Source organism: Onychostruthus taczanowskii, unplaced genomic scaffold (assembly GCF_017590055.1).
Source record: "Onychostruthus taczanowskii isolate IOZ18803 unplaced genomic scaffold, ASM1759005v1 scaffold176, whole genome shotgun sequence".
NCBI classification, from domain to species: Eukaryota; Metazoa; Chordata; class Aves; order Passeriformes; family Passeridae; genus Onychostruthus; species Onychostruthus taczanowskii.
In genome coordinates this window covers 757,781-889,134 of record NW_024498973.1, presented here as the reverse complement: position 1 = coordinate 889,134, position 131,354 = coordinate 757,781, and the positions used below count along the sequence as shown (strand labels likewise).

Sequence of the window (131,354 nt, the reverse complement as noted above, 5' to 3'; positions counted from 1 at the left end):
CGTGGTGGAGGCAATGGAACGCCAGCGGGCCTGGGACACGCTGCTCTGTGTTGATACCCACCACTATGCCGTGGGTCTGCTGGCCGGGTGAGAGCCCCCTTCTCCCCATTGCTCCCGGCATTTGTGCCCAGGCCGTCCCACACAGTCCCCGTGGCTGTGGGCCAAAGGGACGAGGGACAGCCAAGCAGACTGGGAAAGGCTGCGAAAGGAGGATGCCCAGGAGCAGCCACAAAGTCTCAAAGGGCCCAGGTCCCCTCGCATGGTGGTGGGGAAAGACAAGAACGGTGGGAGTCAATCCTGGGACGGGCTTCCCCCCCTGGCTCAGGGTCTTAGTGCCATTTTCCGCCTTCCAGGGAGATGCGCCAGGCATCCAGGCACTTGTGTAAAAGCATCTTATGCTGCCTCCTTGAGATGCTCAGCAAAGAGATGCCCTACTGGGATTTCGCTGCCTTGGCATTCCTTGTGGAGGTGAGCCTGAAGGCCAGCCCCCCCTCGCTGAGCTGCCTCCCAGCTCTCTGCCTCTCGTAGCCACAGCCGCCTGGGACGGTGCCCGTGCCCTGTGCTGCTGCCTGGGCCCGGCCCTGTGCGGTTCCGGGCTCCTGCCGCCTGGGTCCCCTGTCAGTGCCCTGTGCCCTTCAGGGCCTCGAGTGCCTGGACTTGAGGGAATGCAGGGACAGCATCATGGATGTCTTGTCAAGGCACCTGAGGAGGGAGCGCGCAGACATTGGCAGCCAGCTTCTCAGGGCTCTCCTCCCGCTCAGGGACCATTCCCCGCTGGTGAGAAGGGGGCAGTGGCTGAAGCCGTGCAGGCAGCGTGGGGCTGGGCAACGCAGTCGCTTGGGCTTGGCTGGGCTTGGGGCGCTGGGGCAGCTGCTCGCAGCTCTCCTGCCTCCCGCTTCAGCTGCCCGAGCGCTTCGGGACAGGCCTTTGGCCTCTAGGCCCTGCGGAGGCAGCAGGGTGGCCTTTCACAAACTTGCGTTCCGCACAGGCCGAAAGAATGTGGAGCCTGACCGAAAGGCTCGTGGAGCACCTGCGGCTCAGGATGACCACCATGCTACTGAGCTATCTGTTCCCGGATAATGGTGCCCGGATCCCCAGCCCCATCGCCCTGCAGCTGGCTGAGGTGCTCCTGCCGCTCTTTGACAGCGTAAGGAAGGCTCTGTGCCCCCAGCCACGGCCTCTGGGTGCTGCCCGGACACTTGGTGCCCCGAGGAGATGCAGGCCTGCGCCAGTGTGGGCCAGAATCAGCTGATGCCGAGGTCTTGTTTCCTTCCTGTTATATAGGGTGATAGCCAGGTGCAGAAGCTGTCCATGATTGTCTTTCAAAACTTGACGTCTGCTGTAGCAGAAGAAGCAAAAACGCCCCTGATGACACAAGTGTGTCAGAGCCTGCTCCCACTCCTCTTCCACTGCCATGATGAGAATCAGCACGTGGCAGAGGTGAGGACTCGTGCGTGGGCTGCTGCTGTCCCCCCTGGGAGGCGGCTCGGCTGCCTCCTGCCCTGGTGCCTGGCGGGCTGCAGCCTCCTCCAGGCCACGGCACAGGGATGCGGCTCCTCTGCCCTGTGCTGTGGGGCCATCTCCGCCTCTCTGCTGCTCTCCAGGCGTCTCGGGAAACGCTACTTTGTGCGGTCAAGTTCCTGAAGAAGCGACATCTTGAAAAACATGTGAAGAAAGAGAAACTGTGGAAGTTCGTTGACGTTCTGGTAAGGACGGCCTGCAAGCCCCAGCCTCAGCCTGCAGAAGGCCCCTGAGCGCGGGGCTCAGCGTGCGGGGCTGGCAGCTGTGCCCCTGCCCGCTGCTGCACCCAGAGGCCGCGCGGGCTCTTCCCAGGCTCCTGTGGGCCCGAGCCGGGTGCCCGTGGAGCCCCGGCCCGGTGGGGCTGCGGGGCGGCACCGCGGCTCCCCGGGCAGCAGCCGTGGCCAGCAGCTTCGGCCTGATCCCCTTGGTCACGGCTCCCTCCTGGCCATGGCAAGAGCCGCCTGGGATGGCCCTGGCAGATGCGGGATCTGACCGTGGCTCTGTTCCTCTCTCTTGCAGCCCTTGAACACCTGACGGAGGACATGAGCAGTGCCGTGTCAGAGCTGGCACATCAAACACTGCATGTCCTCCGGGCAATAGAGCGTGGGCAATATTCCATCTTCCAGAGGCTGCAAGATCAGCTGCGCAGGGCTTGGAAGGCTCGGCCTCGTCTGTCGGGGCTCGGCTGGCTGCACTGCCGGAGCTCTCAGGAGAGCTGATCCGGGAGGCTCTCATTGCTGGGGCAACCTGAGCCGCCGGAGGGAATTTTCCTTTTCTTTAATATTTTTCTTTTCTTTTTCTGCAGCTGCCCTCAAGGGCAGAGCGTGGGATTTGGTGCCCCGGAGCTTTTCCAAGGCATCACTCCTGCAAGTAACTCCAGTCACCGCCATGGAGCAGAGGGGAGCCTGGGGGCACAATTGCCCCTGCTTTGGCAAAAGGCTTCCTCAGAGTTGGCCACAATGGCTTTCTCTTCACTTGCCATCCTGAAATGAGCAGGTAGAGGAGCTGAGTTTTCTCTTTTTGGGCCATTATTGAAGTTCATTTCCAGCCGTCTTAGACACTTTTGAGAACAGACTCTTCTGCCAGACATGACACATTTGGTGAATTGCAGGTATACCTCATCTGTAACTGGAGGGGACGGGTTGGGGCAGATGGAAGCAGACATTTACCTATACTTGGTTTTGTGAGACAGTGCTTAGAGTACTCTGCTGTCACATCAAATCAGAGGGAGATGCCATGAATGGTTCACATCATTCCCTTCTTTCCAAGAGAGCTGTGTTCTCTCTTCTCTTGTGTTCACTTTTTAAGCATTCTCCTCAGCTACTGTTGTAAGGAAGACATGGAAGCTTGGGAAAGGCCATCTAGTCTTTACAGTCTGCCTTCAAGAGAAGGGAGAAGAGTTTTGTTTAACTTGGAATTCTCCTTCACACCTCTGTCCTGACATAATCAGGCTCTTCCTTTTTTCATTAACTAATAGCAACAGTCATAAGGGTAATGCAAGAGTAACTGAGGAAAGCCACATGAGCACCATAGGACCATGCACAAACCACAGCTTGAGGGAGTATCTTTTACTGCCCAGCGTGACTTGATAGGTGAGTGGAGCATTTTCCACTACACTGCCAGCTTTCCAAAGCAACTGGTGGCTCTGGGTGTCTCTGCTCTTGGCTGCCCAATTTGGAAAGCTTTTCAAGGGTGTATTTTTGGAAAAGCAGAAGCAACTTCTCCAGTGAAGTGACAGGTTGAAAATCCAAACTTGCCAGTTCCTCCTTGTTCCCTGTGGAACAGATCAGTTCATATCTCACCTCACAATCGTCCCTCTTCACCCAAAGCTTCCAGTCAGGGAACTGCTAATCCCAAAACTGCTGTTAAGGAGTCTCTTCTCATCCCTGTCAGGGCCCTGAGGGCACTAATAAATCTTGGTGGCCCTGATGAGCCCCTCCACTGGGGTCTCTACTCAGCCGCAGCTACTGAAGCGCAGCCTCGGATCTCCAGCGTTTGAGCCATGTGGAGGGAATGCCGAGCTCTAGCTCAGCCAAGGGAGTGTGGCTGGGCATGAGTTATCTAAATACCTACACTAAGCTTTCCTTCACCCTCTGTTCTTCCTCTGGTGTTGCTCTGGGAAGCATCAGAAGAGCCTTTGTAGAGGCTCTTCCAGAGCAACATGAAGGAGAATGTGGCTATTCCTGAACAGCAGGGTAGTGCTATCAAATCAATTAACAACCCCCCTCAGTGAAGGGGATGCCTTTAGTGGGATTTTCAGGCCAAGCCACGTGTGTGGCATTTTACCCTGGAGATCTGACTGCACTCCCAGGGGAAATGGCAGATCTTGGGGCTGAGGGAACTTTGCCTCAGAGCAAAAGCTTATGGGGAAAAACCAATCAGTATCAAACACTTGTGCCGCTCTCTTAGACCCCTGCACATATTTAATGGAGCATGAGAGATTATGTGGGTACACCACAGACACCCCATGCAGTTCTAACTGCTAAGGTGGAACAATTCCTGGGGCTTTCAAACACATCTAGTACAAAATGAACTCTAGGAAACCACACAAAGGAATCACAGGAAGAGCTTTGGGACCTTGCGTGAATTGGGAGTAGAAAACCACTTCTGCAGAAACAAAGGATTAAAAACCCATAAAGGACTTCAACTACAGCTTGTGAAAATACCGTGTTTTAAACACAGGACCTAGAGGATATCATAAATAAATACCTAATTCTTCGTAGAAACCCAGACCAGCTTCCTTTGCAACAGGAATATGCTTTAAAAGCACATTTGAAATGGCTATTTTGATGAAAATGTCAGAATTTTTTCTGGAAACAACAAAAACTTAAATGAACATTCATTGCACTTGAAACCCAGTTTCTCTGTTTTTGTTTTTCAAAGGAAAATGTTGGCTAGCCCTGCCAGTCCTGTGTATAATATACACATCTTCCAAACACAGACAGCTACGTGTTGGCTGTAAATCAGATTTTTGCCTGCTAAAGGGACTGCAGAATCATGGAATGGTTAGGTTGGAACATACCTTAGAGATCATCTGAGATAAGGCAGAAACAGAATGCACCTGCCACACCCAGAAATGCCTTTTTTTTTGTTCAAACACACCAAAACTCCTCATTCCTATGAAATCCAAGGAGGTCTCCCAAGTGACAGAGGGCAGGTTTGGATCAGGTACTAGGAAGAGATTTTTTGCTGCTAGGGTGGCAAGGCACAATGTTGCTGCCGTCAACGTCACCGTGTGTCAGGACAGACAGTGACAAAACCCAAACAAGCAGAACAACCCGCCTGCTGACAAGGTTATCCACAAACCCCAGCAGCTGGAATGGGCTCTGGCAGCAGCTTGCCCAGGGTTTACTGCAGACAGGGAGACTGCCCGTGTCACAGCTCATTAGCCAGGTGGCTCTCAGGGGGAAGGCTGCTCCAAGCTGCTGTGCTGCTCTCTGTGATTCCATGTGAAGCCTGGGGGTCTCTGCTTCCAAACACACAGGGGATGGAGGGGAAGCTTGTGGGACAGTTACTGGGACTGGGCATACTCAGCCACTGGGGGAAACAGCAGGACTTTTAGGGACTGAAATCTCAGTGTAGCCAAAGCAAACACAGAACAAAGCATAATATGATGGTTATGTTTTCATCAATGGAAGGATCTACACCAGGACCTGCACTCCCAGGGAGTGGGAAGAGCTGTCCTTTTACAAAAATCCCACTCTCTTGCCCAGAACTGTGAGCAGCGTCTTGCTAGGGGCTGGTGCCACAGGGAGAAACTGAGAGCTCTTTGTGTTGAATGAAACCCTCAGTTCCCTCTGGCCAGGCCCTTAAAGATAAGGAGCAGCAGAATGACACTGTTTGTTACAGGGCCTGCACCAATGACACAGGATGGCAGTAGAATCACAGAATCAGGGAATCACTAAGGTTGGAAAAGCCTTCTAAGATCCTTGAGCACAACCATTCCCCCAGCACTGCCAAGCCCACCACTAAACCATGTCCACAAAGAGCCCCATGGCCATTCTAGGTTGCCCACCACCCACTGGACAGGGAAATTATTTTCTCTTCTCATATTCCAATTAATTTATGAGCACTCAGCAGGATTCATGGTTTTGCAAAATTCAGAAGGATGCTTTTGGTCATTAAGCATATGCTTTGAGGTTATGAAATTTGAAGTTCAGAAGGACATATATGGTCCTGACAGTTGTGATAACTCATCACATCTCATGGAGCACAAAAACATGCACTGCCAAGGAGTTTTAAGACTTCCATCTTGCTCTTTTTCCCTAGCCACTTTCAGATAGGTTCTGTAGTTCTGAGCACTTTACCTTCTACCTAAGCAGAGTCCCTTCCCTTCAAAAAGAAGATAAATTCTCTTCCAAAGCAATCAGCCTTTCCCCTTGACCCCAAAACCACAAATGGACTTGACATCATTCCTTCTTCTGTCTCCAAAAATGCTCAGGGTTTGGTTTCCCAGTATTTCTGTGCAGCCAAGTGAGCTGTTAGCACCTGGAGAACTGATCCTGGAGTAGCACAGCTGAGTCCCAGCAACTGTCCCAACACACTGGGAAATATCCCCAGCCCTGATGATCAGGATAACCAGGAGGAAGAGCAGAGCCAAGGGGATACCAAATGACTCTGTAAGAGTGCCCAGAACACACCACACTGAGTCTCTTCCTCAGGGCAGGCAAATCTCCTCCTCCAGAGATGCCCCAGGCACTCAGGCTCCCCAGCTCCATCCCAGCAGAGAGAATACCCAGAAGCCAGACAGGATGTAGCCACCTTCTCTGTGTTTTGTTCTTCTGCAAATTGTCTTGCTCTGTGCCCTCTGCTCTGCTTAATTGATCCTCTGCCCATCTCCAGCAAACAAATTGTTCCCCCATCTCATTCATAATGTGCTCCAAATAAAGTGTGTTTCTGCCTGAGCGAATGCCCTTCAGGGGTACTTTAAACTGTCACAGTGCATAAGGCTTTCCCTGAAATCTGCATTTTTACAGTGCTCACTCTCCACAATGGCCCCTGGAGCCACACTTAATCTATTTCAAGGCATGTGGAGACTTCCCAAAACAACCTGGCTAGGAAAGCAAAGCTTGCTTTTAACCAGGGCCTTTCCATCCTCCCTTTTCCCCCAAACCAGCTGGGTTTTCCTTTTCCATCCTGAAAATAAAGAAGCAAACCAAACTCCAAAGAGTGTCTGTTGATCCAGCTCTGAGACCCCACCAAAGCAAAGTACTGTCCAGCTGAAACTGGGCAAGGGCTCAAATCCTTGTGGGTGTGAGGACCAGCTGCTGATTCAACCCAGCCTTGCTGCTTGAGGAGCATTGCTGAGGTTATCGGGGAGGTCGAAGCCTCACAGAGCAAGTAGCCAGTGTGTCCAGGAGATATGATCCTTGTAACTTACTACAGACCCAATGACGCTACAGAAATACTTCTGTATTTCTGGAGGAGCAGCCAGCCCTGCTGATGAACAGAGAGGAGCTCAGATTAAAGTTTCTTTGCAGCCTCCTCAGAGTTCTGAGGACACAGACCCAAAACAAGCATCTCCCAGGAGAGAGAGCTCCCATGTTTTTATGGGATGGTTTTAGGGAGCAAGGAACTTCTTCACAGAGTGAGGCATGGATCCAAATGCTCCAGTTTTGTCTTTCAATCTGCATATTATGGAGGGGGGAAAAAACCTCAAACGAAAGAACCAAGCCCAAGGTTTAGAGCCTCTTCCCAGGAGCCCCAAAATGGGCAGCAAGGCACAAAAAGGGAGCAGGGTAAAGGTCTTTCCCTTCAATTGATGCTGGCAGGTTCTCACCATGCGGTCCCGCCTTGCTTGGAGCCAGCAAGGGCAGATTTGGAGCCTGGGTGTGGCAGGATATTGCAAAAGCTGGGATCAGAGCTGCATCCCAGCTGGAGACTAAAATAACTATGAGATTACCTCCACGGGAGCACAGCCAGCAGGGATAATGCTCGGCCTGTTTCTCGCCCAGCTTGCCACAGCCTTGCCTGGCCTCCCTTCCATGTTTCTTCAAAGCCTCCTTCGCTGCAGAAACTTCAGTCCTGCTGAGGGGAAAGAGAAGGCTGAGCTTCCCCTGTCTCACAAGGGGAGCCCCCACGGGCCCCTCTCCACACTGGGCTGCCCAGCTCAATCCTCCTTTGAGCTCCTCCACGCTGCACGCAGAACTCCCATCGCTCGTTTGTCTGATCCTTCCCCGCCAGGCTCTGCTCTCTGCAGAGTAATCCCAGCCACTGACAGTGCAGAGGGCCAAGGTGCAAATGGGTTTTCTTCTCCCTAAAGAGCTCCCTTCCCCTTGTGTGGCCAGGTCACCATCAGCCTAGGTTGGGATTTTTGATACTGAAGGTATTTCAAACTCAAGCCAAGGCGGTTTCTGGCATGAAACATCCTGTGAGAAGGCAGCAAGCTCAGAGGTACAAGCTGTTCTTGGGCGAGCTTGAAAAAGACATTTCCTCCTCTGGAGAGCCAAACCCACCAGAAATGGCTGCAACAGCTGGGGCTGGAACCCAGCACCAATACAGAGCACTGTGCAAGGTAGATGTGACACTTGGTCCACCTGCACAGCTTGGAAATCTTCCTAGATGCATTTGAGAGTTTAGCAACCACTTGAGGGTTTAGCAGCCACAGCTGGCCAGGAAAAGGGGAATTAAGGATTGGGAAGGATGGGGAAATTTAAAGCAGAGATGGGACACCATGACACCAAACAGCCCTGGAACACTCCTCTGCTCAGTGGAAAGACATCTGGAAGACATCAGCAATGCAGTAACAATCTGTTAGCAAGGGCAGGAGTCCTCACAGCTGCAAAGCTACAGCCCCTGTGTCAGGAGAAGGGGCAGGGATATGTCAGCAGAAGGTAAGGAATATAAAACATAAACCTTTCTAAACCCATCAAGGAAACTCAAGTATGTTTCAGTGTAAAATAATTAAATGGGCACTAAAAACATTTCTTTTAAAGCCTTCCAGTGCCTAAAAAGGCTGGAGAGGGACTTTGTACAAGGGCCTGGAGTTACAGGACAAGGGGGAATGGCTTCCCACTGCCAGAGGGCAGAGATGGATGGGATATTGGGAAGGAATTGTTCCCTGGGAGGGAGGGCAGGCTCTGGCACAGGGTGCCCAGAGCAGCTGTGGCTGCCCCTGGATCCTTGGAAATTTCCAAGGTCAGGTTGGACACTGGGGCTTGGAGCCACTGGGACAGTGGAAGGTGTCCCTGCCATGGTGGGGGGGAGGGAGCAGGATGAGCCTTAAGGTTCCAACCTAAACCATTCCACAAGTCTGAGATTTCACATTGGATTTGAGATTATTTTTTGAGGCACACACATTTATCAAACAACACAGAAAGTTTTGGCCCATTCATATCAAACTCTCCTAGGTCCAGAAAATAATAACGACAATACCTGATGATGATAACACCACCAACAGCAATGCCATTATTCCAAAGTACCTGCTAGCCATGTGCTGGCCCTTCACCCCAAGATGATGGTTGATGTGCTTCATTCTTTAGATCTTTCCAGCCAGGCTTGGAAAGTTTTGGACTTAACAAAAAGATACAAAAATATAATTATTTTTTTTTTTGGGCAGATGACTGCAATCTAAAGTCCATTGTACTTGAAAACCATGGGCACAGAAGGTTGTATAGATGGCTGGCCACTCAACTCTGCAGTGGGAGTTCCAATAGTGACATGTTTTAAGTGCTCCCCTATAAAGAGACTTTATGATTTATCCAAATTATTTTTTTTAAATTATTTAAACTGAGGTGAAATGTGTTTTAGCTATTCTTCAGGAATATACTGGTTAATTCCACACCTGCTGTTGCAGGTATCCCCAGCCAGGCTGCAGCACCTGTCCATGACTCTCCTCTGGCCCAGAGCAGGAGCTCATCATGGCTCTGGCACTGAGGGGCAGCCAGCAAACAGGACCTGGGCTGGGTGTGAACAAACACCACTTCCCCACGTGCTCCTTCATCTCAGTTTAAGGCAGGAGCCATCACAGAGGTGGCGTGGGCAAACACCAGGCTGAGCTTCTAGAGAAATATTTACCTTGCTCTCTGCTGTCCTGGGGCCCAGGGAGACATCCTGGCCTCCGGGATGCCAGACGGGGCCTGGTGCTTCCAGCCTCACGGACGCAGCCAGGATCAGATGTCCCCTCTCCCAGCCGGCTGAAGACAGGAGCCCCCTTCTGCTGCAGGCTGTCTCACAGGCCCTCCTCCTGTCCCTCCATCTTACCCTGCTGCAAGGAGCACCACAGCTCTTCCTGCCCTTCCCTGCACGGAGCTGAGCCTGCGGCTACACAAACATTCCCAAACCCAAGCACGCCGTGGGATTCTCGGAGCTGTGCTGTGCAGGGCTAGCACTTCAGTGATCCTTCCAGCTCAGGATATTCTATGATTCTGTATGTCTCCAAACTCTTTCCTCACACCCTCCTTGGCCTCATCCAGCTCTTGGGGATTAATATGCCCCACGGGGCCGTGCTCCCTCCAGATGTGCAAAACAGAGCACAAATGCACAGCTGCCCAACTCCCCGTTCTCAGCACCACGGCTCGGGGCAGGCTGCAGTGCTGGGGTGATGAACAGAGCCACCTCCCTTGCTGCAGAAGGGTTTTTCTTCAGCCAGGCTCCCTGGGCCGGCCTGCTGTGTCAACAATCAATGCCATGAGGCCCAGGGGAAGACAGGCAGCAGCTGCCATGAGGATGGGCATAAATTATGGATGTGCCAGCCTACTTTGGGAGCAGAGAGCCCCTCCCTCGACAGAAATGATGGCTGGTGCTCCACAGGCCTCGCAGACACAGTGCTGAACAAATCCACGCTGTGCTCACTGAAACACAGAGCCCAAGTGACACAGCCAGCATGGCTGCAGTCTTCCTCAGGTCACCTGGGCCCTAGGGAAGCTCATAGTGCTGTGGAGATGCATGGCAAGGAAGAGGAGAAACCCATCAGGGCAGCTGCCCGTGGAATGGTTGCCCACACATCCAGGACCTGGCTCAAGGAGGAAGTGGTCAGCTTGGCAGTGGTCAGTTGTGCTCAGCATCTGGGACTCAGCTGGAAGTCACCAGGCTGCAGCCCCAGGGATGCTCTGGTCCCATGCCTGCATCCCCCTCAGCACAGGTGGTGCTGCCCAGAGCCGACTCCTCTGAAGGAGCAGGGAGGAAAAAGCAGAGCAAGGCACAGAAACCACAAAAGATCAAACGCCCCCAGCATATCTCCATCAAAAATTCAGAAACATTACAAAACTACCTTGTCTGGCTAAGAAAAAGCAGGTGCCAGGCAGAGGTGAGAATGTTGGAAAATTCAGCAATCAGAGCAAAGAAACCTGTTTTTTCTAGTTTCCAGGTTGAAAAACAACAGTGCAGGGGAAAAGAATCAGCTCCTTTGTCTTAAAAGATGTTTTCTATTACATACTAGAAACTACATATAGACACTTTATAAATACACGTACTTTATATTTCAATATATCTACCTGCAACTTTATATACATATATATATATATATGTATATAATATATAAATATTGTGCTTTTATTTTAAATACACTTACCCTGCTCTGTCAGATTTCTCAATCTCTTTCAAACATCCACGGCAGGAGCTAGCAGGTGGACTGTGTGCATCCCAAAGGCTCCAAGTGCTCCTTAGAATCCCTTCAAATCGAACCCATTGTGTCTCAGGTCACCAGTGGCAAGGCCTGAGCTCTGAGGCTGCAGCTAGCAGACCCTGACGTGCCTCGGATTGGGAAGAGACACAACCAGCAAGGGAAACAGCAGGGAGAAGCTCCAAAACCATTTATTGAAGCAAAAGCAATAGGAATTCACATGAATCCAAAGCTGGGCAAGCAGGAGGAAGGATGAGCTTTGTCAGGTTTCTTAAACGGTCACTCTGTTTCTGATCTTTAAGCAACCTTTTTATCCCATTCCACAGGGTGCTGCTTTGGGATGGTAAGAGGTTGTTTTTTCCTTCCACTGGAGCAGCATAAAAATAAATCTGTCAACTCATATTAAATACACACGTATGGCCTGTGGTTTTTTTTTTTTCCTGTGGGAAAATATCACTCTCTCAGTACTTACAATTAAGTAGCATTATACTTATTTTCTTTATCTTATTGAAATTTCTGGTTTTTAACTGAAAACTTTGAGACTTGAAGTCTGAGGGTACCTGAGAGGCCAGCACCCAGAGAAAACCAGCTTGGCAGCCAATCTCAGCATGTCTTGGTACAGTACAGCAAAGCCCAGGGTGTTTGCTACAGGAACTCTAACCTGGACCCCAAACACTGGGAACACCCGGGACACAGGGAAAGCTGGGGTGGAGAAGCACCAGAGCAACACAAGAACACCACACAGGGAACATTTTCCTTATAAAACAGGCAATATCTGTACAACATGGCCACAGCCACAGGTGCCTGGCTGGGATGGCAGGAAATTTAGTACCAGAGGTGAAAACATTTTCTGCATCTTTCTTTAGGAGAGGCTTTCATGAGACTGGTATCCATGCCGGATCATGCACATAAATACAAAGCTTTGGTGAAGCTTTGGTTGCACTCATGGGCTGGGCTGCAACCACAGCTCAGCGGGCTCCAGCGCCCTGGGAAATCTGTCCTCCAGCCCTGCTGCTGACCCTCCCACGCCAGGGACACCAGCACAAAGGGAGCAGGATGGTGGGAAGTCGAGAAAAAAACCCCAGGTGTGCCAGAGCAACCAACATCAATAGTACTGGCAGGATGTGCGCAGCAGTGGGGAAGGTTTGTTATCTGCAGATTGAAGGTAGCTCCTTCTCCAGGGTAAAGTCCTGCTTTGTCCATTCCTGTCTCTCCTAGAGATAGAAGTCCCCCATGGAGGCGTGAAGGGGATCTGGCAGCACTTCTGCCCGGGACTGAGGCTGGCAGGGCAGTGCCAGGCTTCCCCCCAGCACTGGATGGTCTTGGGGCAGTCCCATGGGAGAGCTGGGCAAACCACAGCCGCTGCAGGGCTAGGAGAGAGAGAGAACAGTGGTGAGGTGCTTTGCAGGGCAGATCCCCAGCACAGAAAACACTGAGCCCCAGACTGGAGCAAGGCCCTTACCCTGTGCCTGCCCTCCTGGTGCTGCGCAGAGCCACCTGTCCCATAGGAATTTAGTGTCTCCAGAGGGCTGCTGATGCTCCCAAAGTGCCCTGCAGCTGAGCTGGGGGAAGAGCGTTGGGGCATGGAAAGAACGGGGCTCAATTGCTTTTCAGGAACGAGCTGGTAGAAAGGGGGAAAAAACCTGGGGTATGGAGCCATCTCTTCCCAGGAGTCCCCAGTGCCAGCAGCATCCACACTGCACAATCCATTCAGGTTAAAATGCTGTGGGGGCACGCCAGGCCTGGGGCCCAAGCAGCCCTGGGTCTGGGAGATCACATCACTGCTGAGGCCACGAACGCCAGGCTGAGCTGGAGACCGCAGCAGCGGGCAAACATAGTCCTGCCATGGGCTGGGCTGGGGAGAAGAGCTGGGGCTGTGGCCACATACCCTGTTCACCAGCAAGTGATGGTGCTTGGGCTGGCTCGGTGGTGCCACATGGTCCTGGCACTGGCTGGGCAGGGAGAAGGGCTGGTGGATATCCTCTTGGAGGGGCTGCACGGCTGAGAAGTCTCCCTGCAGTTGCTGGGCCCTGGGTTGCTCCTGTGGGCAGGGATCTCCTGGGGCTGAGCTGGGGGCCCTGTGCCATGGGGTGCCCTGCACTGGCTGGAAGGAGTGGAGCACAGTGTCCTCCCCAGCTGGTCTCCACTGGGAGCCACTGGACAGCTCTTCCTGCTCAGCCAGCCCTGAGAGCAGCCCTGGCACAGCACTGCGGGGCTGCTCCCACAGCAGGATAGGGGGCTGGGCCAGGGCAGCGCTGGGCTGCTCTGCATGCTGTGCCAGGTGGCACCTCGAGTCCTTGCTCTGTGTGTGGCATGGAGCAGTGCCGCCCTGTGGGCTGGGGGCCGTGTCTGGCAGGGGACAGACCTGCTGCCCTCCCTCATGCCCGTCCGCTGGATGGCTGGGGACACAGAGAATCTGGTTGCTGGCCAGGCTGTTGTTCAGGGATGGGGACTGGTCTGGGTCCGTACTGACCATCACCATTTTCTCACCCAGCAGCAGGAGCTCCACGTCCTCAGCATTCAAGCCCAGGCCCTCCAAAGCACTGAAGAGCTCGTTGGAACAGCTCTGGTCACTCTTAATTGAGAGCAAGTCCATGGTGTCCAAGAGAGGGTCGTCCTGCTGCAAATCCAGCAGCTTCTCTTGGAGGCTGCTGCCCCTGGAAGAAGCTGGAGCTGTGTCCATGCTCCAGACATCCCCTCCTGCACCTGGCAAGGACACACCCTCGAGCTGGAAAGTGCTGCTGAAGGAAGGGTTCGGAATGGGAGCTGAGTGGGACGTGTACACCGCCTTGTTCTGCTGCATCACAGCACCCAGCAGAGACCTGGGGTCAATGCCATTCTTCTGGGAGCGCCCTATGTGGCTGCAGGAGGAGGGCCTCTTGGACTTGCTGAGTTTCTCTTTGCTCTGGAAAAGGTCAGGGAAGCCTGGGAGAGGGTGAGTACTTTGGTATAGAAGTGCCTCTCCTGTAGCAAAGGTGAAGGGAAGATGCATGGACCGCTTCCGAAGGTGCTCTCCTCCTTCTTCATCTCTGCAGGGCAGGAAGAGGACACCGTGGCTGAGTCGTGCACAAACCCACCCCAGAAGTGCAATGGGCAATTGTGATCCCTGCAAACCAAAGCCCCTTTGCTACAGCCAGCATGCATACAGCACACACACATAAAAAAACCCCAAACATCTGCAGCATACCCCTGTTGAGGGGTGGCTTTGCAGACGGGGCTGTGGCTGAACAGCACCAAGCACAGAATCCCACAGCTGCTACTTCAAAAGGCAAAAGCAACAACGACAAATCCAACGTGCTGCCCTGCTCAGGGCAGAGCCATGAGAAAAAGCCAGGCTGTGCCCATGGCAGCCCCAGCACGTACACGAGGGGTCTCTGTGTGACCACGATGTACTCGGGCTTGCTGTTCTTGTAGACCAGCCGGGCGTTGGCCTGCACCCACTTCCAGCGGTTGTCCTTGGTCAGCAGCCGGAACACCGTCAGGCCGCTCTCCCCCGTCTTCATCACTGCCGGGAGGAAGCACCAGGGCTGTCACCATGGCACACTGCCCTTTCCAACTGGAAACAGCAGCAGCGTGGCTGGCAGGCACAGGGGACACCATGCAGCTGAACACCCCTCGCTGCATTCCCACCGAGCTCCCTGCAGTGACAGGAGCAGCAGAGCGAAGCATCCTGTGGGGAAAGAGCCACTGGGCTTGACAGAGCAGCCAACAGAGCTGCCCCATCCCAGCCCACTCATCAGCACAATCACCAGGGAGGGGACTCTTACTCCTGACGTGGTTCTCAGCACAGTACAACATGTCAGCAGCATGGACAAACTGGTACCCGGTGCCACACATCCGCAGCTCCGCCTCGGTGTAGCCCAGGACAACCTTCCCCCTGTGAGACACAGAGAGCACACCGAGCTCAGAGGCAAGGCTGGGGTGGGATGTCAGGAATGGAGCACTGAAAGCTCTGCTGCTTACTTGGCATCACACGCCAAGGGGGTGAAGTCCAGCTTGTGCTTGGTCCTGAAGATCATGTTCTTGGTTCGGATCTGCAGGATGGATGGGGGCTGCAGGGGCGTGGAGATGGCAAACAGAGCGAGCTGGGGGGGCAGGACAGAGCCATCTTCAGACCTTTTGCTCTGCCCATGAAGGAATTTCAGCCTGCCTTGAAGGTTCAAAGCCTGGGAAGAGAAGAAAAGCTCAGTGTCATGCAAAAAAGTGAGAAGGAAGAGAGCTGCATGGAAAGGAAAACATCTGTCTACAGAGCTGGTGTGAATAGAATTATCAAATCACAGCGCGGTTTGGGTTTGGAATGACCTTAAGGATCATCTCATTCCAATCCCCCTGCTATGTCGGGGGGACACCTTCCACTACCCTAGGTTTCTCCAAGCCCCAACCAACCTGGCCTTGGACATTTCCAAGGATGGGGCAGCCACAGCTTCCCTGGGCACCCTGTGCTCTCCAGTGCAGAGAAGAGGGGGGATGACCACCAACTACTTGATCTTAAGACATGCTTTTAAACCAAAAAACCAAGCAAAACACAGGGGAGAAAAGCACTCGGTTATTCAAGATTCAGCATTTCTGAGAGGAGAGGAACAAAATTCACAGGAAGAGGCTGTAGATACAGGCCAAACCTATGAAAAACAGGGAAAGTCTCTTGCTGAGACAGGCAAGTGCTGCACATGGCAGAAAGGAGCATGGGATCTTTCCAGGGGGTGGTTTCAGTGGTGGTAATGAGCCTTCTGTGGCGAGCCTGCCCCGCTCCTGCTGTGGAGGATCTGGACTCACCAGGAAGCCAGAGGAATTATCCAGGAGGCAGCGAAAGCGGCACACAAAGCTCCTCTCCAGGAAGGAGGAGTCTTCTGGGGGCAGCTGATCTGGCTTGTAGATGACAGCAGAAGAGCTAAGACTCTTCCCTGCTGGGAAGAGAGGGAACTGAGAGAATCAAGTAAGGATTCACCCCAGCGAGGGTTGCAGGTCCCCAGCACTGGGCACTGCAGCAGTTTGCAGAGCACAGCAAAGGAACTGGGGGGGAAAGCCACAACATTTGAAAGAAGACGTGGCCTGAGCCATATGGGTGCAAGTGCTGAGAGCAAGCTGGGCTCCCAGCATCCCTGGGGAGCCACACACCTGGTGCCACCCAGGATGGCAGCCTGCCTTTACCTGCTGGAAAAGGCTCACCCTCGGCAGTGTGCGGTGGGTCCAGGGCCCAGTGGAGGTTGCGCCTGAACTCCGGCTGGTCCTCAGTGTGGATCAGCTCGAAGACACTCTGGTGCATGACATCTGTCTAGAGGGGACACGCCACCTGTAAGCTCTGCAGCCTGTTCCCAGTGCCAGTTTTCATGTCCCACCTGGGAACAGCCCGTCATGGCCCCAGTTAGTTTTATCTTACCCAGTTTCCCTGGTGCTCAAATGGGTCCCTGGCTAAATGAGGTTGAAAACTTGCCCCCAGAACTGATGTTGGTGGGAACAGACAGCACATCTGGCTTTAAGGGCTCCTTGCCCATGTTGGGCCTGACTTCCTCCCCTGAGAAGCCTAAAGAGCCAATACAGCTTCCCTCTGACAACCCCATAACTCAAAATCCTACTGCTGACTTAAGAAATTAGATGAAAACATGGATTTGGGAACAAAACAGCAGCAAGACCACCCCATCCCTACACTATTCCCAAGAGAACAACGCCTTGGGACTTGCTTCCTGTGCCCAGGTGGACAGGTGCCATCTACTCCAGGTGTTGGGGACAGCCAGCTGTGCGTGGGTGACACCAAACCACAGTAGCTGAAGGACTGCAGGTAAGTCCCACTTCCCTGTAAATATGACCTAGTGTTCTCCAGGTTACCTTGGTGCCCAAAGTGCTGGAGCCTTGCAGGATTTACCAGGATTTGAGTGGGTGTCCCAGGCAAACTGGGCACGGAACCCCAGACATCTCACCATGGCCGTGAACCCTATGAAGGCCCATCAACATGGCTGCTGGGAAGTATTTATGGGCTGGTGAAGTCCCTTATCACCTACCAGTGACCATGTCTGGCAATATGGGGTCCGAATTCCAGAGACCAAGGAAAAGCCCCATACAACTCCCTGAGACCCTGTGATCCCTGCAGAGCCTTCTCCCCGCAGGGAACTTGGGGCTATTCACCACCACCAAGGAAAAATTTGCTCTCCACAGCAAGTCAGAGTCCCACCAACCTGATGAAATCCCAGGTAGTCCTGGATTGTATGCGAGGAGTAAAATATCAGCCCTTCCGATGTCACCACCAGCACGAAGCCATTGAGTGCCTGTAGGAGAGAGCAGATCAGCAGCTACAGGCCACAACTTTTACAGCAGGACACTGGGCACCCAAAGGCTGGCTAGCAGGCAGCTGAGCCACCACAGATGGCCCATCTGAGCTCACACAGCTCCTCCACATAGCTGCCTGGGAATATCCTTATCCAGATTGATGGAAAATTGTGCTTCCATCCTGGGAGCATTCACTCAGACTCAGCTTTGGACATTTATCCTCATCCTGTGCGGGGAGCAGATAAAAGCCTCTGAACTTCTTGCACTATGAAGGCAGACACCATCAGAAACAGGTCCATTCTGGTGGAAATGATCCTTTCCAACAGCCTTGAGGGCCTTGGCAGCCGTGTGTGGCCATCCCAGGTTCCAAAGGAGTGGCCTGGAGAAGGACCATGGAATGCATGGACTGTTCGTGGGCAAGGAAGGTTCTGCCTCTGCTGCCCGTTCCCTTCTCAAGGTGGCCAGTGCTGAAAAGGCCTTAACCAGTGGAAATGGACAAAAGCTAAAGCATAAGGGTTTGAAATTGCAGCAAAAACAATCTGATTTCTGAAAAGCCAGTTTCTTCCAAAGCAGCAGGGAATTCAGGCTGAGTCTGGTGCCTGAACTTGGGGGAAAAAAATGACAAAATCCCTGGGTGACCCCAGAGCACCTTTTCTTTTCTGCCATACATTGCAGAATTATTTAAGCTGGAAAATCCCTCTAAGATCACCACCTCCAAGATCACTTCCTCTGGAACACTATTATATTTTTTTTTCTTGGGCCAGGTCTCATAAGCCTTCAAAAGAAATATAACACACCCAAGGATAGCTCAGCTATTATTTTGGGGGCATAAAATAAGCAGGATGACTTCTGCTGCAGTGTTAGAAACAAAAAGGTTTAATAAAAGGTAAAATAACAAACAGAAAAACTCGAGCCAGGTGCAGAGGTCTGTTCCTGGTAGAAACACCTCACAAAAGCCCCTCTTCTCTTTTGTTCTCTTCTTTTTCTACCTGATGGGTCAGGCAGGACTTTTTGGCTTCTATCCAATTAGATGTCCTCAAGTTTTTGGTGAAGTCCCTGAGATCCTATGAGGTGGCTTTTCACCTAATCGTTGAGAGAAACTTCTGGGCTTCTTTCCTTTTTTGGGAGACAAAGGCTAGTTTTGCCACTCTGTCATCAGGGGGCACATTCCTACAGGACACCACCTGGTTCATGCAGACCCCTTAGGTTGAACGCTGTGCTCTGTTTTCACAAAACAAATACCCAAAGCTGCTGTGCCTGTGTGGATTTGAAGCCCCAAGCCCTCCCCACAGAGAAGGGCAAATGCAGCCATCAATCTGAAGTTTCCATTGCATTTTTAATGTTACACACTTGGACAGTGTTACACACTTCACAGTTTACTGGCCCTTCCATCCACTCCTCAAGCTTCAGGACTGCAAAGCTGATATTCAAGGGAGCACTGGGCTTCCTGGCAGGAATAGGCTGAGCTGATCAGAGCCTCTGTCTTACTCAAGAGGGGTTCATTGCTACTGGTTTCATAAATTTGGGAAGTAATTTGGGTGTTTTCCCTGAGCCAAAAACCTCACAGCTGGCAGGACAGGACACATGGGAAGGGACCAGGGTGCTTGTTGACAGTGTCCTTTACACCTGCAGAAGACTAGAAGGGGCAGAGAAGCTTCCCTACCAGTTCAGGAGTGCAGCTCCTTTGCAGGAGCTCTGGCTTTCCATCCCTGCTCTCTGGCAGCAGGTAGAACACTGCTGACACAGGCACTGACAGAATCCAGGGAAGCGCCCTCAAGTGCCACAGGCACAGCACCAACACTTGCAAGCCTCTGTGGCACAGAGCCCAGGGCATTGGGACCCTGTCATCCCCCTGCCAGGGCTGAGAGTAGCCCCACAGCAGTACCCCCTGAGCCCAGCTGGCAGACATCACTCTGTAGCTCAGTGTCCCCAGCTCTGAAAATCCCAAGTCCCCCAGCAGACACCTTGGTGCCCATGGTGCTGCCCAAGAGCAAAGGCAGTGAAACCCCATGACAATCACTGGTTTATCTTCCCAGAAACTGAAGAGCTTTCACTGCCTTGACACCACCATGTAGCCACTCCTCCCTAAAGGGAACAGATCCTCCAAGGGACACTCTGGCAGCACGAAGCAGGACCTCTCTGGAAGGCAGGGCTCCTGCAGTTTGGGCCCCGTGGCTTTTCAGAGCCAAAGCCATCCCGTACCACTAACCTGGCAGGGCAGCCACAGTAGCCAGCCCTGGCCTGCTTCCCGCACTTCATAATGTACAGACATCAGCGGTAATTAGGGCCTGGCATGTAGTCCCAGCCAAGTCCAGTTATTGTTGCTGCCAACTCCTGTTTCATTGTCCAGGTCAGAGTTTCTCCCCCCTCTCCTTCCCTTTATTCCAAGCACAAATGCTCTCTCTATTTACTGGGGTTGATCTCAGTGTGTGGGAATCTGCTGCAGAGGTTAATTAGTGCTGCCAATTGCACTTTAACCCTTTGAGCAGCTTCAGAGGAAGAGAGGGGAAGAATCAGAGCAGACCAAGAAACAAAAGAAGTTTGGCCATCAGAGGTGACAGACTAGGTCGAAGTATGTTTGTAAATACGGCGGAATGTTTCCTTGGGGCGGGCAGGGAGGTACAGAGACACATTCTAAGCTCCTGCCACATCCAGGGTCACACAGATAGACCCTGAGAGAGCTGAACCAGCTTTTCAGACCCAGTCTGGTACCTCTAAAAGGATGGTACCCAACTGTGGGAGGAGCTGATGAGCAGGACATGAACCCCCAGCAAGCCCTGCTACCCGTTTTGTTATATCCTGAGGGAAAACCCTCAGGTTTCTGGTTATTAACCAGGCTGGCTTTAGCACTTCTCCCACCAGACACAGATCCTCAGAGATCCTCAAGCTCTCAGGCAGGACAGTAACTACACTTTGTGCTGAGTGAGTGCTTGAACGGGAGCTGGAGCTGCCCAGCATGCTCAGCCAGTGCTGGAGAACAGCCAGGCAGGCAGGGGACAGTGCCACCGCCTGTGCCCAGGTGCTAGGCAGGGGACAGTGAACGGGAGCTGGAGCTGCCCAGCATGCTCAGCCAGTGCTGGAGAACAGCCAGGCAGGCAGGGGACAGTGCCACCGCCTGTGCCCAGGTGCTAGGCAGGGGACAGTGCCACCGCCTGTGCCCAGGTGCTAGGCAGGGGACAGTGCCACCGCCTGTGCCCAGGTGCTAGGCAGGGGATGGCAGACCTGTGTCCTTGCAGGACCTCGTGCTGCCAGTGCATGACCTCTTCCCATTCTCTGCGCACAGTTTGGGGACAGAAGGTGACCTTCTGGCACCTCTGAACAAACCATGGCAGCTGCAGCACCACCAGCCTTGCCTCCAGCCTCATCAAAGACCACTAGGGAAAACCAGAGCTCCTGGGACATACCCGCCTACCCTGTGTTTAAGGGATGAGCACATGGCCCATCAGCACCTATCTGTGCACTCAGCATCACACATCACCTCCTCAAAATCAGGGGAGACTCCCACGATGTTTTGTTCCCTGTTTACAGCAGTGTTTGGACAAAAGCCTCGAGTCAGGATCAGTCTGCCCACATTGAAAACTGCACTCAATCACTTTGCTCAGTTTGGTTCTCACGTTACACCTTTGGAACACTTAGACATGAGGGCAGAGAAGCAGGAAAGATCAATCACCATGTTCAGAAATCCAGCAAGATGTTCCTTACATAGGGACTATTTAAAAATGGAAACTTTTTCCAGGAATAATGGGAAACGCAGGGAAGGAGCAACAGTTTCTTCCCTAGGGACCTTTGGAAGTCATAAACTTCTGCCCAGTGAGAAGCTCAGTGAGCTACACCACACGAAATCACAAATCACCTGCCTTGAGTGAAAGAGCAGCCTGGTTTTGGAGCACAACTCAAAGGTGTTGGAAGAGGGACAAGAGGAAGATCCAGTGAAGGCATTTGTGAGGAGCACTAACCTGTAGGAGCAGCTCACCCTCTGGAACAGTTGCTGAGCCCAAAGCTGGTCCAGTGCCACAGGCTCCGTCCTTCTGGGCTTCTTTGGCACCAGGATTCTTCAGAGCAACTACACCAAGAAAAGGGAAGGGACATCAGTGCTGCAGGAAGACACTGCCACAGCTGGAATGCTGCAAGCTGAAGAGGGCAGGGGAAAGCCACCATACAGTCACATCCCTTTGCTTCACCCCTCACAAGAGTTGATTTTAACAGGATGTTTCCCCACCCCTCAACTGTTTCAGTCTGGGCTTTTTTTCCCCCCACTCCTTCTGCCCCGCTTTAACAACCTATAAGTAAAAAGCAGTTAAAGCCAGGGATTCTTAAAGCAGGTAGGCATTAGAATCATATAATTATGGAATCACTGAAGTTGGGGAAAGGTCATAGAGCCCAACCATGCCCCAGCACTGCCAAGACCACCACTGAACCATGTCCCTAAGTGTGACATAAATGGGTCTTCTGAACACCTCCCAGGACAGTGCATCCATCACTGCCCTGGGTAGCCTGGTTTAATGCCTGACTTCTTTTGTGAGGAAATTTTCCCCAACACCCAAACTAAACCTGCCCTGGCACAGCTTGAGTCCATTTCCTCTTGTCCTGTTCCTTGGTCCTGGGAAGCAGAGCCCAGCCCTCACCCGTCAGGGAGTTGTGGAGAACAAGATGGTCCCTTCTGAGCCTCCTTTTCTCCAGGCTGACTCCCTTTCCCAGCTCCCTGAGCTGTTCCTCATCAGATTTGTGCTCCAGAACTTCCCCAGCTCTGCTCCCTTCACTGGACATGCTCCAGCCCTTCAATGTCTTTCATATTGTGAGGGGCCAAAATTGAACACAGGATTCAAGATGCGGCCCCAGGAATGCCCAGCACAGGGGACAGTCACTGCTCTGGCCTTGTGGCCATACCATGGCCTTCCTGACCACCTGGGCACACGCTGGCAACACCAGCAGAAGTCTGCCCTACACAGGAGGCATTGCAGGGAATCCCAGGACCAGGAATGTGCCATTTTGAAGGACACGGTCAATGTTTCGTTACAGTTCAGCAACGCAGTGGGTTTACTCAAGCAAATTAAGGCAAGCCACAGCTCACAGTGATAGAAAAACACAGAAAGCACACGGATCCAGACACAGACACCCGAGATCTAATAGTGGTCCATGCACAATCCACATGCATGAGGGACTCTGTCACTCAGCTGAACTGAAGGATGTGTCTGTAAATTTTGTCCTGTACTCCCCAAGAGAATGATTCCTGGGGACATTTTGGTGTGGATAAAAATTAAAGGGTGAGGTGACAATAAGCCTGTGCATGACAGGCCCGTCCAGAGGCCAGAGGAGCTCGCAGGAAATCTGAGAAGCCTCTTGCCAGCACCACAAGGACAGAGGACAGCATTTGGCCACTGGTAAACCTGCTGCTCCCACTGGGATCTGAGAGGAAAGGTGTGAAACATTAGCTGCAGCACCACTGTGGCCTGCCAGCTCACAGAGGGAGCAAGAGCTCTCTTGGATCTGCCTTTGCCAGCTCCTGGACAGCAGGAGGGCTGCCAAGCTCAGAGGTGATGGGAGCAACAAGTGGACTCTGGAAGCAACTGGACAGCAAGTCAGGAGGTAACATCCACCAGCACATAAACAAAGCCAGGCTCTGTGACAGGCTCTGCTCTCTCTGTGCTTTGCTAAAGAGCTGCTGAAACTCAGCTCCTCCACCTCCATCTACACGGGGCTAATCCTGAAGGATCTCAGATGCTGCAAAAGGCAGATGTTCCAGAGTCAGGCTTTGGGGACAAAGTTCTTCCACTGGGCACAGGACCATCCCAAAGATGGGCTCTGCTCCATAACCAAAGGCAAAGCACAGCCCAGTTCTAATATTTACAGAAAAGCACCTGATACAGCAGCAATCCCGCTGCTTCTGGGAGCTCTGAAGAATTCCCCAAGCTCAGCCTGCCCAGACTATTTCAGGAGCTGGCCAGGGATGGGCTGACACCAGGACTGAGGTTACAGCACGTGTTTGTACAACCGTGGGTCAGGCCCGAGCCGGCTGGGGTGGACACACACAGGCTGCTGTGTCCTCACCCCTTCCCACCCCGGCCCCCTGTCCAGACTGGAGTCCGCATAAAATCTCAGGGAGGGACAGGCCTTGGGGCAGAACAGCACGAGAGAGGCCACAACACCCAGGCAGGATCCCGCGGCGTGGATGGAGCAGGTTTGTGCCACGGCCTTTCAGCAACTTGCTTTTCTGATCGCTGGGAGCAAAATGTGGGAGCCATGAATTATTAAAGGACTCCACTCCTCCTCCGTGAGCTCCCAGCCTGCTGCGCTGGAGGTGAGAGAGAGATAAAAATAAACCTGGCTGACAAGAGAGCAGCTAAAGGTGCTGCCCTCTGCTCAGGGCTCTGGTTTAATGGTTTGATATTGTCCCTGCAAAAGGAAATCTTGATCCCAACCTCTGCCTAAAAACAGGCTTTAGTATCAGCATCTGGCTGTGGGCCAGAGGAAACACAACAACAGCAGAGGACAGCCCGCTGTCCTCCATGAGGATGTCTACCACCAAACAGGATCCAACCACCAGGGTGTGAGGGATCAATCAGAATTCCAATGGAGGCTCCCCCATGAGCTTCACCAAACAGTGCCTTTCCCACCCGAGCCACCCAAGGATCCCCGAAGAGGACGGGCTCTTGGCTGTGGCCACACCAGGCTGGCATCCAGCCTGGTGTCCCCCGGCTTTGTGTGTCCATAAATAGCCCAGTGCAGCCCCTGGGGTCAGCAATTCAGCAGAACTGTCACAGCACATCAGGCTGACGGAGCAGAAGGAGCCGGGGAACCGCCACATCCTCTCTGCTGCGTGCATCCCGCCTGGAGCTGGGCACCGGGAAAGGCGGGATACACCCCGGGCACAGCGCACTCCTTCACCCAGGTGCAGCCTTTGCCCTCGCTGCACAACTGGGGACAGGCACTTGCAGGAAAAAAAAGAGGAGAATAAAAAGGTGAGGAGTGGCTTTTCCTGGGCTCGCTCCCTCTGGCCACCAGTGTCACCTTTGTTGCTGGAGGGGAGAAAGGTGACAAGCTGGTCACCTGAAAGCAGCGATGCTTGCACAACTTTCATGCTATTTCTTCCAAGAAACAGCTCCTGCCAGGCCCTGCAGGCTATTTGGCCACAAAAAGCCTTTTAGCTGAGAGGAGGAAAATCTCTCCCATCTCTGGGGAACAAGCTCCCTGCCCACACCTGCCTCTCCACAGGAGGATGATGCTCCCTGCCCGTGGTCATCCTCAGCAGCTCCTCGTGCTGGCACCAGGAGGGGCCAGGGGTGGGTTTCCTCCCTCCATTTCTGGGTGCTTCCCAGCCTGAGAATCTGTTTCATGTGGTGCTGCAGGGACACCTTGCTGCCCACCAAGTTTGCCAGTGAACTCCTGAACCCGCCAGGGCTTTGCAGACCTGGGAAATCTCTGCAGCACCAAGCAGGAATTAACATTTTTGAGAGGATATCTCCCAGGCCCCTTCCCTGCACACAGCAAAAGCTCCTGGTGGCAGCAGGGTTTCCATCAGCCATTGACTCCAAAGGAGAAAAATTAAACAACTGAATCCCAAACCTGCTCCAGGTGTTGATGAAGGAGAAGGAAACCAAGCTGCTTCCTGACTCTTCAAGAGCTGCAGGAGAGGGCTGGGCCACCTGTATGGCCACTGTCAGTCTGAGCAGGTTGTGGAGAGGGAACAGAGAAAGATTTTGGTAATGGCGCTCCCTACAAGCCTCCTGCCAGACTCCCCAGCATGCACAAGCCACTCTGGGGGAAGGATTGATGGATTTCTTACCAAAACTGCCTTTTATCCATCTCTCTCTTTCCACCACTTGTGCCAATCCCCTGAAGAAGTGGTCTTACCTCAGAGAGACTGGTAAATTCTCTACTCCCACAAATGGATCTCCAGATCTCCCTTTCCCATCCACTTCTCCAGCTTCTCCTTGCTCATGGGCAGAGGGGCCTGCAGGTCAGTACACCCTCCTCACATCAAATAGCCCCTCAACATTGCTTTTTCCTACATTTTGTTGTTAGTAAGAGAGAAAATGTTGGAAATTTAGAAAACATCATATAAATGGTGAGGGAAGTGGCCACAGGTTTGCTGACACCAGGCTACAGAGTCATCTTTTCCCTGCCTTGCTGAACCATCAGTTGGGTTCTCATGAGCACTGTTCAAAGCCCATATGCCAGCCACTGGCAAATACTTCCTGACTTGCCATTTGTTAATTCATAATGGACACCAAGGTTTCACTTACTTTACTTGCCACAGCTCCCTGTTGGCAAAAATTTCATTAAACAGATGCATTATTTATCCCTGCCAGAATGGTGTGGATGCTCTGCTTTCCAAGAACACTTGTGGTTAATAATGGATAGCCTCTTAAAAGATCTCACTGCACTTTTAGAAGTAAGAAGGCCTTGACTACATGTAGCTTTTGGTTGTGTCACTTGGGTCTCAAAGGGAGAAGCACGTGCAGTAGTTTGAACAAGGACAAAGATTACAAGGACCTGCCAGATTTTCCTTCTTCTGCAGCATCACCAACTGTTTGAACCCTCCCTCTCCCAGTGCTCCTCCCTCAGGAGCTTTAGTGTCCATCATAGAACGGTTTGGGTTGGAAAGGACTTCAAACACCACCCCTGGTTCCACTCCCCCACTGTGGACAGGGACACCTTCCACTAGAGCAGGAAGGATCATCCCAGCCCAAAGCCTCAGCCTGGAGTTTCTTCCCAGTCCTGCTCTCCTGCCTGCCTTTGCAGTAGCCCTGAGACAGCCCAGCTGCTCATAGGCAGCAGAGCAGGCAGCCCCCAGGAGCCCACTGTGAGCCCCAGGGAGCTCCAACAGCTCCCACCAGCTGCTTTCCTGAGAGTCAGGGAAAAACACTTGGCAAGGAAAGCACACAGCAGGAAAACTGTCTACCTAAGGAAGTTACAAGAATTCCCCATCTTAAATTGCTTCTCCAAGGTCACCTCATTACCCAGGCAATTAAGAGAGCACAGCGATCACAGGACCAGGCTTTGTTTTTCTTAAACCAGCCCTTCACTGCTGCAGCTCTCTGCTGTGCTTGACAAACAGCTCAGGAGGAGGGAAAGCACACGAGTGAAGGGACGACCAGCGTTAGTCCCACACACCCCATCTCAAGCCCTCATCCCTAAGGAGAGGTTTCAGGGGCACAGTCATATAGCCTATAATAATAATTAAAAGCACTTTTCCAGTGACTGCAGCTCAGGCACTTTTTGGGCCACCACAGCTCCAGCAATAACAATCTGGGTTCATATCATAGTTCAAAGGGTGAGGCTCAGCCTGGAGGCTGCGTATTGATCCTACAGCAGCCACCAACGATTTTAAGAGGACTTTGGGAAAATCCCTAAGCCCTCGACATCCACAAGAGCATTGTCTTTTAAAGATACATGGGAGAGAAAAACTGCTTAGGTTTTGGACACATGACCTTATGCTTCTGCATGGAAGAGACTCATGCAGAGCTCAAACCCACACAGAGCCCAGAACAACTCTCTGACCCACAATCACAGACTGTGCAGCCAACAAGCCAAAACTTTCTAAAGCCACAACACATGCCAGGGTGTTTCCCCCTCTCCTCCCAGCCAGTGATGGACCTGAGCTGCCCAGAGAGCCAGGCAGGATGCTGCACACAGGCAGAGGATTCCCACTCCAAGGCAGGGTTAGCCCATGCTATGAGGTTCAAACATGCAGCTCCTGGCACCACGGGCTGACTTCTTCCTACAGCCCATAAACCCTAGACTTGATTCAGAGCATCAAGAGAAATCCCACAGATGAATCACTTCACATCAGGCACAGATGTGTGACAGGCATAGGGCACCCTGGGGACACCCAGGGGCAAGTGAGTGCCCAGCAGGGGCTATACTCACACACCAGAAGGGCCAGTCTTGCTACAGAATGGGAAGCACAGCTCGGATGACCTTCCCAGCACTCTGCAGGAACAAACTGTGAGAGACGCTTCTCTAAAGTGAGCCCTGGACCACTGTGACATCTGCCAGTTGGCCTCCCACCAGGAGTTTAAGTGGCCCAAGATACAGATGGCACCTGACAGACACATGACAAGGTGCCTTTGAGGCATCTTCTTTTTTTGTAAGAAATCCTCTCACAGAGCAAGACACCAACCTTCCCCTGGAGCATCCTTCCTTCTCTCCTCCTTTCCAGTGGGTGAAGGAGGTGGAAGAGACAGGGACCCCTCCTCCCCTCCCAGCAGGGTTTGCTGGGCCCTTGCTCCAAGAGGCAGAACAGGGAGGGATTACAGGGGAGCGGCCTGGCCAGGCACCACCGGGATAAGCTGCTGGCACACAGCTGGTGTGACATGCTGTGCACCCCCTGGAGTGGGCAGCAGCACACGGGCTAGGGGACAGGGAGGTGCCCTGCAGCACAGTCCCACCTCTACCAAACCCCGCGAGCTGAAATAGCCTCCAGCAGAGCAGGGAGGAAGGTCAAGGTAGTGAAAGAGAATTCAAAATACTTGTTCACCAAGGCAGACAAGAAACAAGGCGTTTGGGAGCACTGCTGTAGGGGAAGAAACCTGGATGGGAAAGGAGGACGTACAAGCCTTTAAATCAGCTGGCACTGATGTTTGGATAGGACCCTCAGCTTGGAAGCAACCTCTGCTTCTTTCGGCCCTTCTGGTCCAGGTGTTGGGTTCTGGTCAGTGCTGCTTCTCCAGCAGGATGGATGTCAGATGGGCTGGATATCCTGCTCCCTGGTGTCCTGGCAGGACACCTCTTCCAATGTCTCCATCCCTCCTGTGATCCTGCTCCCCTCCCAAGCTCACCTCTTCCATAGCAAGGAAGCACTTGTGCGAGCCTGGGATTGCAAAGTCAGGCAATGGGGGAAGGGAAAGGCACCTGGGAATCTCACAGAGGACAGCGGTGCTGCCCCATCGCGAAGGGAGCCTGTTCCACCTGCCATGGATGAGGAGGAGACCTTGGCTGAGACCCCTCCTCCGCCAGAGCCACCAAACACAGCTGTCACTCAGCTGCTTCCTACTTTGTTAAACTGGAGAGATTTAAGTGGAAAAGATTGAGTGGAATCAGCCTGCAAACACACACAGGATACCCTTGTGCGTTGCTCTTGCAATGCTGCTTGCAGAAAGGCAGCACCAGGCTGGCAGCAGAGCCGCCAACACCGCACATCAGCCCGAGGAACGGTTTGCTTGGATAAATAACCCTGCTCAGCAAAGGCAGCGTTTGATGATCGCTAAACCGCTCCAGAGATTAAACAACACTGAGCAGCCTTAAATCCTCCCAATTCCTGTCACTGAACTGCAGCCCTTGAGTGGTGCCCCCACGAAGGCAGCAGGGACAGCTTCCCTTTGGGCTACATAAAGAATAAAAACGCTCACGTCCTCAGGAAAAACACATCCTTATAAAAACCAAAGGCCTTTAAGCCCATACAAGCTTCCCCGCATATCAGCTATGCATAAATCGAGATCGCAAAGTAACGTTATGTGTTGTTAATTATTAAACCGATTAATAATTAATAAATCAATAATTATTTATTTATTCCGGCTGGCATAAACCTCCCGGGTGAATTGCTGTCAGCGATCATGGGCAACACCTGAGACCTGCTCCAGCTGTTTCGCCTCACAATCCACGGCAGCACTTCCCAGATTTTGTCCTTGCTTTCCCAAAATCATCTCACAGGGAGCACGCAAGGAGGGTGGATAGATTAAATAAAGTCACTTAAAATCAATTGTTTTGTGGATAAGTTTGCCCAGAGTTCCATTTAAAGATTCTTTTTACATCGGTATTAAGCATCACGAAGGACTCAGCTCGGTCTGCAATCCCTACTTGCATCTGAAAGGCTGCAGCTGTCCTTCTTCCTGCCATACCTGCCTCAAAGCCATCCCACAGCTTCGGACAAACTGGAAATCGGTGTCATGGAATTAAACCAGATGGAATGACAGCGGGGGGGAAAAAAGGACCCAAAACAAATGAGACAATCTCAGAACAGTAAATTCCCTGATGAGGCAAGGCAAACAAATCTCCCAGGCCATTCCTTTCCCAGCTCACCCACTTGCCAGTCCTTTAAGCAGGGTTAAAAGAGAGTGGAAAAGGGAAGGAAGCACTGAATATATTCAATGAGAAATTGTGGTGACTCTGTGGCTTGAAAACGCAGCATTTTCGAGCCACTGCTACCCCATCAGGAAAATCCAGGGATACCTCAATGCCCTCCTGAGGGTTCCTCTTAATTACAGTTACACAGCAGTGGAACGGTTCCCGAAAATAAAAGATTCCCAAAAAGAAAAGGCTTCCAGATCAACTGTAAGCACATCATGGGGGATTACTGCTCACTGCCAGCACCGCGAGCCGAGAGAGGGGAAAAATGTCACTTCCACGAGGAAACTCCCCAGCCGGGACGCTCAAAGCTCTGCCTCAACCCTCCCGCATAAAGCAGAATTTTTTGTCCCAGGAGAACCCACAAACAATTAACCTCACCCTCCGGATCCCTCTGATCCCAGTGCCGAACGCAGCCCCAGCCGGGCAGCTGGAGACGGCAGAGCAATGAAATGTGGGCTAGAAAAGGGGAAAAAGCAACTCCAGGGGAAAGCAACCAAAATTCTGAGGGGTAAAAAGATGAAATTCTAGGACAGGTAAGGAACAAAATATTCGGGGGGAGGGAAAACAAAATTACAACAGGACACGGCAAAATTCCAGAGGCGTAAAGACATGAACAACACAAAATTCGAGGGAGTGAAAAGCACCAGAATTTGAAGGGGAAAAAATAAACTAGGGTGGGAGAGACCCCAAAAGCCAAGGGGGGCGGGGAGGGGAAAAACCAAACCTAAAATTCGAGGGGAAAAAACCCCGAACCCAGCAGCAAGATTGCAGGGGGAGAGGGAAATCCCACAAAATTCGAGGCGAAATGAGGGAATCAATTTCAAGGGGAAACAAAAAAACCCCAAGCAAAAAAAATTTGACGCCGCCAGACAGACAGACATTCGAGGGCGGAAAACCCACACAATTCAAGTGGGGGAAACCCGTCAGAATTCAAGGAGGGAAAAAAAAAATCCCACAAAATTGGAGGCGGGATCGACACGAAACTCCTGAAAGGGCGCAGGAAACCCCAAAAATTCTAGGGGTGAAAAGAAACCACGATTCTGGGAGGGAAAGGAAACAAGTTTTTGGTGAGGGAAACCCCACGAAACTTTAGGGTAAAAAACCCCACACCGGTAGAAACTCTAAGTGAAAAATACTCTGTGGAGGAAAACAAGAAGAATTTTGGAGAGACGGGGGGAAAGGAACTGCAACAACATCCCGGCAGGGGTAACACAGCGGTGAGGGAGGAGGGGGACAGCACAGAGTTCCAGGCAGGAAAGACGAGCTGGGAACGCGCCCACCGTCCCTTACCGCCGAAGAAGCTCCTGGCGCGCAGGAAGCCGGCGCTGAGGCGGAGCACCGAGAGCTTGTCCAGCCCGGCCACCACGTCGGGCGGGAAGGGCAGCAGCCCCGCCAGCCGCTCCAGCTCCCGGTTCAGCCGCTCCCGGTGCCGCTTGGACGGGTTGGAGCCGCCGCCTTCGGCCGGGCCCGGCCGCGTCCTGCCGGGCACAGCCGCGTTACCGGGGAAGGAGGACACCCCTCAGCCCTTCCCCGGCCCCTTCTGCCCTCACTCACGCCCGCGGCACCGGCTTCCTCCGCCTGCGCCCCGCGTACATGGCCGGGCTGGCAGCGCCCGACCGCCGCTCCCTCAGGGAGAGAGGCAGCGAGAGAGGGAGCGGGAATGGCCCGCCCCCGGCGAGGGGGGAGATGGGGGACGGACGGGAATCTGGGGCTGCGGGGGTTTGGTGTGTGATGGAGCTGAGAAGGGATTTGGGGGTTGAAGGGGGAGTGGGAGCTGGTGGAGAGAAAGGGTGACGGGTGGGAGGGATAGCGGGGGTTAACGAGGAGCTGGAGGGGCCGGGGGTGAGCAGGGAGCGAAGGGTGGGTGCGGATGTGAGGGCGGTGATGGGGAGGTGCGGACTGGGCCGGGGGTGCCAATGGCTCGGACCACCCGCCTGCTGCTTTGCCAGGGATGCACAGAGTGGCCTGTCAGGTGCAGAAGGGCGCGCACTCCCAGGTAAGGGAGGAGGCTGATAAGAGGCAAAGCCTGCCATGTGGAGTAAGTCTTTATGGCTCGGCTGTGAAAACTCCGTTCCCAAGTCCGGGAACATTCACACACAAGCTGAAGGTACCCATCTCCACTGATGGGCCATAATTCAACTACGCTCACCTGGAGACAGCTGCAACATCTTAGAAGGTGTGAAGAGTCCCCAAGTGTCCCGCGATCCACGGTATTATCCAGTGTGAAGCTCCGCCCCAGGGAGAGGTACAGGGGATGTTCCCACAGCAGAATACAAACCCCATGGATGTGGTGTTTGTTGGACTGTTTCCCTTCACCATTCGATGAATGTAGTCTGCAGTCACTTTCTCTCCACCCTCCTATGGTTTCCCTCTCTCCCCCCACTCCCATTTGCTGTTAAATAAAAAACCATGTTATTGACATTGGCATATGGTGTTGTTTATGTTATGAATAAAAATATACCTATTTTTATTTAAGGTTACAGAAAAAAAAAAAAAACGGTGGGACCAGTTGCTGTTAAATTAGCTGAATTGTTAAAGAGTTCTTTAATTGCCCGTCAATGGTTGGTGATTTAGCCATTGTCCTCCCTGGTGCTTGCCCCGGAGCTACGCCTGGACACGCAGCCCAGGAGAATAGGAGTGGCCTGAGACCACGTATGCAAATGAGAAATGCACCGCTCCAAAATTTTCCCGTTTTCTTGGAAAACCCCTAAAAACAACGAACCAATATAGAATTGGGGGACCCTAGGTGATGTCTAAGGACGGGCGTGAAGTCCAGTGCCTGCTTGGATCCTTTTTGCTTCACACCCTGACCTTAAAGGATGTTCACTAAGGAGGGCACCCGAAGTGTTGGACCGAAAAGCAGGAATCTGCGAATCTCCCGTGAGGACGCAGTCCCCAGCTCTGCCTGCAGACCAGCGGACAGAGCTGCATCACCCTCGTCCTCTGTACCACTCTTGGGGACAGTGGCGGCGTGGGTGCGACCCGTCGATTTCTCCCCACCTGAGCTGAATCTCTTTAATAAAGGCATTGAAAAGGAGAAAGATCTCCTGCCCAATTTATGTCAGTTTACACCTTATTTTGGGCAGAGGCATCTCTGTAATAATTTTTAATAGTCGGATATTAACAAACGTGTGTCAATGCCGAGTGTAACCCTGCCTGTGAGTCCCACAACCCCACAGGGCAGTTTGGGGGTGCAAAGCGGGGACACTCATGCCTCTGCTGCCCTGCATGCCCACAGTAGCTGGGGACAGTGACAACGAGAGTGTCACACATCCAGCACCAGGGCTAGGCTTTTCCCAGCCCTTGCTCAGTCAAGGAGGAAATGGAGAGACATGGTTTCGGGTCAAAACAAACATCAGCACAAAGCAAATTGCCTTTTAATACATCGCCAAACACAGGGGTGAGGCTCCAGACAGCTCTTTTCTCCTCAGCACCTTCTGGCTGCCACCAGCAGCACAAAGAAATCACAGAGCAGAAAATGAGACACTGCACCAGAACAGACTATCTGTACAGCCATGAAGTACAGAGAGATCAGACACCAGTGACAGAGCACAGGGGGGTCTGTCAAGGCCCCAAGCAGCAGTGCCCCCACCCCAAGGTCCATCTCTTGCAGCACTGGGAGCCCCTGGTACACCCCCAGCACCGTCTCACAGGTGCCAGAACAGAGGCCAGTGAGCAGAGTCCATCCTGCTGCTTTTTGGATCTGGATCATGGCCAGTCAACTCCTTGCCCAGCCAAGGTGCTCCTGGAAGCCACCTTAGAGTGGTCCAGCACATTTCAGCACTGCTCTGCTCCCAGCCTGCAGAGAGGAGCTTGATCTTTCCCAGGTCTCGTGAGCAGAGGCAAAGCTGGGCATGAAGGAAGAGACCCAGGGAGATGAGGCCACTTTACACCAGGACATGTGGGCTTGCTGCCAGCCCTGCACTAATTACCTGATTTAATTTGATCCTAAATGCTTAACACTGGTGTGAGATACAATGCTCAGGGTGATGGGTGCGTGAGGGCAAGGTGTGAATGTCCCCAAGCACTCTGACCTCTCCGACCCAGTGTTGTAAGTCAGTGTGGTCTCAAATCATCCCCCCCCCCCCCCCCAATTTTTTTTTTTTTTTTTTGGTGGGTTTCCCTGATGGATCTGCAAGACTTTGCTCTCACGGTGGGGAAAAAACAATTCATTCACATCTTAGGTTACATACACAGAAAGGAAGAGAAATCAGCAAAATGGTTGTTCTGGGCTGCAGGAAAATGGTTTGAGGGGCACCAAGTGGGTCTGGAGAGGCAGCCAGTGGTCACTGCATCCCTCCCTGCCTTTCCTTCTCACTGCTTTGGCAAAACCACAGGGGGAACACCCACTCTTCCCTGTCCCTTGGCACTGTGGAGCAGAGAAGAGGACAACAAGGACAAGCCAGTGACAAACCCAAGAGGAGCTTGGGTGCACCTTCCCCACCCTGCATCCCAGAAAGGTCACAATGGCCTGGAACCCACCTCTCCCAAATTCCCCTGGTAGGCTGCTGGAGAGCCCAAATCCCCAAGACACCTTCACTCCCACCAACTCCACCGCCCACCAAGACCCTTCAATGCTGCTGAGCTTCTTGAAGTGCTTGGTAACATCTTTTCCAAAGGATTTGGATGGTCTCTGGAGGAGATGGAGAGCACAGGAGGAAAAGAGGCTCAGGCTGGCAGAGATGATGCAGGGGACTAAACAGCAACATGACAAGGGTGGTCCAACAGAGGAGATGAGGAGAGCATGCTGTATGGTTGGAAAACAGCAGTTCCGTGCTACCTGCCTGTGAGGCAGCAGCTCCATCTGCAAGAGGCTGCCCCAAGCACATGGATGTGCCAGCAAGCACTGTCCTTCCTTGGACCCCAGGAGCCCGCAGGCCTCTCCAGTGGCACAGCTGCATCTCCCCAAAAGACTTCTCATGGAACAAAAAGTCCAAACCACTTCATCTTAGACTGCCTGACAGCACTGGAAGACAAAATCCTGAGAGACCAGGGAGCATGGGGCCCCACTGGCAGGTATGAGAAGAGCTCACAGCTGCTGGTGGCTTTCCAAGACAGGGCTCCTGGTTCACAGTGAGCTCCAAACCAGGCTGCCCATAAAGGATGGTGTGGCTGCACCCCTGGCAGACCCCTTTCTCCCTCCACAGGAGCCAGGCTCCCCTCAGGTCCTGCAGCCCTCGCACCTCACCTTGAGTTGGATCTCACAGTCACAGAGGGGCTGCCAGCTGAACAGGGAACTGATGGGCAGCCAGGGCCCTGCCCGGAGCACGGGGGGGCTCCTGCACCCACCTTCACAGGGAGAGCTGCTGAGCACCTTGAAACCAAGCCCAGTGCGGAGCAGGGTGCTCCAGGGTGGTTCTCAGCGGGGCAAGGCAAAGCGCCCAGCTGCTGGGGAAGGGGTATTTTAGCAGCATCCCTCAAGGAAGTTGCTCTCATGCCTAAAAAGGCTGTTTCCGTACTGGCACTCGGACAGCACAACTCAGTCCATCTGCTGGGTGCTGGGATCTGTGCTGGAGCCCACTGTGGTGCACTGGCCCTGCCCCATGGCACGTCTGAGGAGCTGCCCCAGCCTGTGGGAGCCACGGCTGTGAGAACCACTTGTCCTCTCAGAGCACTGCCTGCTCCCTCTCCCAGGAAAAGCTGGGATCTGCATGGGCTACCAGGGGCTGTTTGGGGAAGCTGCCATGCCCTGGCAGCTGCCTGGCTCCTGAGGGTGCAGGGGGAGCAGCCTCCACATCACAGAGCTTCCCATTCCCAGAGAACTGGGACTCATGCAAGCCCTGGGCAGGGCAAGGAAAAGATTGGGAGGGGGCAGCAACCACAGCACAGCCTCCAGGGGATTCTCAGGACTGCCACCTGGCAGAGTCTGGGACTCCACGTAGGCTCCTGCAGCTTCCAGCTGTTTTGGAGCTATGGTCAACGAAGCCTCAGATGGGCAACTGTCTGGGTTTGCCTGGAGGGGGACACTGTGCCACAGAGTCACCAACGTGTTTGAGTGCAACGGTGGTGAGCAGCTTGAGCCCACCAGCTGGCACCCAGGCTGGCTCTGAGCAGTAGGAAGAGCGTTATCTACAGGAGCAGGGGGTGTAGCTTCTGTCTGAAATGCCTGGTTTGCCAGCTGAAGTGCTGCAGAGGATTTGCTGCTGGAGATGGGGACACCCAGCACAGTCCCTGTCACTAGTCCAGCTGGGTTAAACGGGACCTGCAGCTCTGGCTGGGCAAAGCTGCCCTCAGAGGGAATGGAGCCCATGGAGCCCACAACCTCCTGGCCTCCCCATGTGCCTGCTGCCTGGGGCTGTGCTGGGAATGCTGAACCAGCTGCCCAGCAGTGCTGGAAGTGAGGCACAGCACTGTTTTCCTCATGGCAGTGTCGGAAGTCCAATCTCTTTCCAGCACCCTCCCTGAGGAGCGTCTGCTCTACAGAGGATGTCACCTTGGTGCCTGGCCTCTGGCCGAACCCCTGAGCTGGTGGATCCTCCTCTGCCCCCAGGCTGAGCAGAGCTTCCTCCCAGTGCTGCAGCTCTGTGCTGCCCACGTTTAGGCTCTGGCAGACATTTCCATCCACCTCACTCTTCTCAGAGAGGGTTTCGATGACCACCAGGAGAGAGTCGCTGTCCTTGGCACTGCTGATGTCCTCATTCCGGGTCAGCCCATCAGGCTCAGCGTTGAAACCTGGCAGGGAGAACTGAGGCAGGTTGTCAGCAAGGGAATTGTATATGGATGCATCCTGCTTCATTATGGCCCCAAGGAGAGAGTTGGGGTCTACCAAGCACTGCTCTGAACTGGAGTTTGCTTGTACCTGCAACCCCTCCTTGGTTTGGAATGAGTCCAAGAACACAGGAAGGTCATTCCCATACAAGACTGCTTCCCCCGCGGCAAAGCTGAAAGGCAGCTGCAGGTTTCTCTTCTGGAGATATTCCTCCCCTTCTTCATTCCTTCAGTGTGGAGGCAAAAAGGGATGGAAACAGCATGAACAACTCCTTCAGGCCAGGCAAAACCACCCTTCTGACAGCAATGGGGGAGCTCACAGCTGGCTTTTCTAGAGGAAAAGGGGGCTGGATTGGGCTGGCTACAAGAGGGCTCTGAGGAGCCCACAGGGAGGTCTGCATGGCTCAGGGAAGGGCTGCTGCTCCCAGGCAGGAGCGTGTCCGCAACCACCTCCTCAGAGCCGTTTCACTCACACTACAGGAGGACAAATGCTACAAAGTGCCAACCTCACCTACCCTTTCCTCCACCTTCATGGCCTCTGCGTGCCTTGGGCAGCCCTCCACGCCCAGAGCAGCTGAAGGGGGCCAGCAATACTCACGACAGGGCTCGCTGGTGGGCGATGATGCAGTCGGGCCTGTCCCCTTTGTACACCAGCCGTGCGTTGGCCTGCAGCCACACCCAGCTGCCCCTCTTGGTCAGCAGCCGGAGCACCGTCAGCCCGCTCTCCCCGGTCTTCATCACTGGGGCAGGGACACAAAAGAAGGGCCACAGACAGAGTTCCTCCACGGAGGCAGAAAAATGACACTTGCAAGATGCCACGAGGTTGAGTATCACCTTGTGGCCATGCTACAGGGGCAGGAGATGCAGTGTGCTGTGTCTCTGCCAGCTACCCGAGCTCATCCAGGAGGAAGAGCCTTTATCACAGATGCTCCAGCACAAAGGAGCAATACTACAGCCAGGCCAGAGCCTTGAGGGACCCCACAAACATCCCCCCAACAGCTCCCCAGCACTCACTTCTCATGTGGTGCTCTGAGCAGTGCATCATGTCGGCTGCATGCACAAACTGGTATCCAGATCCCCTCCTGCACAGCCCCACCTCCGTGTGTTCAAGGACAACCTTCCCCCTGGAAACAGCACAGGAATGCAGTGACACCAGGGATGCATCCCCCACAGTTGCACCCCACTTTGGGTCAGACCCCCACTTTGGTGGTGCAACACACCACCCCGGGCTGAGCTGCATCCCCTGTTCCACAAACCACCCAAACCACAGCAGATCAGAAGTGCTCGTGCCCCGTTAACCTGCTCTCCATGTTACTGGGGGCCTGCAGTGGAGGGACAGAAACATCAGGCCACGGGAGCTGGGTCAGGTGTTCCTTGTCCCCAGCAGGTCTAGCTTTCTAGTCCAGCACCAGGGATTTTGCCACAGGGAAAGTGAGAGATGCCTTACCGGGAATCACAGGCCGTGGGAGTGAAGTCCAGCTTGTGCTTTGTCTAGAAGATCAGCGTTTTGGTCCGGAGCTCCAGGAGGGAGAGAGGCTGGAGGAGCGTGGCAATGGCAAAGAGAGCAACTGGGGACTTGTCTGCTGCTGACTTTTGCTGCCCAAGAAGGAACTTCAGGTGCCCACAGAAATTCAAGGCCTTATAGGGACTAGAAAATGTGGGTGTGAAGCAAACAGGGTGGTGGGAACTGGCTGTGCTGTCATCCCTATGGGACGCAAGTGACTCTGGGGAAACACCCTGCAGGCACAGGAGGAGCAGAGGGGTGTCCCAGCATTACCAGGAATCCTGAGGAGTTATCCAGCAGGCAGCGGAAGCGGCAGGTGGAGCTCCTCTCCACGAAGGATTCCTTCTCAGTATGGCGGTGCTGGGGGCTGGACACGGCGCTGCACCTGGCAAGCAGTGGCTGCTCAGGGGGGAAAGCTGGAAGAGCAAACGCAAAAGGAAGTTTTCCAAGCTGTGCAGAACACCTTGATCAGAGCTGCTCAAGTGAAGCCCTGTAGAGATCACCCTGGCACTCACTGTCAGCAGCATGCACTGGGGTCCCCTGCAGCTGGCGGCGGAAGGCGGCCCTGTTGTCCGCACGGATCAGCTCATACACGCTCTGGTAGATGAGATCCGACTGGAATGACAAAACAGAATACTGTCTGCTTCTGGACAGCCTGGCAGAGGTGTCAGGAGGAGGACATGGCAGAAGGTTTCCCTTCCTGGGCACTAAAAGTGCCAGGACTGAGTGTAAAGACGGGCAAACTCCAGCTCCTTCCCCTGCCACAGGAGCTACTACTCTTTGGGAAGCTTTGCTCTCCACCTGCACCTCCTTCCCACGCAGGACTGCATCCATCTGTTTCCAGCCAGGAAAACACGGTGCTCACCTGGTGGAAGCCCAGGTAGTCCTGCACGGTATGGGAGATGTAGAAGATGTAGCCGTCTCCAGTCACGGCGATGACAAATCCATTGAGGGCCTGAAAGCAAAAGTTCATTCCAAACTTGCTCTGCCCAGCTTCAATTGAGCTGCTGAAGGATGAAATCCCCCAGCTGTTTCTTCAGCATCCAGGGACAGGAAGGGACCTTCTTCCCCAACAAGGAGCCCCACAAAGGACAGCACTTGGTAACCACGCAAGATTCAGTTCCATGGAGTTTCTTGTTCTCAGCACAAGCAATGATCCAAGCTGGATTGACCACTTTCTCCAAACCCCCCATGGAACCCCATCTCCTCCATCAGGAGGGACCAGCTAAGGAGAGGTTTCATGGAGGATCTGGAGTCCTCCTTTCCAGCTGGGAATAGCTACACTCTCCTAGGGCTGTGCTTTGGACACAATGATCCTCGTGGGTCCCTTTCAGCTCTGGATATTCTATGATTCTGGTAGCTATTTCAGGCTGATTTTCCCCAAAAGCAAAGCACTACTACTAGATAGTAACTCATGCAGCCTGTTCTTGACTGTGATATGTTTAATTTATTAGTGAATGGAAGGAGAGAAATTAGGGAAAGAACACCCTAAATGGAAACCTAGCATACAGACCCAGCTTGCTGAGGGACTAGTTCCTTCCCTTTGTGTGCTGCAGCCCCCTGACGGATCCCAAGTCAGAGATTGCTGCAAATCACAGTATATGCTTAAAATGATCTTTGTGGAGAGGAAAAAAAGCCACCAGACAGCTCAGCAGGGGGATTTCTGTCACAGTAACACCTCATAAGCTCTCCAGATGCCTTCAATCATCCCAGCCTGCCAATGCTCTGATGTGATGGCTCAACAAATTGCCATCATATGGTCGAAGTCCAAAGCCCTGGGGAGTGCTCAGGAGCAGCTCCATGCTGGGGCCGGGGCAGCCACGGGCTCCTTCCTGGTATCCAGCTGCTCCTCTGTGACCATCACACTCACACACAGCTGGGACCGTGGGGGACCTCATGTGGTCCAGGATTCACTGCCAAAAGTCACACTGAACTCCCAGGAGTCACTGCCTCTCCAAAATCCCACATGGAGGCTCCTCCTGGGGATCTGCTCACATTGCCTGCTGCCTGGAGGGCTCTGCAGGAGCAGATTTGAAGCAACCAAAGCCAGGCTTAAAGAGAGCCAAGCATCCATCTGCTGGTGTTTGGAGAGGTGGGAGAAGAGGACTGAAGGCCTAGAAAGCCTACAGAAGAGCTGGAGAGGGTGGGGAGGCCATGGCACAGGGTGCCCAGAGAAACTGTGGCTGCCCCTGGACCCCTGGAAGTGCCCAAGGCCAGGCTGGATGGGGCTTGGAGCAACCTGGGAATGTGTCCCTGCCCATGGCAGCTCATCATAAGCTGAGCTTTAAGGTCCCTTCCCACCCAAACCATTCTGGGATTCTGTGAAATCCCAGGCACAGGAGATGCCAAGAACATGGAATGATTGAAGGTCTTGCACAGACTTGTCCTGCAGCCCCAGTGAGCATGTTCCTCAGCTGACATGCCCACATGCTTGTTCAGCAGTCAGGCTTTCCGTGTGACCTTCCATGCCAGGCTCTTCCAGCTCACATTTATAAATGGCAGCCCAAACCAGCAGCACTGTGGGAGGTTAATTCACCAGACCCTCGTGCTCCGAGCTTCACTGTCAGCTGTTTCATGAGACACACGTGGCCTTTCCACAAAGCACAGTTCTCATTTCTCACTGGTTTTGTTCACCACTGTTTTCCAACACCCAGCTGCTCTCCTTTTCTCCCCCACAACCTACAAACTGAAGCTGGGCTTTTCCCATCTCAGGCAGGCTGAGAACTCATCCCTATGGAGCTCACACAATGCCCCAGGTAGGGCAAGGAGTTCCCGGGGGATCTTTTGTCCCATAGCTCTCAACATTCTCCTCTTGGCCTTTGCTAAAGATAATGAACCAACCCAGCACCTTGGAACTATCCAGGGATCAATCCTTACACCACCATATGACAGCCTTGAACCTCTTGGTCTTGGTGGACCTTGTGTCCATGAGATGTAACATACTAAAAGGGACAGCAATTTGCAGTGGGATGAGAGGGAATGGTGGGAATGGGGATCTGGACCCATCCCAGTCAGACAGTGCTGGTCTCTGTCCCCAGGAACTCAGTGCCTGCAGGAATCACAGTGACACAGCTCTGGGCAAGGTAGGGTCTCCTTCCACTCCACAGATGGGACCACAAGTTCCAGAGCAGCTCGGGGAGACCCAAATGACCAAGCCACAGCACCATACCTGGAGCAGCAGCTCCCCCTCAGGAAACAGCTCCCTGTCACCCTGGGGCTCCATCCATCTGTCCCCTCCTGGGGCTCTGGGCTGATCCACGCAGTTGCCAACATTTGGAGCTGTAGCTGCAAGTGAGAGGGCAAGAAATCAGTGTGGAAGAGGCAAGCCAGGAGCCTCCTGCTCCTCCTCCACACCCCAGAGCTGCTCATGCAGCTACTGGATGCCCATGAACCCAGCATGGAGGGAGGTGTGACCATCAGGGGGAACTGGCACTGAGCCCACTTACAGAGCCATGCCCAGCTTGCCCAAGGCTTCCTCCAAGAGATTCTTTCCCCTGCTTGATCTAATTTCTGGGAAACCTCACTCCTGCCACTCCTCCCAGCTTGCCCAAGGCTTCCTCCAAGAGATTCTTTCCCCTGCTTGATCTAATTTCTGGGAAACCTCACTCCTGCCAGGGTATGAGGCAGAGAGGCAAAGGACAGAGGGGGGCTGAGTGCTTCAGGCTGGAGAACACCACCCAACATAGCCAGGAGGCTTCTGGTTAGAGCCTGGCAGAGCTGGAGTTGGCTTCAAGCCACTCCACTGGGGTGCTCTGTCTGCTGTGCTGCCCTTCAGGGTTAGAGAACGATAGAAACAAACCTTCCCAAAGCACCTGAGATGCCATCAAAGCACCCAGACTTATTTTCTCCCTTCCACCTTTGGCTGCCTGGAAGCAGATCAAGAGCTGGTGGCCATGGCACTTCCAGTGACACCTGAGAGCTCCCGGCTCCCAGGAATTGCTGCCATGACCTCCCCAGGCTGATTCAGGAGCTGCCTCATGCTTCAGCACTGGAGGCCTTCAAGGCAATGCCCCTGGGTGCAGCCAGCATGAAACCTCCTGCTGCCCGGCTCGTGGGACCTCGAGCATCACAGGACTCCCACAGAACCAGTTGTTCAGGGAACAGGACTGAGGACAGAGGCTCCCAGGGGCATCTCCAGCATGATCCTTTTATCTGCTGATTATCACTGAAAAAACTCTATCCAAGCTCAGCTGCCAGCAAAAGGGTGATTTTCAAGGCATGTTTTTTTGTGCCAGCCTACACAAAAAAAAAAAGAAAATCACAGAAAAGCTCAAAGCAGCTCCTGTGTAGGAACCACCCCACCTCTGCCACCACCACCAGCTCGTGCAGCTCCCTGAGGCCTGACTGAGCTCACATACCCCGTGTAACTCACATCCCAGCAGAGAGCACTGCCTGCTGGACGGTGCTGGATCCAAAGGGAAAAGATCCTCTCAATGCTGGATATAAGGAAGAACCTCAAACCATCCCAAGTCTGACCATACATTTAATTTTCTCCATGGCAGAAGCTCTCACTTCACCACTGAAACGTTTTAAAGGTTTGTTTGGTTTCTTCCCTGATAACACCGAGTTCAAAGCCAAAACAATTTGAAATCTAAAGAAATTTCACATGCAACTGCTGATCTGGGACATTTTGTTCTGCAACAAACCTGATGGATTGGCATGTTTGAATTCAAAACTAATTTGGAATCAAAGCATCCCTGGGATGTATTTACACCTGGAGCCTGAGTGCCAACAAGCACTGACCGATGGAGGCTTTCATCAGCCAGGGCATGGATACAGCAGGGTTAGGGTAACCAGCTGCAGGTCTTGCACAAGGGGACACAAAGAGCAGTGGAGAGGGTGCTCTGGAGCAGAGTTAGCCTCCATCTCCATTGCTGGTAGAGCTGGGATACATCTTGCTCCCTCAAACCTTCAGCACTCCTTGGAGATGCTCAGGCAGCATCTCCACCTTATAAATCAGCCACAGCTTCTGCTCTTTTTCATCCTGTGCTGTCAGACCAGCCTGCTCAGGGGATGTGAGAGGTTGGGAAAGACGAGATTCAACAGAATCTTTGCTTGGAGACACCAAGCAAAAAGCCTCCTCATGTGATTGCTGTGTGATCCCCAAGGAAAAAAATCCCTTCTGGACCACATGGCTTCAATTTGCACTTCATGGACCCTAATAGTTTCAAAATGAAACATCAATTCTCATTTAAAATTTGATTTCTTTTGAAGGGCTGACTCTTCTCTAAAGCATTGAAATGAGGCAGGCTGGCAGGGGATTTCAAAAAGAAACAAGTTCTTCCAAAACAGAGCTCCAAAAGGGCACAGAACTTTTTGAGAGCATGCACATCTTGAGAGCATCTGGTCTCCAGCTATCTCCCAGCATCCACCAGCAGCATCTGCAGGGACAGCTGGGGAGAGCTGCTGTGGCTTTCAGAATCCAGCAGGAAATACCCATTTTGGGCTTTCCAGCAAAATTTCTTCACCTCTCCCACTGATCTTAGCAAGGGCCTTTTAATCTCCCACCAAAGGTGCTCACTTCCCCTTCTCTCAAACACAGAGCAGTCCATTTCTGCACAGCTGAGCTCAAAAATCGTCCAGAATCTGTCTTCCATGGGACACACCTGACCTGGGGAGAAGGTCTGGAGCATGGAGAGAGGGGAGGAAACTCAAAGAGATGTTGTCTGCTACCAAAGTACTGGTGGTGTGGAGCAGCTGGTGCGCACATCCAGCCCAGTCCTCACCATCCACAGTCAGGGGCCATGTTGTTCCTGTGCTTTCCTCCTCCAAAGCTCTCTGAACTCATCCTCTCTCAAACTGCCAAGAACCATCGGGATTGGGAGCGATCCCAACGGAAACCCAAGCACTTCCAGGTAGAGGACTCCAGGCCCATGCAACCACCAAGGGTACAGAGGCTATTCCCAGTCACTTTTTGACTTGGAAGAGAAAACCCAACATTTTAACCATATCCTAGCTCATTTACAACACAGGAAACCACATGGAAGGGAGGGATCATTCCTGAAACATGTCCTTGCTTGAGACAAGATGGGGAGATGCCACCCTCTGGAATCCCACCCGGAGCCATGGATCCCTCAGGCTGCTGAAGCCAGGTCTCCAAGGGGCCAATGGCTAAGATGGACTGGAAACAATGGCTGGCAGGAGGAAGAGACCCCCACTGGCTGCCAGGCAGGACAAAGCAGGGGATGAGCTGTATTGAAAGCTAGCTAATTCATCCCATTTAACACACTCCTTCAAATGGAGCAGTTCAGACTCCCACACAAAGCAGCTGAGACCACGAATTAATGGGATTAAAGGAAACAGGTCCAACATGTATCTAATCTATAATATACCCACAACAACAAAAGTAGCTGGGTAAAAGGACAATGCACTTTTGCTGTTTGTGCCCAGTTTTTCCAATCTCCTGCAGTGCATCTTGGACAATTAATGGGAATTAACATGTGGATGTGGTGCTTAGGGACATGGGTTAGTGGTGGGCTTTGCAGTGCTGGGTTAATGGTTGGACTTGATGATCACAGAGGTCTTTTCCAAGCTCAATGATTCCACAGTTCTATGAAAAACACCACGGCAAAAGCCATCTGCATTACCAGGTAAGTCCCAGGCATCTGCTGGAGCAGTGTGGTGATCACTTACATTTTCAAAGCGCTGGAACAGAGGCTGTGTGTCATTTTTAAGACAGTAGGGGAAAATCCAGCTTTGTTCTGAACCAGCCAGAGCACTGCAGGTTTCCTGCTGCTGGTGTGATCCCAAAGACTGCAAGGCTTTCACTCAGCCCAGGAAGACTCCAGACAGGACCAGCAGAGCTTCCAGCATCAATGAATCAGGATGTGCCCCATACATCCCCAAGAGAACCCTCCTATGGGTTGGCTTTCTTGTCTCTGCAAGGAGGTTCCTCAGCCATGCAATGGAGGAAAAACTTCCAGCAGGAGAAAGAAGGAAAAAGGAGCAAAGTCATCTAATCTCTTCACTTTTTTGCCCATCACATTCCCAAAGAAAAACATGGCAAGGCAGCCATGGAGGCTAAAACACACCCCTTGCCTCTGGCATAGATTTGGCGCTGAAAATAAAAGTTTGGTAAACAACCAATTTTTGGAAATTGGAAACAACCCCAGAGCCAGATCTGCTCTCTCAGACTGGGTTACACTGGGGGGAGTTGACAAGCTTCACCCATGGGAAACACTTCTCTTTGAACAGGCTCTAGAGGTGCCTGGCATCCAAAAACCAGGAGCTCCCAGCTCTTCAAGCAATACCAAGCCACACACAACCATTTTCCTCTTGGATCCGATCCCAAGCCCTGTCAAATTAGCACTAACCTTTGCTCAGCTGTTTAACAAAGGCACGGCGCCACACAGAGCAGGCTCATGCCATCCAAGTGAAACAGACAAATCCCAAACCCACAGATGGAAAAGTCACTCAGCGTTTTCCAAGGAGCACAGGAATACCCTGGGGAGTGCTAGCATCCCCAAGTCCACACCAGCCTCTCCAGCCTGCTGCTGCAAACCTTCATCCCACCCAGTCCTGCAGGATCTTGCCCAGGGACAGATTTGAGCTTGACTCCTTTCACTGCCTCAGTTATTTCAGGCCCAGACCCCTGCAGCTCTGGCCCAACAGCCAGCTCTGGTAACAACAAACCGAGATGAGATTAATAAAAAAGCTAATTTAGTGCTGATTGCAGTGAGATTACCCAGGGAGACCTGCTGCCAGCTGCCCTGCAGCAGAGCACTGGGGAGGGAACTGGTGAGACCAGCACCAGAGGTGGGAAAGACTGGTGAGACCTCCTAAACCCAGCCCCTGCTCCAGTCAGGTCAGCTGCATGGGGAGGCAGCCCACTGTTCACTGTTTGCTGTGAACTGTTAGATATCTCAAGCTTTGCCAGACTCCAGAGCGTGGTCTCACACCAGGACTGGGTTTTCCATGGGTTCTGAAAGAGATTGGGTTAGCTTGGATGTTGGGAAAGAATTCTTCCCTGTGAGGGTGGTGAGGTCCTGGCACAGATTACCAGAGCAGCTGTGGGTACTCCATCCCTGGAAGAGTTTCAGGCCAGGTTGGACAGGGCTTGGAGCACCCTGGCATAGTGGGATGTGTCCCTGCCCATGCCAGGGGGTGGAATGGGATGAACTTCCTTCCAACCCAAACCAGTCTGGCACTCTGTGATCCTCTCTTGCAGACCTGCTGGCCTGGAGTACTAGGAAGAAGGCATGGCAGCACATTTCCTAATCACACCCTCTCCACCTCAGAGAGTATTTTAAGCCCCATTTTCTTGCTCACCCTTGGCAGAGCCACATCTGCAATCAAAACATCTGCTTCCTTTCCTACAGGAACCGTAGGAAACTAACCCAAGCACAGCTCTCCAACCAGCTGGAGCTTTACCAAGCCACTACAATCCACCCAAGCTTTCATGAGATCTCCCTCTTTGCAGCAAGTGGGGCTCCAGTCACACCACAGAGAGGCCAGAACATCGTGGCAGTCGGCAACATAAACATCAGCTTTTCTCCTTGGGCGTTTGCTCTCAAAGACACGGGATCAGCAAAGTCACTACAGATTTGTCTGGAAGGATGTCAGACACAGGTCCAAGTAGCAACCACTGCAAATTGGTTTGCAGACAGAGCTCAGCACAAATCTGGCAGTGAGGTTCAGTCATTGTTTACACGAGTGACAAAACCTTTAGAGTGCCTTTGAGGCAGGCAGTGATAGCACCAGAGCTGTCACCGCTACCCAGCACTGCTCTCCAGCTGGGCCTGATGGGCAAAGCTTGGGGAGACCAAGCCCTGAGCCCCCTGATTTTGTGCAGGGAAGGCTGAGATCCCAGGCAGCAGAGAGCTGTGCAACACCTGCAGCGTTTGCCCCAGGGCACAGAGGAGTTACAGTGTGCACACCCTGAATCACACCGGTAGAGGCATGGAGGGAGCTCCCGAGCTTCCTTCTCTAGGCCCAAAGCTTAGTGTTTCCAGCAAATTACTAATTAGTCTGGTTTCTTGTTAAAGCACAGACAGAGAAGAATATTAAAAGCAAAGCAGATTCAAAGGATGATGCAGTGAGTCACTACCCTGCAATGGAAACCAGGACCCCATGCAGATGACAAGTCCCTTTCCTTGTGGAAGCAGGCACTGATACCAGCACCCAAACCCACCGTGGTTGTCCTCTGCTCTGTCCCAGCCTAAACACTGCCCCAGGCTCTGATGCCTGGCTTCCTACACCCCCTTAAACAGGTCTGTTCCCAAGCCAGAGGCACACAACTGTAGCTATGATATTTTATGAAAAATCCTCTGCTAGGATTTCCCCTCCTGAGGGGCTGAGTGCCTCAGGAGAGAAATGTAAACAATAACTATCTGCTGTGGAATGCAACAGGTGCATCTTCCATTGGTCCATGTGGATTGTTTTCAATTGATGACCAATCACAGCCACCTGAGTCAAGGCTGTGAGCAGTCACAGGATTTTTGTTATGCATTCTATTCTATTCTTGTTCTTTGTAGCCTTCTGATGATTCTTTTCTCTCTGTACTTTTAGTATAGTTTTTTATTTAGTATTTTAATATATATTGTAAGATAATAAATCAGCCTTCTGAGAAACTGGAGTCAAGCCTCGTGTCTCCACACATGGAGTGTTCTCCTCAACACCCACACCTCAGAAATACCAGAGAAGGTGGAGAAGGGTGGAAGCCCCTTCTCAGATTTCTCCTGGTGTTAGCAGCCAGACAAGATGCAAACAACACCGGGAAGCTGCACTCTAGGGCTGGAGAAATGCAGCACAAGGGAAAAAGGAGCCTCAGGGTATCACCCTGAGCCCACTGTGCAATTGGTCTCTCACTTGCCTGGAGATAAGGCAATTACCGCTCTATCAAAACATCCATCTCTCTCCTGCCTGGGGATAAGGCCAGGCTGCGGATGGGAAGAGGACAGGGATGCTCTTCAGATGATGCCATGCTCTCCTGCTGCAGAAAAGCCTGCACAAAGCACAGGACAGCAAACCTGAGGTAGAAAGCAGAGCACAAGGGGTGCCAGCATGTCACTCCAAATGCCCGACAGGACACGCCAGCAGCAGGCTGCTGTGCCCTGCAGCTGGCACGGGGCTTCACCAGGCACGCCTGAGACCCAGGCCAGCCCTGATGTATCTGGGATGATCTGAAGTCCAACAAGATGAACTTCAGGGCAGAGCAAAGGGAAGGAAGTGGGAAATCACAGGTAAGTGGCCAGATGGGAATAATTGGCTTGGCAGAACAGGGCTCCATGTGAAATACAAAGCTGTGTTTCGTGTCAGGTACATACAGGCAACATGCGTATCTGTGATTGTGATATGTGTAGAAACTGACCATGGGACAATTATAAAGACAATTCTAATAAATAACTGAGGAAGTAAAGCATGGAAGAAGGCCTTTGAACCTGTCCTTTGTTCGCAATTAACCTTTATAAGTCTTAAGTTGATTTAGGAGCATTTGAATTAAAGCTTTAAGGAGGTTGCTGTTTGACAGGAACTTTCTGCTTCTAGCTAAAAAGAGTTTGGCAATAATAACCTTTTGAAGTATAATTTTAGAATATTGCTTGTAGTAAGGATCTTTGAAACTATAGCTTTAGAATATATAAAAAGGAAGCATGCTTATCTCAACGCCTTAACAAAATATTGAAAAGTAGCTTGAGAAAGGAAGATGAACATCAACTGAAGGATTGACAGTTTCAACCAAGGGAAGCTGGACATGACTGTTATGAGATTTATAGTCCTCGCAAATAAAAGGTGAACCCGCATCTGGAATCTGGACCTCACCAGCTGGGAGACTTCTTTCTTCTTTTGGAAGCTGGACCCCACCATCTGGGGATACTCCTTTCTGGAATACATTCTGAGAAAAACTAACTCACAATAGTGCATAGAATTGTGGTGTAAAAATTGGGAATAGAAACTGCTGAGAAAGCTCATGACTACCCCATAAATACCTGTGAGCCCCAACTATCAGTGTGCAGTTGGAGGGAAAATCTCCCCCGCTGTACCCAGCGCTGAATTGCTCATACTTTACCATATTAATTAAAAAATTGATTGCTGCTTGAATATTGGCCTAGTCAAGTTTCTTATTTATAACATCCAGAACCCCTGCAATGCCAAACACTTTTCCTGAGCAGCTCACTCGCTGGGAAGCACACACTGAGCACATTCACCGGGAACCAGCTCCTGCTCAGAGGCACAGGTCCCATCTGGAGAGTTTGGCACAGGAGTCTCCTCCTGGAGCCCAGCATCCCAGCTGGAGAGGGCCCTGGGAGAGCCCAGAGGAGTGGGCATGAGGGAAAAACCAAGGGAGCCAAGTTTATCCAAGCTGCGGTGGGGAGAAGACAAAATAGAAGCCTCTAAATATGAAAAGCTGCTGCTGCCTTCCTGCCCCACACGCTCTGCCTTCCCCAGTGTCCATCACCCATTCCATCAGGCCCAAATCACTGGAGAGGGAACACGTCCCTATCCACACATGCTGGTGACTCCTGGGAATGTGGTGATTGCCCCCAGCCAGGCTCTGCACCGTATATAATGTTAAAATTTATTCAACATACTATAACTGTAATAATAATAAAGAGTTGAAGAAGAATAGAGAGGGAGGGAGGGAGGAAGAATATGGAATAAATATAAGAATACCAAATATGGAATAAATAAGGAAATACAGAATATGAAATATAATAAAAGGGAACATGTATTATATATTATGAACATTCAATTATTTAGTGAAGTTAATTTTAAACTGCCATTCCAGTTAGATGAGGGCATTGTTGCAGTTCAACAAGACACATTGTTTTACCCACCTCTCTCTTCTTCTCCACAGGGTGCTGGGAGTGCGACACAGGCGGAGTTTTGGACATAAGAATGGCTGCTAATGAGATGGAGGAACTTTGCAGGAGGTCTCAGCTGCTGGGCAGGCCCCCAAGTGTCTCCCACCATCCATGGCATTCTCCTGCCAGTATCAATATCCAAGGGCCTGCTCCCATAACTCGCCATCATGCTTCCTTCAGGAAACACAACTTCCCATCCCAAAGCTGGGGTGGAACACAAGCTGTGCAGTGGGGATTGATCCCGGGGGCTTTTCCTCCCTCCCAGCATGGACACTCACCCATCAGGTAGCTCTTCACCTTCAGGTAGCCCACGGCCAGCCGGAGGATGGAGAGTTTATCCAGCCTGGAGCGCACATCCTCGGGGAAGGGCAGCAGCCCCGTCAGCTTGTTCAGCTCCTGGTTCAGCCGGGCCCGGTGCCGCTTGGAGGGCTTGGACTTCACACCCTCGGGGGGACGCGGTTTGGGGCTGGAAGAAGCAGAGGAGAGGTTAATCAAACTGGGATTGTCCAACAGGCTCTTTTTAAACCCAGCACTGGCTTTGGTGCAGCCACAACAGTGAAATGGTTAAGACTTTTCCACACACACCTGCTCCTCTTAGAAATCACAGAGTGGTTTGGGTTGGAAGAGACCTCAAAGCCCATCTTGTTCCACCCCCTTCCACTATCCTAGGTTGCTCCAAGCCCTGTACAACCTGGCCTAGAACACTTCCAGGGATAGGGCAGCCATGGGGCAGAATGAGATGATTTTCCAACTCAAACCATTCTGGGATTCTATGACTTAAAGGGATATCGCAGAGGGTGATTTAGGGCACTGCACTGTGAAAAGAGCCTCTCTTAAAAAAAAAAAAAGTTTATGTAAAAAGTTTTGTTTGTTTTCTTCCAATATTCTGATTTTTGTCCCTTTCAGATGGGCATTTCCAAATTAAACCAGCATTTGATGCCAAACTTAGGCCCCGGGGGCAACCCTCAGCCCGCAGAAGGAACAGTGTCCAGGAGAGCAGCCTGAAGCCTACACGAGGTCCCATCTCTGTGAGCTGCAGTTATTTCACCCACCCCAGCCAAAACCCCAGCAGTAAGAACTCAGTTAATAACTTTAACAAGTCCTGCACATCACCCTGTGTCCTTCATTTTTTAATGCCAATCTGAGTTTCATAGCTCAAAGACAAACCCTTCAGTCCCCCCAGATCTGTATCTCACTCAGCTGCATCCCCCCAACACACATCTTGTTTGGTTTGATGTAATTTGTCTAACCACAAACTCCCTCTCTGCAGGCATTCTCGCTTCAGGAAGGAGCTTTGGATAACAGGATCTGCCAGTGTTTAGCAGCAATTTAAGCTCTCTCCTCTACCACCACTCTCCGATCTCATCTGGCAGGGCTGCTCATATACGTGACACGAGAGGAAATAAGCATTAAATGAAATGCACTGAAGTGCCTGTTGAATTTGCAGCTCAGAGAGAGACTGAGGGGTCTTTTAAGGCTGAATGGAAAATTGCAGCATTTTGCCAGGAAAGCTCGAGCCTGCTGGGTTGTAAGAGCAGCATCAGGAGGGATATCCCCTCTCGCAGGGAGCTGGCACAACCCAGCTCCAAACTAGTACCAGACAAGCTGGGTAAAACACACTGACACCAGGGCTTTTAGAAAGCCTAAACACCTTTGAAATCACAGTCACACACCAGGAAGGAGAAAAATTAAAACAGTTTTCCTTTGATTAAAAAAAAAAAAGGGTGAAGAAAATTTGTCTGAGTTTCCTCAGATATCCTTTAAAGTCTTCTGGCCACTCACCATCCAAATCCAGCTCCAAACAGCCAGAAAGAAGAGAAAATGAGACTGGAGATAAGCACAGCAGTGGGTAAAACACTGAGCTATAACAGAAGCACTGGGATAACGTGGCCAAACACTGAAAATCCTCTGGCTGAGGCACAGAGGGTGACACAACCAGCAGCAAGTCACCCTAAGGGGCAAGGAGGACACCCCAACACCTCTGTTCCTGCACAACCCAGCTGCAGCATGCAGGGTGCTCCATGGCCAGCCTTGAGAGGGGGGATGCCAGTGAGGAAATGCCTCATGGAAACAATGAAGCTTGCTCTAGACATTTTAAAACTGTTTAATTTCCCTTCCCTTTGGCCCAGTGGTTAAGAAGCACACTGTGCCATGGGGTTCATGGTGGAGCTGGTGGCCTCTGTGCCGAGGGAAAGCTCAGCTCCCAGCCCCAAAGGCTGTGCTGTGCTGGGGTTTGTTTTTCCCCAGCAGCAATTTGAACGGGAACCCAGTGGAAAGTGATCCCTCGCAAGCTGGCAAGTACCAAGGGAGATTATTCCCGACAGTGGAACTTGCCTGAGCTAATCTAGTGTCCCCTCATTCTTGTGAACAATTTTTTTTGAGGTAAGTAAGAAGAAGTCCCTCAGTCCATCCTCCCTGTTCCCTCTGGCTGGCTGCACATCCCACTGCCACCAGCCCTGCTCCGCCTGGCCGCTCCCAGCAGGATCCTGCTCCAAGATCTGACCCAGCACAGAGAAAAAGAATCTCTTCCCATTCCCAAGGCTGACCTTGCAGAACCAGGGAACGAGGGCCCTTCTGCTCCAAAGAGACACTTTCTCCTGTACCCTGAGCCACACAAATCCAGCCCAAACGCTCAGGCTGGTATGCCACAGGGCTGGAATCACCCCTCCGAGATGAAGAGAAGACAGGCTTGTGGCAAAACAACTATCCTTCATGTTTACACAACAAGACTCCCAATTAAACACCCAAGAGAGCATCAGGGTCATCTCACCACAGGTTTAAAGTATTGATGCTCCTTCCATCCTGGGCTTGGACTCAGCTCATCCATGTGCTCCCCCACAGCCTCCCAGGAACAGATACCCACCTTTAGTTCCTATACACCTGGAAAAGCTGGGGTTAAACAAGATGGTGGGACTTGGGAGCTGGGGAAGGCACCAGAGAGGCAGGAAACACCGGGGCCTCCAAGGGGGATGTTATGCAACAGCTACTGAGCAGCGTGGTAATTAATAATTAAGGAATCGAAGTGTTTTGTAATTACTAATTGCTGTATGCTTGATTTAGGCGGGCACCAAAACATAGCCCAGCCTGCAAATCACTGCTGAGCGGCTCAAACTCTGCGGCGATCTTCCTCACCGGGATGCAGGACAAGCATCTCTGGGATTTCTGTTCTCCCGCCAGCGTGCCAGAGCCGACACAGCGCTAGCTCCAATGAACCCTGATTAAAACCGGGTGACCCAAGCACGCTGCTCCCTTTGGCTCGCACCGCAGCGGCTCCAGCACTTCCCCAGAACCAGCTGGGCTCTCGCTGCCCGGCTTTCGCCCGTCCTGCCCGCTCCCCCGCACCTACCTCTTGGGCACGGGTTTCTTCCTCTTCCCGCCGGCGTACATCCCGCACCCCGGCAGCGCCCAGCGCAGCGGCGGCAGCGAGCCCGGGCCCCGGGGCACCGGCACCGGCCACGCCCTTGGGTGGCCGCCACGCCCGGGGACACCAAATCCTGGGAAGCACTGTGCCCATGGAGCCCTGTCCCTGGGTGACAGCCTAATCCTGGGAGCACTGAGCCCCAAGAGCTACTCTCACGAGGGGACGCTAAGTCCTAGGAAACACTGTGCCCGTGGGCCACCATCCACAGAGGAGACTGAATCCTAGGAAACACCACGCACCTGGGCCACAATCCTCAGGGGACACCAAATCCTGGAAAACACCGTGTCCACAAGCCACTCTTCCCAGGGGCCACTAAATCCCCAAGGGGCCACCAACTCCTGGGAAACACCATGACTGTAGATCACCATCCTATGTACAGGTGACACTGAATCCTGGGAAACTTGTCCGTGGGCCACCATCCTCCTGGAACACTGGACTGTGGGAATCACCGTGTCTGTGGGCCATTGTCCAAGGGGGACATGGAATCCTGGCAAACACCTTGTCCATGGCTCACCATTCCAGAGCCTGATGCCCCTTCAGGAAAAGCCAGCCTGCTCCTTCTCACTCTGCCTTTCCCTGAGTTAATGCTGCCCAAAGCTTTTGTTCTTCCCCCAAAAACCAGCTCCAGCTGCTGCGCTGAGGCCCTGGCACAGGCTGGCGGGGGAAGCTGTGGCTGCCCCATCCCTGGAAGGGCTCAAGGCCAGGTTGGAGCATCCAACTAGTCTGGCTGCAGCCAGAGCTGTTAAGGAAACCTCGATGCATCCTTTGTGGATTGTTTGGTTGGGTTTTTCAGGCTGTTTGCAAATTCCAGCGATAAATCCTTGAAATTCAACTTGACTGCTTCTTGCCAGGGGGCAAAGCAGAAGCTGCTAATGGTGTCACAAATGTGCCAGGTCAGCAGAGCTGATGTCACTCTGATGGGAAACGTGTAAAACGTTTGGTTATGACCTTCCCAGGCCCAGTAGTTTAACAGAGTTTTTAAATAAGGGTTAGGGTTACTGCACATGCTCCACCCTAAAAGCTTGGAGATGTTGGTCAAGCAGAGAGCAGAGGGAATTAGGACAATGTGCAGATATTGCAAGATGTGTCCCAGGCTCCCTCCTGTGGGGACCTGCGGGCCGACACAGTGCAGCCATCCTGTCTGTCCCTAATCCCGCCTGCTCCCTAGCCCGGCTGTTCATTGTCCTGCTCGCTCCTGGCCCCACCTGTTCCCCATCCCGTCCATCCCCTAACCCGGCTGTTCCCGCTTCCACCTACTGCCCATTTTATCTGTTCCCTATTCCCAGCTGCTGCCTAACCTGGCTGTTCCCTACTTCCACCTGTTCCCTATCCCGCCCGCTCCCAGTGCAGCCCGTTCCCTGTCCCACCCGACCGTGGCCGCTCCCGCCTGTTCCCTATCCTCCTAACTCGGTTGGGCCCGGTCCCGCCTCCTGCCTGGTCCTATTCCGGCTGCTATTCCTAACCATGCTGTTCCCTGTCCCACTGCTCACTGATGCGGCTGTTCCTGGTCGCGCCTGCTGCCTGACCCCTGTTCCTTGGCCAGGCTGTTCTCTGTCCCCCCTAGTGCCCAACCCGGGCCGTTCCCGGTCCCCCCCGTCCCTGTCCCTGTCCCCGCTGGCCCGCCCGCCGCTCCCGCCGGAGCCCTGACGGCCCGTGGGCGTGGCCTTTTGAGAGGGGGCGTGACCTCAGAACGCTTTCATCACCTCGGCGCGCCGCCTCTCCTGCCTGACGTCATCGCCGCGCGCCTCCGCCCGGCAGCGCCATGTCCTTGTGGGTGTCCCGGCTCGGCCGGGCCGCGGCCGCCCGGGGCCGGCGGGGCAGCTCCGGGCCGGGCTCCGCCGCGCTGGGCTCCGTCCTGCTGGGGGTGAGTGGAGGCGGCTGGGCAGGGCTGTGTCCGGAGCTCTGTCCTGCTGGGGGTGGGCGAGCAGAGACAGCCTGGGGCCGGAGATGCCTCTCGCTGAGGCTGGGCCGTTCCCTGGGAAGGGACGGTCCCGGCAGGGAGCTGGGAGAGGCGGCGAAATGCGAGGCAGAGTGGAGCGAATGCCGCAGAGGGCAAGGCGGCGACCTTCGCTTGCGGCTGTGGGCAGTGGTGCTGCGAGGAGAGAGATGTTAAATAGGAGCGAAGGCCTCGGTGTAAGAGCGGCCTTCGCTCCTATGTAACTGCTCGGAGCGAGGGTGTACAGGGTTTATCGGGATACCTGGGAGGCCCTGCCTTCAGCCCCATAGCCCAGGTGGGTCCCTCTTGCCACCTCTCAGAAATCGTGCAATAGTTAAGGCTGGAAGAGACATCCAGGGTTACCGAGTCCAAGCTTTTGCCCACTAAGCCATATTGAAATGAAGCTGTAAGTCTCCTAAGAGTGGATTTAGTGTTAGTACGTGCCCCAAAGCACAGAAAATACAAGCAGAAGTCTAATGTTGGGTGTCTCTTGGGAACTCTGGGTGTGTTGTATGTCTGGCCTTCAGACTGAAAATTCTTCAATGTTTTCTGTCTTCTCAGCCTTTAATTTCATAAACATCTTCCCAGCCTAACTACTGCTGCAGTTGCTAAGCTGAAATTACAGTGCTAAGGTTACTGAGTAAAAAAATCCTTGTATTAGATGCATAAGAGTGTGTCCTGTGTGTGTGTCTGAAGAAACAGCGTTTTTAGCTAAAAAATCCCTCCAAATCTGCTGATTTCCATGGGTTATTCTCCAGGCAAGAATCCACACCAGCCCTGAGCAGAGCCTGCAGTATGGGTGGCTGGCCTACATGCTGGGAGAAAGGACCAGCAAGAAGTTCACAGAGCACAGCAAAGTCTTCACAGTGGAGGGGAATCTGTCTTCTGGGAAGGGCAAGCTGGCCCAGCAGCTAGCAGACAAACTGGGTATGTCTCACTCTGGCTGCTTCCCTGAGAGCTGGCAGGGTTTAATCGTGGCTCTTGTGCGCAGGGCGCTCAGCAGAGCAGCAGTTCCTGACTTGGAGGGGCTGGGGAGGGTCTGTGGGTGCTGCTGGTGAGGTTTGGAACGGGGATCTGTTGCGAGTGAAGCTTCAGTTCTAACGGAGTCTGTGCTCCTGGAGGGCTTGGGTGTTCCACGTGGATGTGCTTGGAGCAGCTCAGCTCTGCCTGGGCAGGGGCAGAGCTCGGGGTTTGGGACCGTTGCCCTGTGCTGTGGTGGGCAGAGGAGCTGGGACTGTTTGGGAGCTGCTCCAGGAGCAGCTGTGTGTTCAGCAGCTCCGGAGGCGTTTGCTGCAGATGAACGCAGCTCATTCCTGCTGTGGGTTCCTTCTCTTTCTCAGGAATGAAGTACTTCCCTGAGGCAGACATCCACTACCAGGACAGGCTCTCAGGGGACGGGAAGCTGCTGCCTGAGAAGTTCAATGGCTTCTGCAGCCTGGAGAAGTTCTACACGGATCCCCAGTCCCCCGACGGGCACTCGTACCGCCTGCAGTCCTGGCTCTTCGGGAGCCGCGTCCTGCAGTACGCCGACGCCCTGGAGCACCTGCTCAGCACAGGTTGGGGGCTCGTGGAACGGTTTGGGCTGGAAGGGACCTTGCAGCTCCTTCTGTTCCAACCTGCAGCCTGTTCTGCATAACTTGCACCCTGATCTCCCTTGCAGGCCAAGGCGTGGTGCTGGAGCGCTCTCCCTACAGCGACTTTGTGTTCCTGGATGCCATGTTAAAGCAGGGATATGTGCACAAGAGATGTGAGTTCCTGCCAGCAAAGGGAAGATGTTTGGCCACAATCTCTCTCTCGGTTAACTTTACTTTAAAAAATAAACAAAACATTCCTGCTTGGAAGGAGGGATTCCTTCAAATGTTCAGTGTTCATATGTTGCTGAGTGGAGCCAGTCTGGTGTCAGTGGCTGTGAGAGGACAGAAGATAGAGGGCATGAGTTGAAATGCAAAACCTTTTCATTTGTAAGGAAAAACCCTTTTTCTGCTGTGAAGGGAGTCAAACCCTGGAGCAAATCACGTGGCATCTCCCCCCTGGAGATACTTAGAATGTTGTGGGTGGACTTCCCTGCAGAGTGGTTGAACTGGGTGATTGGGGGATGTTCCTCCCAACCTGGGTGATTTGGTTTGGGAGGAACATCCCCCAAATCATGGGCACTGAGCTCCTGAGCTGTTGCTGCCTGTTCTTAGTAAATCTGTTCTTTTGGCTGCTCCTGAGGTGGACATAACTCCTTTCTTGACTGCCTCCTGTTTTTGCTCTTGGTTTTAAGAGGTTTGTATTTGTCTTTTGCCACCTGCTGTAAGTTGCTGGATGGCTTTGAGAGCTGATTAAAATGACCTGTGTCTGCATTGCTGAGGCAGCAAAGCCCAGCAACCCACAATTTAATGCAAAATCCCCGTTTGGATTGTACTGAAATCCTTAGGGAACAAACATCTTGATTAGAGCTACTGCTGCTTATTGTGTGTAAATGGTGGAGGAAAAGCTGAGATTCCTGTAAACCTGAGTCAGGAATGAAGTCCCTCTCTGATACAACTGAGTTTAGATTCTTCGATCTCAGTGCATGGAACTCCTCTGGAGATAGTTTTTCTGTGCACTTCCTGAATTCTGGTTTGGGGAAAAGCATACCCTAAACTTGCTCTGTGAGCCCAAAAGAAGAGACTGCAAATACAGATGTGGGGAATGTGATTTATTTGTGTTTTACACAGGCCTTGATCACTACAAAGAGGTCAAGGAGATCAGCATTTCTGAGTTCCTGCCACCTCACTTGGTCATTTATGTAGATGTGCCTGTCCCAGAGGTGCAGAAGAGGATTCAAGACACGGGCAAGGTAATTTGATCTCTGATTATTGCCTAGCTATCTCTTATCTTTATTGTTACTTGTCTCTCACAATTGCTGCCTGCTAATGTCTGTTGTAATCACACCTTGTATGGGAGTTCTGTGGGGTTTGCTGCTGAATGCTGCCCCTGAGGAGCTGCTTGTCCTCTGAGGTGTGAGATCGGGGTGGTGGTGGTGACTCTGTGGGTATTCTCATATGCTTGATTTAAAAAAAGGTTAAAAAAAAGTCAAAAATCGACTTTTTGTGTGACTGCATCAATATGTTGTCATTTGTGGAATGAGAAATTGTTTGAAGAGCAGGTGAATTTCTATACCATGCTGTGTAACTCCCACTGCAGGAGCTGTGGGCAGGTGATGTGTTGCTTGCAATGCACTTAGAGATTATATATTTCTTATTCCTGAGTGCCAGGAGCCCAGCTGGGCTCCCTGGCTCCTGCTTCCCAGTTGACTGCTTCCTCACACCTGTGCTGGGGTTCATGTGTGAGTCACCTGGGATCAGCAGGTTCACTTAACTTCCTGAAACCCAGCAAATCACTGCTGGATGACTGCATTACTGAGCTAGTCTTGGCTCAGGGAAGCTGTAGGTTGCTTTTGGGGAATGACTAATCTAAGTAAGGTTTGTAATTTGGATTTTGTTTCCCCTCTTTCTTTGATACTGTTTGCAGATGTGTTATGAGGATTCAAAGATGTTTGTCTTGCCTTGTTGAAAGGCTATGGGAAATGCAATTTAACTCTGGAGAACCTGATAGATTAAAAGAAAGCTTTGATTTATTAGAAAAAAGTTCTCAGTTGAGGAGTTCTTAATGTATTGGAGGAGCCTGTGAGTTCTTAGCTCTTCTGAGCATGAAAATCAGTGGCAGTTTGGACACCTTTGGACAGAAATTGCTGATTTTTTGGGTCAGTGGCAGTGCTGAGCTCTGTAGGACTTGTTTGGGGAACACATGGTAGATCAGAGAAATTCCTGGTGTTTTGCAAATGTGGCATTGAAAGTACACTGTGTGGAAGGCAAGCTGGTTAACAGCAGGGGTGATATCCATAAAATTTTACAGGAGTTCAGAGTGGCTGTTTGCCCATGCACTTGTCTGAAACTGTGGAAATAGGTGCAATTTTGGCCTCCTTATGGAAAAGGCAGGGTCAGTCTTCTCCTGTTTTCTGGGTGGTTATTGCACCCCCTGGAATGTGTAGTTAGCAGGGATGAATCAGTCCTTGGGTAGCTGGGGGCTACTCTAGCTATTTCATGGCATGTAAGGAATTCCAAACACTCCAAATAATACTCTTAATTCTTTGAAACTTTCACTGATGTGCATGTGGGTCACTTGGATGTTTGACTGCTTAGCCCAGAGTGAGCCCTGGGCAGGTGGTGGAGCAGACCTTGGAGTTTCTGCTGGTGGGAAAAGATAGTTAATTTCACAGCTTTTCTGTTTGTTTCTTTGTAGCCATATGAGAAAAAGGTGTCTCCTTCCTATCTCCAGAGCATCGAGGATGCTTACAAGAAGACCTTCCTACCAGCAATCAGGTTAGAAAAGCAAAATGTTTTGCCTTTTAGGTCTTTGAGCAAAAATGTGTGCAAACCTCAGAATCTCTGCCAATATCAACAAATTGTGAAAAAATCCTCCTTGTGCTGCAGGGTACTGTACTGTGCCCTAGTGAAGGGGTGCTGCATTCACAGCATGAGACCTGTGTGAGTGTAGTCAGCTTGTGCCATCCCAGAAGCCTGATGCCAGTGCTGGAAGATGAAAATGGGTTCAGGAGTGGTGTGCAGAATGCCACAGCTATGGATGTGTGCTTTTGCACAACCTGAGGAGAGAGTGATGTGATGCAAGCTTTTCTCGGGCCTTTTTGGAAGGCTTTAGGGCTTTTCTCCCTCAAAAAGTCCTTTCAGTTGTCACAGAATCCCAGAATGGTTTGGGTTGGAGGGACCTTAAAGCTTCTCCAGTCCCACCCCTGGCATGGGCAGGTACACCTTCCACTATCCCAGGCTGCTCCAAGCTCTCTAGGACCTGGCCTTGTGTTAGAACCCAGGACATCCTCTGAGTGCCCTGGATGGCTCAAAATCCTGGCAGGAAGCCAAAGACATTTGGGATTTCGATCTTGACCCATGGAGCAAATTACCAGCCTTGTGTGGCGAACTACAAGTCACAAAAGTTTAAGTAGCATAACAGTAGTTGTCACAGGGTGAAAGGTGGAATTTTGAAGAATTTTACTATGGGGGTCTAGGGGACAAGATGGAGGAATTTGGGCATTGTCCTGTTCTTCTTCTTTCTTCTTCCTAGCCTCCATCTTCTGGGTGATATTAGCACATTTGGATTGGTTTAGAGTAGAAGTACGCAGTCTAACATAGATGATAGGTACTGGAAAATAACTGTAAATAAATTACACATAGTTTTAGTAATAAGAGTTAGCACTGCCTCAGGGCAGTGCAGTGTGCCTCAGACTGACCGGCTGAACAGACCTTGGCAGGCCACACAGAAAATGGTTTAGAGAAGAAATAATAAACAACCTTGAGAATTACAGCCGAAGACTTCTGGCTCCTTCTTCGACAGCTGGGTTGGGGAAAAGAGACTTTCAATACATCTCGGGGTCACCTTGACCAGAGGAGATCCCGAGAGCCTTGGACACTCCCAGGGGTCCAGGGGCAGCTACATTGGGTGCCAGGGCCTCAATGCCCTCACAGGGAACAATTCCTTCCCAATATCCCCTCTAACCCTGTCCTCTGGCAGTGGGAAGCCATTCCCTGTGTCCTGTCTATTGCTGGGCTCCCCTGGCTTCCTCAAGCTGGGAAGCAAAAACATGTGCCCTGTAAACCTGGGATGAAACAGAGCTTGCCAGCTCTTCCAGTTCTTATCCAAGAGCTCTAGGAAAATTAAAATTGTCCTAAAAATCTAAAAGCACAATTATGGTCCCTCATAATTCTGGAAGGGAAACTCTCAAAGGGTATCAGATGAATTAACTGTGTAAGTTCTGGTGTATGCAGGAGGCTGATATAAATCAGGGTAGATTCCCAGGTGTTTTGTACCTGCCTGTGTCCTCCTGGTGCTTGCTCTGTCTCCCCAGGTGGATCAGTGTGGTGGCTCTGCTGGCTACTGGAGTGAGTAACTCGATATTGAGCTTGTCACTCATGCAGGCAGGGGTTGTTGGTGTCACAGATGGTCAGTGGCCTCTCCGTGTGTCCCCACAGCCAGCACGTGGCTCTTGGAAGGGAATGGGAAGCCTTGGGAATGTCATCCCCCTGAGGGCAAGCTGCTGCTTGTTCTCTGGAGCACATCGAGCCCCACATGTGGTGTTCAGCGAGGCTGAATCCTGAATCCTGCTGTGATTTCACCTCCTCACCCTCTGTGTGTGCATGGTCAGTGCCCTGTCAGGCAAACCCCCTCTGCTGGGCATCCTGGCAGGGGATGGGCTCCCAGCAGCCTGTCACACTGCTCTGTGTCTCTGTGCCCTGCCTGTGGGAGTTGGGAGTTGTGAATCCAGCTCTGGCTGGGTAAATGCAGAAGCCACGGCTGCCTTAACTCTTTGTTTGCTGGCAGGGGTGCAGGGGGCTGTGTTCATGCTTAGTCTGCCTAGTTTGATTCCCTGACTCCTGGTGATGCCCAAAGTCTGGTCCAAACAGGATAAAAAGAGTTGTTATAGACTGCTGAGCAAACTCCTGCATGCTTTCCGTGTTGAAGTTTGTTTTCTTGTTCCTTGAAAAGCAGTTTGTTACTGGGCAGAACTAGTGTTACCTTGTGCTGTTTAACTGGAGCAGCCTGATGCTGCCTCAAGTGGTTTATAGTGGATTTTTGCTTTAAAATTGATGCTTTCTTTCTAGTTGACTTGTTATGAGTGTCTTTAATGTTTTTATTGGTAGTGAGATTTGTGAGCTGGGTGCTGTGGCAGGTACTGCCTGGTGATTTGGAGCAGTGTTTGGGTTCTGTTTGGTTTTTCTCTTTTCCTGGAGCAGAGCCTTAAGATTGGTAATGTTCTCTTTCATATCCAACACTGCTTCCACTGAGCAGCTGTTTTCTCTTAAGGAAAGCTCTGATAATCTGCAGAGTCACTGAGCAGCTGTTTTCTCTTAATGAAACCCTGATAATCTGCAGAGTCAAATCAAGAGATGGGATGAAGTGATTTGATTTGCGTCCTTAATGCAATTGCTGGTGTCAGGCTCTGCTGAAGGCTGACCTCTCCCTTGGGCTGATATTGAGGAGAATCTCTTATTCCAGGTGCCTGCCCCATTCCTGCCTCATCCAAGGCCAGGTCCTACAGGACTTGGAGCAACCTGGTGTGGTGGAAGGTGTCCCTGCCCATGGCAGGAGGTGGAACAGGATGAGCTTGAAGGTCCTGTCCCACCCAAACCATTCTGGGAATCTATGAATTTTTCTCCATGCTCCTAAACTTTGCTGTGTGATGTTTGATTTAATGTCCACACTGGGCAGCTATTCCAGGGCCTTCCAAGTTTTCCAGCTGGAAACAGCTAGTGCTGAATGTGGCTGAACACATGTAGTGTGAAAGGTTCATGTAGGAGCTCCTGTTGTGGTTCTGCTCTGCAAATGCCTTTTCTCTGAAGGCAGCTGGCTGATTAAAAAAACAATCTTCTAACCAGGAAACATTACCTTTTAAAAATGTTTTCACAGTTGCAGATCGTGCTGCCTGCATTTGTATTCATTCAGCTAGCTCAACCTGAGTAAATAGTGATAAATAAATGCATTCTTCTCTTGGGATGACTCGCAGCTAGACATGCACTTGGAAAAATGAAAATCTTCCACAGTTTTGGGTTAGACTGAAAATTTCACTTATTTTCAGGTAGATTGGGCAGTTGTAATAGGGGCAGGTATCCACATTAATTAAATGAAAACAAATTCACATGTGTGGTTTTAAATTTTTTTTCCCAACTGAAGTTAGTGTAGATATCCAGGCCATTTGCCCTTTAAAAGCAACTTCCCAGCAGCGAAGAAGCAGCTCACAGCTGTAACAGGAATTCTATTGCAATAGCGAGGAGCAATCTAAAAAATTGCAATGATTCTGGTTCAGTGTTTATGCCTTTTAACCTTATTTCTGTTCCTTTTGGAGTGGGGGGCAGAATGGGTTGAGCAGATTTATCAGGGAAGTTCAATTTCTGTGTTCTTTGCAGTGAGAGCAGTGAAGTTCTGCAGTACACAGCAACTGCAGCTGAGGATGTGGAGAAGGTAAGTTTTGCTTTTCTGGGAGTAAGTTTAAAAGATTTCCCTTAGTTCAGTGAACTTTCCACCTCATGGATGGTTATTAGCAGGGTAACAGAAGCCTTTTGCTTGACCATTATTAACTTTCCTCTCTAGCTGTTGTTCCTGAGGGAAAGAGCACCAAGGTTTTTGAGACTCTGGACAGGTTTTGGGCCCATTTCAGTTCTAGGGATAGATGTCTGTTAATAACATCCTGCATTTGGATTGTTATTCGAAATTTGCCAAGGAATCATCTCCACTGGGGAGGAGGGAGAGGACACTTGCCCATGGGCCTGTCTCCAAGGGCTTTTTGGGTCTTCATCCTAATGAGGTGAAATTTTAACCCTACTTGTACACAGCCCAAACTCCCTCTCCTCCTATGTTACATGCAGTGTGATCTTGGCAGAGAGTTGAGTAATATGTACGTATGTGTGGTAGCCTGTACCTCATTAAGCTTATTAGCATATTCAGAGCATGCATTTTAATATTTAACTGCCCCTAATGAGACTAAAATTACATTTTTGCCTGAGATGTCCCCAGCATTCTGGTTATATGACTCTGTGAAGCAGAAAACATTGGTGAGGACTTCCCTGGTCCTAAAATTAACACTCCATTTCCCCCCATAGGTGCACTGCTGCTTGTCTCTAGGCCTTTTGGTTCCCTTTATAAGGACAGGGTTGTGTGCCACATTCTGGGTCCTCTGCTGTTGTGGATGGGTTTTTGGGTGCTCTTGCACTTGATAATAAAGGTTATCATTAATAACCAGTAGGCCTGTTGGGACAGTGTGGGTTTATACCCCTAAGAAAGGGCTGGTGGCTTCAGTGTGACAGCAGATAATAAACAGAAATAATGCACAAAAAAAGCAGGCTAAAATGAACAAAAAAGCTGAGGTTGTGATGTGAGTATAGAGAATCTAGAGCAATTAATTTATTTTTTTTCTGGATAACAACATAGAAGCAAGGATAGGAGATGAGAGCTGTGGTGTTTCAAGATGGTACTTGGTGAATTAAAGGAAAGTTGGAAGGGGGGTTAAATGCCTGTTTTTTTTCCCTGTCCTTCTCTCTGGACACCTCTTCAAGTGGTCAGAATAAAGCAGGTTGTTTCCTTCTTAGATTTTTTTGTAGTAAACCCCATTGCTAGAGATTTGATTTTAATCCTTTAAATCAGGGTTTAAAGTCAGTCTAAAGCTCTTATTGTTCAAGGATCGACTCTCCTGAGCTCAGCAATCTTGTCATTGCTCTAAATAGGGTCATCAGGTGCACCAGTGGAGTCCTTGATTTGCTTGGACACATCTGGGAAGGATTATTGTTTGGAAGTATAATGCCACAGAATGATTAAGGTTGGAAAAGACCCCGTGAGATTATCCAGCCCATGATGTTGTCATTGTCATTGTTGGGTGTTGGTGGTAAATACTGATACTTGGAAGAGTTCAGTTGTTTTTTCCCCTTTTTTTTGTTCAGATTCAGTTTCCCTTTGGGATGACACAGAAGAAATTTGGAAATGAGGGTTGGCAGGAGGGCTTTGGCTTGTAAGGTGTTTACACAGGTGTATCCTCTTGACAGACAGGAGTGTTCATTAGCCCACTCCAATCTGTTTGCTTAGGGATTCGGGAATTGAATTTTTTATGGCCTTATAGTTTAATAACTTTTGGGTTGCTCAGAGCACACATACACAGCTTAGAAACGATTTTTTAAGTGTCCTAAAAAGGTCAGTTGGGGTTTCCTGTTGTAATTAACTTTGGTTGTGGTGGCTGAAAGGGTAATGAGCGCTGAAATAAGCTTCATTAGGATGTTTCACACTTGTTTAGCTTGAGGGTAAAACTGGGAATACAAAGTTAGCTGTATGTTTAATTTCTTTAAAGCCTTGGATATTTGCTGATAATTCCTGGGTGGATGCCAGGTCATTCCTTATAAATTAAGAAGTTGTTCTTCTGTCCTGGTTGGGAAACTGATGCCATTGTTAAGGAGCTGCTGGGAGAGAGATCTCCTGATGTGATGGTAACAGTGAGCAAAACTAATTTGAATACAGATTCCTTTTCCCCTGTAGCATATTGTGAGCCCATTGTGGCAACTCTGATCAGTGCTGTTACCAGGTTCAGAGAATTTCCATAGCTTTGCTGTGGAGTGGAGAAGGAATTGCTTTTGTTCAGCTTGTCAATTAAATAGTTCAAAGAAATAATGGCTGTTTGAACTAACTTAATTTACACCTCTCTTCCTCTTGTCTTGGAGTTATGTTGCAGCAGTTTGTGCCTCAGAAGTGTTTATTCACTCATGTCCAAATAATTATTTCTTACCGTGACAGTACTGGTAAGAGTAGATGTTTATAGTTGAAGCCACTTTGTAATAGCACTTGGTTATAATTTTTTTAAGTAGTAATAGCTGGGATTTAGTGTTTGCAGGAAATAATTACAGTGCATTTACCATAAAGAATTCAAGGATTTTTTGTTTATCATTCTGTCACTTCATTGCTGACATGTGCTCACCCATCAATGGGTTGACAATGTGCGATGAGGAATTTGGCCACGACCTCAGCTTTATCCTTTCCCCATGGAAAAGATCTCTGGAAAGGGATGTTTGGAGGTGTAACAATCCACTCCTTCCCAGGTTGCTCCAAGGTGCTGTCTCCATATCATCAGGCACCTGAAGTGCATCTTCCTGACACTAGGGCAGGTTTCCCTCAGCTCCAGGCAGTCAGGTGTGATAAGCAATTACCCCCTGGAGCAGCAAAGATCAGTTTTCTGGTGTAGCCAGGCTGTAAGTGAAGCTCAAACCAGGGATTGATAAGTTTGGGGATGCTGAAGGAATGATTTGCTGAGCTGGCATTGCTTATTTGAAGGGTTCTGAGCTGTGAGTGTTACTTTTCCTTTCAAGCATGGATGGGTCCTGGTGGCTGGTGAAATCCTGAGCCCTTGGGCTCATCGCTGCTCCTGCAGGCCTGAGTGTTCCAGCCTGAAGTGTGCCTTTGTTTCTGTGCTGTGAACCACACAGCACTGAGGCAGATGCCACGTGTGCTCCCCTGCCTGTCTCAGAGAATGTGTTACTGAGCTTCTCTGGGAATAAAACCGACCAAACCTTATTTTTGTAACAAGGAGTTTAAATTTAGACTTACCTCCATTTCTTCCTCATTTTCCCTCAGGGGTGAGGTTGTACCTTCTTGGCTTTTCAGCCCCAGTGGCAGGTTAAGGAAGAATGTCTTGGATCTAGTAAGAATTTGACAACAAGACACCTCTCAGCCAGTTGATTGCCTGCCATCCAAAGCTGAAAGCACAGGTGTTGGAGATCCCCCATGTGTGTGCCCAGTGCTCCTGGAAGGGCCACAGCCTCACAAGTAGAACTGGAAGATGATCATGTTATCTCTAGGCGCAGCTTTAGCAGTGAAGCCTTTCTCATTTGTTTAATAACCTGTTTTGGTTATTTAATTGATTTTTGGACCCTTAGTGAACTTTCTTTTCTGATTCCAGGTAATTGAAGACATCGAGTACCTGAAGTTTGACAAGGGGCCATGGGTGGAGCAGGATGATGTTTCTTTCCATCACTTGAGACTTTAGTAAGTGTGATGTCCTTCAGCCACTGAGCAATCAAATCCCAGGGAAAATGATCAAAGCCATGAGTTTTTAAAGGTGGGGTTGTGTTTTGTAATATTGGTGCTTGGCACTGGAATGTGGTGTAGCATTTTTGCTGATTGTTGAGACAAGAGATTCCAGACAAGTTTAAGAGTGTTTTTTGTCAAAGATGCTTGTCTGCCCAGTTGGAAGAGTTTCAGACACTGGAGAATAACTTGTTGGAATAGAATTTAATTTGGTTTAATAATTCTTTGCAAATGCATCATGTTTAATTTGTCAGTTTGTTTATATAAAATACAAAGATGTATATAAAGAATATAGCTGCACTTGTAAGGCTGTTAATACCAGAAATGAGACAGGCTCCCCATCTTGCTGCAACTTCATCTTCAAATTGAATGTGCAGGTGGAAATTTCAGTATAGTTATATTTTTAAAACAAAATGTAAGAGTTATATTATTTTCATTATTTCCTGGTCATCTCACAGGTTAATAGAAACACAGATTTTTAAACTGAGCATGTGCCCCTAAGTTTGTGTCTCTGTGACAGGCATTGGAGATGCAAGTTAAACTTTTTTTGCAAAGTTGTGATATTTCTTACATTTTACTTTTCTGTGCTGTTACTTTAATTACCTCCTAAAAATAGAGATAATGCTTCTATTGTATGGTTTCTCTATCAAGGAGTGAAGGTGGATTGCAGAAGAGCAGTTCTGGGTGGTCTGAGAGGAACAAGTCATGATTTGGGTGCATTTTATGTGTCAAAGATGAGGTTTCTTTGTGTAGTAGTTGGAGGATAACATCTGGTGACTTAGGCCCTGAAGAATTATCACGATCAGACTTCCTTTGAAAGAGGAAGTAAGTTCCTTGTTTTCCTGTAGCTCCACACTACTAGTGCAGGTATTAGGAAAGATTATTAATCGTGATGAGTAGGAGGGAGTTGAAGGAAACCTTACAGTTAGAGAAGTGTGTTAAGATACTGTATAAAAATTCTATTTCACAGTTTTAGAAGGGAATAAATTGCTTTAAGGACTCAATTTTTCATTGAACCTTGGAGGGGGGTGAGTCTCCTGCACAAGACTCTTGTCATTGTAGGTAATAAGAAATTATTTAGTCTTTTGGCAAGAACATGGGGTTGTTTGAAGATCTCAGAATGCAATAAGCTGCTTATTTAAACCACAGAATCATAAAATATCCTGCATGGAAGGAACCTACATTGAGCATTGAGCTCAGCTCCTGCAGTTTGCTTGTGAATCTTTTTTTTGTGCTGGGCTGTCAGAGCTTGGATAAAGGGGTGACAGCACATCCTGTGCCAATCCTGAGCTCATGCTTCACTCAGCTGAGTGAGGGAATCCTGGGCAATGTCTCAGGCAGCCTGGGAAGAACCTCTTTGTAAAAGTGTGTGTTTGGACATGATCTTCCCCCATGGTAACTCCAGAAAGGCAGGGAGCCTGCTGCAGGTTGGCCGTGTTGGAATTGCATGCTGGATTCAATGCCCAGCCCAGGTGTGAGTCCATGACCCCTAAAGTTGATGCTTTTCTCCCTTTTTCCAGTGCCCAAGGAGCTTGTGGTCCCCACAGCTGAGCAGGTGTCCCGTGCCTGTGTGAGTTGTTCCTTTGGAAAGCAGTTTTCCTGCAGGATCCTGGTGCCTGCTCGTGGGCACATGCTGCCCTCTCCTGGGTGTTCCTGGCAGGCTCCAACAGCTCTTTCAGGATCGTTTAGGTTGGAAAAGCCCTCTGAGATCATGGAGTTCACCATTCTCCCAGCACCACTGAGCCCACTGTGAGCCCATGTCCCCAGGTGCCACACCCACATGGCTCTGGAACACTTCCAAGGACAATGATTCCACCACTGCCTGTTCCAATGCCTGACCACCCTTCCAGTTAGGAAATTTCCCCTAATATCTAATCCAAGTTCTGCCCTGCTTGGTTTTCCATCTGCAGTTGCTTCCTCTGTTGACCTCCCGGCTCTTGGGGCTGTCAGCCCTGCTGTTCCCTTCCATGCTCAGCTTGTACCAGGAGGCCTGGGAAGGGTGAGGAGAGCTGTGTATTGCACACGTGTAGGGTGTAGTGCATGGAATCCCCAGCAGGACCTCTGAGTGATGAGCGCAGCTAATCAAACTGGTGAGCCCAGCCCGTGGGCAGTCGGTTGCATCACGATCTCCTGTACCTGACAGCAAGCAGGCCAGGGCTGGGAAAGAAGCTGAGATGAGACACAGCCGAGACTGCTGACCTCAACTGGCCAAAGGAATATTCCATACCATATGATGTCATAGTCAGCAGTAAAATTCCTAAGCAGAAGGCAGTTTTGGGAGGTGGTGATTCCTCAGACACTGGCTGGACATCAGGCTGCTGATGACCTTTGCATCACTTCTGGGCTTTTCTTGTTTCTCTTTCTCTGACTTATTAACTATCTTTAGCCTGTCAATTTCCTAAATTTTGCCTTATTCTCTGAGAGGGGGAAGTGAGTGAGCAACTCTGTGATGATGGTTTAGCTGATGACTGGGGTCACCCTAGCACAATCAACTGTAACAGAAAGCATTCTTTAAAGCAGTGTCCAAAGTAACGGTGTAGCTGTTTTTCTCCAATGAGTAAGGTTAAGGAGGAAATAAGGTTGTGGGATCTTGGTAAAAGGTTGAAAAGAGCTGCATTTGTGGCTTGGAAGCTGGAGGTGTCTTCAGAGGATGTTCTTCACATCTTCCCTTCCTCTCCAGCTGCCAAGTCCAACAGAAACCATTCTGGCTTTTTAAATGTCTCAGGGAGCTCCTCTGCTGCCACTGCAGTGTCTCAGGCATGTTTGTATCTGGGCCCTTCCCAGTGACACTTGTCTGTCTACACGTATTGCACAATAAATGCATTTGGGAGGAGGAGCTGCAGGCTGTGTGGCCTTGCCTGTGTTATTTATCAGCTCCTGGGGGGAACTTGCTGCCCTTGTTGCCTCAGACAACTGCACAGCTAAATCTGGTCTGTCCCTGCAGCTCCTTCAGAACCTGGCAGTGAGGGACAGAGAGCCTGCAGCTCTGCTCCCAGTGTGGCTTTGCCTAGCAAAGGGAAGAAGTGTCCCTGATTAAATGTCTGATTGCAAACAGCAGGACTAGAGGGGCTGGCAAGAGATGTCTTGGACCTGGCTTTGAAACTTCTGTCATGGAGGCTCCAAAAATCTCATTAACTATTAATTGTGAAACTTCTGGCACTGGAAGCTATTTTCTCTAGCACTTTGGTCATAGAATCCCAGAATGGTTTGGGTTGAAAGGGACCTTAAAGCCCATCTCATCCCTCCCCTTGCCATGGGCAGGGACACCTTCCACTATCCCAGGCTGCGCCAAGCCCTGTCCACTCCATCTTTTTGCTGCAGTTGAAACACTTCTTTTGTGATTTCTTCTTTGCAGTGGCTTTTGTAGGTTTGAAGAGCTGTTGTTACACCTTCACCCCTTTTCTTGCAGACCTGCTTTTTTTTTGAATTTTTTTTTTGTTCTTGGTGTTGATGTTGAGTGTTTGCTCACCAGAGGAGTGGCTGTGCCTCACCTTGGCCATGCCATATCTGTTCTGCCTGGCTAAATGAGGGAATTGGAGTCTCTTTGATAGAAGGAGGGATATTAATTTCCTCTGTCAACATAGAACTTTGTGGAATGGTTTTGTGGTGTTGGCTTTTAGGCCAGTGAATGCTTTTAGGTCTCTCTTGTCACTTGAGTTTTTGTGCCTATGCCAACATCACGTGTTAAGAAATCACAGCCCAGGCTATGCAAACTCAGATGTTTTTTGTTGGGTTGCCTGGTTTTATTTTATTTTTTTCTAACCAGTTTCCTTCCCTTACCCCACCTTGCACCTTTGGCAAGGTGCTGCATGCTGAGAGCTCCTTCAGGAAAGTCTGGTAAAGGGTCAGAAAAGAGCAAATAGTGATGATTTTCTGCTGGGGGAGAGAAGGAAAACAAAAGAAACATAAAAGGTGTCTGTAGATGCTTCCTGCTGAGCAGGGAATTAGTCCTGGCAAGTGGCTGTGGTTTTTGTGGTTAGACGTTGTTGTGGCAGGTGTCTGTGTGTGCTTCTGCTTGGTATTCCAAACTATTTCTGAAGATGCAGAGAACATGGAGAAGCCATCAGTAGCTTTCATTATTTTCTTGTGCAAAGAAGTTTTGGGAACAGCAAGTTTGTCATTTGGCCCTTAACTAAAATTAATTGTGCCTGGGAATTTTCCTTTCCAATTGGCCACTTGGCTGAGATTCAGGAAGGAGTGAATTCACTGCAGAGGGGGTGACTACAAAACCTTATTTCTGTGTGTGATGTTATGCTTTACATATGCCTGGATCCCTTTTGTGCCTTCCAGCACATGAAATACACATTTAATGCTGTTGGAGTTAAATATTGTTGTAGTTTATAGGAAGCATCTTTGGTGTTGATCCTGATCTTGGAAAAGGGCATTTATCCTCACCTTCTCCCATCTGAACTTTGACTGGATTATTGTATTTCCTTACAAACCTGTCTGTAGTGGGATAATTTACAGAGTAAATATCAGGGTACGTTAGCAAACCAGATCACTTTTTGGAACGCTTCACTGCTGGGATGAAAGGTCACAAAATTTATGATTTGGGGGTAAAAATAATTGCTTGGAGATGATGAACTTTGCTTTGCTCAGGGCATGTGCTTGATGTGCACGTCAGTATTTGCTAAGAAATGTAATTCGCTGAAAACATCCCAATTTGCAGAGTTTCTGATGTTGGATTTAGGGTTTGGTCAGTGCTGACTGGAAAGGGATGTGTTTTTGCCAGGCACGTGCAGGTGGCACTGTCGGCCTGTGGATAAGCACAGGCAGCAGGAGGTTTTCTAGCAGTTTCTCAGGCATTTTAAATTTGGGATATCTGAAGTGCTGGTGCTGTGTGCAGAGTGGTGGATCCTGAGATCCATCACTGCAGCTGCTGCAGCTTCCTCCAGGTATTCCAAGGCAGGATGCTGGAGGCACTGCCTCCTTCCAGACCCTCTCACTGTCTCAGTACTGGTCCATTTAGGATGGGAATTTAGCAAGGTAGTGTATGACATTGAATAAAACCACTGGTTTTTACACTGCTTTTATAGAAAGCAAAAAAGCCAGAGGGGATTCATGGAGAAAGGTCCCAGGAATGATGGAGTGTCTCCAAGGAGGATGAACCTGGGAGGGGAAATGGAGAAGCAGGAATTTAGAGCAGGAGCAAACTGGAGGCAAGGATGAGAGGCAATACATCATAGATTTGTAAGGAGAAGGATAAATGTTTGGAAGACAGCCGAAATCTTTGGAAGCTTTACCTTACAGAAAAGTAGCTCTTTAATTATAGAATGATGATAATGAATCCTGGAATGGTTTGGATTGGCAGGGTCCTTAAAGTCCTGGCAGTCCACTTCCTGCCATGGGCAGGGACACCTTCCACTGGATCAGGTTGCTCCATCCAGCTCCATCCAGCTTGGCTTGGAATATTTCCAGTGATGGGGCAACCACAGCTTCTCTAGATATGATGCTTGGCTGTTGCTGAGGCAGGGAGTGAACTGAGTGCTCCTTTTCCCCTCAGTGTCCAGGACAAGGCTGGAGTGCTGGATTCCGTGTCCATCCCGCGCTTCATCCCTGAGATCACCATTGGCGGCTCTGAGTACGACAAGATCTATTACGAGTACCGGGCGGTGAGTGCTGCTGGGGACACCTGGGGACACAGCCAGGGGACATGGCCAGGGGCCTTCTCCCTTCTGGGGACACAGCCAGGGGACATGGCCAGGGGCCTTCTCCCTTCTGGGGACACAGCCAGGGGACATGGCCAGGGGACCTTCTCTCTCCTGGGGACATGGCCAGGGGGCTCCTTGCTGCTGGGGACACCCTGCCCGCCACCCTCCCACCAATTGCTACTGGGAACTTTTGCCTTTTGCCCAAATCCCCACCTTTTTTGAAGTCTAGCTTCCCCCCAAGAGGAATAAGGAAGCAAATGGTTTGTTTCATAAGCTGATTTGTTTTTTGGGGGTGGTTTTTTTTTCATCTTTAGATGTGGACTGAAGGATAAATGGTTTTCATTTGTTTCTGTTTCTTGTGTCCTGATGAGTCTGTGACCTCTGAAATCTTAGAGTTCCTTAACTCAAACAAGAAAATTGGAAACCCATGGTGACTCCTTATCGAATGCTGAGAGAGGGAGTGTTTTTTTAGAGGAGGAATGAATGCTGCCTCGCTTCCCCAAAGTGCTGTCGCTTTAAATAGAGTGTTTCTGCACGTGGGCACACATCCAAAGCCTGTTGTGCCCAGTGCTCTCATACACCTCATGCAGGCTCCCACACAAGGTTTTAATTAGCTCCTGCCTTGCTGCTTCTGGAGACAGCAGCTTCCAATCCCCCCGTAGCTCTGCCCTCGTGCTGCTCAGTGGTTCCCTGGCATGGGGTCCTCTCCCCCCACATGGGGCTTGCCTAAGGCCCAGGTATTGGAAAATCTCCTTGGAGAAGTTGTGGAACTGATGATAATTAATATTGAATGGCCAAAGCTACAGGTGAGCCTCTGTTTTCCAGTTGGGTTGAAATCTTCTCTGCCACCACGTCGTACTATTTTCCAGGCAATGCTGAAGACAAAGAGAGGAATATACGATATAAATTGTTAGAAGCCATGATTTGCATAATCCAAACCCTGTAATTTTTCTTTTCCTGGTAGTATACAGTCTCTTACTGAGATTAAAATGTAAGCTACAGATTTATGGACTTGTTTGGAAATTGATCTATTGATGTTTTCTTTTAGAATAGACACACTATTCCAATAATTTGTTCCTCCTCGACTGGCTGTGTTGTGAAGAGGCTCCTGGGTTCATACTGTTCTGCCTCATTTGGGATGTGATCTTTCTAGCTTGTAAAAGGGGCTGAAGCTAAAGGTTAAAGCAGCAGAAAGCATCTGAGGTTATCTAATGGATTTGAAAACTCCCTAGTCCAGCTGAGAAATTGCTCTCAGAATTTCCTCCTCCTTGTTGTCACATTCTTAAATCCAAAACTGGAAGCTCGGGCTCGGGATTTTTGGACCCCTTCCCTCCAAGAGCTGCTTGTGCTGTGCAGCACAGATTTGAGCAGGATCTGCTGCATGACTCGTCTCTAGCACACAGCATCCATCTGCACTTCCTGTGCTTTTCTTCCCTGAGATGAGAGGGCTCTTTCTGGGCTGAGATGTCCCTTTGCAGTAGAGCTGGGAATTACTGAGGCTGCCTGACACACAGCTAGATGTGACCTCGGTGCTGTGTGCTGAGAGCCTGGGGTGAGACTTCTGAAAGCCTTTTTTCCTCTGGCTGTACAGCAGCACATGCCTCTTTGTGCTGGCAGGAAACTGAGAATGTCCTGGCTCATCCAGTAACTGGCTGCCAGGAGAAATTTTGACTTGCCTTGCAGATGTAGCAAAGGGATGCTTAGGAGTGGGAATATGGGTACCTGGGAAGGAAAGCTGTGCTCTCGGATTGCTCTGCTCAATGCCAGTTAGTTGACAGCTGAAGCTCAGCAAAAAAAACCATTGCCAAAATATAATCTCCCTTCTGCAGCCTTGTTTGTAGGCCCTGATTCAGGAAAGTGCTGTGGAAAGTGATAACGTCCTTTGGAATCAGGAGGAGTTGCTTGTTTCAGGAAGTATTCTGTTAAATTTAGGCTACATTAATACTCATTTTCTCTCTTCTAACTGCTTTGATACTTGTAATCCTTCAGTAGTGTGGAGGGTGCACAGGGATGGTGCACAATGCAAAAGATGCTGAGATTTCCTGTTTTCCATCAGCTACTGGAAGGGAAAGCACAAAGCCAGCCCCACCTGCTGTTTTATGTTCTGAGGATTGCATTCTTTGTGCTGAAACTTTGAAGATCTGGTGGTTTTACCTTCCAACTTTGTTTAGCAAATGATGGGCTGAATTTTTTTCTCAGGCAAGGCTCCTGTGCGGAGGTGATGGAGCAAGAGGCCAACCAGCACAGGCCCAGAGAGCAGATGAGCTTCCAGACATCCAGATTTGGGCTGGGAGGTTGTTGGGTCTGTAAAGAAGGAATCACAGCCCCTGGCTTGCCCATGGCTGTGACACAGGGATGGTCACAGCTGTTCTGCCACTTCGGCATTTGAAGGTAAAGGGTTTAGGCTCACTTGGAAGTAAAATTTTAGGCTGACTTGTAAGTAAAGGCTTAATTATGGGATAATTACAGAAGTTTAACTTTTCCTTGTGGGAAATGCTTGCTTTTAAAGTTGGTGTAATGATGTTTACCACATAAATACAATGATTTGCATAGGGGATTTTTTCCCCCTGTAACTACTCATAAATCCTTGATCTCTCCAATAGGCAGCAAACTGCTGTGCTTTTCACAGCTCCATGCACACAATTCATGCTGCCTAATAATGGTGGTTTTCAGGGAGTTATAAGTTCCAGGTAGAAGCTGGGTTTTGTTCAAAATATTCATTAGAAGCAACCAAGAAGGAGGAGAAAGGAACGCTCTTCAGAGTTCAAGATTTTAGTGTGTGTGCTTTTCTATAAAATAATGAGATGGCCACATACAGTTCTGAATACTCGAAACACACTTTTTTAATGTATATCCTCTAAATTTCTTCTGTAAGGGCTCTTTTCATGTGTGAGGAGGTGGCTTTCTGCAGCCTTCTTATACCATGAAGTCCTCTGGCAGGGTCCAGCAGCTCTGCTCAGGCATTCAGAAACTTCTAAAGACGCTCTTCTGGCAAGGGAAAAGCAACCTTTCAGTCAGGTTCTGTAGATCAGAGATAAGCACGTTCATTCTTCAGGGAAGCAACATTATTTTAGGAACTGTCAGACTAGTAAAGGCTTGACTACCCCTTTTTTTCCCCCCTTAACAACTGCTGTATCTCTCTGCCTTTCTTCCAAGTGCACACAATCCCCAGGGATAATGCTCCAAACTCAGTGTGCACCCTGTGAAGCTGGAGAGCTGGAGCACTTAGGCAGATGTGTTTGCAGTGAAGATGAAAACAAATGGCTCTGTTTAATGGAATCAGTCTACTTAAATAATGTGCTGGTGTACTTCACACTCCTGCTGCATCTCCTGGAGTGGGGAAAAACGGCATCTTTGACGTGCGTGTGCTTTTCTGTGTACACAAAAGTGCAGCTGTTTGCTGGAATTTGGAGAATCAAAGAATCACAGAATGCTTTGAGTTGAAAGGGACCTTAAAACTCATCCCATTCCCACCCCCTGCCCTGAGCAGGGACACCTTCCACTATTCCAGGTTGCTCCAAACCCTGTCCAGCCTGGCCTTGGACACTTTCAGGGATCCAGGGGCAGCCACAGCTTCTCTGGGCAACCTGTGCCAGGGCCTCAGCACCCTCACAGGGGAGGATTTCTTCCCAATATCCCATCTAACCCTGGCCTCTGGCAGTGTGAGACAATTCCTCCTTGTCCTGTGCCATGGAAAGCTAAGACAAGGCTCTCATTTTAGTTCCCTCCCTGTTTTCTTTGGTGGAAGACTGCTTTTGGAATATAGGGATGCTGAGCATGAGGCAAGGAAAGCTTGAGCAGATCCAAGTCCTGGCTACTGCTGTGAGGTGCAATCCAGCTCCTTGCACAGCAGCTGCACAGCTCAGTTGCCTTGCCAAACTTAATCTTTGTGCCCCGCTCCTCATCCTCCTCCCTCCTGCCCCGGGGCTTGGGAGTGTGTGGCTGGCAGGGTCCTGCAGTCCTGTGTAGCAGCAAGCAGAGAAGAGGGAACAGGATGGAGGGGAAGGGAATCCCACACTCTTTTCCTGGGCTTTTCATCACTCTTTTCCATAAGGATGTAGCCTTAGGAGGGAAAATCCTCCAATGTCTGCCATGCCTCCAGGTTGGAGGTGGTTGCAGGGCAGTAGCTGTGAGTGGTGGAAGGTGAGCCTGCAGCGTGAGTCAGCTCTGTCCCACAACCCAACACTGAGAGTGCTGGAAGAGCTTGTGTTTGCAATGGGAAATCCCAGCCAGCCCCAAAGGGCCGGCTCTCCAGGTTTGAGGGGCCCAGGAGCTGCTCTGGCCCTTCTTGGCAGCTGTGGGACTGAAGGTGGCTGCTGGCAAGCACAGGATTAGCAGGGCCCTTAGCTCCCCATCTCTGCTGAGAGTGCAGGGACCTCTTCACAGAAAATTCTCCTGAAAGAGCTACAAAAGGAATACTTCAGCTTTCAGAAAGCCAGAGTCTGGATCAACAGCAGGATCAACTCTTGCCTTTGCAGGAGCAGGGAGCTTAGGATATCTTTCCTTCTCCATGTTTGCGATTGTTGCCATAGCTGCTGCCTTTGATAGAACCTTCTGTTCTCTTCTGCCATTTCTTCTTGGCTTGATGAAGCTTTCATTCTTTTTAGGATCAAGATCTCCTTTCCTAATTCTGTTTTTAAAGGAGGTGTCTGACAGCTGTAATGCCCAGCCTTATCTGCTCTTGAATCCAGGAAGGAATGAAAACAGACGCACAATAAATTAGAAGAGACTTCATTTAATGGGGTTTTTTTTTTCTGTTTTTATCTCTGCAAAAGTATTTTTAGCCCTTTCTAAAGTAACAAGATATTGCCTAGCTAGATATCAGTAAGACCAACAGAACCTGAGGGATAACAAAAACCTGGGAATGACAGAGCTGTTGCTCAAGGATACCTGAATCTGCTCCTCTTCCCACCTTCCCACTTCTCTGCTCTCACCAATCCTGTCCATATGGGGAGAGTGTGAGAGCATACCCTCTTTAGGAACAGGCAGCTTTTCCACCCTGCTTGGCCTGAAAAGTATCATGGACAGTTAGCAGGGATATCCCAGGAACAGTAGGGAAGGAGCCTGACCTTGTAAATGTCTCAAATCTTGGGTTTGGTGGTTGTGTCTGTTTTATTTTAGGTGATGGCCCTGCTGGTCCCAGGCACTGGGTGCTTCTGTGAATCAAAAAGACAGTCAAATCTCACTGGCATTAAAGTAATCCATTTTCATCTTGATAGTCTGTCCCTGTGAAAGGAAACACCTCTTTATGTGGGAGCACATCCCCCTTTCCCAAACTCCTCTTAATCCCATACCTGTGGAGGGATGTGATCCCCAGGGTACATATCTGTTAAATTAAAATTAATTGGAATATAATTTAATAGAGGGGTAGCATCTCCATGGATCTTACACTGTGAAGTAGAGCCAGTTTGAGGTGTTTAACTTGGCTGTGTGGCTTGGATTAGTTCCTTGCTTTTTCTTGCACTCTCTAGTGGGTAACTGATCCTCTTATGGGCACTTCTCTTTCCAAAGGATTTTTATTGTCTGATTTTTTTTAGTGAATGAGTGAAGGGCAGGACAGCAGCCATTGAACAGTTCCAGCAAACTGGAATTGTTTTAGCCTCAATTCAGCAAAACTTTTGGGTGCTCTTGTTTTGGGCTGTGATGGATGTTAACAGCATTGAGGGTTTTGAGTAAGGGATGGCAGGAGTGAGGCAGTACCAAACATCTGTGCCAAGCCATGCACACCTCAGATGTGTGTTTGGAGGGGAAATGGTTCCCCTTCCTTGCTTTGACTGGTGCTCTGGAGCACAGGATCACTGGTGTTGGAGAAGATCATTGAGTCCAGCTCAAACCCAGCAGTGCCAAGGCCACCACCAGCCCATGTCCCCAGATGCCACATCTGCATGGCTTTTAAATTCCTCTGGGGATGGGGATCTTGGGCAGCTGTGCCAAGGGTGATAGCCCTTTCCATGAAGAGTTTTTTCCCTAATACCCAATTTCAAGGTCCCCTGATGCATTTTGAGGCTGTTCCCTCTTGTCACTTGGGAGGAGAGACTTGACCCTACCTGGCTGCAGCCTCCTTTTGTGTAGCTGTGAGAGGAACCACAGGAGGAATAATAAGGAGTGGTGAGGAACCAAACCCTCCCAGAATCCAGCCAATATCTGCAGCTCCATGTTCCTAGATTCTCTCTGATTTTAGCTGTGTGCCTACAAAACTGTCAACCATTTGGAAGTGAGGATTTCTCCTGCAGTCATCTGCTCCCAGCAGTGATGGAAGGAGCTGTTACTGTGCCTGTTCTCAACAGCCTCGGGGTATTGATGAATGAGCCCGAGCTCCCAGAGCAATGACTTTGCTTTTAAGTGCTCTTTGATCAGTGCTGCTCCAAGCAGGCTATTTATAGAGCTCCTGGAGCTGCAGAGCCCAGCCATCAGCAGGAATAGAAGGCAATAATGGTAATTCTGTTTGTTCCCCAAAGGCTGGAAAACAAGGCAGGCTCCTCCTCAACAACCTTTCCAGGTGGTTAGAGCTCTCCAGAGCTCTAGCTGCACGTGCCTGGTGTGGAATGATCTGGAGCAAGCAGCTGGCTGGAGCTGCTTGTTGCTCTTCCACAGCCTCTGCTACTTTATAGGGCTTTTCATCATGTTTATAGTTTTGACAGGCACTTCTCTGGCAGGTTCTTAATTTAACTGATGAGACGGTCTTGTTTTCATCTCTTTTCCTGCTGCTCTTTTAAAATTGAGCAGTTTGATGCCTTTGAGCTGGCTCTACCTTTGGGTTCAGCTCATTTCAGGAGTTTTGTGCTCTGTGTGGTGGATTTTATCCCATCCCTCTGGAAATAATCCTCGTTGCCAACTTTTGGGCACTGTGGAGTGTAATGCAGCAGGCCAAGTCTTCATTCTCACTCCGTTTCTATGGAGTGGAAAAATCTGTTCCTTGGTGACCTCTCAGCCTTGCCTCCTGCTGCAGAGATGTGGGGGAGCTCTTGGGGCTGCCTGGTGGGACCTCTGTGATCATCAAATTGTGGAATGAGTTGGGTTGGAAGGGACCTTAAATCTCATCTCAGCCCCCCTGCCATGGGCAGGGACACCTTCCACCACCATCCCAGGGTGCTCCAACCTGGCCTGGGGCACTTCCAGGGAACTTGTACTGCAAGAGTGTCGGGGTCTGCTGTTATGTGTGTCTGCCCTGACATGGGGAAAGGTGGTTCTGGGCGGCCGCGATTGCGAAGGATGAGCCTGGTCTCTCAGATTTTCGGTCTTCAGTTCTGTTTATTATCTCTTATCTACAAAGTTTTCTCTTTGCCCAGCCGAGGTCCGCTCAGCAGGACAGTCGAGTGCACTCTCCCCCGCCCACAGGGCGGTTGTGTCTTTTATAGTAAAAATTACGTGTGACATATTTACCTTTATTTCCCAATACTATTCATCCTTATAGACAAGTGCACTTTCACTACGAACCAATCTCCAAGTGCCAACATCACCACACAAAATGGAAGACATGAAGAAGAAAGAAGAACACAGGACCATGCCCTGAATCCTCCATCTTGCCTTCATGACCCCCCTGTACATATTTTTCTAAAATTTATATTTCCCTCCATAAAGGTATCATTCACACCCAAGAAGTTCTCATTTCCTCCGTCACAGGTTCTTCTCCTTTTGATGGATCGAAATCCAACCACCAAACCCTTCTGGCATCATTCCAGAGTTTCTGAGCCCCCCAGGGGCTCCCGTAGTGTCTCTGCACATCCACAGTGATGTGCTGAGATCCCACACAAGAGAAGGTGAATATTCAGTCTTTCTCTGTTGTCTCAGCTGCTGGCAAGTCCCATAGAGCTTTTTCCTATCTCCTTTCCATCATCTCTTGCAGCCAGGCTGCCCAGCCTAGACAAACCCAGCAGCCTCAGGGCTGCTCCCTGATTTCCATCCCTGCCCTTGTGCTGGTCAAGAGCCAGCCTGGGAATTTCAGCTGGGTGCACTTTGGAGCACCAGCCTAACCAGAACCAGCACATCTTACCCTTTGCCCTGCATCCCCACATCTTCCCTGGTGCTCCTACCACTCCTCCCTGCAGAATCCTACCCTGTTCCAATGTGCAGCTCCTTTAGTGCAGTCACAGCTGGAAAATGTGGGATTTGAAGAGCAGAGTTTGGCAAAGTGGCCTGTGTCACTTGTGCACAGAGCATCAATTCCCATCCTCCTGCTTCCTAGGTAATATGGGAGTTGTTTACTCTGCTTCCTTCTTCCCCTTTTTTCTTTTTTTTTTTTTTTTTTGGCTATTTTGAAAGCTTAGCTGTAACAAATCCCCAAACTCCCCTGCCTTTGCCGAGGCCCACTGTGAATGATGGAGTTATGGATGAATACTTATAACACTTGCTTTGATGTCTTGCATGTCTTTAACCAAAGGCACACAGGGAATTTGTTTTGGACAATGAATTTGAATTCTGTTGGGGTTGATTTGTAGCTTTTTAAAGAGGGCAGATGGACCCAGAAACAAAACTGTAAACTGCTGTATTTTCCCAGATATCTCCTGTTGCTTTAATAATCTACTTATCTGGGAATCTCTTCAAGTATCAAAGGGCCAATTATGTGCTGCCTGGAGAGGACCAGGGAGAGCTGTTTTTGTGTCACAGGCTAGTCACAGGAGGTCTCATGTCCTCCCTGGCTCACTGCTGGAAATCTGTGGGGCAGAGGTAGTAATCATTTATTTTCATCTCCCATCTCCTCTTTGCTCAGTGGGGGGAATTCTCAACAGGACTGTGTGGTTTCTGCTAATGTTTAGACAAGACATTAAATGAAAAACCTCAGAAAAACTGATTGCAAATGGTTTGTGACAAGGCAGGGTGGGAAGTGTCTCGTGAAGGAGGTCAGGTCTTCTGTCAGCTTGATTTTTAGGGAAAGAAGTGTCTTGTTTTTTGACATCCAAGTGAATATAAACACGGTTCCCCTTCCTCAAAACAACAGGCTTTATCTTTTATTAAATAGTTCATTTTTGTGGCCTGAGTAGAGATTTTATCAAGACTGCATCTTGCTTCTCTCTGCAGGGGCAGCTCTCCCCGACAGGATCCACTTACATGTTTTTTTGGAAAGGAAGAATCCTCAGGACAAGTCTGGGGTCTTGTGTGAAACCAGTGTTTGTTTGGAGACAGAGCAGATGATCTGTGCTTAATTATTTGGAGAGGCTGCCAGCACATAGCTTATTTTTAAAGGAAGAGTTTTATTACAGCATCTTTGCTGCCTTCAGCCTTTCTCACCAAACTCATTGGCTTTTTTTTCTGGTGCTTTGCTTCTCTGGTCCAGTACTGGAGCTCAGAGGTGTTCTGTTCCATTTCTTTTTGGTTCCTGGAGGTAGGAATGGATGTTCTGGAGATGGATTTTGCTTTCGGAACCAGGACCTCACCATCTCTGGCATTCCAGGTCGTGGTCAGTACCTTCCAAAGGGCGCTGCTTCAGCGCTGAGACTCCCAGGCTGCTGCTTAGGTCCCAGGGTCCTTGCAATTTGGGTAAAGGCTTCAAAAATCTTTGGGTTTTCCATCAAAAAGTGGTTCCTGACTTTGCTGATGAAGACAGGCAGATATTGTTTTTGCTTTAATGAAGATAAGTTCAGCTCTTGAAGGCTAAATCTGCAGTTTCATTTGAGCAGTTTAATTTAATGTGGTAATTAACTCAGTATCTCATGCATGAAGTATTTCATGTATTTTATAAGGTATGTGCCTATTTTGGAATGATAGTCAGTTCCTCTCCTCCATGATACAGTTAGGGGAGCCATCTTACTCAGGCTGGGAGGAGCTGGATGAATCCAGGTGGAATGTGGTGCTGAGATCATTGGCCTCATTTTCATACATAAATTATGGTTTTGTATGGTGGTTTTTGCAGTCCCTCCTTCAGCTGCACAACTCGGTCTTTTCCAAGAGCCTGATTTTCCTGTAAGTTTTATCATTGCAATGTAAAAAGAGTATTTCATGTTCTGTAGATTCCACGAGGCACTTCAGAACTTTGAGGGGAGTGACCAGAGTTCTGACTGAGCTTTCTGCTTTCTTTAGCTCCCTGGGCGCAAGTACAAGGCAGGCTACAACGCTGACGTTGGGGACAAGTGGATCTGGCTGAAATGAAATCCCTTCCTGCTGGAGCCCTGGCCAGGATGGACCACAGCACCTGAGGGAAGAGGAGCCACATTCAGTGCACCTGCTCCACATCACTTGTGTAGCACCAAGGAAACCCTGCTTAAATCATTTCCCATCCCCAGCAGGCGGGAGTAGACTCCCAGATGGAAAACCGCTTTATTCTGGTTTGTTTTTCCTTGAGGAACTCGGGGATGTTGGATAGTCAGTGTGGGATAGCCAAGTGAGCTGGGGCAGGCTCAACATCAGAGCTGAATTTTCTCTTCCTCAAGACTGTGGCACATTATTATCCAGGATTAGTGGTGTTCTGCTGATTCAAGAGAAATTAAACCTGTACCCTCCTGGCTCTCACAAAGTTAATTTCTTGTTCTGTCGTGCGTGGTGTTCTATGAGGTTCATTAGAAGCAGCAACGTGTTCTGAAAAGCACTGACTGGACCCTCAGCAAAGCATAAGAAGTTCAGTGAGAGATGGAAATAACTTATCTCAATTAATACAGTAAAAATGTCTGCTTAAAATTCTAAAAAATAGTCAAAATAATTGCAAGCAGTTGTACTTGCAGCTTCTTGCTTTGATTCCACTACAGAGTGAAATGTTTGTTGGGTATAAAATACAAGTGTAATTATTATTTTTGCAAGTCCCTGAAAGTCCAAGTTGGAAGGGTTTTTTTTAAAGAAATTATTCATTTAGTATTAGTCACAGAAATGAGGTACCTTGGCATTGGTTCAAGCACCACTGTTTAGATTTAGGCTGCAGTTAATTTTGCATTTCCAGCACAGGGCTCACTGCTTCAGTCACTGAGGAAAATGGCTGCCAGGCATTCCAGAATTTAGGGCAGTGCCTTGGAGTTAAGCAGCCAAATCTCGCTTGTGCCCCTTCCTGTATCAAAACCAGTATGAAGAGTCCTTCATGAGAGCCTTGGGGGCCTGGTGAGGTACTGGATGGAGGAGTCCTGGGACACAACTGGCTTTTTTTGCTGATCCTGTAGCGCTTTGCTTCCGTGTTTTGTGTCTCATCCATCTGTCCTCTGGGAAGGGATGCCTGAATCCCTCAGGACTCCCAGCCAGGGCAGTGAGATCCTGAGCAGTGTGAGCCTCCCTCCACCTGCCCAGAGCACCATCTCCCAGCTCTGAGGGCTGTGGGGATGAAAGGAGCACCTGCTGTGATTTTAGGATTCCTCTGGAGAGTGCAGCTCTGTTTGTACACGTGTCCTCCATCCTGGTGTTGCCGACTTCTCTGGGTGCTGGAGTTCCCTTGGCAGTGTGTGCAGCCCAGCACCAAATCTGGAGGGGGGTTTTGTGCTGTGGCTGGAGCTGGGGAAGCTGCTGTGGGACACTGGTGGGGGCTCACTGGGGTGCAGAGCAGCTTTGGGAGCCTTCCCCACCTGCTTGAGCAGCACAGAGGGCTGAGCTTTGGGTATAAGAGACTTTCATTCCAGTCAGGAAAACCAGTGCTGGTGAGCCTTGTGGTATGACAACATGCATCTCAAGCATACTTTTTAAAATTTTATTCAGACTTTAACTCTGCTTTAAAACTGTTTATAAGCTAACTCTGTGAAGGAAATAACTTTTCTCTCCCTTTGCTGTAGGAAGGAGCGCTAGCTTTTCTCTTCCCTCCCCTGTGTTTTTCTCTTCCCTCCTTCCCACTCCCAACACCTCAAGAAAAATCTCTTAGCAAACCAGCTGTAAAGATTTGGGTTTTGGATGCTGTGCTGTGCCAGTTGGATGAATCCATCTCCTGTTCTAGTTAGATTTGGGAAGATAATACAGCTCAAGTCCTCTCCATGCTTCTATGTAGGGGCATGTGTGAAACCATCTGCAGTCTGTCCTCTTTTCCCAAATTCCCATTGCCTGGGGTTTGCCTCTTGCCTGTCCTGGACTGTGCTTGGCTCTGCCTGCTTTCCCAGGGCAAATTCTCTGGGGAAGGTCACATTTATGGGCAAAAGCACCAGCTTTCTCTGTGGTCATTCCAGTTCAGCAACAACCTCCCCCTTGGCTTTACTTTGCACAGGAGAGGAGAGAGGAGATGAGTGACTTGTGCTTGTCTGTGCTATCCCAGGATGTCTGTTAACAGTTTCCCCCTCAGCTGGGGCAGCCTAGGACCATCCAGGCTATGGAGATACCTGTGCATGGCCAAGCCTCTCCATGAGGAATTGGCTCCTCAGCAGTGACATCACACCTAGGGCTGCAGTTATGAGACGCAGCAAGTTTCTTCTTCCTCCTTCACAGTGAAACTTTGATGTTTTAATGACAGAATGGCAGAAGGGGATAGGGCTGGAAGGGACATTAAAGCCCATCCTGTCTCACCCCCTGCCGTGGGCAGGGATGCTTTCCACTATCCCAGGTTGCTCCAAGCTCGGCCTGGCCTGGCCTGGAACACTTCCAGAGCTGTGGCAGCCACAGCTTCTCTGGGCAACACAATAGCAGCGAGGTTTCAATATTAGCCTTGCTGCCTCAGTTCTGTGTGCCCCCACCACAGACAAAGGTTGGAATGAATCCCTTGTGTGGAAGAGCCTGCTGAGCAAGTGGAATTTAGGTGCACAACAACTGCCAGCTGGCTTCCAGTGCTGCTCACAAAAGCAAAATGAATCAGTTGTGCAGAAGTGAGTGGAAGCAACCAAAGCAGAGGGGAGATGGGATGGCACAATATTACCTGATGGGCTGCTTTCCAAAAATGTGTCTGCACAGCTTTAGTGTGAGCTGAGTGTTTATGGAGAACTCCAGAAGACATCGGTGTTCAGGGAGGGCTTGGGGGAAAAGGAGGGGCTCTCCTCCTTGGGGTGGCCTTCTCTTGATTTGCATTTGATGTGAGGGTGACAGGAGATGACATCATGAGGGAGGGGAGGCCTTGCCACATGCTTTCTAGAGCAGCAGTGGTGATCCCTGGAAGAGTCCGAGGCCAGGTTAGACAGGGCTTGGAGGAACCTGGGTTAGTGGAAGGTGTTCCTGCCCATGGCAGGTACATTGGAGTAGAGCTTTAAGGTGCCTCCCAGCTCAAACCATTCCATGATTGTGTGATACTGGCCAAAGCTCTTTGGGAGTGCCTGGCCCTGGGAGCTCCCATCTGTGTCGACCGACGCTGATCCCATCTGATGACGGCGCTCCCTGTGATCCTGCTGAGCTCTTACACCTGGCACCATGGGTGGCAGGATGCCATGGAACTTGCTCTGGTTCCCAGCTTTAAGCCCTGTTTTCTGCCATGGAACTTGCTCTGGTTCCCAGCTTTAAGCCGTGTTTCCTGCCAAATGCTTGTTCCCAGCGAGACAGAGCACGGCACGTTGCCTCCCGCTGCTGTGTAATTCCTCTGCAGGTGCTGGAGCCCAGCCTGGCTGCTGCTATCTGATGGGACCACTCCTGCTGTGCTCTCCACCGTCCCAAGTGAAAATTGCAGCTACAAATGAGACTTCAATTTTCTGTGCCTGAGAAAGCTTTGTCTCAATTAACTCGGTGCTGAGCATCTTTAAAGGCAGCCGGGGCTGGAATTCGCGGCGGGCGCTGCGGTTCCCTCGGGGAGAGGCAGGCACCACTCCTCATTCCTCCACCTGCTCCTGGAGCAGGGAGCATGGCTGGGAAACCAGCTCTTGGGGCAATGGTCCAGTGCCAGGGTGTCACAGCAGTTCCCCTCTGCAGAGCAGGGGCTGGGATTTAACCAGCTGTGCTCTTTTCTGCTTCCTCTCCTGCCTACAAGGAGGTGGCTGCTCCAAATGTTGCTGCTCACTGTGGAAGCAGATTTCCTTTTCAGGAACCAAATGCTTCGATAGAAAGCTCGAAGGAGAGTTGCTGGTGTATAAAAGGAGTTGATGCATGCAAAAAAGAAAAACACAAAATGGTGCTAAGGTGCAGCAAGGCATGACCTGTGCAGGGTCCACAGCAGCTCCTGGGCCATTCCCTTCACCTCTGGGTGTTTTGGGAGACAAGGTTGATTAGTTTTCTGTCACAAAAGGTGAGGGCGTCAGAAACTGGGCTGGGATTTGCCATTAGGACACGGACTCCATTTAATGCTTTTTGGGTTTTGGTTTGTCTGCTTACAGGAGAGACTCGGGACTGAAGGACAGAGGTACTTGATGAAATAAATTTCCACTTTTATCTTTGGATATGGGTAAAAATCGAGCTCCCATTGCCTTCAGTGACAGCTGGAAGTCAGGTTGGTATGGGCAGGGACTGTACCTTCGGTGAGGAAAGGAAACAAAAGCCACCATGGACTCTGAGGGGTTTCCAATCCCCTCTGATTTTTCCCTGTGGTGTTTGTTGTGAGCCAAGAGAACTCTGCAGGGAGGTGGGGACTCAGGAGTGAGGCATTAAAGCTGCTGCTCCCTAGTCACAGGCTGGGTTGTGGAAGGTGCTGGTGCTGCAGGCAGGAGCAGGGATGTGAGCAGACCCTGCTGGTGCTGCATTTGAGGCTGTCAGTGCATTAGTTCAGGAGATGGGGTCCTTGCTGCTCCCAGCAGTCCCCGTGATGTCGCACGGAAGGTGTTGCTCATCTGGTGGAGAGGAGCGGGGTGGAAGGCTGTGTTCAGTGCTGTGGGTTTGGCACAGTGCTTCAGTCCATGGGCTTTCCTGGCACAACCACCCGTTTTGCCTAGCCATGCTGATTTCCATCCCACATCCATCTTTGGAGTCCCTGTGGAGCTGGTTTTCCCTTAAGTGTCTGCTTGCATGCAGCATTTTGGCAAAGAGGCAGCTTTAACTGGACAACTGCTTCCTCGAGGAGCTTAATATTCAACGGGCTCTGCTGCCAGGAGCTTTTATGAACTGTGGGAGGCAGCAAGGGGAAAATGACTTTGAGACCCAATAGAGCCTTCTGCTGGTGTGCCCAGCCAGATGTGGGTGGTGATACTACTGGGACACGAGCGGCTGCCTTGTTCCCTGCACAGCTCTGAGCACACAAACCCCTCTCTCAATCCTGCCTGGCCCCTCTGATTTGTGCCCCAGTGCTGCTTTGTGTCACAGAGCCAGGGGTGGCCTGACCGGGTCGGCCCGGCCGGTGCAGGGAGCATGAGGCACCTGCAGAGCCCTCGGGGTCCTGGTCTTGCTGGTTTCCAGGGGGATGCTCGGGCTTTCCCAGCGCATCCCATTAGATGGCAATGCAGCCTGCTCCTCTGGGCGGCCCCGCAGGATGACGGCACTGAGAAAGGGGCTGCAGCCTCTGTGGGGTGGGCTGGGGTGGCCGAGGCTCTTCAGCGTGTGAAAAGGGCTCTCAGATCTGTGCTTATAACTCTGTTTTGGCTGCTGACATTAAGAAACTGGGATTCCTGTCCATCTGGCTTTGAGGTGCCCTCTATCGTGTAGTAGTGGCTGTGGCCGTGCTTGGGCCAACTCTGTCCCTTGCCTGGGCTACACAGATTCTGTTTGCAAGTGCTTTGTCCACCCTGTTGCTTTACTCCGTGTCATTTCCAAGCAGGAGAAAGCACCCAAGTGGCATCAGGGCAAGGGGGACATTTGGCATCTTCTCTGGGGTGAGCAGTGAGCAGGACAACTCCTGCTCATCTGGCTGCCTGACAGAGGCAGCCTGAGCTCCAGGCAGGACAAGTCTGCTGCTCCCCGTGCTCCCAGCAGCCTTTCCCAGGCCTGCAGAGGATGCAGACACCTGCACTGCCCTTGGCCACTGCGCTCCAGCTCTCGCTCAGGAGCTGCGTGAGTCAGGAGCTCACCTGGGCAGTAGTGGCCTGCAGCCAGGGGCTTCCCGGGCTGGGCACAGGGCTAGGCAGCAGCAGGGCTCCGGGCGCTGGGGGGGCCCTGGGCATGGCTGGGGGAACAGGCTGCCTCTCAAACGGGGCATGAGTGCCCTGGCTTGGGTTAGGGATGCACTGAGCAGCCCCGCGCCTGCTGGGAGCCCCCAGGTGCAGCCCCGTGCTCCGGCCCCGTTCTGCTGAGCTGCGGAGGGTGGTGCATCCCCAGCCTGCCTCTCCCGGGTTTAACTGGGACAGGATGGTGCATCCCCAGCCTGCCTCTCCCAGGTTTAACTGGGACAGGATGGTGCATCCCCAGCCTGCCTCTCCCGGGTTTAACTGGGACCTTACCTGGAGATGAGAGCGCTCGGCTCTGGATCTTGGAATGGAGCAGCGTTCCACGACAGCCCAGCCAAGGGGAATGAAGCAATATTAAAGTGCAATATTTCATTGCTCTGTAATTAACTTCAGCTGCTTTCAAGCTGCAACAAATTACCCTCAAAACCCGTTTTTGTACTGAGGAGAACTTTGAACTGCGTTTGCCGCCCTTGTGCCTGGGAGGGAGGGGAGGCCGCTCCTGCTGTCTGTGGCTGCAGCTCCGTGTGTGGTTTGGGACCAGCCCTGGGCCGGCTGTGCCGGGTTGCCGTGTCAGCACAGGCAGGAGTGCTGGGGCTGGCATCAACCCTGCCAGGGACTGGCATCAACCCTGCCAGGGGCAGCCCCGGGTGTGGGAAACTACTGCAGCATCCCGGGAAAGCCTCTGGCTCCACCTGGAGAGTCTTTGATGGGATGGATCCTGGTGCACCCAAGGCTGTAGATGCATGCTGCCATCCCAAGGTCTTCCCAAAGTACCGTGGGCGGATTAATCCAGGGCGTGAAACTTCAGCCAGCTTGTTGGAGAGAAAGTTCTGCTTAGCTTCTAGAAGGCAGCAGCCTCCTTCAGCAAAGACCTGATGATCTGATGGTTTTTGGGGAGCCCCTGAGTGGCTCAAAACACAGCTCTGCTCTCTAAATTCCTTGGAGAATACGCTTGTTTGTGTTTACTTTCCATCTCCCGTCTCTAGCAGGATCCATGGAGATGGGCCTGTGCAGCCCAGGCCTGGGAAGGTGGCATAGGCTCCCAGCACACGTGGCCTGGCTGGCCTGGCCATGGCCTGATGGTGCCAAGCCCTTCCCATCCTGCTCTGGAAGAGCAAAAGGACTCCAACAGCTTCTCTGGAATGCCTCAACCAGGGGCAGCTTAATTGCCTTTGATGAATTTATGAGCTCGTGGAGCCAGAGGAAGATGGGAAGCATTCCACGGGAGCTGAGGGCTGGGGAGCTGTGGCACTGCTGCCATGCCTGCCACCATCAGAGGTCTCAGAATGCTCCCGTGCCCTGGGGAAGGGCTGGCTGTCCTCTTGGATGCCCTCAGGAGAGGAGGAGGGAACTGTTGCTGCTCTGGACCTCTCTGCCCACCCATGTGCCCACAGAGGGGGTGGTCACAGGAGTTTGAAGAGCCGCTGTTTCTGTAAATGATGAGGTGATAGGGGATGTGAGTCATTACTCTGGATGTGTTAAAGCATGAGGCGCAAACAAACCTTCAGCCCAAATCTCCAGGGAGAAAGCCACTGGCCCAGACTCCATTGTGGCACCCTGGGATGGCTCAGTCCCAGCCTGGGTCCCCAGCAGCCCTGGCACACCTGTGGGTACCACCTGCACTGGGGTTCCAACCCCTGGATATGGCATGGAGGAGTCACAAGGAGCTTGATCCATGAACGAGCCTTAAAAAAATGGGGGAAGCTTTCACCTCTGTTCCCAGTGATGCCCATGGAGCAGTGCTGGAGCTCAGCCTCGTGCCCTGCTGGGGCTGCAGGAGGAGATGTGAAGCAGTGACACATGACCGAGCTTTAATTACCCTTAATTACCCAAACCCATCCTCCTAGGTCCTAATCTGGGGCAGGCGCATCCCACTGGGACATGGGAGCAGGAAGACCTGGCAGGGCCATGATGGAGCTGTCCTTCCTGGGAAAGCCATTTGGTCTGGATTCCCCTGGGATGGCTGCAGCACCAGCCTTATCACCTTGAGCTGGGCCAAGTGGAGTAGGCTGATGATTAGATTTATCATAAAGTGATCTAATGAGCAGTAATAGAGCCAAGTGCTTTCCATTCAATGACCACATCCAAATCTTAATAAGAGCTGACAGCCTGACCCTGGGACCATGCTCTGACCAAAGGAAATCAGCCTGATAGTTCCCTGGAGAGAGCAGCCATAGCTTTAAAGTGTCTTCTGAAAGCATTTATGTCACCAGCTTAAAAAACCAAAACACCAAAAAACCTGAGCTGCAGGGTTGGGTTATGTGACCTTCTCACTCTCTTCCCCATCTCTGCAGCTTGGAAAGCCTCAGCCTGGGAATGTGCTGGGATGGCTCAATCCAGCAAGAAAATCTCCAACAGCATCCCCAATCCTTCCCAGGCTGTGCTCTTGCATCTGCATCACCAGTACCCAAGGGGAGAATTAACATGCTCTGAGTGCTGATAGAGAAACTTCAATAATTGAAGGTGTTTGGAGGCTTTTGTTGGCATTTTTTTTGCTGGCATATTTTGGAAGTAATGTTCTACTGTACCAGCTATTCCTCTTCTCTAAACCTTTCCTTCCTCTGCAGTTGAGAAGGGAAGCAACCTGCTTTATTTCAAGTTCCCAGGGTAAGTCTCCGTGCACAGGGAGGTTGTGGAATCTCTATCCCTGGAAGCATCCAGGGCAGGTTGGACAGGGCTTGGAACATGCCAGGACAGTGGAGGGTGTTCCTGCCTATTGCAGGGGGTGGGATGAGGTGAGTTTTAAGGTCCCTTCCAACTCAACCCATATTCCATGATTCCATGGTCTGAGCAATGGATGCAGCTCCTTGCATCGGAGGTGCAGAGATGAAGAGGAGGGTTCCCAGGTGTAAGGAAAATCTCCCAGGAGTGGCTGGAAGGAGTGAATCCTTGTGATGAGAGGGCTGTTTGCCACTGTGGGTAGCAAAGGGGTTTTATTGGCTCAGCAACTGCTGCCAGGAACCTCAGGGAAAGCTGCAGGGTGTCCTGCAACCTTCATCCAGGCATCTCCCAAGGACCTGTTCCCAGCAAAGGTGTTCTGTCCTTAGGAAGTCTTCTTCAGCGTGTCCTTCAGCAGCCTGAGTGATTTCTGGTGCTTACACCCAGGGAGTTTTCCTCATCTTTAACATAATTTATTTTTTGGTTTGAGCAATAGCAATACCCAGGGCTGGCTCAGCAGTTGTTTGATCCCACAAGTCTCTGCCCTTGGCCACATCATATGACACGGAGTTCCTCGAGGCAAATTGTGTGAAAAGATGCTCTTTTTTTGTCCATCACTTCTGGATTTACTGTCCCTTCATTGCCTCTGAATGGCCCGTTGTTTGCAGAGCCTGAATACGAGCTCTGTCTCAGAACAAGCATGGCACCAGAGGACCCCAAGGAAGCTTTTCCCTCAATGTGCTGATTTTCAGAGGAGGCCTCTAAGGCAGGGCCATTGCTCTTGCTTTGTGTGACACCCTTTCTCCAGGAGATGGCCCAAGAGGAAGGTGGTGATGGTGGCAGTCAGCAGACCCTGGGAGCAGGGAGGGAAGCCAGCCAGCTCCAGTGGGAAGAGCTCTGAACCCCTCTTTGTGCTGCTGGAGCAGTGACCCCATCCATCCTCTGCCCTTGCCTCAGTGCAAGGGCTGTGAAAGTGCCTGGGAAGCCCTGGCAGAGCAGGGCCTGGGAGTGGTGGGGCTGGAATTGTGCTCATTCTGTGCTCATTCCCTCCTCAGCCCTTCCTGGGGCTGTTCTCTGCCCTTTGTGTTTCTTCATGCTGGATCTGTTCCCCATCCCTGGAGTTGTCTGAAGGAGCAGAAAGTGCTTCCAGGTTTGGAGGTGTTTCTCACCTTGGTGAAAACAAACAGGGCTGATTTGTTCCCTAACTGCTTGTCCACGGGAGCCGTAAAGCTTCACCTGTGCAGGGTGGGACTGGGAATTACACTTTGTTTGACGTTTGATCGAGTGCTCTCCTGCTCCAGCTTCAAAGCTCTCTGCTTTTCCACTCCATTTTAAGTCCCTTCTCTTGAAATTCCAGTCCTGCATGAAGGCACAAACCCAGGACAGCTGAAGGCTTCCAAATGCAATTATTTTCCAAAGCATTTCAATAAATTAGCAGCTCGTTCCTTTGCCAGACAACACTTCCCTTCCCATTGACCCGCGTCTGTGCAGCTGCCGTGTGCCTTGGACCTTTCTCCTCTGGGATGTCAGCTCAGGAGGATGCAGCCAGGCCCTTTCAGCTGTGATTCAGACCTGGGCTGGGACTCTGGGGAGGTTGGCACCAGCATCTGCAGATATATATATTTTTTTAATAGCCTTTTATTTATGAAGCTACTTTGGAGTCGGAGTCTCTTGCTTTGTTCGATATTTATTGGTGCTTCACCCATCTTGAACTGGGAGCCGTAAGCACTTTGATAAATGGATTTGCCTTTCCTGGAACCGTGTCCCAACATCAGCTCATTAGCATCCTCAGCCCAAGTGCCACTCCTGTAAATCAAGGCTAGTGAGGAGAAAAACCCCAAGCAGGGCAGGATGGCAATCCAAGCCCCAGCTCCTCTGTTCCAAGGGGTCCAGTGCTTGGATAAGGGATCACTCCAAGTGACTGAGCTCTCTGTTTAGTTCAGGGAGGAATTCCTTCCCAATATCACATCTATCCCTGCCCTCTGGCAGTGGGAGGCCATTCCCCCTTGTCCTGTCACTCCATGCCCTTGTCCAAAGTCCCTCTCCAGCTCTTCTGAAGCTCCTTTAGGTCTCTCTTTCCTGTCCTATCACACCACAAGCTAGAAGGAGTCAGGTGCACAAGGGACAATATCAGTGTAGGAAAGAGCCTGGAAATACCAGCTAAAGGTGAGCTGCTGTCATTGCATAATGAACCCTCTGGGCTGGGATCAAGCTAGGATTGTCCCTGAAAATGCTTCTCTGGGGTAGGGAGAGGTGGCATTTTAGCGAAGGCAGTTTTGGGATCTATATTGAATGTCTTGATGTTGCTATGGAGAAGCTGGATGGAGGCCACCAGGAGAAAAGGAGGCTCAGGGGGGACCTTGTGGCTCTCCACAACTCCTCACAGGAGGGGGCAGTTGGAGGAGGGTCAGACTCTGCTCGAGGGACAGGGACAGGAGGAGAGACAACAGCCTCAAGCTGTGCCAGGGGAGGTTTAGATTGGAGATGAGGGAAAAATTCCTTCACCAAAAGGGTGGTCAGGCACTGAATCAGGCTGGCCAGAGCTGTGGTGGAGTCCCCATCCCTAGAAATGTTTAAAAGATGTGTAGATGTGGCACTTGGGGACAAGTTTGGAGGTGGCCTTGCAGGTGCTGGAGTTGGGCTCAAGGGTCTTGGAGGTCTCCTGCAGCCCTAATGATCTGTGATTCCATAGAACAGCACATGGCTGGAGAGGGAGCGTGGGCCCAGGGAGATGTTCCAGGGGAGGCTCCCGCTTGCCCAGGTGGCTGGTGCTGGACACCGGGATGGGCTGGATGCCCAGGGCAAGGCCATGTGTATGGGGTCACCAGCACTGACAAGGATCTGCATCCACAGCTGTCCCCTCTGCACGGGGAGCTTTTCGTTTAAAATAATGACCAGGAAAAAAATCCCTGTCACTTAACAAAAACGTTTCAGGCCTTCTGGGTTTTTCCCTGTGACTAAGTCTAATGAGAAGAGACAGCAGAGGATTTATCAGCATCTGCTCCCCAGTTTCCCTCTGTGCTGATAGGAGATCCAAGGCTGCTACTCCTGAGCAAGGACTTAATGCAATGTGACCACAGCCCTGACGGCAGAGCTGCATCCTGACCCTTTCTGAGGTGTGGAGAGTCGGGGGGGGGGGGGGGGGGGGGGAATAAAGCAGCAGGATAAATCGGGATTCAGGAAAAGATGTGAACCTTGGCAGCATTGCCATGGTAACGGGGGACCTGCCAGTGCCTGCTGCAGCCTGGCACAGGCAGCACAACACTGTGGGCACCATGGCACACTGTGATCCAGGATGGAGAGGGCTGGTGCCATGGAGAGGCTGTGCTTTCCCTTCTGGAAGTCAGCAGAGGCCCTGGGAAGATGCTCTGGAAGCTGGTGGCAGGGTGAGAGAGAGGCAGCAGTGGGACACGAGAGTCTCCTGAGCAGGATCCAGCCTCCCGTGCCTCCCCTCTGCCCTCCATGCCCGAAGTGGCAGGGCTGTCCCAGCTCAGCTGCTGCTGGGTGGGGCACACAGGCCGTGGGCAGGTTAGTCTGCTGCTGGCAGCAGGGATTCCCCTCTGGGAAAAACCACCCAGGAGGCTCAGGCTTTGTGAATTCCCCTAAAGAGTGGAAACCACGCCTTTGTATGTTGCTGATCCCAACCAAACACATCCAGTGTCCTGCAGCCTCCTCTGGGCCAGCACCCAGAGCCTTCTCCCTGGTCACAGCAGCTCCTGAGCATCCCAACCCCCTTTTCCCAGTTGCCTGCCTGTCAGGCTTTCCTCTGAAGGCAGGGCCAGGCACAGAAAACCCTGTCCCAGAGGGGCCTCGCAGTGCCCCAATTCCTGCCCTGCTGGTGGCTGTCCAGGGTTTGGCTCCCAGCCGAATCCCAGGGCTTGCTCCAGCCCCCGATTGCCTTCCCGTGGCCGAGCTGTGACTCCAGCAGAGGGACGAACAGGAGGGACTGGGTCCCCTGGGCAGCACCGGCGGGACGGGGACGTTTGGGAGGGGATATCCCTGCAATGGGGGCAGCGTGGGCAGCAGTGTTGGATGGGATCGAGCTTGCTGCACTCTGAGCGAGGCTGGGAGCAGTGGTTGATTAACGAGGCTGTGCTGTAATTACTGCGGGCGTGTTTGCCCCCAGCCCTGCTGTGCTGTAGGGGGAGAACGTGTCCTTGCAGCCGCTGCCATCCTTCCCCGTGCAGCCATGTGAGAGGCAACGCAGGCAAGAGGAGCTAAAAATAAACCTGGGTAAAAATAGTCCCACGTGTGCTCGCTTTTGAGGGGAAATGAGGGGAATTTTCATCTGAAGGAAAAGGAAAAAAAAAAAAAAAAAAGGAAACTGAAATTTATTTTCCCAGCTCACCCTCTAGACAACAGCACCTGTGTCCAGGTGGGGGAGAAGTGGATCAGGGATGTGTCGGGACTCCATCTCAGCCTGTTCTAATCCACAAAATGTGTCAGTGCACCTCTCCCCTCTGCCTTGCTGCCTCCCTCTCCTGCAATTTCTCTTAGCAGAGGGAATTTCTCTCCTTTCTGCCCAGCTCAGCTCGCGGTACTTCAGCAATGCCTCAGGGCTGACTTCTGACCAGGGAACAGAAGGATTCATCCTTATTGCACCAGTGGGGGAAAAGTGTTAATGGGATTGTGATGGAAACCCAACTCCACTGAAATTTGTCTGTGCCATGGGATGTGTGGGGCTTCTCCCGGGCTGCTGGGGCTGAGAGTGGACATCCTTTGAGAGCTTAGTCCAAGGAAAGCTGCTCCTATCCATGGCAGGAGGCAGGGACAGCGGATCCAGACCCTGCCTGAAAAGGGAGGGCTCCTGGATCTCCTTTGTCATAGAAACAAAGAACCACTGAATGGTTTGCATTGGGAAGGACCTTAAAGCTCATCTCATTCCACCCTTGCCATGGGCAGGGACATCTTCCACTGTCCCAAAGTGCTCCAAGCCCAAATGTCCAACCTGGCCTTGGACACTTTCAGGGATCCAGGGGCAGCCACAGCTTCTCTGGGCACCCTGTTCCAGGGCCTGCCCACACTCAAGGGAGGAATTTCTTCCCAAAACCCATCGTGGCTCCTAATTGCTGGCAAAACATCTGAGCTCAGTAAAAGCAGTTGTTTAAGCTGAAACAGAAGAAAATAAATGGTCATTACAACACATTCCATGCTGGCACGTGCTGGGGATGTTCTTAATTAGTGGCGTGGTGGCAAGGAAAAGGAAAGGGGAATGTTAAAGCAAGACCGTGGAGAGATGCAGAGGAGGAGCCCCGCCAGGGAAGATGCCCACAAAGCCTCTTCAACCACACATCCTCCGAACTGTTCCCGGGACAGGACGGTGGAGCCAAAGCCGGCTTAGCCCCTGTGCTGGTCCGAGCTGCGGCAGGACGGGATGCTTTGGTGCCAGCCTGGGAATGCGGGGTGAGGAAAGGACGGGAGCGAGCAGCCGCGATGGAAGGGAAGCGCTGATGGATCTGCCGGCTCCCCTGCCGAATGAGAGGTGTGTTTAAGTTTCTGGCCAAACCTCGGTCTGCGGGGGCAAACCCGAGTTTCCGGGCTGGGAAGGTGCTCCCCGGCTGTGCTTTATCTCCCGTGCGCAAATGAAGGAGGAGAAACGGGGAAGAGACCCTTTGACACCTCGTTCCTCACCTTTTGTGAGGATAACCTTCCTTTTCAATGACAAACGCGGGCTCTTTTCAGTGTCGTCTTTGCTTTGTTTGCTTGGAGAGAGCACTGGCACACACTCCAGGAAATCAGCTCTTAACTAAAAGCATTTATGTAATTGGGGAGGGAGGGAGGGAGGGAGAGAAGGAGGAGGAGGTGAGTGCGCGCTGACTTTGGGGAAGTTCAGTCTACAAAAACAAACCTCGCTAACTACCCTTGGTTCTGATTCAGGAAGATAAATCTGTCAGTGAGGGGCTAAATTTACCGAAAGTGTAACCCCTGCCCCTCGCCCCACCAGCGATGGTCAGGCTGCGTTTATTTCTGTTGGGCGCACTCCAGAAAGCGCTGGGAGGTGAAAAACAATCCCCAGAAATGTGAAAAATGTGGAATGAAGTGGGGGCGGCAGGAGGAAAAGTGGGGGGAGCCGGAGAGAGCGACCAATGGCAGCACGGTGGGTGCGATCTCAGCTCCGCTACTGAAATAAGAAATCTCGAGATGCTCAAAGCTGATGGGGAGCGGCTGGGAAAGGGGCTCAGCCTGGAGAAAAGGAAGCTCAGGGAGGCCCTTGTGGCTCTGCACAACTCCTGACAGGAGGGGACAGCCGCGGGGGGTTGGGCTGTGCTCCCAGGGAACAGGGACAGGAGGAGAGGGAACGGCCTCAAGTGGCATCAGAGAAGGTTCAGGTGCCTTCCAATGCAAAGCATCCTGTGATCCATTATCCTGCTGAGGATGACACCTTTGGGATGCCATTGCTGACATGAGCTGTAGCCGTCCCTCTCTGGCCTGCAGGGTGCAAATGTGCTTCAGGTTTGGTTATCAACCCAAATCCCTCATTGTACTGATTAATCAAGGAGTCACTGTCACCCACTGCCCATGAACCAGGAGAGAGACTCCCTTAGTTCTGGTTTTAGCCCTCTAAACCCATGTTTTTTGCGGAAGAAGTGCCAGGAGAGGGGGAAAAACCCGCTGGCATTGTTGTTGACAGAGACCTCTCATTTCCCAGTTTCTGCTCTTGGAACTGTTTGAACTGCCTGACCCCTCCTGAGTTTTGGGGGTATCCAACCTGAGGAAGCCATCCTGAAGCTGTAAGGAAGATTTGGCTTCAGGAGAGCCTGTCACAACTTGCTGAACTGCTGCAGGACATGGTCTGATGACAGCCATGTGGCACTGTGGCATCTAACCCCCACCATTCTGGAGATTCAGCAGGAGAAGCCCCAAGGAGATGACAAACAAACAAACAAACAAAGTCCAGCTGCTCTGTTGGTGTGAATGGATTGGCTGGAGCCAGGTGGATTCCTGCCAGGTGAGGCTCAGGTTCTGCTGCTGGAGCATCCCTGTGCTGCCCTGCTCAGCAGCCTTGGCTCTCTCAGCTGGTCTGTGCAGCAAGGACATGCTTTTATATCAGGCTTTGCAGCTGCCAAAACAAACCCAGTCTCAGATGCAGCCCCAAAAGGCATTAACAATATTGGCATGTGCTCTGGCGGCTGCATTTCCTCCCAAAGCCTGAGCTGGACCTTGATAAGCCTGATTGCTTTGTCACTTAACTCTGCCTCCTCCTTAATGAGCCTTCCACTGAAATGCCAGGCTGGCTTCCCGGCTGAGGGAGAGCAGGGCAGCTGTGCTAGTGGGCATCCTTGGAGAACTTTGTCCAGGGAAAGCTGCTCCCATCCGTGGCAGGAGGCAGGGACAGGCAGATCCAGACCCTGCCTGAAAGGGGAGGGCTCCTGGATCTCTTTTGTCATAGAAACAAAGAACCTCTCAATGGTTTGGGTTGGGAGGGACTTCAAAGTCCATCTCATTCCACCCCCTGCCATGGGCAGGGACAACTTCCACTATCCCAAGCCCCAGTGTCCAACCTGGCCTTGGACACTTCCAGGGATCCAGGGGCAGCCACAGCTGCTCTGGGCAGTGCCAGTAACTTACCACCCTCACACGGGACAGTTTCTTCCCAAAATCCAATTTAAGTTACTTCCTTTTAATCTGAAGTCATTATGCAGTGTTCAAAGATATGATACATGTACTCCCTTATTTCCCTTCTTCCCTGGCAAAACCAACTGGATTAACATGTGAAAATGATTTATAATCCAGCCTTTGCACTGGTGTCTCCAGACAAGGCCAAGAGGTGTGAAGGTGCTGCTGCTACCACTCCCTGAGTGGTAAAACAGGGTCTCCTGTAACACACCAGTGCCTGCACCCCTGTGGGCTGCAAGGGCTCCTCGGGGTCGGTCCGTAGTGTCCGGGTCTCCAGGAGCAGCTCTGAGCTCTGCAGTGCTGAGGGCTGCACAAGGCCGCTGTGATCCAAGCCGGCTGGGAGGGGATCCCAAGGGAGCAGCCTCTCTTCAGGGGCAGCCGATGCCCTGAGGTGCCCTAAGCGGCAGGGAGCGGAGGGGAGGCTGTGCTGCCATCCCTTGTGCCAGGGTAGCGAGGAAACTGCTGATTGACCCTGTCACCTTCTGCAGCCTGTGGGGTGCTTTGTGCTGGCACTGTGCTCCACCCGGAGCGTCCCTTGTGTCCCTTGTGTTCCCTTCTGTCAGGTGCGCTCTGCCTGCCCGCCCCAGTGGATGTCCCGTGCGGCCTCCATGGCGCTGGGCCCGTGGGGCTGCGTGGTGTGAGGCTGCCAGAGCACAGCTGTGCTCCTGCTCTGCCACCTCCCCGGCTGCTGCCGGCCCCTCTCCTGACAAACGAGCTGCTGCCACCTCGGGGAGCGGCCTGGGGGAGAAAGGAGTGCCCGGCCAGCCCACAGCAGCCGCGGCTGGGCCCGTCAGCATGGGGAGGAGGCCCCGCTGGCAGGGCCCAGCTCCTGCCCGGGCTGCTCTCCTGCAGAGCTCGGCTCCTGCAGCACCTCCTGGGATCCTTCTCCAGCTCCCTGCCGGGCTTGGCCTGGGCTGCTCTGCCGTACCGGGAGCTTCACCCCCGGCAAAAGGGTGCGAGGGACAGCGTCGTGTCCCCAGGGCTCCAGGATTCTCCCAGGTATCTGCTGGGCGAAATGGGCAGGTGGGCAGGTGGGCAGGTGGTTTTCCTGACATGTCTGCCCTGACGGCATGTGGTTAGAATTAGGGAAGATGGGAGACTGGAAGGGAAATGGCGCATTTCGGCAGGGATAAATGAATGTACTGAAAGGGAGGGGAGGGAAGAGAAGCTCAGCCCTTCTCGCAGCTCCCTTGCAGATGGAATGAGATGTCCAGTGCCCCCCAGTACCAAATGGTCTCAATTTGCTCCTGCGTCAGAGGGAGCCGGTTCTGCCTTGGCTGGGGCCTCGGCGGGGCTGTGAGGATGCGTTTCATAACTGCAGCTCTTGTCAGGAACAACAACAACAACAGCTTCAAAAACCTGTTGAAACTGTGCTATGCCCTGAACAGAAAACACATGGCAAGAGGGAAAACTCCCTCCACAGAAAAGCCAACGTAATTAGCCCTGACAGGATCTGCAGGCCAGCAGCAGCAGCTGAGAGGCGGGAGGGGAGGGACAAACATCGTTTTATAGGCAAATGTAAATGGGTCATTAGCTGTCTTCGAACAAAATGTTCCTTCCTGGGGAAGGCAGGGGACAGGCCTGGCTGGAGGAAATGTTGCAGAAGGCCTGGCAAGGCTTCCTGTGAAAGCAGCTTTGCTGGGATGCCGGATGAAAAGGTTCTTGCTCTCACTGGAAGCAGAGCTCCTGGGATTTTTGACTTCTGGCAGGTTTAGGGTGGCAGGACCACAGGTACCTGTGGTACCTAAAGTCAGCTCTGAGCCTCTCAAGGTCACCTTCTCCATCAGCAGAAGCATCACCCTGCTCCAGGGTCTCCGGAACAGTTCCAAGCAGAAGGTTGTCCAGCTCAGGGAAAGTCCTGTGCCACATGCTGCACAGCCATCAGGGAAGGCACAGAGTCCTCTCCAGATTTCAGAGCTCAGCTGCAGGAGTGAGGGCAGTGGGAAGAAGAGAGCATTGCCTGCAGACCTTGCCCAGAATCAAATCATGGTTTGGGTTGGAAGGGACCTCAAAGCTCATCCTGTGCCAATCCCTGCCATGGACAGGGACACCTTCCACTGTTCCAGGCTCCTTCAAACCCCACTGTCCAGTCCGGCCTTGGACACTGCCAGGGATCCAGGGGCAGCCACAGCTGCTCTGGGCAACCTCTGCAGGGAAGCTCCCTGCAGATGTTGCATTTGCCACTTTAAATGTTTTTGATTCAACCTAAGCAGCAAAACTCAAAAGATTTTCCCGTTTGGGCTCCATCAGAGGTCTCAGATGATTTACAGTCTGGTCCTGGCAGCTGATTTCTATTGTTCACACCTTGGCTTCAGCCATTTCAGGTCTTGGGTGACCCCTTTAGAATGATCACAGACTGCAATGAGCTTTTGTGTATGGGATGTGCTTAGCAGCAAAGGATGGGATGCACTTGAGGAGCTGGAGCACAGCTGGAAGGGAGAGGGGTTTTGTGCGACAACAAGTCCTCCTGTTTGATTGGAGTGTTTGCTCATGGTCTCTCTGTGGAAGGTCTGAAAGCTCCAGTTGACTTCTTCCCCCAGAAGAGTGCAACAGCTGGATCCAGGTCAGTACCTCCTCTGGACCCTCTCTTAATAAATTCTTAATTGACTCATAATACCCTGTATGTTACACAGCAGTGTTGTCACCAGGCTGTTTGCAAACCACAGGCTCTGAGAGCCTGTGGAGAGGGAGGGGGCAGAGCTCAACTTTGTCATTGTGCAGGAATGCTGAGGGATCATTTTATCCCCACTCTAAATTCCAAATACTTCCACTTGCCTGTGACAAACAGCAGAGTGGCAGATGCCAAGCCTGGGTCTCTGTTTCACAGGTCAGACTGGACCAGCAAAGGACCCAAATCCAGAACAGCTGGGATGAAAAGTTTCCTGGACAGCTTTGTTAGCATCCCGGCACTCAGTGGAGAACCCTTCATGGTTCCTTACATTTGAAACTTTCTGGGAAGTGTCCTGTCCTGGAAGTGTCCAAGGCCAGGATGGATGGGGTTTAGAACAACCTGGAATAGTGGGAGGTGTCCCACCCCATGGCAGGGGGCTGGAATGTTAAGGTCCCTTCCCCAGCCTTTCTAGGAACATCAGGTTGGAGAAGAGGTGACTCACAGCAATGTGCCTTCAGGGAAATCTTGGAGTGGGGGCATTGCTGTGTTGGATGGAGAGATCCTGCTGCTGAGCTTGGAGTCGTTAATGCAGGGCTGGGAGTTTATCAGGGGTCTCTGGGAATCAGGGACTGGGATCCAGGGGCAGTGGAGAGGTATTTGATGCATAACTCAGGTAAGGTCTGCTATGAATGCCGTGAAACGTCCCCTTTGTGTGTCCTCTGCAGAAAGGAGATTAATGTGGGCACAGAAGCCTGCTGGGGGGTACGAGTGTCTCTGGCAGCCTTTGAAACCTTCCTTCACCTGCTTTTCTGAGTCCTTGATGCCTGAAGATCTGATTTTGAACAGAGTGGTTTTGTCCTTGATGCCTGAAGATCTGATTTTGAACAGAGTGGTTTTGTCCTCCCTCAGCTCTTTCCTCATCTCTGTTTTTTGCCCAGGGTGAGGCTCTCTTGGACAGTGGACTGGGCTGCTCATTCTTCCTCAAGGTTTCCCCTGGTGAAGGCTCCATTTGAAGGCAGTGCTTCAGAGGCATCTCTGAGCTTTTAAACTCTGAGAAAACTTTCATGGCATTATCTCCCATGGGCCAGCTCCGTGTCTGGGGAATCAGAGGGAGCGGCTGCACACACTTACAGCTGTGGGTGTCAAGAGAAGCCTCTTCTCCCAAAGCCTAGAAAAAGGGATCCTCAGAGCCACCCCCAGTGCACTATGCACCCTCCAAGTCTTCCCCTCATTTTCACGAGGAACAAGATCTGTGAGCTGGTTGCAAAGAGCAGCACTCAGCTTCTTCTCCCCGCCTTGACACATCCAGGGACTGAGCTGCCATGTCCAGACATCGTGGTGTGACAAACCTCCTGTAGCCTCTTTGTACTGACTGCACCTCTGTGAGTAAAATTCAATTTAAAAACACAGTGGTGACCTTGGGCTCCAAGCAGGATCCTGCCCCTCTTGATCTGAGGATTAGCCTGCTGATATTTTGCTCTTGGAGGGGAGGTTTCCAGGATGCCATCCCTCTGAGCCTGCCCACATGAATCTGTGTGTTTTGCTCTTTGGGCTGCAAACTTCCAGGAATTTGTAGGTGGAAATCTGACTTTTGCTGGTGTTCTCAGAGCCTGGTGTTGGTGCTGCTCCAGCTGTGCTCCTCTAGCACGGGAACCTCGAGTTTAATAACAACTCTGGAGTCAACTGGGGAGCAGCTATTGTTCTCAGGGCTTCTCACATATGTATCACTTCAAGGTTTCCCCCTCCTTCCATTCAAAGTGTTTGGGGATAGAGGAATGAGGGAAGCAAGCTGCCAGTGCCTAATGCATGTTTCTTGGAGCAAAATGTATTGGTTTATTTTGTTTTAAACAGCTTATTGCAAATGGGGAGCAGCTGTGGATTTTGTGATGACTTTTTTTTGTTTTAATTTTTGGAAACGTGGGGTCATCTCCCTAGTATTCCATAGTATGCTTGCTATAGACAAATAAAATAATCTAATTTTGAAGAATTTCAAAGCAGTTATTTAGACTTAACCAAATTCTTCATTCCCTGATCTATGAAAGCCTATTCAGTAATCAGCCTGATGAAAAGGAATGTGGAGTTTCCTCAGGGCTCCCTCTTGCCTTGCCTTTCTGAGGCTGCAATTAAGGCAGCCCATAAGTCACACGCAGCAGATCCATGATGGGGTTTGGGAATCCCAGTCCCAGTCCCAAACACAGCATTCTCAGGCACAGGGTGGGATTCTGGGCACTGCCCTCTGCAGGGCCAGGGCTTGGACTCCATGATCCTGGTGGGTTCCTTCCACCCAGGATGTTGTGATTCTGTGAGATGGGCTGGGAGACTCCATCCCCAGAGGCATTCCATTGTCCCAGAGTCCTGTTTGGGCCTTAGCCACACCTGAGTGTCCCCAGGGTGCCTGATCCAAGCATCCCTGTGCATCTTCTCCAAGGAACCTGGCCAGGGAGGATTTGGGGAAGTATTTAATAGTGCTGTGATTTGGGTTTAAGCACTTTTCTCCCTAAGAGCAGATGGAAGGATTGTTCCTGTTTGGATCTCCTGAGTGTGCTGTACAGCCTTGGTATAAGGTCGAAGTGGGAGCAAAATTCTACGGGAAACACGAGGTCAGTGAGGCTTTGGCTCCAGCCTGGCAAGTAATTTCACAGAATCCCAGGGTGGTTTGGGTTGAAAGGGACCCTAAAGTTCATCCATCCCACCCCTGCCATGGGCAGGGATGCCTTCCACTGTCCCAGGCTGCTCCAAGCCTGGCCTTGGACACTTCCAGGGATCCAGGCTCAGCCACAGCTTCTGTGGGCACCCTGTGCCAGGGCCTGTCCACTCTTCCAGGGAACAACTCCTTCCCAAAATCCATCTTTATTGCTGTCAGAGTGGCTGAGTTTCCTGTGTCTGTGTGCACAGGTGCCCCCGAGGCACATGGATTTCAGCACAGCTCCATGGATACAGACATCCCGTAAAGGAGCAGGTCCTGAGTATTTTGGGGAAGGGAGATAATAATAAGCCAGTTTGGCACAGCTCTTTCCTAAGCCTGGCAAGTCAACCCTGACAATGTAAACAGCTCTTTTGGGGTGAAATGTTGCTTTTCAGTTTCACAAATCTGCTGGCTGAGCTCTCTGCCAAGGCGTGGTGTGAATGAGGCGCCCTATATTTTCTTGCTCGCCTGTCCTGCCCTTTTGCTGCGAAAAGGAGATAACTGCTAGCTCTGCAGGGCTGGCCTGCAGCCTGGGCAGCATCAGTGGTGCTGTGCTCCGCTGTCAGAGCTGCCCTGAGCGTGGAGGTGCGGGAGCATCTCCAGATCCCTCCTGCAAGGATCCTCTGGGACTTGCGCAAGTTCTGCTGGGGAGGAGGGGGAGCGGGGCAGTTTCCTTCCCGGGGTTAATGTCAGCCCTCAGGAATCCTCTGCCCCCCTCAGCTCTGCCCTGCACACCCAAGCTCCCGGCTCTGAAGTTTGGGAATGCCGACTTCTAACTCCTGACCTCCCACACGGCTCCAATTCCAAGAAATGATGCCCTAAATCTGCTGGCAGTGACAGCTTGCTGATTCCTACAGCATGGCTCGTTAAAAGATCTGAATCTACTAATGTGAATTGGCCTGATAAAAGGTTTTTTTTTTTTTTTTTTTGTTTGGTTTTTTTTTTTTACCTCCTCACTTAGTGGCTACATGCAGCCCGGGGAATCTAGAAATTAAATTGGCTTTTTGTCAAGCCTCTTCTATGCAACAGCAAAGGGACCCCTGCAGTGCAGTGCAGTGTTTCCAATTACATTTTGGGGTATGTTGCTAATTTTTGGCACACAGAGAGAAGCAGGCCAGGCAAATGGCAGGTGGCAGGCTGTTTTCATATTTCACCAGGAGCATGGGGGAAGGGAGAGGGGAGAAGGAGCCGAGCTCTCTGCCAAGAAATGTGACCTCGCAGAGTGTGAGCAGAAGAGTTTTGGCACATGGCAGAGGATGGAGGGCTGGGCAGGCATGGCTGAGCCAGTTTACATCCCCTCCTGCTGGGAACACGCACGAGGGAAGCAGGGCTAAAATAAACACTGCTCCAGCAGCCACAGCCTCCAGGTCTGGATCTGGGCACCTGTGGGTCGTGTGTGGCTGCATCCAGGCTGGGCTGTCACACTCGGGATAGCGGTGTCACTGCGCTCCGCCTCTTTGCCGCTCCGCGCCTCGCTCCTCTGCCCCCAGCACAAAACAAAACTGGCTTTGCTTCATTCATTTGTTCCTAGCACAGCTAATGCATTCAGCCTGGCACCGGCTCCACAGGGCCTGGGTGGCTTCTCAGAGCTATTGCACAATCTGCAGCTCTGTGTGTGCAGTGAGGGCAGCAACGACCAGAAGCTGCTTCCCAGGATCTGCATCTGTCCCAGGGTGCCTTTGCCCATCAGAACAGAGGTCTGGAGGTGTGAATTTTAGGGGTCAGATCACAGAATTGTTTGGTTGGAAGGGACCTCAAAGCTCATCTCGTCCCACCCCCTGCCATGGACAGGGACACCTTCTGCTATTCCCAGGCGGCTCCAAGCCCCAGTGTCCAACCTGGCCTTGGACACTTCCAGGGATCCAGGGTGGCCACAGCTTCTCTGTGCACCCTGCAGGGCCTCCCCACCCTCACAGGGAAGGATTTCTTCCCAGTATCCCTTCTAATATTTGCCCTCCTTCAGCTCAAACCCATTTGCCCCCATGCCCAGAAATGCTGCTGTGCTTGACAAGAGCAGTCAGAGCTGGTCTGTGCTACAGGGACCAGGAGCAGAGCATCCACCTCAACCCAAGGGTATGTCAGCCAGGAGAGCTTTGGGGGAAGAAGCCCCCAGGACTCAGCATGGAGGCCTCTAAACACTTAATTTAGACATCAAACCCAAAAGTAAAATGGTGAATGCTGTGAAAGAGGGTTGTGAGAGATCTTATTCCAGGTCCATCTGGAGCTGGGTTTGTACTGAAGCTTGCAGGTATGGTTCTTGTTACAATTGCTGATTGTTGTTCTGATTGCTGAATGTTGTTCTGATTACTGAATTTTGTTCCACAGCAATGATTTCACTGGTAAAACCCCAAAGCCCCTCATTTTGAAAAGACTGTAAGCTGAGACTGGAGACGGCAAACAAAATTTCCAGCAGAGGAAAACCACTGGTGAGCTGGGCATGATGTCAGCAAGTACTTTTGTAGTGCCTTTTGTAGGGGACTGGGCGTGCTGGTGGTTTCTTTTGAGTTGGCTTTGCTGCTGTGTGCTGAGATCTATTGCCAGAGGTAAATGTGGAATCATTGGGGAAAGACCTCTAAGAGTCCAGCTATGAACCACTGGGTTGTCATGGTGACAGAGTTAGTTCTGGCTGACAGCAGACTTTAAAACTCTTTTGTTTACTCCTCCCAGTGGTGGAGGCACCCCAAAAAACCACCCCCCAAACATCTCTGCTCCCCCATCCCTCTGCCTGTTCAGACACTGCCATTACATCCCATCCTTCTCCTCCTCCTGCCGCTGTTTTGCCGCAGGGATGAGCCCAGATATTTCTGGCACCAGTGCTAATGTTCTTGAAATGCCTTTGAGCTGATAGCAAGCCAGCCAGTCAGGGACTTGTGAGATCCTCAGCGACCCTTTTTCAGAACAAAATTGTCAGGGTTTCAACCTGTTAATTTGCTTTCTTGCAACCTGCCTGAAGGGCCCTGGTCAGCTGGAATGCTAGCAGTGTGCTTGCAGGAGGAGGTGCTGCCTGAGGACACGGGATGGATATTGGTGCTGGGCTGTGCTGCTGCTAATGGCAGCGTGGTGAGTGCTGCACTACCCTGTGCAGCACTTGCTGTCACATGGCTGAAATCAGGTGACAAGTAATTTGCCATCAGACCTTCTGCATTGTGATGGGTTAAATCTGTGCTTGGTGGCAGCAGAGGTGCTCTTTTGACTCCACCTGAGGGATGCTGGAGGAGAAGATGGGTTTGACATTTTTTTAAGACATCGTCTCCTGGTGCGGTGTTGCTTTTCCCACTAAAGGTTTTTCCTGAGTGTGTAGCCTGGATTCTCTTGCTGTCATTGTGTGGAGACACAATGTTTAGTGATTAGGTCTGAATTAGCCCCAGGACAAGGTGCCTCTCACCAGGAAACAGCCTGTGCATGATGGAAGGGGGAATGGCTTTGGATTGAAAAGGACCTCAAAGCTCATCCTGTGCCACCCCCTTCCATGGGCAGGGACACCTTCCACTCTCCCACGGTGCTCCAAGCTCCATCCAACCTGGTCTTGGACACTGCCAGGGATCCAGGGACAGCCACAGCTGCTCTGGGCAGAGATTTCCTCTCTCTGACAGTGAGCAGGATTAAGTTCTTTAAGACTATCCACCCCAAGAAAGCCAGATCCTTACTCCTACTGAAGGTTGTTCTAAACCCTGGAGCAAAGATGAAAAAAGAAGTTCAGTGAGCACTTAGGGAAATGTGAAGAGCATTGTTAGCCCCAGCACAGCTTCAAGTGTGCCTTGGGCTGAGACACATCCTTTGTTCTTTTGCCTCACTCCGACCTGCAGAGATAGATCTGACACCTTGTTATCTTCTCCAAGCTGTCCCAGCATGGTCTGAGCTCTTGGGGTCGCTGGAATTCACCCAGGGCCCTCGGAATGGAAAGATGCTTTAAATGGGAAGCATTTAAATGTGGCTTTCCAGCATCTTTACGCCCAAGCCCTTGTGTATTCCTGGAACAAATCCAAACAGTCCCACTCCTCCCCCAGAGCCTGTGGCATGACCTGGAGCCTTGTGGCACAGTGGAGACTGGGTTACACATTTTCCTAGGGCTTGTAACATCCACTTAAAATAAAGGCAGGGCACTTGGAAATTATTTTGGGAGAACCAGCTTATAGCCCCCATTCCTACTCCTGATGAAGATCCTCACGGAGCTGTTAGGATAAGATGGAAAACATTTCTCGCCCCTCACCCATGACTTGCAAACCTTTAACAATTTTGCAAAGCAAAGTGGAAATTGGGTAACTCCCCTACACACAGCCTCTTTTCCTCGGTTTTGTTTTGTCGTTTTTCAAACTGTGATTGAAACTCCGAAAGCTCCAGCTCCTCTGTCTGTAAATGGTGTTCTGATGTTTATGTTGCCATTTGAACCAGAACCGTCTTCCTCGGGAATCCCAGCGAGCTGCGGAGGGGAATACACCCCTGGAATGATAAAAGCTAAGCACTTGCCCACTAATAAATTTAGGTGTTAATGCCTTGTTTTTGTGCTGTTTGGTTGCCATAGAGACGGGGCCGCCTGAGCTAATGAGTTTGTTGTGTGAAGTTCAATACACATTTGCCAAATGCTCCGTTTCTCTTGTTACCTCTCTGCTTTTTTCTTTTTGTTTTCGTCCCATGGAGCAAATGAATTTGGAAGCAAAGCCATTGCAGGGTCCAGGTCAGGAGACTGGCTGCAGGTTGTGCAGGGCTGCTGAGAGGGATGCAGGACGTGGTTTTAAAGAGGTTGTTACCCTGCTTTATACACCACAGGCCAAGGGATAACAGGAGCGTTGGCTCCAGGCTGTGTGCTCAAGGCACCTGTTTGCCGAGGCCTTTGTGGCACAGGCACCCATTTCATTCCTGCACAGACAGTTTCCTTTGCTGGACCCAGCTGGTGGACAGGATGTCTCACTGGGAGCATCTGTTTGTGCACAGAACACTCACCAGGAGCATCTCTCCTTGGATGGACTGAAAATAAAACACCACAAATAGGCGGTTATTGTTTGGAACAATGAATTCCCTTCCACCCTCAAACAGGGTGCCCCTGCATCCTTGGGAGTGTTCCAGGCCGGGCTGGACAGGGCTTGGAGCAACCTGGTCCAGTGGAAGGTGTCCCTGCCCATGGCAAGGAGGAGAATAGGAAGAGTTTTAAGGTCCTTTCCAAACCATTCCATGATTCCAACAGCCTTCAATGCTACCTGGGAGCTGTCATTCAGGGGAAATCACTCCATGAATCCATGTGTGGTCCTCCTGGGAATTTGGACTTGGATTCAGATCTTTTTATGCAGAGATCATTGGAAATTCTTGAGGGTTGAGGGTTTGGGTTTTTTTGGCGTGTGTGTGTCAGAACCTCCCCACTCACAGCACCAACCTGCACTTTAATTTAGAAAGGCCAAAAGAATAGCAAAACCCCAAAGCTCTGAACAAATTTTTATTTTTCAAAGCTTAAATGCTTTGTGCCTGCCAAGCACTAAACTGAAAGGTTTGTTGCCAAAATATCCTTTTCCAAAAACCTTCTTTTTAAAGTTCCTGCTTACAAGAAAGAAAGAAAGAAAGAGAGAAAGAAAGAAAGAGAGAAAGAGAGAAAGAAAGAAAGAAAGAAAGAAAGAAAGAAAGAAAGAAAGAAAGAAAGAAAGAAAGAAAGAAAGAAAGAAAGAAAAAAAAGAAAGGAGGGAGTCTTGCTCAAGCAATTTTAGAGGAATAGCTCGAAAATAAGTGGCTTTCCCAGGAGCAAAGGCACAGCCATTCTGCTGAAGGTGAGAATGGAGTGAACCATGCAAGAGGACAATTCTGGGTGCCAACAATCTGATTGCTGATCCTTGAAGCGTGTACATGCAGCTGGCTTTTGCTTTCCCAGCTGATCCTGCTGAAATTAGGGAAAAGCAGTGCTGGGTTAACAGTTGGACTCGAAGACCTTCGAGGTCTTTTCCAGCCTTAAGGATTCTGTGAATCTTTTGAGCTGAGGAGAGTGCCAGGATCTGTTTTAATCCCCACAGGGATTAACCCCACAGGGTTAATGCAGCTCTGGCTGGTCAGGGGAGTGTGACACCTGTGCTCCAGGTGCCACAAGAAACTCCTGATGCTGCCTCTCCCTCCCTTCCCAAGCCTGTGGCAGCACCTTTCCTGGGATGTGAGGGAATTTATTTTGGAGGCAGAGAGGAGAGGAAAACTGACTTGTCAGGAAACTTGGCTGGAGTTGTTTGAGTGAGGCTGACTGGAAAACAGCTGTGCGTGCACGGAGCTGAGAGTGCACCCCTGCACTGCCAGGGTGGGCTGGCAGGAAAGCCCTGGCAGGAAAGCCCTTTTGATTTTGATTTTTTTTTTTTTTTTTTTTTTTTTAAAGAAACAGAAATACAAGACCTGATTGGCAACCTGGGAGGAGAAACCTGAGGTAGCTGAGGGCCTGGACACAAGGGAGCATCCCAAACAAACACTCGTCAGTCCCTTGAGGTGTCTGTTACCCCAACAAGTGCCAGTCCTCGTGAAGCTGGTTCAGAATAAAGCTGCAGAGCAGGTGTTGGAAGGGTCAGGTGAGTAGGTCAGAAGTGACCTGCACTTAAAACCCCTCCCCTTTGTTATGAATGTATAAATAAAATTATGTAAACCCAAACTGCCCAGCCACGCCAAGACCTTTGCTTGGCAAAGCCTTTACCTTACTTTTGATGTTAGATGAACATCTAGCAAGCTTAATTAAAGTTTAATTAGTGTAAGTAGGGTAAATGTGGTAGGTCAGCAGGCACAGCAGATGTTAAAATACTGTTGGCAATAATCAACCAAAAAAAAAAAAGGGAAAAGTCCCTTCTTAAAAAAATAAATACCTCTATGTGACTGGTTTTGACATGTCATCTCATGAGGGTGGTTTTTTTTTTTTTTTTTTTTTTTTTTACTTTCTTTCCCCAGGCAATACTGACCAACCAGTTGAGAGCAAATCCTGTTTCTTCACATCAGTTAAAAGAAAAAAAAAAATCAGTTTTTGTCCTTTACTGTGCTCTGGAATTTTGCCCCAAACACTTTCTGGGGTCTGGGCATATGCCACAGGGAGATGTCTCACTGCTTTCTGTTCATCTCTTCAGTTGAGAGCCACATGGTGAGGGCTGTGGTTGCACAGCCCAACTGAGTTTATTAAAGATTTGATAATAATTTTTAAGGGCTTTCAGTGAAATTCAGCAGTGCATCACCTGGCTGGCTGGCCACTATTGCTTAGGATCTCCTTGGCAGCTATAAGTGATGTTTCCTCAACTTTGAAACTAAATTTGGATGTGATTTGGGTATTTTGGCATGCATGTATCTGTGTTTATCTGTGGTGATCCCTGTTTTTTGTCCTGTGGGGTGCTGGTGGGAGCACAACTGGGCCATTGAGCCCTGTGGATAAACCCTTGATCTGTTCTGGGATGTGCTGTTAAATTAGGAATCCCACTCTGGCTGTGAGGCTCTGGTAAGCCACAGCATCTTGCAGTCAGCTCCAGCAAAGATTCTCCAGCTCCTTTCTTATTTTTATCAGTCTCAATTGGATCATCCCTAAAAATAATCTGCAATGCAAGATACTGCAGTGCTGAATTCCCCAGCACAGTGAGGGGAACGTGTCGAGAGGCTTCCTTGGATCAAAGCCTCAGAGACAGGCTAGGAGCAAGAGCCAGGCTAAAGTTCAGGAGTATTCTTCTGATCCAGAGGGTAGCAGCACAAAAAAAGCTGCTGTTCTCCCGAGGCTTCCTTGGGCAGTGGAAGAAGCTGCAGGGAATGTGGACTTCCCCCTGGGATCAGGTCGTGGCTGGGAAAATGGAGAGGAGCAGCAAGAATTTAGGGCAATGGTCTCAGACACAGCAGGCTCAGGTGGCTGCCCCCAAAAACTGTGTGTCAGGCAAGACTTCCACTGCCCAGAGCTTGCTCCTGGAGCCTGCTGGAGCTGCCGTGTGTCAGGCAAGAATTCCACTGCCCAGAGCCTGCTCCTGGAGCCTGCTGGAGCTGCCGTGTGTCAGGCAAGAATTCCACTGCCCAGAGCCTGCTCCTGGAGCCTGCTGGAGCTTCCATGTGGAGCCGCCGGCACTGAGCACTGAGAGCCTGGAAAAATACACCAGCAAGCTGCTAGTGAGGGTGAATATGTGTTTTTGGTTTGTTAGAGAAGTCTCAAATGAAGGGAAATCTCAGTTCTTGGAAACAGAGAAGGAAAGACACCATTCTGGGCTTGATGGAGGACTTGTCCAAGTTTAGTGGTTCTATGATTGTATGAAATGGACGGGAGATGGGCTCTAAGCTTTTCCAAAGTGTTCCTAAACCCAAGCACAATGAGCTCCTCCTGTCAGCTGGAGCTACAGGCGAGTGTATGCACTCACACAGCAATTTCTGAGGAACACTGATGGTATTCCATCAGGATTCAGGGAGTGGTGGGGAAGCGATGAGCTGATCTCTGGGATGCTGCAGCGGCTTCAAAGCAGAATGCAGAGGGGGAGATGAAGTAGAGCCATGGCCACAGAGGCTTGTCCTGAAAAACAGGCCTGGCTCTCCCCTCTGGGTCAGGGCTGCTGTGACTGCACAGTGCAGGCTCAGTGTGAGCTCCCAGGGCCACAGCAGCCACTTCATGGTGCAGAACAAGAGCAGGACATGGCATCTGGCCCTCCCTCCTCAGGACACTTCAGCAGTCCTGGCTGGGACACTTGGCTCCATTTCCTGCCCAGGCATCACCCCCTCTTTCCATTTGGCTGAGGGAACATTTAAGTATTATTATTTTTAAATAGGGCAGTTTTGACAACATGAACTGATGCATCCTTGTGGGCACATGGGCAAGCTGAGGCATTTTCTGTGAACACAGACTGCTGCTCTTTTATCACTGCTTATTGTTGTCACCTGCCTCAAACCCTGATGGGGAGAGTGCTTTATTATTTTCCTTTTTTAAAATGAGCTGGTCAGTCCTCTGATTTCTAAGATTCTAAGAAACTTCAAGCAAAGTTAAAGCTTTTAGGTCAAATTAAACATTTGACTTTGAGCCAAACAAACTTTGTTTTTTGAAATCTAACTAAGGGATATAAACTTTCAGTTTAGGATTAGCCTAAACATTTTTTTAGGTTTTTTTTTTTTTTTTTCACATGTGTTTTGTTTCCTTCCTCTTTGTAAAAATGAAGAGGAAAAGCTGTGCCCTGGGGTAGTGCAGCTCCCTTTCCTGTTCTTCCACCGTGTTGTTGGGATGAGTGTCCTGAGAAGGGAACAGAGCTGGGCAAGGCTCTAGAGTTCAAGGGATAGAACAAGAGGGAATGGCCCCAGGTTGTGCCTGGTGAGGTTTAGAGTGGAAAGTGGGGGAAATCTCCCCACTGGAAAGTTAGTCAAATATTGGACCAGGCTGCCCAGGGGCACCAATGCTGGAAATGTTCAAAAGGCATGTGGATGTGGTGCTCAGAGAAATGCTTTTGTGCTCTTGAATTCACAGTTAGACTTGATGATCTTAGAGGCCTTTCCCAACCTTAATGATTCTGTGATTCTTTTGGTTAAAAGGAAGTGGAAACACAAATAACAAAGGATTAATCTGCTGTTTGCAGTGCTGGGCATGCTTTGCTTTGGGGACAGCTTTTCCCTCCCCTCCTTCCCCAAATGAGAACTCGAATCTGTGCTTGCTACATTTTAGTTTTGCTCAATTTGTACCCTAAAAGATTGTGTTCATAAGCATTTCTTTGCAGCTAGGGAGCCACTTCCAGATGTGCTTATCCTGAATGTCCTTATCTTTGGTCATGCTGAGCTCAAGAGGGAGCTTGCCCTGGACCCAGCTCAGAGCATATTGCTGCAGGAGCCACTGCTCCGAGCTGTGGAAAAATCCAGGAGATGTCTATTCCTGCCCTAATCCCTGAAATGTGTCCCTCATAAACACAGCCAAAAAATTTGGGTGCTTTGTCTGTGCAGAGTGGAGAGAGCTGCTGTGGGAACTTTGAGAGCTTGAGTGTCTTGTTTTGCATGTAAGTTCTCAGCACTGAAGTGCATAAATAGATGGGTTTGCATCTCATAATTTATAATTCAGCCCAAGAAATGCACTAATACCTTTATCAGAATTGGGAACGTTGTTCAAAGCACAAAAGCACGAATCACTGAGGAGCAGGCAGACATTAAGGGCTGCTGTTCTCCCTGCATCTGGAACAACAGCCAAGAATCAGTGAGATTTTCTCCTAAACAAATGTTTCACTGTTGTGTGTGTGAATAAACACAATTTCTTTCTCTCTCTCTATTTTTTGGTGGGTTGTTTTTTTGGGGTTTTTTAAAGCAGGCCAAGGAAGGAAAGGAAAAACTGAAGTGCCTGAGGTGCAGGGAAGCATTTTACTCTATTCCCTGACTTTGCTTCCCCACTGCAGGGTAAGAGCAGGAGGGCTGAGGATTTGGGATGGGCACACCTGGAAGAGGGGAGGAATTTCTTCACAGCTATCCCTGGTCGTGGGACCTCTGGTTCTTGTGTAGGTTTGGTGTCCAGGCAGTGAAATCAGGAGGTCTGGGGAGATAAACCCACCTCATCCTGGTGGGAAGGGGCTGGGAGCAACCTGGCAACCTGGTCTAGTTGGAACTGGATGGCCTTTAGGGTCCCTTGCAATCCATGAGATTCAGTGTTCCTGTGGCAGGGATAGAGGTGGTGGAGAGGCTTCCCTGTGAGCAGCACAGGATGGTTTTGGGTGCCCCCTAAAGTACTTCAGCTCAGAGTGGAAAAGAAAAAACCCACTTGGGAGTGCTGATACATTTGTCAGGGTTTCTGTAGCCACAATATATCCTGGGAAGCATGGCATCCACCCATGGTTCCTTTACAAGCCCTGGGTGGTGCAGAAAACAGGAACTGCCCTTCAGAACCCCACTAATGGACCTTCTCCTCCAGTCCCCTGGTGCTGACACAGCCCAGCTTCACGGGCCACGGGGGAAGCTGTAAAGCTGCTGTCATGATCCCTCTGCTGGAGCCAAAGGCAGCTGGAAGGCAGTGGAGAGGCTCTCAGTGACTCCAGGGTGCTGTGAAGTGGGGGCCCAGGCCGTTAAACCTCCATGGGGACAGGCAAGGGGAGGGAAAATGCGTAGGAGTAGGACTGCAAGTCCTCACTGAAATTGTTTGTTCTCTTAATCTCCAGCATCACTGGATATGATCCTTCTGGAGGTGCTGCCAGACCATTGAGTGCTCCATCCCTGCCCTCCTCCAGACACCCTCTTCCTGGAGGAAAGTTGGCAACTTTGAGTTTATTCCATCTTTGCACCCATGCCAAAACCTATTTAATATCAGGTTTGCTGTGGGTTTGTTTGGGTTTGGTCCCACAAATGCCTCTGGGGCAGGTCAGTGCATCTCCCAAGCCACCCCTTGGCTGTACCTTTGGAGTTTGCAAAATCCAAGGAGACCTCTGTTGTTCTGCTTGAATATCCCTCCCCATCTCAGTCCCAAAGGGTGGGAAGCATCAGGGAATATTATTGATAAACAATAGATGTCTGGTGGAGACGCTGGTGATTTTCCTAGTACAAAAGGCTTCTGCATCCTCTGTGATAATTCCCCTTTTTTTTCCTCCTTGCTGGCTTTGTGGTTTTGTGATTTATTTGTGGGCTGGCAGGCGTCCACGGCCCTGCAGGAAATGGATGTCTGCTCTTGTGTTTGGGGGGGCCATATAAACGTGTAATTTTCCCACTACATTAATGACAGACGTTTCTCCCTGGCTGGAGCAGCTCCATGGTTTCTGTGCCCTTTTGGTTTGTTCCCCCCAGCCCAGGCTGAGAGTATTTATAGGGAACCCCAGTTCTGACATCCTCAGCTGAGCTGGGGGAAAGTTAAAGAACTTGGCCACAAAAACTGTAGAGGGGAAACTCACTGGCCTTTTTTTACCTGATAGTAACTCCAGGACAGCAGCACGGCCAAGTTTTCCCTGGCTATTCCTCCTGCTGACATTTTCCTCAAGGATAAAAGTGGTTTGCCCTAAGAAAACAACCCTCTTGCTATGGAAAAGAAATTGTAGGGCAATTTACTTTGGAATAGCTGTGCTACCTAATTCCTGGCTCCTGGAGAGAGACCCAGCTGGACTTGGAGCAAAGAAAGGAAACCCAAGGCAAAATTCAGTGTGGCTGAATCAGGTTTTGTTGGAGGAAAGGCTGGACAAGCCTCTGTGAGGTCCTGGCACAGGGTGGCCAGAGAAGCTGTGACTGCCCCTGGATCCCTGCAAGTGTCCCAGGCCATGCTGGATGGGGCTTGGATCAGCCTGGGATAGTGGAAGGTGTCCCTGGAATGTCAGAGGGTGGAACAGGATGAGCTTTGAGGCCCTTTCAACCCAAACCTGTCTGGGATTCTATGCTCTGGGACAGCAGTGGAATCAAAAATCATAATGTCCAGCAGATTGAATGTACCTATGGTGTTCCTTGGCTTGTAATGTGGGTTCTCCATGGATTCCTGATGAAACAGGAATGTCCTGCTAGGATTTTTCTCATTTTTATTCTGCCTGAAGTGAGGGTAAAGGATGAGGGATATCTTCAAGGACAGGACAAAAACCTGAGCCAGTCTGGTGGCATGAAACCAGGAGGGAGGTGAGAATCTGTGATGAGGGACATCCAGGGATGCAGAATTCTGGGATGTCACCTCCTGTTGGTGTCATTACCTGGCTGTGCTGCAGCTCTGGCTCTGCTGCGATGCATCTCATCCTTTTTGGGGTCAGGAATGTTCCACCTACATATTTTCTCCCAGGGGTCCCAGCAAACCTTTGAGATAAATCCGTCCAGATCCACATAAAATTAAGCGTCTTACTGTGTTTGTACTGCCTCATCCCCTGTGAGTCTTGAGCACCTTCCATGACCCCTCTCACGTTTCACTTTCAGAGCGCAGCCCACGTGTGGGCCACGAGCTCCATGGGTGGGTGTGGGCTTGTGCAGGGCTGTTGTTGCATTCCTGTGGCTGATGGCAGCAGGTTGGGGCTGGGACAGAGCTGTCAGGAGCCGGGTTTCCTTGGGAAAGCACCCACCTGACCATGAGCACGGCATGGCTGGGCCTGGACATGCAGGCTGCTGTTACCTCCACACCTGGTCTGGCCTTACTGAGTGGTGGAAACTCTCCTGGTGAGAGAAGGATGCCCTGGTGAAATCTATTTCATGAATCCCAGAATGGTTTGGGGTAGAAGGGATCTTAAACTCATCCAGTTCCACGTCCCCGCCATGGGCAGGGACACCTTCCACTATCCCAAGTTGCTCCAAGCCCCAGTGTCCAACCTGGCCTTGGACACTTTCAGGGATCCAGGGGCAGCCACAGCTTCTGGGGCACCCTGTGCCAGGGCCTCACTGCCCTCATACTAAAGAATTTCCTTCTAAATCATCTTCCCATGATCTGAGTTTAGGCTCTAAACACAAACACCATTAGCAGCAACAGGCTCCGTGCACGTCACTCCCTGTCCTGCTCTAAAAGCAGCAGCCCCAGCAGCAAACATCCCTCCCTCCATCCTCCCAGCACTGAGCCAGAGGAGCTGCAACCCCTGCCCTCACACCGTGGCACAGAGTGTAAATCTCATCCACTCCCTTTTCCATTTGGCCACTTTGGGAGTTTATTCACCATTAAAGCCTTTTCTTTCACACACTTTTGCAGAAGTAGGGATTTATTTGGGCACGAATTTGCTGCCCTTGTCGGTGACAAGGAGGTGCTTCTGTGGTGCTGACACAGCCTCAGCTGCAGAAACACCATTCTGGGCACTGCAGGGGGGAAAGGGACTCATGGCAGGTGTAAAAGTGGGCCAGGTATGACAAAAAATAGAGGAGGACAAGTGTGCTCTGCTTCCAGAGGCTGGGGGAAGGCGCCGAGCAGGAACTGTACAGGACATCACGGGTGGTGGAGGGAGCCAGAGAAACATCCAGTGTTTTGTCCTCTCTGCAGGGAGCTCATGGCCATAGGGATTGGCCAGGAACTGGGTCAGGATGAGGAGGGATGAAGCAAACAGAACTGAAGGCCTTCAGTGAGGCCCCTTCAGCCCCTGCCAAGCCTGTGCCAAGGGGAGGCAACGTCCACGTGGCCACCACGGGTGGGAGACGAGTCAAGAGAGTCAAGAGAACCCCGGCTGCTGCTGATGTTTGGTCACAATTGCTCTGGGCACCCTGTGCCAGGGCCTCCCCACCATCCCAGGGAACAATTCCTTCCCAATATCCCATCTATCCCTGCCCCCTGGCAGTGGGAAGCCATTCCCTGTGTCCTGTCCCTCCATGCCTTGTTCCAGTCCCTCTCCAGCTCTCCTGGAGGCACTGGATGGGGCTTTGAGGTGTCCCTAGAGCCTTCTGCTCTCCAGGTGAGCATCCCCAGCTCTCCCAGCCTGGCTCCCTGAGCATCCTCACGGCCTCCTCTGGATCCTGCTCCGAAGCTGTTGGTACCAACCACGAAACAGAGGAAATATTGCACTAGATTACCCTAGGCTCTCATCAGGTCTTTTTTTCTTAAGTGGGGGGGAAGAAAAAAAAGAACACTCACACAGACACATACTGAGTGCTACACCAAGCTGAAGTGTTTTCTTCCTGAAGAGCCCTTCCTCCCGGGAGCAGAGCAGGAGTCAAGCAGCGCCATGCCTCCTCCAGCAGGCACTCAGCCCTCCACCTCCGTGCTCAAGGGTTCCTGGAAGCCAGGGCTGCTCGGGGAGAGCGCGGGGAGGGCACTGCGATCCTCCCACCCAGGATCAGGGCAGTGCCAGGGGGCTGTGATCTGTCTGAGGCCCGCCCTCCGCTCGGAGCAAGAAATGCCAAGGAGCGTTAGGGAGATGACTGGAGGCTTGGAGTGCAATGGGAAGCAACTGCTGTTCCTAGGCAGGCTGTGACTACCCAGCCTTGCTAATCAGATTTTGGGGGATGCTCAGCTGGCTCTTGCTGTAGGGAGCTCGGGGTGTGTTTTGGTGACAGGGTCTGTGTTCCAGTGGGGAAGGAGAACGCTCCTGGTTCAATGCCCGGAGACCTGGTTTTGTTGGTGGAAGAGGGGGAAAGGCCATTTGGAAAACTGTGCATCCCCATCTCGGCTCTCTGCAGGTCATTTGAAGCACTCAAGGCAAGGCTGGGTGCCCCTTGAGGGTGCCCAAAGCCAGCCTCACCCTGGCAGCTCTGCTGGCTGGGGGTGACCCTGCTGCCAGGGCTGTGGGCACTTGGCCACTCTGAGCCTCAGCGTGTCAGTGCCGGCAGGAAAACCAGCCACATCCAGCACCATCATTCCATCTTCATCCAGCTGGCTGCAGCCCTGCCCCCGTTCCCAAAGCACCCTTTTGATCCCAGGAGCTGCAGTTCAGGGATCAGTCCTTGAGCCCAGGGAAGTGGGGATCCTTCCCTTGCTTTAATTAGCGAAGGCTCGTGTGGTTTTTTTGTGCACGGTTTGCTCCGTGGCGATTCCAGCCAGGAATAAAAGTTTACTTCCATTCCCCAGCGCTCGGGGAAAGCAGCTTCCGTCAGCACTGCCTGTGCTCTCGGCTGTGCTGGATATGGCAGGTCTATTTTTAGAAGCCAGGGTTGCCATGGCAACCCAGTGTATTTTTTCTGTTAAATATAGCAGCTGTTGCAGGGAACTCTTGTCCTTCTGGACGTAAAGGCTGTGTTTGTGCCCTCTGACAGAGCTCAGGGTATTAGAGGCAGATGAGAAGGATGATTAAATAAGTGGAAGCCCAGAAGAAAGCGTGGATCTGTAATTACACGGAGGGGTTTGGGATGCAGCCGTGTGTGTCTGCAGCTTCTGCACTGAAAGTGGTGTGGGGACAGGGACAGGGGAGCTTTTCCATGTGGGGCTCCATGAAACCACCCTGCCCCTCTCTCTCCAGCTACCCAGCCTGCCTGGCTTTGGCTGTTCTGGTCTCTGCCCCTTCCAGGAGCCAGCCTGGTCCTGGCTGTGCCCACCAGGACTTGTCCTGGCCGGGAGGAGATCTGGGGGTGCCAAAAAAGCCTTGCCATCCGAGGGGAGGAGGGAGCCTTTTTTGGGGAAAAAAACCCCAGTTTTATGCCTGCCTGCACCTCAGGAGCTTGAAGCAGAGCTGTGTGGTGCAGGGTTGGGGCCTGGAGCTGCTTCCATCTCCTGCAGGTGATGGATACCTCAGTGGAAGCAGTGGGAGAGCTGCAGGTCCCATCTCCTGCCAGGGATGCAGTGTGGGAATGCTGTGGGACTCTGTTGCGTCCTAAAGCAGTAACATTCCCCAGCTTTGAGGGTCAGTGGGAAGCAAACTGACTCTGCTTCTTATTTTTATTTTTTTTTTTTTTAATTTACTGGATCCCTGTAAGGTGCCAACACATCCCATCAAAGGGCTAATTTCCATCTCCTGGGGGGAGGGAGAAGGAGAGGGGTGGGGGGCACAATTGCTTGGGCCAAGAGCAGTCTGTCATCTGGGAGGTGGAAATCTTTTTTTTTTAATAAACTAGTCTTTGCCCCATTAAATGAAGAAAGAAACCAGAGCACAACAGATATGAGCAGGGCTTAGGATCACTTAAGTTTCCTTAAAAAGTGGATGTAATGACAAACAAAGAACCAATTTAAACCAGCTCGAATTTAAAGTATCTGTGGAGGTCACTGTGACCAAGGCTTTGAACAGGAATAACACATTTCTGGGAGCCTTATCTGCTCCCTGAGCTATCGTGAGTGGCATCTATTGCTGGGGATGTTATTGCTTTTCTGAATTTAATAGCAGAAGCAGTGCTTAAGCAAGCAGAAAGCTGCAGGGGAAGAGCTGCCTCTGTGGCCGTCGGGGGTTGGAGTTCACCCCGGGCCTGGTCCCCTGCAGGGTGGTTTGGAGGGATGGGGCATTTGGAAGAGTCAGGGATTTAGGAGGATGGAGGATGGAGTCAGATGCTGCCTGTCCCCCTGGAGCTGGAGCCTGCTTGAGCATCCTCTAGAGCCGAGGGCATAAATACAGGCTCATAAATACAGGGCTGCCCGTAACAAAGGAAGGAAAGGCTGCCACATCACATTTGAAGATTTCCTTGCATCCGTCAGGGAATGGGTTGTCAGGGGCTTGTGGCCCAGAAAATGTAGCTGGCAGCTGGGAGGGTGGTATGGGGCAATCATTTCAGAGTCTGCTTTGGTTTAAATCCAGCATGGGGTGGAGGGAAGGCAGTGGTGTGGGCATAGCTCCAAAAGCACGTGTTTGTACATGGAATGGTTTGGGTTGGAAGGGCCTTTAAAGACCACACAGTTCCACCCCCTGCCATGGGCAGGGACACTTTCCTGTATCCCAGGGTGTTCCAGGTCACATTAGCCACATCCCCAGGGCCAGGCAGATGGGTCACAGGCTCCATCTTCTCTCTGTGCCCACGGGACACCAGTCATACCACCGGTTCCACTCTGCTTGTGCCAGAGGTGGAGTTTCCCCAGGAATGGGTATTTATTAAAACTCCTGCCTCTGCTTATAAATCCACTTCCCTGTGTATTCAGGGATCGTAGGGGTGTTTATCCTCCCTGCTTTCCCTGGACAGATTTATGGGTTCATTGGAATCCCTCCATTGTGTGGCTGCCCTGCTCCAGGCACTATGGGGCAGGCAGCAGTCCTGGGAGGTTTTCCCTTTCTCCCTGAGCACTGGCTGGTCCATCCCTCAGCCATTTGCAGGGACTTGTGTGAGGAAGGACCATGGCAGTGTCACACTCCACCTGGGACAGTGGAAGGAGGTTGGAACAATATGGGATTTAAGGTCTCTTCCAACCCAAGCCATTCTGGGATTCTCTGACCCTGTGATCCAGCCCTGAAGCACTGAAGGCTGCATCCAGACACAAAGCTCATCTGTGAGGATGAAGAAGGGAGCTTGGAGCACCCAGTGTAGCAAAGAGATGCATCAGCACCTGCTCCCAGCTGCAGGAGAAGGAAGGAGTGCTGGGAGTTCCCTCCCCACAAGTGCAGAGGTAAGAGAAGACAGGATCTCAAAACCTCCAGAATGTGTCCCAGATCCCCCTGTCATCAGGTCTGTACCTAACTGGGAAGAACATTGTGAGGATGATACTCCCACCCACCATCCCTGCCAGAGTCACTGCAAGGGCTGTTCTGGAAGTTCTGTTCTGACATGGGGTGTTTTCAATATCATTTTTTTCTCCTGGGGAACATGTGAATATCAGAGGAATCTCTGTTTGTTGTACCCTGGAAGCTGACAGTTCTGCTCTCCCCTTTCCAAGCTCAGTCCTCAGTGTGTTTACCAGTCCAGCCTCAGCACCCTGTGCAGCAGTAGCATATCTGGGGAAATTCTCTGAGAGAGGAGGGTCCCTGGTAGTGCTGATACAAGGGGAAAGTCCATACTTTCTGTGAGAGAATTTCTGGGCACCAAGAAAACAGGGAGCAAGTCCAGGCTGTGGACTCTCCATCCCTGGCAGTGTCCAAGGCCAGGCTGGATGGGGTTGGCACCACCTGGGATAATGGCAGGTGTCCCTCCCCATGGCAGGGGGTGATACAAGATGATGTCTTAAGACCCTTTCCAACCTGAACTACTCCACGATTTTATGATTTTCAGTTAGTCCCAAAGGTGTCCACTGTCCCCATAGGAATGTGAGTTTGACCCAAAGCCGTGGCAGGAGCTGAGGAAGCAGCAGGATGAATTTCCTGTAGGATTGTATCCCTGTTGGCTTTCAATACACCTTAAACCCCAGGCATGGAGACCCTGTTATCTGTTGTGCTGATACCTCCAGCTTAATCAGGGGTTTCAATTATTTCTATTTTTCAGTTTTAGCCCCCCAAACCCTTCCTGAGTTCCTTCTAGAGAGAGATCCAGGAAAAGCATGTTTGTCTTTGCTGTGGTGTGAGTAACCCCACCAGCCCAGAAAGCGCAGGGGGCATTGGGGGGAACCAAATGCCAAAACCTCTCCTCCTCCAACCCAGAGCTCCTCCAAGGCAGCTGCACCTCTGGGGGAGAGGCAGGAGCAGCTGGAGCAGAGGCAAAGCCAGATGAGATGATGCCACAAGGATTATTTCATGTTCCTGTTGAACAGGAGCCCAGAGCAGCCCCTTCCTCCCTTGAGGGGCAGCAGCTCCAAACAGCTGCGGGGCCTGGACAGCTCAGGAAGGACGAGATGTCCCCAGGAAAGGCCAAAGGAGATAAAACCAGGTGGACACATGATGCCACAAGGATTATTTCATGTTCCTGTTGAACAGGAGCCCAGAGCAGCCCCTTCCTCCCTTGAGGGGCAGCAGCTCCAAACAGCTGCGGGGCCTGGACAGCTCAGGAAGGACGAGATGTCCCCAGGAAAGGCCAAAGGAGATAAAACCAGGGGGTGGTGGACATGCACAGATTTGGCCAAGGGGAGGTGCTGCCCCAGGATGGTTTGTTGGGAAGTTCAGGATGGATGTGGATAGCAGCATCTCACTTCCCTGCAGAGAGTTTCCATGTTCAAAGCAAACCCTGTTGTTTTGTTGGGGAGTTGAAGGTTTTTCTGGGGTTTTGGGGGGGTCTGAAGGAGGTTTTTATTTTTGAGGGAGTTTTGGGGTGGGGTTTGATTTAATTTTAGTTAGTTAGTTAGTTAGTTAGTTAGTTAATTTGTTCTAGGGTTTTTGGGTTTTTTGTGTTTTGTTTTGGGGGGGGTTAGGTTTTTTGTTTCATTTTTTGGGGTTTTTTTGAGGGTGGGTTTGTTTGGGGGATATTTTCAGGGAATTTTTTTTGGAGGTGTTGGTTTTTTAAATTTTTTTGGGGAGGGCTGGGTTTCTTGGGGGTTTGCCTGTTTTTCATTTGGTTTTTTTTGGTTTTTTTTTGTGGGGGAAGAGTTGGGGTTTTTAAAAATTATTTGTTTTGTCTGGGGGAGCTTTTTGTTTGTTTATTTTGGTTGGTTGGTTTAGGTTTGTTTCTCTCCTGAGGAATACCAGGATGCAGCTCTGCCCCTTCAGGGAGTAGGGTTTGGCAGGGATGCAGTGATGGGATATCTTACCCCCTCTCCGTGTGTCTCCAGAGGTCTCATCCTTGTTGGATCCTTCTCCTACTGCTGTGTGTTGGCTCCATGTGTAAAGGGCTGGGAGAGGATGATATCAGGCAGAGGTAATTATTAACTCTAATTATAACTGTGACAGTGACCCTGTTTGGACTGGACTGTAAAGGCCCCCAAAACCATCCACCTTTTTTCCTTCTCCCTGGAATTCTGATCTTTCTGTGGTCAGGATGCACCTCCTCCATGCCATCTTTAGAGTCCCAGGTGCTGTTTGAAATCCTCCATGACCTCATCCCTGCATGCTCTGTCCATGGGGGACACAGAGAGTGCTTGGCACATGCATGGAAACCTCAGCCAGGGCAGGACATTCCTGGTCCATTTCGTTTCTGGCAGCAGTGGGAGAAAAGAGAGCCTCCAAAATCTATAACTCAACCGTCTCTCACACGGTGTGGGATTAAGGAAAAGGTGCAGAATAAAAATTATTTCCTCAGGGGGCAACACATAATTTCATTTGCCCAGGAAAATGATGTCTCCATCAGTTGTCTTCAGAGACTCTAGAAAGAATTCAAGGAGGGCTCAGAGTGTGCAATTATTGTGGGATTTTGGAATCCCACACTGGTTTGGGTGGGAAGGGACCTGAAAGCCCATCCCATTCCACCTGCTGCCATGGGCAGGGACACATTCCACTATCCCAGGTTGCTCCAAGCCCCGTCCAGCCTGGCCAGGGATCCAGGGGCATCAACGACTGAGTTGGCTTCTCTGGGGTCAGTGTGGGTGGAAGAAAGGTCCCAGCTCTGCACTGCCATGAAGGGATGCTTTATTTATCAGCAAAGCCATGGGATGTGAATTTCTCTGGTGCCTTCACTGAGTTGTCACAGGGAAATTGAGTCTCTTAAGCAGCTTTGGGCTGCAGCCAGTTCATTACAGCAAACTTTCATCAATTATCATTACTGTTGTTATTGTTATTACGATGCCTCCTGCTCTGTTGTAAATTGGAGGGCTTTCCTGGAGCTCTTGTTGGACTTTTTTGAGTTGTCTCAAAACAGGATGGCAAATTTCTGTTAGCTCTGAAACGAGGCCGACCTGGAGATATCCAACAGCAGGATTTGGCCAAATCTCCAGCACCATGGAGAAACAAGGATGACTATCTCCCTGCACCCTGGAGACGACCCTCCCACCTGTGCCCTCCCTCACCCACTGCCATCCCTGTTTTCTTCCACGCCTGACTTCACTCCCCGCCCCCATGATTTTTCCTGTAAAACCCCAAAACTCTAATTTGAAGAGTGGGACAGGGGAAGATGCAGCCATCCAGCAGAGCTACAATTGAGCTCTAATTGCTCGTTTAAACTAATTGATTTACCAAACCCGAGGAATTTTGAAAGGGTGCTTAGGAGCCTTGCCCTCCCTACTCCCAGGCACATAGGCAGGGCGTGGGGAGCCCCACAACCGCTTTTGGTGCAGCCTCCTCTGAGGTGCTGATGGTAATTCCCTGGTCTGGGAGCATCCCTTTCCCCCCAGCTCGTGGAAAACCAGCGTGTTCAGCGTTGCAGGGCTTGGGCTCCAGGAGAGAGTAAACATCCCTGGTGCTGACACGGCAATAAAACCGGTGCGTCTGCAGGAGAGGAGTCAGCAGCAGATGCGCCTCTGCAGAACTGCTCGCTGTGATGAATGCTCTGCCCAGAGTCTGCTAATCCCTTTTTCTCTGGCTCCCAGGCCTCCTTAATTGTGCTGCCTGTGATTAAGTAACTCTTTGAAGGCAGCGCGGGGAGTTGTTTGGTCCACGCGCGAACGTCGCTGGCCAGGCTCGCAGCCTTTGGCTCTGGGCATGCGGCGCGTGTCTCACAAGGATCATGGGGACAGTGCTGCGCCTGTGCTCTGGTGATCCCAAAAAGGCCCTGGGGAGACTCCCAGGAGGGTCAGCGGGCTTGGTGGAGATCCGCCTGGATGATCCCAAGATAAATTCCCAGGGAAGTGCTGCTTTCCTGGTGGCGCTTCCTCCCCAAGCCCCCGGGAAGCACATGGATGTGGGGAGCAGAGGAGTGCCGTGCTTGGGGTGAGGGGTTCAATCTGACCAAATCTCCCCGTGGGCTGAGGGCAGGTGGGTGCTGTTTTCTAGCCCTCATGAGCTGTCCTCAAATGCTTTCTGAAGGATGCTGAAGCCTTGGTCTTCTTCAGCAGGGATGCAAAGCCCAGGAGGACTTTGAGAGTGCCCGAGGGACTTTGCCAAAATGCAGATTAGAAGGGAATTTAGAATCATGGAATTACAGACTGGTTTGGGATGGGAGAGACCTTAAACCCCATCTCGTCCCACCCCTTGCCATGGGCAGGGATACCTTCCGCCAGACCAGGTTGCTCCAAGCCATGTCCAACCAAGGGCAGGATCCCTGCCCACCCTGGAGCTCATTCCCAGGTTCCTGGAGGTGGAGGAGCAGGTCCTGTAGATGGAGTCCAGTGATTGCCTGAATATTCATGGATCGGCGGGCAAGCTGCAGCGGGCCCTTGTTACAAACTGCTACCCAAACTGATTACATCCATCAATAAGGGAAATAAACAAACAGATGCTTGTTAATTGACTTAATTACCCACCAGCAAACAGGAGACTGGGAGCACATCAATTAAAAAAAATGTTTGAAGAAGTGTCTCATAGTAATTCTTTTCCATGTGCAAACCACACTGGTCTCCTCTGCCTATAATGAACACTCCCCAAGACAAGGAATGGATTTTCATTATGCAGGAAGGAGGGGTCACATTCTGAAAATGAGGGTTGTGGCTTGAAATGAGCCCTAAATTCATGCCCTCTTCCCAAAACCAGGGCTTTAGCAGAAAGCCATGCAAATAACCGTCCTTGAGCAAGAGAAATCCAGCAGCTAAAGTAATCCTTGTTTTCCAGCTGGGAGCAGGCATGAAGGAGAAGACAGTAGGGCTGGGAAACTCTTAAAGATTTTTTTTCCCTTTTCTTTTGTAAAGATCTCCAAGAAGAAGGGAAAACTGAAACTGAAGGCTTGTTCCTCTCACTGCCATGTGGAGGTGGGATGACTCCGATGTCACCTGACAGGGCTGATGCTCAATACCCACAGCTGAGTGTTGAGCTAGCAGGATGAGATGGATAAACAAGGATTGCCTGAGAGCCAGAGGCCTGTGGCCAAATCCATTACTTTTTTGTCCCAGGGTGGATGCAGAAGGTCCTGTGCCAACCCTGGAGCAATCACAGAGGAGTTTGCGTTGGAAGAGACCTTAAAGCTCATTCCATTCCCTGCCCCTGCCAACGACAGGGTTCCACTTCCACTGGACCAGGGCTCTCCAAGGCCAGTGCTGCCACAGTGCACACACCTGGAGCCCCTCCAGCCTTGTACCTGCCCTTTTCCAGCTCTGCCAGGGCGGCTGTTTGGAAAAACCAGTGTGGGCTCCTTTGGGTCTGCTGGCAGTCGTTCTGCAGGGCTGTTATCTGCAGATCTTGATTAATGAGAGTCCCCAGGGCAGGCAGGTTGTGAAAGAAGCCCCATGATCGTGGTCCTGGCTTCCTCCCTGACGTCAGTGTGACGCAGGGCACCCAGGGGAGCATGGGCCCTTGGGTGCAACCAAAAAGAAAATAAAGAATGAAGGGGTGGAGTGAGAGGCAATAAGAGATGAAAGGAGATTGTCTTATCAGCCAGAGCTGGCAGCTGGAGTGAATTTCCCCTCCCCAGTGCAGACTCTGCAGTGTGGGTGATGTTCTCCTGCATCCAGCCCTTGCCGTGGGCTCTGGGGTGGCTGCAGGAGAAGGGGGCACTGGGCAGGTGCTGCACCAGATGTGGGGCTCCCCTTGCTCAGATCTGATGGCATGTGGATTTTAAATCCTGCAGGGATGGTGTTATGCCGTGGACCTTTTATCACAGCCTCCTGATGTCTCTGGTTGGGTTTTTATCCTCAGCGCTCGCTTGCAGCCATTGCTGAACGCAGGTGACACTGGGGAGAAGGCCTCTGAGCAACACTGCCAAGGTCTCCAAGCAGGATGGGGGCCAGCTGGATTTGGGATCATCCCCTGCATTAGGCAACACAGACAGGGATTTACAGGCAGGCTGGATGCTCTTGGCAGGTTGGAGTTGGAGGCTACACTGCAGTTCTTGTGGTGTCCTTCCTTCTCCTGTGCCACAGCCCTTTGCAGCCACAGTGTCCGCAGAAAGAAGGGTGGGCTGGTGCTCCCCCACCTTCAGCAAAAAAAAGTTACATCTTTTACATCCCTCGGTGATGTTGGGTTCCTTTTGCTGCCCATTTACTTGTGCCTCTTTCCAGAATTGAAAAAAAAAATCTTGAAAAAATTAAAAACTCACCAGTTTTCAACTGTGTCGCCTTGCAAAAGAGAAGAGGGGAGGGCTGGGAGGGGGAGATGGGACGGAGCTATTTTAGTGCAAACCCATCTGTGTTGATAATTCTCCATCCAGCCCCAATCATTACTGGATGTGCCAGGTGGCCTGGCCCAGAGAGCACCTTCCGTCATTTTCCAGCTCCCCGTTCCAGCGCGTCCCTGCTCGCAGTGGGGTGGGCCAGCAGCGCTTTGGCAGAGCCACCAGCAGAGCTGCAGCTTTGGGCCCCGGGGGAGCACACGTCGCCCTCCCCGCAGGCAGCTCCGTGTGTCGGGAAGAGCGGCGTCGGCACCGCCGGCCCCTCAGCACGTTCCGGAAAGTTCCGCGCAATCTGTTTACTTTGGGACATATGCTGTGTTGATGCTGCCTGCAGTCTCGCTGCCTCTAATAACTTTGGGTGTAATTCTCTCTGGTTTGGCGCCTGGGGCGAGCGATTGACAGCTGTGGGGAGAGGGGCTGTGGATGGCCACGGCTGCTGCAGAACCGCTCCGCTAAAAGGCACGGAGCCTCCGCGGGGAGCGGGGACATGGCGCCGCTGTCCCCGCTCTCAGGTGAGGCGTTTGGGCTGTGATGCTCTGTGTGAGCCAGGTAGAGCTGCCTCCCACAGAAGTGGCTGCTCAGTGTACACATTAGAGCGTATTTACGATGTAAATTAATAAGTGCCATCTGCTTACCTCTGGTGTTATGGGAATGTTGTCGTGTGACTGGCTACAAACAAGACAACATTGAAGAGGTAACACCTGCTGGGACATATTTCTGCCGTTTATTTCCAAACATTGGGAGATTATTTTGGATGGGAGGAATAGGTACCAGCTCCTCTCGCTGTGTATTAAGTGCTAATGAGTTGTTGGGATTCCCAGGTGACATCCTTGAGGAACTGGTGAGGATGGAGGAAACTGTATCCAAGGGCAGAGGGACCTCGACAAGGACCCTGCACCTCTGAGACTTGTCCTCGACTGATGAAGATTTAAGGGGATGTTTAGCTGGTGAAAAGTTGCTGCTTGTCAAATACAGAGCTCACTGCAAGGTTATATTGATCCCAGGCAAAAGGGCCCCAGAGGTTAAAAAAAAAAAAAAAAAAAAAAAAAGGGTCTGTCAAAACATCCCATTTCAACCTTTGGGGATGGGAGGGTCTCAATTTTCATTTTAAAATCACAGCCCACTTTTGAAATGGAAATTATTCTAATCCTGAGGCAGAGATGAAATACTTCCCTTTTAGCAAAAGAAAATGTTTTGTTTGACTTCAGATACATTTTTTCCCCCCCAGTTTTCCTGGGACAGAAATAAAATCTAACAAAGCAGGTAACAGAAAAAGAACTGGGATCCTTGGTGACTGCCAGCTCTCATTTCCACTCAGATGTTCCTGAGCTGACATCCACCCTCCCCTCATCCCTCTTCATTTCTCTCATCCCCTTATTTTCCTGCAGAACAGCAGCTCACAGGCCTGGGTGTGCAGGATGGGGAGTTCCAATGCAGAGCAAGGATGCTGGTGGGGAAGATCTCCTGCCCAAACCTGCACAGTTGGAGGAGCTGCTCTGGAGATGGAATCAGGGATTTTTGAGCCTGGGATTTTCCAGAGGAGAGGGCTTTTCTAATGAAAAGCCAGGTGGGAAAAGGAGAATCTGGGTGCAGAAGAGCAGGGGACTCACTGCTGGGGCTGCCAGAGCAAACTGGGGATGGGAAATATCCGAAACTTTTGTGAAGGTAACCAAAGAGAGGAATGAGTGAGTCTGGAGAAGCTTCTGCAGAGAGGTCAAGGCAGGAATGATTGTCCTGTTCTCCACAGTAAGAGCCTTCCAAGTGACCCTGAAGAGCGGGGTTTGGAGCGTGGAGCAGGCTCCAGGTGCATCCTTGGGGAGGATGGAGAAGCCTAAACAAGCAAGACACAAGCAACCTCAGGAACATTTCTGCTGGGAAACATTTTCTAACAAGTTATTTTTGAGGGTTTTCTTACCAGCTTTGCTTCAGCCTGGCAGCCCCAGACCTGCAGGGAGCAGTTTTAACAGGATGCACTCCAGCAGAGATCTTCTCTCCCTGGGTGCAGGATCACAACCAGTCTTGGCTTGATAGCAGGACTTTCGTACTTATTCTGCATTGCCTAAAGGATTTTTACAATGAAAATACATCGATGGGAATTTTTGCCCCACCTGACTGACTTCTATGTCCTTGTAAGCACAGGGGCAATGGTGGGCTGGGTTGGGGATACCCTTTGGTGTGGGGTTCCTGTGTTCCTGGGAAAAAGCAGAGGAGGCTGGAGGCCTCTAAATGATCCTGCTGCTGTTCAGCTGCCTTGCTGCCTTCCACCTCTCCCCAAAATCTGGGGTGCCGTGCTCAAGCCCCAACGAGACATCCCGGGTGACTCAGGCCTGCTGGCTGGTGTCAGTGGCACACGACCCAGGGCAGAGCTGCCACTGTGGGTGTTTGCAGTGGGACGGGCAGGGACAGCGGCTCCGGGGACAGCTGCTGGCACGTCCCTGCCCCACAGGACCTTCTGCAGGGATGCTGATGTGCGGGATGTGGGGGGCAGAGGGATGGTATCCAGCAGGGAGGTCAGCACGGTCTGGCATGCTGGAACAGTGGGCTTTGTGCTCCTCACCCCCAGAGCTGGTCAGCTTCCAGAGGAGCTCTGACCACAGCTGGATTTCCTGGTAAAAATAACTCCACGGCATAAACTTTAGCAGCAGGAAGAGTGGAGAGCAGCTGGGGCTTCCCTCCCTCCCGCCACCACATCGCCAAAGATCTGCCCCGGCCAGTGCGAATCGCAGCAAGGAGGAAATGGCTCTGGTTGGCACTTACAAACCCAGAGGCAATTCTGGGGGGCACGGAGTACAATAAATACTGGGCCGAACTGATTCCCAGAGGCAAGAGCACCACTTGCAGAAGGGGGGAAAAAGGGAAGAGGCGAGAAGCCTTTCCCGAGAGGAGTGCGGGAAGCTGTGCTCTGGGCAGTGATGCTGTTTGATTTTGTGGTATTTCCTTTGTTTACCCTGTGTCCCAGCAGGATGGGGCCGGGCTGCCTGCGCGGTGTCGCTCCGAGCCCTTTGCTTTGCCGGGGCTTTCCCACTCCGGCTCCGGGCGGGCGCTGCTCCCGGCCAACCCCGGGCTGGGAAAGGAGAACCATCCTGCCTTTGGCTCTGGGCATGCGGAGCGTGTCTCACAAGGATCATGGGGACAGTGGTGTCCCCATGCAGGGGTGCTCTGGTGACCCCAAAAAGGCCCTGGGGAGACTCCCAGGAGGGTCAGCGGGCTTGGTGGAGATCCGCCTGGATGATCCCAAGACAAATTCCCAGGGAAGTGCTGCTTTCCTGGTGGTGCTTCCTCCCCAAGCCCCCGGGAAGCACATGGATGTGGGGAGCAGAGGAGTGCCGTGCTTGGGGTGAGGGGTTCAATCTGACCAAATCTCCCCATGGGCTGAGGGCAGGTGGGTGCTGTTTTCTAGCCCTCATGAGCTGTCCTCAAATGCTTTCTGAAGAATGCTGAAGCCTTGGTCTTCTTCAGCAGGGATGCAAAGCCAGCCCAGGAGGACTTTGAGAGTGCCCGAGGGACTTTGCCAAAATGCAGATTAGAAGGGAATTTAGAATCATGGAATTACAGACTGGTTTGGGATGGACCTGCCCATGCCCTGCTGATCCTTCCACCTTCCCAGCAGGATATTCCTGGGTGCTGCTGGCAGTGCTTCACCTCCCTGTGCTCTCCCAGCTGGAGGATGAAGTTGGAACGCTGCAGACGATGCTCCCGCTGAGGAGGTGACCTTGCCAAGC

The 131,354-nt window shown here is 51.2% G+C and overlaps 2 protein-coding genes, 1 long non-coding RNA gene and 1 pseudogene across 6 annotated transcripts; 2 read left to right on the top strand and 2 right to left on the bottom strand.

The window, feature by feature from the left end:
* Positions 1-12,682: 12,682 nt before the first annotated feature.
* Positions 12,683-31,024, bottom strand: LOC121333690 (aryl hydrocarbon receptor-like). The gene is made up of 11 exons (XM_041400265.1): positions 30,968-31,024; positions 30,704-30,891; positions 21,301-21,407; positions 17,254-17,343; positions 16,250-16,355; positions 15,857-15,987; positions 15,047-15,249; positions 14,851-14,960; positions 14,447-14,588; positions 13,372-14,112; positions 12,683-12,704 (listed from the first exon to the last, which is right to left on the bottom strand). The coding sequence occupies exons 1-11, from the start codon at positions 31,006-31,008 to the stop codon at positions 12,683-12,685; spliced, it is 1,881 nt and encodes a 626-aa protein (XP_041256199.1). The 5' UTR covers positions 31,009-31,024.
* Positions 31,025-32,626: 1,602 nt separating this feature from the next.
* On the bottom strand, positions 32,627-54,428 carry LOC121333680 (annotated as a pseudogene). The gene is made up of 10 exons (XR_005952345.1): positions 52,773-54,428; positions 49,705-49,892; positions 40,795-40,910; positions 38,491-38,580; positions 38,141-38,240; positions 37,899-38,041; positions 37,569-37,759; positions 37,136-37,245; positions 36,720-36,861; positions 32,627-36,348 (listed from the first exon to the last, which is right to left on the bottom strand). The product of XR_005952345.1 is annotated as an uncharacterized LOC121333680 (transcript).
* A 136-nt stretch (positions 54,429-54,564) lies between these two features.
* NDUFA10 (NADH:ubiquinone oxidoreductase subunit A10) lies at positions 54,565-82,487 on the top strand. Its single transcript, XM_041400243.1, has 10 exons — positions 54,565-54,711; positions 55,542-55,710; positions 56,124-56,339; positions 56,444-56,530; positions 57,486-57,607; positions 59,053-59,132; positions 62,727-62,781; positions 66,254-66,339; positions 71,885-71,993; positions 82,050-82,487. Exons 1-10 carry the CDS (start codon positions 54,610-54,612, stop codon positions 82,116-82,118), a joined length of 1,095 nt encoding a protein of 364 aa, XP_041256177.1. The 5' UTR covers positions 54,565-54,609; the 3' UTR covers positions 82,119-82,487.
* A 3,199-nt stretch (positions 82,488-85,686) lies between these two features.
* LOC121333674 lies at positions 85,687-121,329 on the top strand. 3 transcript variants are annotated; one of them, XR_005952341.1, is made up of 5 exons: positions 95,585-96,011; positions 97,179-97,478; positions 105,769-105,869; positions 109,784-109,970; positions 121,091-121,329. It is a non-coding gene; the product is annotated as an uncharacterized LOC121333674 (long non-coding RNA). The 3 variants fall into 3 exon arrangements; XR_005952342.1 differs by lacking the exons at positions 95,585-96,011; positions 121,091-121,329 and adding an exon at positions 85,687-86,268 and having other exon boundaries at positions 109,784-110,242; XR_005952340.1 differs by lacking the exon at positions 121,091-121,329 and having other exon boundaries at positions 109,784-110,242.
* Positions 121,330-131,354: the final 10,025 nt, after the last annotated feature.

Bases quoted from the DNA above. Each gene is read 5' to 3' on its own strand.
- LOC121333690 (XM_041400265.1), bottom strand. From the start codon at position 31,008: ATGTACGCGGGGCGCAGGCGGAGGAAGCCGGTGCCGCGGGC. The intron at 17,344-21,300 runs GTTAGTGCTCCT...TCTCTCCTACAG, and splicing joins AGGGTGAGCTGCTCCTACAG to GCACTCAATGGCTTCGTGCT. The intron at 16,356-17,253 runs GTTGGTGGGACT...TGTCCCCTCTAG, and splicing joins ACTACCTGGGATTTCATCAG to ACAGATGTCATGCACCAGAG.
- NDUFA10 (XM_041400243.1), top strand. From the start codon at position 54,610: ATGTCCTTGTGGGTGTCCCGGCTCGGCCGGGCCGCGGCCGCCCGGGGC. The intron at 54,712-55,541 runs GTGAGTGGAGGC...GTTATTCTCCAG, and splicing joins TGGGCTCCGTCCTGCTGGGG to GCAAGAATCCACACCAGCCC. The intron at 56,340-56,443 runs GTTGGGGGCTCG...TCTCCCTTGCAG, and splicing joins GGAGCACCTGCTCAGCACAG to GCCAAGGCGTGGTGCTGGAG.